The sequence below is a fragment of the Parasteatoda tepidariorum genome, chromosome 11 (assembly GCF_982258835.1).
Source record: "Parasteatoda tepidariorum strain Cologne lab strain chromosome 11, Ptep-v5.0, whole genome shotgun sequence".
In the NCBI taxonomy this organism is placed as follows: Eukaryota; Metazoa; Arthropoda; class Arachnida; order Araneae; family Theridiidae; genus Parasteatoda; species Parasteatoda tepidariorum.
Window position 1 is genome coordinate 11,282,734 of NC_141765.1, and position 122,422 is coordinate 11,405,155.

Genomic DNA, 122,422 nt, shown 5'->3' on the forward strand with positions numbered 1-122,422 from the left:
GTTGCATACCGTCAGTATGCTTGCATGCTGAAGGGGAGGGGGGAAGCAAGTTATCGTCCACACATTGCCAATGCGGTGAAAACAACATTGCAGCAGTTTCGTTGGGAAACACTGGAACATCCCCCGTACAGTCCAGATCGTTCACCATGTGACTTTCATGTTTTTGGACCTCTAAAACAAGCTATTCGCCGACATAGATTCACAACGAACGACAACATGTGTGACTGGATCCGACAGCAGGCTACTTATTCACCAACCTGGAATTATCAGGGAAATTTGGATAAAAACCTGTAAAAATCAGGGGATTTTAAAGAAAAGCTGAAATTTTTTTTTAGATAATCGTTTTAATTTGACTAATTTAAATTATTTACTAATTTTCTTCATTTAAATTATTTCATCCTATATACCTACTTTTTTCAGACTGAAATGTATCGCCAAACAGTTGAAACATCATAAACTTAGCGATACTTTGCTTGCATCAAAATTTGCTTGCTTTCAAAGAAATCTGTGAATTATTTTTTCTCAGCAAACCAACCGATCAACATTTTCTTCTACAATCTCTAACAGCAATGTTTGTCGACAAATTGTTGCATTAATGCTAATTTTTTCTATTTCATTTTAACCTTTTGTAACATATTTTTTAAAAAAAAGGTTTTTTTAAGAACTAACTATATATTAATACTTAATTTTACTGTTTTGTCGGTCAATATATGATTTTTGATTCAAAATTCGAATTGTATTCTCATCACAATATCGAAAGTTCGTAAATGTGGCTTACTTTCCAGAGATATTTCCAAAACTGTTCCTCCTTTATTCCTAAAAAGCTGACTAAGGAATACAGTCGAACTCGTTTATAACGAGAACTCGGATTTGGTTGGATCAATGTTAAATCTATGGAACAGAAGTCGCTTTTAACGAGCAAGACCCGGTTTTAGCGAGCAATATTTTTCTGCCTTGCAACCTTTTTTCTCATCTTTCTGTCTCATATTTTTTTCAAAATGGTATGAAATGCGCGAGAAATCGAAAAAAAAAAACCGCGAACTGAAACTTAATTGCCCTTATCGCTCTTAATCTAAAGCTTTATCGGTTGACGAAAAAGTAAAAATTTTACCGGAGTTGGATGACGGTGTTAAAAATATCGAAATCTGAAAAACGTATGGATTGTCTTCATCTACTGTTTCCACACTGCTAAAAAGCAAAGGCAAGTTAATGGATGCATACGACCAAAATAAAACAGACTGTAAGCGACTGAAGAAGTGTTCGAAAGAGGATTTGGACGAAGCGTTATTGAAATAGATGAAGGTGCAACGTAGTGCTGTTAATGTAATTAAAGTAAGTTAGTATTAATTAAATTTTAAGTAAACTTAAATCATTTGACCTCCCTCTTCTGGTTGCACACCTGCCTCGTTAAATCCGAGCACTCGGATTTAACGAGTACATGTTACGGTCCCTTTGTGCTCGTTATAAACGAGTTCGACTGTATATAGGAAATATATTAAATGATAAAATATATATTTTTTTTTTTCATATGTGTTTAGTACAAAGAAGGAAAACAAAACTTATGTTTTAGTTCTGCACTGTACAAGACTCTAGTTGAAAGAACTATGTGTTTAGAACTATGTGTCTAAAGAACTATGTGTTTAGATTGGAATTCTTTAAATATTTTAATTTCAAGTAAGAAAAAAAAGTTTTTTTTTTCTATAGAGTATACAACAAAAAATTAGACAATTTTACAGTTGTGACATTTATTTTTGTATACTGAATCTCTTAAAATAATAATGCTAATTCGAAACATTTAACAATTTGACTTAAGATATTGGTTTAAAGAAAATATGATCTATCAATTTTATAAAAAGCACTGTTAAGATAAAATACAGAATACAATACAGCTTCATATTGAAATGTACATACAGTGACTCATAAAAGTGTTGGTACACTTATGACTTTCAATGAAATTGGAAATAAAAATTCATTAATTAAAATGAATATTTCAGAATGGCTATTTAATAATAAAAAATATATTCTATTCTTAACAAAACTGCATGGAATATTTAAAAACAAAGCAAAAGTTTATTTTTGAGAAATCATCAAAAAGTAACAAAAACTTTATCGAACAACAGTCATCGTACACTTTCAAGAAAATCTCTGCCTATTAGTAAATATTCTAAATTTTTCTAATTAGTAATATTTAGTAGAGTTTCCTTTCACATCTACAATAGCTTTTATAAGTTCGTAAAAAAAATGTAACTAGTTCTTTTTTTTTTTTTTTTTTTGTCGAGTGAAATTCGAGCAAAATATAACAATATTCATTACTGATTTACCTCTTATGATGACAAATAATCAACTTTCAAATTTGGTCTATTGTTTTGTTATGACCATGAGCCGTTTTTAAATGATAAAAGAAAATATTATGGTGAAGCAAAAATTAAAATATAATTTTGAGACACTTTTCTTGAACCTATAAGAAAAAAGAAACACAGACCTGGAAATTTTAAGATTTTTATCTGGAAAAATTAGGGAAATTTGAAATCTGATTTGAGTGGCCACCCTGTAGTTTCTTCAAAGATAGAATCAACCGACTAGTGTCGCAATAGAATAATTTGGCAACTATTTTTGAGTAAGTGTACTGCGTATAACTACATTTGTTAGTTAATAAAATCCTTACCGTTACTTTACACTAGCGACCCTTTTCCTTTGAATGCCCCTCATATTTATGTTATGACAGGCTGCGTCCAGACTTTTTCTTACTTAAAATATTTTTGCTTTTCTATTCTTGCAATGGTCCATTTTTTCCCTTTTATATAAAGTTCCGTTCTTTTTCCTGGTTAAGTAATGAAAACTAATTATTTACCCTTAACGTATAATTGCAGCTGTATAAGCGGCATGGCACTTACACTTTCTACTTCAAATATCATCTTATGGCTGCAAAAATCAATAATTTATTATTTTATCACTCTCATTGTTGTCATAGTTACAATTAATTATTGTAATTACACTTGGTGGGAAATAAACTTCTAAGAGATCCTGCCCATTAAATGTTATATCTTTAATCACCCTTTTTCTTAATAAGTCTGAATTTGCATCTTATTAAAAAAAAAAATGCTCCTTATCTTTTGTTTGGCGTAAATTTAGTTAACTTCTTTATATTCCTTGAATGTGTCATTTGTAACTGTGAAAATATTCAAGCTTCATGTGATTACAATAGTTTGAGCTCTGAGTTTTGTAAAAAAAAGAATGTGCTTATTAAATTTACAATGAAATGTGACTAATAGTAGCACTCAATATCGATTGATCTCGAAAAAACTTCGCTTACGACGTCATTCTATGTAAAAACGCCCGATTTTTTTTATATTGTACGAAGTTGTAAAATTGATATTTCACTAACGCCGTAGAATGTCGAGTTTGAAAAAAACATATTCCACGGCGTTTACAGATGCAGTAGAATGTCGATGAATATTTTCATCACGTTATTACTACAATATTAATAAGCATTTAAAGATGCGGCAGAACGCCCATCGATAATTTTGATACGTTATTCAAGAAAAATTTTTCACTTGGTTTTGTAGGATATAGGTACAAGTCTGTTAATTATTTTATGAGGTTTTGCACTTCAGATTTTATTTCGCTAATTGCACTCCTGGCTGTACAGTTGCAGATTCAATTAATTAGATTTATAATGAGTAAAAAAAATCCTTTGATTTATACTGCGCAAAATTTGTCCAGGATATCTTGAAAGGAGCTACATGCTCTGCTCAGTCTATGCCTATTTAACAGAAAATTAATTATTTCCTTGCATTGCTAGAGAATAAGCATTCTGCAAACTAGTGAACAAAGATTTCATATTGTTCATAACATTGCCTTAAAATAAAATGTCTGCAAGTATTTAAGTCATACTTCCAAAGTTCAAGGCATGTAGCCAGATTTTTCAACAACAGAAAAAAAAGCAATAAAAAATATTATTAATCAGTTTCCAAAAAAAAAATATATATATAATTAGGATTTGCGCAGTAATAAGCTTAAAAATTAATTAAGTGTAAAATAGGTGAATAGGAATAAGTGTGAGCACTGTAGATGGAATGTAAGAAGTGAATATTAATGTAAGGCATGATAATTATTTTCAGCTTAACTATGATTTATAAATCAAAATCAAGGACTATTTGCTTGTTTTAAAATAACCACATTTCACATGTATGTAAATTAGTTTTCTTATTTTTTAGCATTTAAGATGCACATTTGATCTTCAGGCAGGATTCAGTCACTGAAAATTAGTAATTTAATATATTGCACAACAGCACTAAAAACTCAAAAAATATTATAATATTATGGGTTTAATAAAATTTGCCCTTCTGATATGTAATTATAGAAGGTGTAAATGCAGAGGAATAAAACAAAAAGTAGCTATGAATATTTTATTGGAATTAGTAAAATAAATTGGGACATTCTTGGGTCTCCAAGTCCAAAGAATTGGTCACATCAATTATCTTAGGTTTTCGTCCTACCCAATCAGTGGCTGCAGTCAGGACCTTCCCAAATTTTACCGCAAGCTCTTGGCCCCAAAGCATCTGAGAACTGTAGCTAGAAGCAAAGCATTGAGTAATATTAATGACATTTAAAAAATAAAAACTGAAAAACTATCTGACAAAACACAATTTATTAATGAGTATATAGTGAAACTTTGAGAACTGAATTGAATGAAGGGCTTAGAGAATCGGCACAAGGATCAAAAAAAGGGCATGCTGCATTAGACACTGTTTTGTAAAACTGTCTGAATATTTAAGCGGCAATGACGTATCTTTGATTAGATAATAGATTCTTTAGCAACAAAAAATACTATAATAGAAAGCTTATCAGTTCAGCTTTAATTGTATTTCTTAATTTACTTCTATGTATTAGTCTTAAACTAATGTGAATACAGAAAATGTATCAAAGTTGAAAATAAGATTTATTTTTAAAATTTTGATCTGATATTGATTACTTATGATTGCTTATATTTAGAAGTATAATTAAACAAAAGCTCAAACTTATTATAAATACACTGCATTTACAAATTCTTTGATGTAATCGTTTTTTTCATTCAATTCTTTGATGTAATCGTTTTTTTTTTCCTTCTGCAAAAGTACTTTTTTTTTAGATCAGATCCAAAAACTATTGATCTACAACTGTGTTAGACTTAGAAAATTAAGTTTTTCAAGCCCCTCTCTCTCTCTCACTCTTTTGGTTTGGATTTCTGAAACTTTTTTGCAATATTTGGTTTTTGTTACATGGGAACAAATTTTTATTTCGTATTTTTCAAATAGAGAGAATCTCTTCCTAGCATTATTTTTCAATTAAATCTATTTATTTATTGGAATTAATTGGATTAACTACTTAATTGGATTAACTACAGCTTTCAAAGATAAAAATTGACTGATGAGATCAGGGCCGGATTAACCTATAGGCACACTAGGCACGTGCCTAGGGCCTACGAAAAACTTGGGAGGAAAAAAATTGTTGACAAAAATAATTTAGCTTTAAAAACAACAAGTGTATTTTGCACAAAATTATGAAGATACAAATAAAAATATAATATTTTTCGGTAATAAATTATTTTCAGAATCTAATGATCTAATATATTACTTTTTTGGATTCAACGAAATCTTGTATTATGCTGTCGAATTCCAAATCGTTATCAACTGCAATATCAGCAGTATGTCGGTATTGCAAATAAAGTTCGATAAACAAATTTGTAAATTAAAATCCATATTCATAAAAATGTTAAAAAAAAATATGCAAGAAAATTTTAGCATATATTTTGAAAAGAGGGGAGGAGTGGGGGAAGGAGGGGAGGGACCAAAAACGGCTATGCCTAGGGCCTACGAAAGGTATAATCCGGCTCTGGATGAGATATATTAATACAGATTAAAAAATTGTGAGTGGTGCATATATGAAAAATCTTGAATAAACTTAGAAATGTTAAGAATTAACTACAAATTAATGTTTGTAAAACTTAATACAAAAAGAGAGGAATTCTAAATATTTAGATTTATTATTTGCAATTGGAATTGTTAATCAGATCAAAAACTTTAATTTTTTTTCTTACAGCATTTAAAAACTGAAGAAAATTAATATTACATATATAGATTAATAATAAATGTGGGGATGGCATGAGTGATCGTCTTAAATAAAAGACACGTTCTTAAACAAAAACATATATATTGCAGATTAAATTTACATAAGGACGGACGATTAACAATCACACGAATAACAAAAAATAATAATAAGTAAGAGTTCGTCTTTTAATGTTTGGTATAATCATAACTCCTCTTTGGAGTCCATACGTCTTTTTCGGTTCGTTGTCAACCCGGCTCTCTCGTCTTAGGGAAATTCCCATTGCTTCCTAGTCGTGCACAGGGATCAGCTTCCAACTTACATAGTCTGGCGGCACTTCTAGCTGACGGAGCGACTTCTAGCTTCTGGACTGGCACCACAGGAACTGGCACCACAGATTCGGCCCTCCTGCGGTTCGCCTGGTCCTCCAGCGACTCTATAAAGAAAAAAAAAGAAAAAGCAGAGCAGACTGAAAAATATAATTGATATCTGAAAATTAAATGTTTTAGATTAATATTGTCTTTCATAAAAAAATCTTTCAGGTAAGAGTGTATCAGTTCAGGCACGTTCACTCTTCCTTCTTTGCACGTCTTTTGTCTCTTCTTCAACGGCTTCGTCTTCTTTTCAACGTCTTTCGTCTTTTTTCTTTAACGTCTTTCGTCTTTAAGATCTTTCGTCTTGAACTTCTTCTACGTCTTTAAATTCTTTCGTCTTCTTTCACGTTTTTCGTCTTTAAATTCTTTCGTCTTCCGTCTTTAAATTCTTTCTTCCGGCATTAAATTTTTTCGTCTTCTTTTACCTCTTTTCGTCTTTAAATTCTTTCATCTTCTTTTACGTCTTTAAATTCTTTCGTCTTATTTTACGTCTTTCGTCTTTAAATTCTTTCGTCTTCTTTTACGTCTTTCGTCTTCTTCAAAAATCAAATTCACTTCTTTAGCAATTAATTTTTCATCTTCAAAAATTACAGTCTTTATCTTTTTGTCTTGGCAAGCACTAAAATTCTTCTTTGTGCAATGGATGCAATAGTCCTTCTTTCTTTCTTCTTTCATGATTCACCAGTATGCAATGAACACAATTTGCCATAATGTTTTCTATTTTCTGTCTAAGTCTGGGTATGAAATAATATTCTTCGATTTCTTTTTCCGTATATTTAATTCCTGAATGTCCTTTCTCACGAGCTGTTCTTATAATTTCGATTTGCATATTTTCTGGCACAACCACCAATTCTTTCCCATTAACAAATTTATACAAAATTCCATTTCTATTGCAATAATCTTCATAATTCGAAATTTTAAGTAGTTCTTTTATAGTCTTAATTCCAGTATCTTTATCTTGGGCTGATCTGAGTCTAAGTAAAATATTATCGACGGTAACACAAAATACATTAATTGGAGATCGACTAAAGGCGTCTACGTGAGCCATCTTATTTCCAGAACGATGCTCAATTATGTAGTTGAATTCTTGCAGCAAAAGTGCCCAACGAGCTACACGAGTTGACAAATCTCGTTTTGACATAGTCTTTTCAAAAGCAGCACAGTCAGTAACTATTTTGAATGGAATACCTAACAGATAGATGCGAAATTTCTTGAGGGCTTCTACGATAGCAAGAGCTTCAAGTTCGTAGCTGGAATACTTTTTTTCAACATCAGTCGTTTTTCTTCTCATATAGTAAGTGGGGTGAAAATGTTTTTCCTCAGGGGGTTTTTGCATTAAAATGGTAGCATATCCTTCTAAACTGGCATCTGTGCAGTGGCGTACGCAGAATTTTTTCAAGGGGGGTGTTCATAATTTTCTGAAACTACTAACAGAAATTCGAGTCTGTAATAAAGCACTATTACTTCCCTAATTTAGACAGCTAGACAATTTTGACTTTTTATTTAGACAACATTGTTTAGTTAAATTTTGATTTGATTTTTTAAGTTTAGGAACATAATGTAATATCTTCTGGAAAAAGTTCAATGTCAAATGGGTGGGAAGTAACACTTTGAGGACCACTTTCACATTCATCAGATTTTGTTATGCTAGAAACGTTTTCTTCAACGGAAGTATCACATTTCTGTACAACAGAAAAACTTACATTGGTTCAGGTCGTGATTTTTTCTCAAAATAATTCAAAATTGTTAAATTCTTGTGTTTTGACATCCTAAAGATCCAAGAAGAGCAAATATTTGTGTAATTTTGCAAGTGTGCCAATATATACATATATTGGCACAGAAATATCCGCTATGCTAGGATCTCAAAGTTTCGAGCTGGAATGAATAACTTCAACGAGCACAGTATCTCCAATGGTATTGTTACTGATTTTTTCACTAGTCGAAATAGTGGCGACGACGGGTTCGGCGATTGAATGAACTTTTTGTTAAGACTAAACAAAACAGATTTAGCGACGAGCTCCGAAAGACAAGAGGCAGAGATAACTCTTAGTCTGACTAACTCCACTGTACTCCGTTCCATCTTATATAATAATTTTTCACCGCATCTCCAAAATTCTCGAATTGTCTCTAAGACGACAGAACGTTTAAGATTCCAGAATCATCGCGTAAAGACCTCGTGAATGACAGCTAGTCTCGAAAACTATACTGGCAGGACAGAAAGGAGCCAGTCAGTAACAGTATCTCGGAAATTTGGTTTCAAAAGTACAACCCTATTATAGTTAATGTTTTTTCAGTATTCTGAGAAATACCGTGAGAAAAAAAAGTAGGCATAAGGCAAATAAAAATATATAGTCTTAAAAAATAATAGCACGCATAACTTCTACAAAAAATTTTATTTTTGCCATTTTATCTGAGCTCAAGGGGGGTGTTTAAACCCCTAAACCCCTCCCTTGCGTACGCCACTGCGTCTGTGTGTAATTCAGTTTCAAATTTAGGGTTATATATTGAAAGAACAGGATTTTGGGCTGACAAAGATTTTAATTGATTAAAGGCTTTCTTTTCTTCAATGCTAAATTTAAACTTACGATCTTTTTTTAGCAGGTCACTCAACGGTCTAGCTATTATAGAATAGTTCGGAATGAATTTTCTGAAGTATTCGGTCAATCCCAAAAAACTATGAATTTTTTTCAAATTTGTTGGCTCTGAAAAGTTAAGAACTGCTTTGATTTTTAAGGTAGATGGGAATATTTTTCCATCCTCTATCACATGACCTAAAAATTCAATGTGCTTCTTTAAGAAATGGGACTTCTTAAAATTAATATCAAGTCCATATTCACTAGCAATATTCAACACCCGATTAAGTCGTTCAATACCTTCTTCAAGGGAGGAAGACAGAATTATAATGTCATCTAAATATGGTAAAACTATACCCTCATTAATCAAAGTTCGGAAAATGGTGTTTATGAATCTTTGAAATACGGCGGGAGAATTGCATAGTCCAAACGGAACTTTAAGAAATTGATATTGTCCTTCATGTGTCACAAAAGAAGTGTATTTTCTACTATCTTTATTTACATCGACATGTAGGAATCCGTTCTTAAGATCAATTGTACTGAAAATTTTCGAACCTTGTAGTCTATCTAATATGTCTTCAATTAATGGGAGGGAAAATCTATCTTTGACAATTATCTTATTCAATTTTCTATAATCTATACAAACACGAGGAGATCCGTCTTTTTTCTTAACAATTACAACGGGGCTACAATATTCGGAAGAACTAGGCTCCTTGTTTTAACCATTCAGCGACTTGAGCTTCTACAGTCTTTTTTTCAAAAAACGGCAGTCTACGTGGCTGGTGAAATATCGGTTCCTGATTTTTAACCAAAATGTTCATTTCCACATTAGTTGTCTTAAGTTTATCTGGCGCATAATCTAAAACTAATTGTTGTAACTTATTTTTTAAAACATTAGGAACACAAGGATCTATGTTAATTTCAACCTCATCAGATATAGTAAGATCAATTGGTAAAATAAACAAACAGTTTACTTCATCAAAACACTGAATTTTTTTTAAAATTGTGATACCCTTTTCATTGATAATTGTTTCACCCTGCATTAAGACATTAAGGCAATAGCGTCATAAGGCATCATATCATTTTCTACAACACATATTTCAGCCAAACATTTGAAATCATCAATTTTAATATTTTCTTTAAAATAACCTAATGGAGTCACTATTGATTTACCAAATCCGTTTAGAGTAGAATTAAATGGAAATAGTTCTTTTGAGTTTAATTTATTAAAAATTGATCTTTTAATTAAAGTGGCTTGACTTCCTGTATCAATCAAAGATTTCACATTTAAGTTATCAATTATTTCAATTTTAAGCAACTTTGGCTCTATACTAACATTTAAAGTAGCAACTTCCGTTTTTGCATTTGATTTTGGACATTGCAAAGCTTTGTGTCCAAACGCTTCACATTTAAAACACTTTAAACCCTTATCTTTATGTATGCAATATTTTGAAATATGATTTCTTGAACCACAATTTATTATTAAAAGTTTCAACATCAGTATTATACCTTATCTTTATATTATTATTTTCATATTTATTTTTATTCCTATTTGAAACATCTTTTCTTATATTATACCTATCATCCAGGGCCGTAACTACGCCGGGGCAGTCGGGGCACCGCCCCGGGGCCCCGACGGTCAAGGGGGCCCCATATGAAGGGACCACGCGATATTTTTTCTATTTAGTTTATATATATATATATATATATATATATATATATATATATATATATATATATATATATATATATATATATATATATATATATATATATATATATATATATATATATATATATATATATATATATGTATACAGTCAATTCGCTATAACTCGAAGTACGATAACTCGAATATTACTATAACTCGATTTTTTTATGAGGTCCCGACCCTTTTATCTCCAATTTCATGTTAATTAATCTCGATTACTCGAATTTTACTCCCTTTAACTCGATTTTTTTTTTGGATCTTTTAAAGCAAGAAAAAAAAACCTAGGAGCTGATATCTTGCCCCTTCCTTTGCAACACACACACAATGTCTTTCGCACTCTTCATGGAGAAGATAAAGCTGTCCCTCTTGAAGTATGTGAACAGTGGTTAAGTGAAACGTTACCAAACTTACTTCAAGGATACAGTTAAAATGATGTTTTCAATATTGATGAAATGGGTTTATTTTTTAAATGTCTTCCAAATAAGACTATGATGTTTAAGGATGAAAACTGCTCAGGGGGTAAAATGAGCAAGGAACGTTTGACTGTCCTAGTTGGAGGAAATACGTCTGGGACAGAGAAATTGCCCTTATTTGTTATCGGAAAAAAAGCGAAATCCCCGATGTTTCAAGAATGTAAAAACGTATCCTTTGGATTACAAGTCTAACAAAAAGTTTTGGATGACATCAGTTTTATTTGAAAACTATGTAAGAAAATTGGATCGGAAATTATTCGCTAAAAAAAGAAAAGTGATACTCTTTATGGATAAATGCACAGCACATAGTGATCAACCTAATTTGAAAGCAGTAAACTTGCAGTTTCTCCCGCCAAACACAACAGCAAAGTTGCAGCCGATGGACCATGGTATCATAAAGTGCTTCAAACAGTCTTATCGTAAATGGTTTGTCAGAAAAATGATTAATAAGCATTAATTAAATAATCCGACAATATTTTGAAAGTCCAAAACCGAAACTAACGGTAAGTCGAACTTCCGATATGTCGAAGTTTTTCGTCAGTCCTATCAGATTCGAGTTATCGCGAATTCACTGTATATATATATATATATACATATATATATATATATATATATATATATATATATATATATATATATATATATATATATATATATATATATATATATATATATATATATATATATATATATATATATATATATATATATATATATATATATATATATATATATATAGGAAAGAGATTGTGTGAAGTTTTGCTAAAATCTTCTTTTTCGTAGTTACAATCGACTTTAACATAGGGTGAAAGACTCTTTCCCAGAATTATTTCCCTTCCTCAAAAGAGCAAAAACGCTTCACAGAAAAAAGAGGAACGGAAAGGCATTTTTGAAGCTATACCCCTAATAAGAAACTTTATGTTGTTCTGAAATTAACTTGAATGGGCAAATAAGGTGCCTTTTGAAATTTGGGAAAGTAAAGTGAAAGTGGAAAAATATCTTTATTTTCACTCTATTTTTTGCGGGTAGAAAACTTTATTTTGTTTCAAAAGTGTAAAGAAGTGCTTCACCCCTTCTGAAATTTAGACATTCTCAAAAGTAAGTTCTAGTAGAATTAGTACATTCAGAAAGAGAAAAAAGCTATTTTTTTCAACATTTAAGTTATTTTCCAAATAGAAAACTTAATTTTCCTCCAAATAAAAAAGAGAAATCTGCTTAAATTTTTTTTTAAGGAAAAGCAAATTTAAAGATATTTTCCAAGTAGAAAATTTTATTTTCCTCTTAAATAAAAACGAGGGAGCTAAGAAAGTACTTTGCTTCACAAAAATAAAGTAAAATTACTATTTAACTCATTTTTTTTCTACTTATAAGCTTTTTTTCAAGTAGCAAACTTTATTTTCCTCCTAAATTTAATTGATGAGCGTCATTCCTTCTGAAACATTGACATTCACTACAATAAAGTAATTTTTGTTTATAAAATAGAATTAAAAATTTCAGAAAAAGAAACTACTATTTGTTTCACCTTTTGAAGCTATTTTTTAAATAAAAAAATAAAATAAAACTCCCCCTCCCCAACCGACACAAATACGTCTGTTTTGTTTGAATTTTCTTCCACATATGACAATTTCTAATTTATTAAGAAAAAATTTTAAAATTAAAATTTAACCAAAAGAAGGGCTCAGCATGAAAAAATAAAACAAGTGTTTAGGAAACTAAAATAGTTGCCTCTCTTTTACCCTTCCCTGGTGTAATAAAATGCATCCTTCACTGACATACATTTTAAAGCATTCCTTGACTCTCAACACCTGCAGATCAACAACCGAGACAGTTATCTGACCCCTCAAAATATAGGCATCTCCTTTTACACCATGGGAAAATGTCCTTCCTTTGACTTCTTAAAATTGCCCTGGGCTTTACGACCCTAGGCTTTTTGTCCTTTTATAAAATATCATATATTTCCAGAACCATGCATTTGTCGGTTAGTCACAGTTGTCTTAAACAAGCAATTATCTAGATGTTCTAGGAAAACAGAAGCAAGCTTTTAAGGGATCGAAGGGGATTACTTTTGTTGACATATTTTTTCTGAAAGAAACGCGGGAATCAGTCTCTGTTAAACTTCAATTTTTAGCTACTTTAATTGCTTCATTAAAATTGACTATTTTTTATGCAAATATAGATTTTTTGTTAACTTTTATTTTGTTCCATCTTTCAAATTAAAATTTAACTTTAATTGATACTAATTAAAATTATTTGCAACTTTTTTTTAAAAATATAAATGTCATTACTTTGGATTACAACAAAACGAAAAGGAAATTGATTTCTAAGGAGGTAAGCAATTGTTTACATTAAATTATTTAATACATTCAAAACTGCGTATTAATGTACTGTTGGAATTGTTTTTTTTTTTAATATTCCTATATCAAATTGCTTTTATGTAATACATTTTGTTCTTATTTTATATTTTTAAAATTAAGACCATTAAATTTTTAAAATTGGAAATTCGATTTTTTATGCTTTTTAACAATTTTGCTTTAATTCAAAATTAAAAAGCAAACTTTGATTTTGTTTAAAAAAAATCATATTTAATTTAATTAAAAAATCGCATTTAATTTAATAAAACGCTATAAACATTGTTTCGTTGAGAATAACTGAAAATATGTCATCATTTAAAGTATTTTGGTTTAAATAAACCATTGTTTTTCAATCAATAAAAGAAAGTTCTTCGAAGAAAATATTTTATTAGGTTGTTTTGATAATTTTTTCTACTTTTATGAGAGACTTTAGTAGATTCTTTGAGATCAGCATTATCTACATTGCATTAAAATTAAACTAATTTCAAATTCCTTGGTTTCACTGACAAAAATGGTACATGTTGTAGTTTTATATACTTAAGAGAGAAAAAAACAGAAAATATGTTAATTCAAAAAGCAAGGAAATATCACGATTGGGTTGAGAATGCAATTAATCTTCTTTTAAATTTACTATTTCATTCTTATCTTATATGATAACCACATTATATTGAGCGGAACTAAGACATCAAACCCATTGCACATTTATTCTGTCTTATTTATTTGACTATCTCTGTTGTTTTTGCAACCCTAATTTATATAAACAAAAGTAATCCTTATTCTAATACAAAAAATTAACCTTAACTGATACTTCAAATATTAAGATAACGAATAAATATATTTGATGCAAACGTTTAACTAAAATATTATTATTAAAAACAGCTTTAATTAGAAAAAAAAATCATATTTTCAAAAATGGCACAATTTGTTTCCATAACAATTGAGGAAGGAGGTAGTGTTGAGCGCACTTAATATAGTGTTTTTTAAATAAAACTGTTATAGGGTCATCAAAGTAATTATCTTGTGATAACTTTCTGAGAACTTTTTTCATGCATTATTTTTCTCAGTTTATAGTATACATTTTTGAAAATTTTAATACTGAAACTATAAATATTGCTGATGTAGGAAAGGAATTTATCCGACCATCAGAATTACATTTAATCATTTCTTTAAAATGTGTGAACATTTCTGTTTATCAATGAATTACTTTATTTTCCGTTTTCAATATTGGAACAAGATGTGTAAAACATTCACTTAAGATTCTAGTTTTGAGACTTATTTTTTTTTTTTTTTCCATTGTGAATATGATTTTCCCTGCAACCAATGTTTAAGATATTCATTGAAATATTTTCAAAGCTATTGTATTTTTCAATATAGAAATCCAAATCACATAAAATTCATTGTCATTACAAACCATTAAAAAGGTTTACTTCTTATTTTTTGTTTTGGAAAAATAAGAAAAAAACTTTTTGAAATATTAAAAAATATTAGTTTCTTATCATAATTTTTTTATCATATATAATTACATGCCATCATAAATACATATATTTATTTGCCATTTTGTCTGTTCAGAAGTTTCGATAGGCAAAATATTCATGAATGAATTCTGCTCTAAATATTACTATATTTTTAGGACCCTGTACAACAAGTACAATTTTTACTTGAACTTATTTATCTTACATTGCTATGCTATACAGACAAATGAGGCAGTATTTCGTCTGTATTTTAAATCACTGAACCAAATAAGACAAAATACGAAACACAGTGCTTATACACAATACTGACTTAATATTTATGCGATAAAAGACTCTCTAATCGTTAACACAGATTATAGGAGAATTTTTAAATTTTTTCTTTTCCACAAAAAGTTTAAAACTTAAATTGTTGTTCTTTCATTATAAAGCAATCGTATAATATTCTCGTATCATGTAAAACTTTATAACGAAGTTACTTATCTACCGTTTTGCAGTTATAAAATGAAATAATTATTAAACTATACTTGCATTTTAAAATGTAATTCTCAATTGTTCCATGAATTTTACGATTATTATTATAAAACTATGTATAATGAACATTTCAATTAAAATAATTAGTACAAAATAGCTGCTAAAAATTCTCTTAAACATTTATAAATATTATACATTTATAAATTTCAGCTTTTCGCATTATTTCTAAATAATCTCTACGTCGAAAAATATTTAAAGAATTTCATAATAACAGAAAATTAAATAAAATTTTGAAAAAAATTGTAAATGGTTATCGAGCAGAACCATTAAGTTTAATTATTCAATATAAAATTGGAAACTAAGTCTCTGCTAAACAATAAAAAAAAAATTTTTTTAATCTTTTAAGTAAACAAACTTTATTATAATAATCATTTCATTATTAAGGATTAAAGATTATTGTGAAATTATAAATTCTAATTAGTGGATGAGTAGGAAAAGAATTTTACTACTCGAAATATATTCAATGAAAGTTATGAAACTATAGAATATGTAATAATGTGTAATTTTTCTATCTTAGTTCTATTACGACCTTTTAAAAAACGCTAATAAACACAATTTAGTCAACAGATACAAACGATTATGTCGGCGCTATAACAAAAAAAAAAGGCTTTATATTTTATTTGATGCAGAAGAATCAAATGAAGACCCGTTTAATTGAAATGTCGCACCCATATCTAACTTGTTGAATGTTATGCGATACCGAAAATAAAACAAAAACATAAGCACACAGCTGTTTGGCGATTTGCGAGAACTCTCCTTTAGCGCCAATAGAAATTTTCGCCAGCCCTTTGCAATCTACGGTATGTTCTGGCAATTCGCCAACGGGAAACATTCTTTCCTCTACGATTTAAATTTACTTTTGCCTTTATAGTTATGAATTTTAAGTCACAAATAGTAGGTAAAATAAATTAAAGAGTTAGAGGACTAAATTTCGAAAAATACGAGTTTTTTTTTTATTTATTTATTTCTTATTAACTATTTGACAGATTTTGCCATTTAAAATTGCATTCTTTCAAATGATGAAGTCCCGCAGTGGACTGATCGTTAAGACACGGTTCCCAGCAGATCACCGAAGTCAAGCATCACTGGCTACGGTCAGTGTGCGGGTGGGTGACCACTTGGATCAGTCTGCGTAGGGACCGAGGGTGTGCGGTATTGGTCCTCGCTAAACTGTGCTACCGTAAAGTGCTCGACTTCGCGCGCAGGTCGTCGAGCTACCGATGCGGGGGTGCCATTCCCTCTGCAGAGGATCAAAATTGTGATGGCATGTCTTCGGATCATCCTCCGGGATGCTTCCCAGACCGTCGCCAATAGCCCATTGTGCAGCTCTAGTGCGACGTAAATTAATAACTACAACTACTCAAATGATGAAAAAAATTTATACCTTACATTTCTAAAGTTTTTTGACTATCAATAAATAAAATAATAAATATTTACTAAAAGTTACATTTTGCATGAAATTATCTTTAGAAAAACGAATTGGATTGATTGATTAAAATCGGAATTGTTTGCAGATGATTTTTTGCTTTTAACACTAAAACCAGTTGTTTTGCCATTTTGAACCGAACTTAGAGAACAAGGGAACTCCCTGCTAAAGTTTTACGACAAATTCATTTTCATGGAGGACATCAGAACTGAAACAACCTCGCATTTGTTTTACATTACTTGGGGGGGACGTGAAAATACTCCATGATTAGCTTGAATTCAAGATTTCTCACCCTTGACTTGATCCCACTACTACTGGAGTTATTGTATGTCGGAACTGTTGCCAGTGCAAATCGAGAGCAGTTTATGAATTAACTTGGGAATTCGAACCTAAGGTTCATCAGTAGAATTGTTGTTGTAGTTCATTTACGTCGCACTAGAGCTGCACAATGGGCTACTGGCGACGATCTAGGAAACATCCCTGAGGATGATCCGAAGACATGCCATCACAATTTTGATGCTCTGCAGAGGGGATGACACCTCTACTTCGGTAACCCGACGAAATGCACGTGAAGTCGAGCACTTTACAGTAGAACAGTTTAACGAGGACCAATGCCGCACACCCTCGGTCCCTTCGCAGACTGATCAAAGTGATTACCCACCCGCACAATGACCGCAGGCAGTGACGCTTGACTTCGGTGATCTGCTGGGAACCGTGTCTTAGCGATCAGTCCACTGCGGGACGTTCATCAATAGGAAATGAAATTACTTATCATGTAAGCCATATCGGCTCTAGAATATTTATTTTTTAAGTTGTGAAAAACAATGGAAAATTTAAAATGCTGTATTAGAAATTTCGTTATAATGTAAACGCGCTATATGCCGATTAAAGGAGTTGCAGTGCAGTTTTACTATACCTCCATCTCATACAATTTTGGGGAAAGAGGTGTCTAAAATAATACAAAAAACAAACAAATAAATAAGTAACATTTGGCAAAGCAAATTTAAAAAAAAAAAAAAAAAAAAAAAAAAAAAAAAGATTGACAGACCAAATTTCATTTCTTCTAAATAATTTGAAAATAGAATTCTTTACGTTAAACGGTGTGACGTTTAACTTTTATTTATTGAATGCGTCTCAAAAAGTTTGGTAACGTGAGGACGATGGGGGTAAGAGCTAGGACAGTCTCCCCCTATCCCTCAAGGGGATTTAATAACTTTCCATATGGACGCAAACCAAGTGACTTGTCCCCCAGAATTTTCTGAGGGAAAGTGAACAGGAAGTTGGTGGTAAAGTGCAAGTAAAAAGAACACATTCACGTCCGTATGTTTTAATTTATTCTCATTTATGTAAAAAAATAACTAGATTTTTTGAGAATGTAATTATATTTCTTTTGAAGACGGTAGCGTTTTCCCGACAACATTTAAGTTCGTCACGATGGGGGGGGGGATGAAACGATGTCCGACACAGGGGCAATTGCTTTCTTGACCCTCTACTGGCTCTGCCCTTGACCTAATGTAATCATTCACGATATTTATTCAATTTATATATTTGATAAAATTACGAACTTAAAATGAAATTAAAATATTTGAAATAGTTATGAAATATATGAATCAGTACTGTAGCTATCTCTTGAGTTTTATCGCTCAAATGGTTCTTGAGAAAATGTGTCGAGAGACTCGCTTAAAAAAAATCGTTGGTCGTTGGTCGTTGTCATGTGCAATCGTTGTCGTTTAGCCACGCCCACTTCCAGTCAAATTTTTTTTCAGCTGAGTGTTTGAGCCAAGCCTCGAGTCTCGACACACTCTCAACTCATCATCAGAAAGTCCTTGGGCCAATGAGCTCGGAATCCAATTCATCTCGCAAACCGAAACCCTCAGCCCCGGAATTTGAGAGCCAGGCCATTTCAAAAGTTTTCAAATGATCCACGTGACGCAACTATCCAATCATCTCAAAGATTTCAAATATCCTGGGTTGGGCGATATTGCCACATCCTCTGGATTCATGTTGTTTCGAACGGATGTCCTGTCGCGTAACATCCTGAAAGTGCATTTGGGGAAAGTGTTTTGTCGCACGACTTCTTGGAAACACATCTCGAAAGGGTGGATCGGATGTTTTGTCTCGAGACTGATAAAGGTTACGTATAAGCCCCGCTTACCGGACCTTTAAATCCTTTATTATGACATGGCTTCAAACTATTATGAATGACTGGTTTTCGAAAGGGCATCACGTGACAGATGCATTGCTGATTCGCCTAGCCAGCAAAATTCGCAATTGCCTCTTTACGTTACCCTTTGAACAGTGGTACTACGCCCCACACGAGACCTGCCCGATTTGCTTAGAAGAGATTGTGGAGATTCCTCGCCGCACGCATTGCCAGCATGTGTTTCACGAACAATGTCTGGTCGATTGGATGCGCACCAGTCAAAAGACTTGTCCTCTGTGCCGAGAAACCATCTACATTTAACTCTATGTCAAAGCGATTTTTTTTCAAATGTACACGAGGCCAACATTTGGTATTTGGGTAGGGAACTCTTGGGAGCACACACATTGAAATCAATTTTTTGTTTGAAATGGCTTCTGCTGAGGCTCTCTGGTTTCGGTTGCTGGCCAACATTGGGTGCGGATCTCTTGGGCACACTGAAATATATTTTTGCTTGAAATGGCTCCTGCGGAGGCTCTCTGGTTTTTTTCTAATGTTTGCTGGCCAATGTTGGGCATTTCATCGTCAAATAAACAAAGTACTGCGTCACGACAGGGCAGTGGGAACATTTAGAAAAAATAAAAACTGCTTCATGACAAAGCAGTGAGAATCGAGGCTTTAGGAATCATTCATTTCTTTTTGTCGTTTTGCGTTTTCAATTTTATTTTGCAAGGGTCACGGTGCTTAGCAATTTTTTCGAGTGACTGAAGCAAGATGTTTAAGAAAAAGTACGAATTTCTTGTACTTGCAAATTTTGCAACGAGAAACTGTATTGATGGCGCTGGCTGTTGTTCATTTACGTCACACTAGAGCTGCACAATGGACTATTGGCGACGGTCTGGGAAACATCCCTGAGGATGATCCGAAGACATGCCATCGCAATTTTGATCCTCTGCAGAGGGGATGGTACCCCCCGCTTCGGTAGTCCGACGACCTACACGCGAAGTCGAGCACTTTACGGTAGAACGGATGGCGCTGGCATAGCTACTGACTTTGAAACACAAATAACTACAAACAGTAGTTTCGCCTACTAACTAATATTTATTGTGTTGATGAAGTTTACAAGTTGATGAAGTTAAGTTCAGTTTGTGTTATTCACCTTTGTGAAACTAAATAACTAATAGAAACTATAATATTATTTATATTTTATCAAATGATTTAGAAATGTAGCTTATATATAGCAAATAATATAAATAATATAAATATAGCAAATTTAAAAATATTGCTTAGATATCTGCCAAGCTTGTGCATGATCAGTGTGCATAAGAAAAGAATCAAAGATGACTCAGAATTCTTTGAAAAAGTTATAAACACATTTGGACAGCAAACAAGATGATTACAATGGATGGTGTTTTCGACACTGGAGCGCTGCAAGCTGTATGCCGCTTATACATCCGGGTTACTGTTTCCGGTGTATTTTCACATGGCTCACAACGTGGTCATTGTGTTTTAAGATTCTTGCAAACGTGGTATATTTGAATACTTATTATTAACCTCATCTTGCTCCTCGAATAATATGCTAACACTAACGTAAGATGGTGCATAGCTTGCAACACGAACAAACAGTAATAAACAAATGGAAAGAGGCCAAATCAAGACTTCCAAAAAAAGCGAGTTATTCAAAATCTAGCAACCATGTCACCTTTTTTAGCAATATATCTCTAAATAACTAAAACAAATTTTCATTTCAAACTCACCAGAATTACATAATAACATTAATATCTTATGAAATACTGCAGATTTGAGCCCATAAATTATCTAATTTATTTCTTTTATTGAAAACTAAATTATCCGTTTGAAAATATCGCCTCGCAGAATAACATGTAGTAAGCAGCTGCAAACATTCTAACCGGAACTAGAGCAGGCATACAGCTCGAGATTGTTATTGTTTACATTTCTATTGAAAACACCATTCATTCTTGTTTGATTAACAGAAATTTAGTTGTTATGTATCAATAATTACTTAATTATTTGTTTTTGAATAAAAATATTTTTAATAAAATTTTTTTATAACAAAATTGTTTTTCTGTATCTCTTTAATTGTTTAAAAAAAAAGCCAGGGGGTGTGTACTCTTGCACCCCACTGCCGGCACCCTTCCCTCGGAATGATCCAAAAGCAAGTCATCACAATTTTCATCCTCTGCGGGATGGCTCCCCCGCTTTAATAGCCCAACGACCTGCACTCTAAGTCCAACACTTTACGATAGAACAGTTTAAAGAGGACCGATACCACGCACCCTCATTCCCTTCGCAGCTTGATCAAAGTGATCATCCAATCAATTAGTGATGCTAAACTTCGGTGTTTTACTGGGAACTGTGTCTTACGATCAGTCCACTGAAGAACGAGGGTGAGAGATAAACATTACTCTTTTATTTATTTTTTGTAGGATTTACACACTTTTGCAGGCTTGTGTACTCAATTTAGGCTTATAAACTTTTGTCCAATAGAAGGACAGATAGTACAATTGGCGATCGCAACGCTCGAATACGCCATCTGGGGAGAGACCGGTTTCACGGTTTTGGCCCTTCTTCCTTCCCTCTCCTCCTCTTCCCTTTTCTAAATATTTTTCCTTCTTACTTAATAAAAATATTCCTTAAAATTTCCGTGATACTTTTCTTTAGAACCATGTTTAGTGTAGTTTTCAGTTCCATATAGCTTTCCAACTTAAAAGATTTTAATCTATATGAAAATCAAGAGAGAACTAGCGTACTACTTCTTCCCTCTATGACTCTTCGCACGCTAATGGGGAAAACATGTGAAGTGTTGCCAGAGGTGGAGAGTTCTGCTCTACAGCACGAAGATACATCCAGGGTAACAGCGGAGTTTGAACAGGGCCGTATTTAAGCTTGGTGGGGCCATAAGCTACTGAAAATGATGGGGCCCTTATAAATTCAATTCCATTTATATGCACCTAAAGTAAACTGTCACTATTTTTTATTGTTGAGTATTAACATTATATTATTAAAAAATTTGATAAAAAATTTATTAATATTATTAAATTTTCTATTATTATTTATTAATATTATTTTTTAATATTATTAAAAAATTTGATAATATTACTTTATTGTTAAATATATTAATTGTGATGAGACTATTATGTAGAACCTTTCTTTTATTGCATATATTTTTTGAACGAGGGGAAAAGAAACACATTTTAAACACAGAGTAAAAATTTATCGTGCTGGGCCACTATATATTTAGCAAAGTTTTTTTTATTTTAGATTCATTTTGAATATATTTTATTTACAATTTTTAATGATTTTTTCGCGAATTTTTTTCTCAATTGTTTTTTCTTTACGTTACAAAATCTATAAGACTTAGAAACATGAAATTTTGAATGTGCATAGAAAATATGTCAAGAGTTAGAAAGAAAACAAGAAAATACAAATTGATTATTAGTTTTATTTTTTTCAAAACCGCCGTTAAACAACCGACTCAATTTTGAGTTTAAACCCTATCAACCAGGCTATCCCGGCCAAATTTATTAGTTTATTTTATAACAGTCATTGCACAGCCGACCCAATTTCGAGTTTACGACTACTAATATTCAACTCCTTGGCCTTGTAATTTTGAACCCAATCCCGAAGACAAAGGAACTGCTAGATTAGAACCCAGAGGTATTTATTTGTTATGAGAACTTGGAGGACTTTGTGACCCTGACAGATTTAGCATACACCAGTCACCAATTCATACATGGGTATTCTTCTGCCGGCTGGATTCAAACTCCCATTCTCACGAACACGAGTCCAACGCCCTATCAACCAGGCTATCCCCGCCAAATTTATTAGTTTATTTTTATTCAGAGAGAATAAATGTCATACGAGTTTAAAGTATCAGCTCTGCTCTTGATGGTGTATAGTGGCAGGATGTGAAAGAGCAACTATCCCGGGCATCCAGCCAAAACGAGCATTCAACATATCAATGGAACACACTAAAGCTTTATATCAATTAGCAATTAGTTTTAGATAATTACAATTGTAGAATAATTATCTTATTATAGAATGAAATGTTTTAAAACACAAATATCTGTTAATGTTTAACATTTAATCAACGTAAAAACAGAACCAATATTGAAATCTAACGAATTTATTATTTTTAATTACTGATAAAGTTTGTGACAGAAAAAAAATTAGAGCCTGATAGATTTCAGAATTTTTGAAACACCTTCTAGTTATACTATTCAATCAAATAGGCTTCGATGTCTTTCATCCCGGTCTTATTAGTGATTCAGCATATTTCGATATCATTTTTGTTTCGTTCTTACTTAATATTAATTTGTTTGCGACAGTTTATTTGTATTTCTCTTTTACTACATTTTCGAGGAGTTTAAAAATATGATATTGAGGATTTTAACTGAAATGAAATTTGCTTTTTTTGTATGCCTCTTTTATTACGTCATCATCACACCCACACGCAACTGTCTACTCTAAATAATGCTAAATAGAATGAGATAGCAAAACAAACGTGTAGTTATTTAAACTCTTATTCAAAAGTATTAGTTAATTTTTTTTTTTTTTTTTGAACTGACAATTTCTGTCCTTTTTTAGATATTTTAAAGTGCTATTAAAAACTGCCTCATATCACATGAAAGCATTAAATATATCATTTGTACAATTTTAAAGTAAAATAAAAGGGAATTCTGATCCTTAGAAACAGATATTAAATAGTCTGATGATCGAATGATGGGGCAAAAAAAAACTTTTTTACCTTTTAAACTAAAAAATTGTTTATTTATAAATATTATTAATGCTCAATTAATACTCAAATTGATTGATTCAAATTGATAAAATTATTAATACTCAAATTGATTGAAAGGTGATATGTTCCCTACTAATGACAACGAAGTTTTTTGTTTTATTCAGTCATTTATTTATATTTATTATGTCCGACAATGTAAAAAAGAAAAAAAAAATGCATTTTGGGCTTCTGAGGGCCCCAGCTCCGAATAAAACTTTAAAAAAATAGGGTGGAAAATAGGATCTGGGGGCCCTTGTCATCTCGGGGCCCCAAGCTACAGCTTATTTAGCTTATACGTAAGTCCGGCTTTGGGTTTGAACCCGCTACCTCCACTCTTTGCACAGCACTTGGTGGATGATACTGCTCGGCCATAGAAGCCCCAATACTACTCTTGAAAATTGATTTGATTTGTTTATTTACGTCGCACTAGAGCTGCACAATGGGCTATTGGCGACGGTCTGGGAAACATCCCCGAGGATGATCCGAAGACATGCCATCACAATTTTGATCCACTGCAGAGGGGATGGCACCCCGCTTCGGTAGCCCGCGAAGTCGAGCACTTTACGGTAGAACAGTTTAACTAGGACCAATACAGCACGCCCTCGGTCCCTACGCAGACTGATCCAAAGTGGTCACCCACCCGCACACTGACCGCAGTCAGTGATGCTTGACTTCGGTGATCTGCTGGGAAACGTGTCTTAACGATCAGTCCACTGCGGGACATTGAAAATTGGAAAATAACTTTTGTATTTTTTTTCTACCATCGACACAACTCGATCACAGTTTCAACGCGGCATTTAGATTTCAAAATGGGCCACCGTGTTCCACCATCTGGTACTTCCACTTAAGCTACAAGCTAATAATTTATTATAGAAGAAAAGTTTCTAAAAGATGTTTGCATCCAACAATTGCGGGACTGGAGAGAAATCTAAAAGTCACAGCAGATAGGTCGTGAAGTTCGTCAAACACTTATAAATTGATTTCATATTCGCTTAAAGATTAAAAAGCTTATGAATTGTATGCATGTATTATTAATTTGTTCCCAGAAATACTATAGTTTCTAGTTGAGCAGAATTTGTATAAAATTGCTTTTAGGCTCTCAGTTATATAATCCAGGGTAAGCTTGTAATACTTTTTTGCTATTTTATGCACAATAAGCAAGTAGTCGTTTAATATTATGCTAGCCAAAAGTAGGAATTAAATTTTACTTAGAAGCTCTATTTAGCAGATATACAATTTTAACTCCTTTTTCTCTTTTTTTTTTACATAAACATTTTTTATGCTTTTAATAAGTATAAATAATGCTTGTAATTCAAATTAAGATGCGACTTTTAATATAATATTTTAGCTTATTCTGATAGTAATATATATTATGTTAATTCTGTTAAATGTTTTTAAAAGATTCTGTAAATTACTATATAGTAATAGATTTGATGTTATTCTCTCCAATATCTTTAGTTGATAAGTTTGCTACACACGTAAGTCTTAACTGTTTTTTTAAATTATTATTTGCACTTATTTTGGACACTTTTTTTTTTTTTTTTTTTTTTTTTTTTTTACATAATAACATCATGCCTGCAAATTTATTATAAGCAGGGTGGAAAATCTGCCTTACATGAAATAGGCTTCTTTTAACTTAAAGTGACTCAATAAACTAAACTTTTTTCAAATAGTTAATATAATATTAAAAAAATTTTCTAAATAGTTTATAATTGCGATCTCATTTGAATAATAGTATTAATTTCAAAGTTATTTAATAAATAATTTCTAAATAAATGAAAACTGAAAGGCAAGAATTGGGAAGAAAAATTTAACCAATTTCTTTAGAAATTAAAATAAGTTTTAGAAAGTAAAGTAAAGAAATTTTAATATTTTAATTATTTAATTGAGTATAGTATAACCTTATTTTATAAAGAAATGTTAAAATAATATAATAAAATTTTATTAATGCTGCTAAAATAACAAAATGCATGCTAATTAAAATCACATATTGCATTCACAATGAAAAATTCCTCATTAATTCGTCTTTAACCAAATACTGTTGGTTACAAATACTGAAACCTTCTTGTAAATATGATATATAAATTTTAAAATTGTCTTTGAAATTAAAATAAATAATATGAAAATAGTTATTTTCTTTAAAGAAAAAAAAGGTGTGAAAAAATTTACACTTCTGGTCCTATATTAAATTTAATTTGTTTAAGTTTTTCTTACTATACTAATTGCTTACCAATTCTGATGGTCATTTTTAGTTTCTTCCAGTCTCCTGGAGGAAATAATTTTCTTCCAAATGAAATGTCTTCTCTGATTTTAAGTAATATTTATTAAATAATATTTATGCCAGTGATTATTCTATTTCTTAGTTAATTTGTTAATATTATAACATTTAATAAATAAATGTAGATAATCTATCAAGATAAAGAAATAAATGTAGACAAAAATTGTTATCAATTAAAACCATGATTAGAAATTCAGATTAGAAGTCTAATATGGTTATTATTGTTTATTATGATTGGTGTACTGATTTCAATGTGATTTTTAAAAAAAAATTATTATTCTTTTTTTTTTTCTTTAGAAAATGTCTAGAAAGTTTTATAGAGTTTTGTTTGGAGGTTGTGGTGGTGCAATTACAGTTTACGGTTTATATAAATTTGGTCTGATTTCGAATAAAGCGGTAAGTTTTTTGTTATTATTATTATTATTAATTTTATCTTGTTTGTGATAAAGCTAAAAGTTGCAAAAAATTTTGACCAATAAGGATTATTTTTTTAGACCAATGAAGGCCAAATTGGAATTTGTGACTGAAATACTCAAGATGATTTTTTTAATTGTGAAAATGTACTTTCAGAATTCCTAACGAAACAAAATATTTATATTGAAAAATTGAGATTCCAAGGAGTTGAAGGAATTAATCGCAAACATTAGTTACAATTCCTGTTTACAGGTTTAATAGAAATGTATTGTTTCATCCTTACTTTTACACAAAAAATCTTTCGAAAGTTATTGTCTATGCACGAAATACTGATATGGAAAAAAAAGAAATTTATATTATTAATTTCTGATTAAAAGCCATATTTTCTCATCAATCTTGATTATATAAAATCAGATTTATGAATCTGCAAAAATTCTAATAAAGAAATATTTAGACATTCATATCTGTTTTTTTACGTGCTTTTAATTACTCAAGTAGATCTAGTCAATAAAAATTTTATATGTAGCATTCCTCATCTATTTATGATAACAAAACCTTTTTTTTTTATTATGCTATTAAATCATTTATTATATTCATGATGGGAGAACAATTAAAATGAAACTTGTGTAGATTATGTTCAGTTTTTAATACTTTGAATTTTTCTTCGTTTTAAATTTAACTAAATAGTTTTAATTTTTGTGTTTTTTTTCCAAGCAGAAATAATCAAAAGTTGCTGTTCAACAATGAAAGTTATTTGCTTGAATCCTATAAGTTCTGTAACTGTTCATGTATTTTTTAGTTTTCTAAGGGAATCCTCATGTATTTTAGGTAATGATGGTTACATTGTAGAAAAAAAACCTCTAAATCTATGAGCAGTTTCCAAACCTGTCATAGCTTTGGCTTGTGTTAGATGAATTCCTCAGAACATATATAGAAATTTAGCAAAATTTATTTAAACATACTAAATGAAACATTCAAAGTTAAATGTGCTAACTTCAGAATTGATATAGTTTTCCCAGTTAGCGTCTGATTTACTTTGGCTTTTTGCCAAATTGAACTGCTGATGACTTCAATCCCATCTAGTAAGTTGAAAGGCTTGCGATGAAAGTAGAAGAAAAGAATCTGTTCGACTTTCAATAGGTTTTTGTTTCTGAAAAAAAAAAAAGAAAAAAGAAAGTAAACAAATATACTAAGATGATAGGTTAGTCCAAACAGAAAGTTAAAAGTTGCCCTTCAAAGATGACATATTCAAAAATGTTTATTTACATTTTTAACACTGGATTTTCATTGCCATTATTAGCTAAATATAAATTCTTTATTTTGATATTTGTAAATTTTTTTTTAGAATGTAGTTGTTGCCAGCACTCCTGCTAAACGTAAGCCCCGCTTACCTACCAGAGAGGAACAAATTAATGCTTTAAAAACTGCTGTGGAGTATGATGTTTTAGTTATTGGGGGTGGAGCTACAGGTGCTGGCATTGCTTTAGATTCCATTTCCAGAGGTATATTTCTTTAAATATTTCTGTAAATCATTTGCTTTGGCAAAAGAAAATTTTGTTCCTTTTCCTGACAATATCTTTGCTGGTGAAGTGCCGTCAATTACATCATGAGAAAGTCGATTATGCTCTACACCTGCACCACAATCTTTGAACTTGACCTGGGGGTCATTCACTAGTTAAATATTTTCAGGTGGGTCCAGAGCAGTCAACAATCAGGGAGCTTCATTTCTTCAAAATTTTTACCTCCTTATAATTTATCAGATTTAATATTGATATAGAATGTTGACAATTTTATAATCATAACAGATTATGTCTGAGGGACTTTCCAATAATTGTCTAAAGTATTTAGGGCTTTTTATTGTCATATTTTGCTAGATTTAATATTAAATTTTTTAGTACTCTTGAGTTATTTTAAACTCAATAATTTTTGGAGGCAAGTATATAAAAAGTACCAATTGAGGGGCTATTTAGTTTTTTTTTAAATTTTTATATTTAGCAAATTTAGTAAGAAATCTTACGTGGTAAAGATGCATCATTTAAAAACAAATTGACTCTTCTCTTTATCATTTGATTAAAAGCAATTTAATAATCTTAAATTTGTTAAATATAATGAATATAGGGACCTTTTTATAATAATTTACTTTTAAAAATATATACTCATTGTATTTTTATTTTAACATCATTGAAACTATTTTTAATTGTTTGATTAAATATTGACCAAATTACAATTTTTTATTAAAAATTTAATAAGGGCCATTCACTTATTTCCTTTGTAATATAAATTTTTTCAGGATTTTTATTTTTATTTTGCTTATTCGCCACACATCCATATCAACTTCAAGTCAGTCAATAATATTAATCTCATAAGTGTTTTGTTGAATGTGCATTTATAAATAATTTCTATTTCAATCTTAAAAAAATACATCTGATGCCTTTTAAAATTTAAGTGTAACTAATTGTAATTTTAAATTAAAACTAATATTTTTACATAATTAATTTAAAAAACTGAATGAGCAACTCAATATTGAATATAGTTAAAGTTCTTTATCAAAAATGACTTTTTTCTTGATTATGTAAAATCCTTGAAAATCTTTTTGTAATCTTTTAATTTTATTTATAAGTGTGATGAACTTTTAACAATAAGAAGAAAATTTTTTCTTGGTGCCCATAACCTAATTTTGATCTTTTTTTGTAGAAAAATTGCTTAAAAATATTTCTTGAGTGCTATTTTTCTGCTGAAAAATCTGGCTTGACACTGTAATTATGTTATCTTTGAGTGTCCTAAGATGAATATTCTATCTATCTTACAACTCCTCAGTTATTGTTTTTCTTTTGAATTACTGAATCCTGATAAATGCATCATAATTACTAAATGTATATTTTTTCTATTAACTCTTGTTTTTTTTTTCAACCACTTGTTTTTTTTTTTAATTATAATTGATTAAGACTAAAATTGATTCTAAAAAAAATTGTGCTTCTCTTAGGCCTTAAAACTGCATTAGTTGAATTAGATGATTTTTCATCTGGTACCAGTAGTCGCAGCACAAAGTTAATTCATGGAGGTGTGCGATACTTACAAAAGGCAATTATGCAATTAGACCTTGAACAAGTATGTTATTTTAGTTCTTATCCTATCAGTTATATATTTAATGTCAATTAAATGTTATAATGGTTAATATTTTCATGATCTTCAATAATTTACTTTGAATTTCACTCATTTTAGTGTTTACTAGCTCCTGTTTTATCTGTTATCAGTTAGCAGTTTAAGTCACAAATTAACTAAGATGAATATATTGTAATCCATGTTTAATAATAACAAAATGTAGAAGCATCCAATCCCTTACTTGATTTCTGTTTTTGTTTTTTTCATTATGTTTAATTTTGAAAATATTTTGTTATAAAAGTTAAAAAATTTGGTCATTTAATGAACAATTTGCATATTTGTTAAAATATCAAAGAATTATTGTTCAAAAAATATAGAAATTACTATGTTTAAGTTATAAGGATAAGTTGCAAGATAATGGTAGGTTATAAGATATATAAAGTAAAATAAATTATAACAGTTGCAAGCAGAAGATCATAGCCTTTTTTTTTATCTGCTCTTGACTGTTCTATTGAGGAATTCCATTAATAAATTATTTGATAAATCTATTTGATCATTAATAATTATCTAAAGCTTCCGTCATTTCAATAGGGTCAGGGTCTTCAGAATTTAGAATTAATTGTTAAGCATCAAGCATACATTTTCAAAACTTCTTTGTTATAATTTCAATATATTATAACTTATCAAGATACATTTAAAAAAATATATATTTTTAATATATGTTTTGTATTCAATTGCTTGATTTTCAAGGATTTTAAAAGAATAAATTTTTTTCAGTTTTACTATAATTGAGCTTATGAAGTGTAATTTTTTAGTTATTTATTTTACTTACACATTAGCAAAATGCTTCACTTTATTTAATATTGGATTCTATTTTAATAGTATCGAATGGTTAAAGAAGCGCTTCATGAGAGGGCTAATCTCTTAGCTATTGCACCTCATCTCTCCTATCCACTTCCTATTATGTTGCCAGTATATCAGTAAGTTCTAACATTCATTAGTGGTAATGAATAACTTTAAAACAATAGTATTTATGAAGCTGGAACAAAAATCATATTAAATTAAGCAATGCAAATAAATATTTATCCATTAAAATTGTAACTTGAGAATATTGTTTTGGTAGAAAAATACAGTGGAAAGTCTTGTGTCCAAAATCGATGGGACTTTGGGAAGTCCAAAAAATTAGATTTTCTGGATAATTGATCTTTTAGGTGAACAAGGATCAAAATATAAGCTATTAGAAAATTAATAAATAAGCGATTATTAGCAATTATTTTTATACTAGACGTTATGTTGTTAGTTGCAATAATAATTAATTATAATAATAATAATATAATTTTTAATATAAATGAAAATTTAAAAAAAATAAAGATTTTAGAACTAATCGCAAAAAAAAAAAAAAAAAAATTGAATCGTAAAAGAAGCTTGTTTTTTTTTATTTCTAAAAATGTTTGGAAAATGGATCCTTTCTAAAAATGATCGTCCAGATATAGGACTTTTACACTGTTGTAATATTATTTTTAAAAATGAATGAAAAAAATTAACCTAATTTTTTTTTGTACAGTCTGCCGAGTATGATCAGTAAAATTAGGTTCTACTTTTTAACTTATACCATTAAATTTTGCACTAGAACAGAAAATAGTAAAGCTGTTAAGAATTATAACTAATAATAAGGCGAACATAAAAATGACAAAATTTTTTACTTAAAAACAAGAAATCTTAAAGAACTGTTTTATTCTGTTTCAACTTGACATAAAAAACATTTTTTTCTTCTGACATCTGTTGTAATACAGATTAAAATTCTAAATCTTATGGGCAGTGTTCTACTTTCTAAATCAACTTATGGCATATTTCAGTTTTTAAAAAAAGTAGCAATAAAAATTTTCGAAATATATTTTGAAATCTTGTTTGTTTGAAATATGAAATATGAGTTAATAATATACATTTTTTCATTTGTTTCAAGTAAATGTTGTGTTTTGGCTCCTTGCTAAAAAAATTAGCATCTGACTGTCTAATTTAAATCAATAATGTTTTTTTAATTGTAAAACATCTAAATCTTACTGGCAGTAGTCTACTTTCTAAATCAACTTATGGCATATTTTAGTTTTTAAAAAAATCAGCAGAAAAAATTTTCTAAAATATATTTTGAAATCTTGTTTGTTTGAAATATGAGTTAATAGTATTTTTTTTTCATTTGTTTCAAGTAAATGTTGTGTTTTGGCTCCTTGCTAAAAAAATTTGAATCTGACCTTCTAATTTAAATCAGATATGTTTTTTTTTAATTGTAAAGCATCGCTTCAACCTTTTTAGGTAGAAACTCAATTTTAAATTCAATGTAAGTTATATGTTCTAAGTGCTTTCTTCTTAATTTATTTTCAATCTGGAAGAAACTTTTTCACCAATCTTATATTACTAAAAAATAAATCTGCTGGTGAAGGAAATAATTTGAAAATCTATCTAATCTGAGAATAGTGGTCCAAGAATGTCTTCAAATTTTTCACGCATTGCCCTCCTACTATTATCACCTGTGGGTTTTCCTGATCTCAGTCAAAAATGGGAGGTGATTTTATGTCACTCTTTCTTAGAAAAAATTTTTAATGGTGGGAAAAAACATGTTGTGAAGTGAGTTGTACACTTTTAAAGTAAAATTATGGATCATACATCCACTTTTAAAAACAAGAATGCAGTTGCTTTGCTTACATTTGATGGGTTATATTAATGTTTTATCCTATTTTAACTGTTGTCCAATTCTGACTCTTACTTTCTGGTTCCATACAGAGTTAACTATAAAGTTATTTAGCTCTAGGTTTTCAAAGCTATAATTATAACCTAATCTTATAACATTGATTCATGAAATTAAAAATCATGGATACATGGCATAATAGTAATATAACCACCGTATGATTATATAAACTATTCATTTGATTTTGCGTTTGTATCAAAAATGAAAACAGTTTTCAAAATATTAAAACTTTTGATTATCAAAATTTAACATTCATTAAGCAAAATAATAATTACCATAATTTCATGGAAATATGCCGTCCTGGTATATACGCTGCACTCGTAAAAATTAACTAAAATAAAAATAGCTTTTCTTCTGATACGCCACATCAAATTGTGTTCAAAAAACGCATATACATATAATTTAAATAGTTAAATAAAAACCATTAAAAAGGTATTAAATATACAAAATACAAACAATCCTAGTATATAAAATGGATTCCAATTATTTTCTAAGAAAAATTACGCATTTTTTTAATTTTAATTTGAAGTAACCATTAAAATATGAATCTAATAATTAATCAATTAAAGGCCATTAAAATAAGTTTTAAAATTGTTAAAAATAAAAATGAAACATTCTTAGTCTTAAATCAGCTCTCTCCAAAATCTTGTTTTAAAAATCAACAATGAATCGAAACGAATTATGTTAAAAAAAAAAGAAGAATTCATTTAGATATCACAATATATATATATGTATATCACTGTATTTAAAATCCTTCAAAGTCACAACTTTCTTTGTTGGAGCAAAATCCATTCATTGTTTGTTTTGGGTTCATCTCCGTCACTTGCACTTTTCACGTAACTTTTGGTTTTGTTCTGTCCAGGATTAATTTCCGCTCATCTGAAGCCATTTATGACAGTCTCTTTTTTTTTTTTTTTACAGTTTTTCAAGCTTGGGACACCTATGCAGCGTTTTTTTTACAGTTTTTCAAGCTTGGGACACCTATGCAGCGACCTCATAATTTTTCCACTACACGTGTCCAGATTTAGTGTAGGAGTGAATGCCATGCTCCATCCAGTTCTCCCACAGCCACCTCACTTCTTGCTTGAAAACCCATTGACAGTCAGGTCATGGTGTTGAAGTTGTTTTGTTAGGCCACCGATGATAACAGCAAGCTCAGTAGACAATTTTTTTCCTGCACAAGTCTTTAATAGAGTCTAGTCTATGAAAGCACAGCGCGTTAAGTATCAATAATCTGTGTAGTAGGAAAGAAGCACCTTTACGATTCTAATACAACAAGTCCGGACACTGCAGTATTATATCGTCTCACATACACCCCTTTTCATTTGCTCTTATTATAACGTCTTTCGGGAAATCACCTTTTGGTAGAGTTTTTCTTTTGAAGATTAGCAACGGCGTAAGCTTCTCCCCATTTCTGAACTTCCTAATACCCAGGTGAATGACATTTTTTCATAACCCTTGGTTACTATGGCCACTGATTTTGCTCCTGTTTCTTCCATAATTCTGTTCAGCTGGCAGTCAAAAGAAAGAGAAACCTCGTCCATGTTTATTAACTGGCCGTGACTCAGTCTATGCTCTTCTATTTTTTTTTACTCAGTAGAGCAATGGGAAAAAAGTCTTTTTCCCTCTAATCATCAAGCAATCTTTGGCCGAATATAGTTTTTTGTCGCCCAGACAAGTTCTTTTGTTTCATAAATCGGAAACACCAATTTGGTTCACCTCTAATTTTTGTATGTGAATCCGCTCTACAGAGTACAGAGAGAGACAACCCTTTGACTCTCTGCTCCTTAATCCATGCTTTCAGGTTGTCCTCCAGCAATAGCCATCCTACAGTGCCATTCAGGGTTGCCACAGGTGACTAAAATGCTACTATTTGCAATTATTTTTAGCCTGAGGTAACTATGGCTACTTTTTTGCCTGAAAAGGCTATAAAAGCAGCTATTTTCAGGAAAAGGAGACTATTTGGAAACTTTTCTATGCTCCTAGCAATATTTTTTTTAAGCATAAATTGGGTTGACAACCTGCGGCCTGCGATAGCTTATGAACATAATGAATTTTTTTTTTTTCTAAAAAAAAAAGAAATGTTGAATTGCAAATTTGAGTCATCACTTTTTAATGCGCTCAATTGGCACAGATTCCATTGTGAATCTATTTCGCTTCTCATTTGCCTTTTTAACAGTTATTGCTACAAAGCTCTGCACGATTTTGAAGAACCCAATTTTTAATACGATACTATGATGCGTGAATTTCGAATTTTAGTAATCACTTTTTCAATATATATATATATATATATATATATATATATATATATATATATATATATTTGCTAAATCAATTGATAAAAGGAAAAATTATGTGAACGGGAAAATTAATAGAAAGTTTGTTTTTTTTAACAAAATTTTTTTTTTTCTGCATTAACTCTAGTTTTTAAAAGTGTTTAATGCTCTGCAAATATAAAAATTTTTTTATAAAAAAATTTAGTGCTGGAACACTAACGTTTATTTAAAACTTATCATATTGGCTATCAACTTGACTAAATAGATCATGGTATATTACAATGAAGTCATTTAATAAAATTTTAGTCATATTATTGAAAATTTTTTATTCCTATTTAGGCAACTATTTTCATAATTTTAGGCGACTATTCTCCTGCTTTAGGCTACTACAAGCAACTATTTTGTTAATTTTTTTTCTGTGGAAACCCTGCCGTTGCACCGAGCTTGCTTAATCTTGAGTAGTTGGGATAAGATATCCTTTTCCAACTGCCATCTCCAGATGCATCTTTCAACAATATATTCTCATGCAGCTCTCCGATTTCCTATTTTTTCTGCTCTTTTAATTGCTAACAGCTTAAATGCAGCCATATTACTTTGATTTTCATTTAATAAAATTTTAGTCATATTATTGAAAATTTTTTATTCCTATTTAGGCAACTATTTTCATAATTTTAGGCGACTATTCTCCTGCTTTAGGCTACTACAAGCAAATATTTTGTTCATTTTTTTTCTGTGGAAACCCTGCCGTTGCACCGAGCTTGCTTAATCTTGAGTAGTTGGGATAAGATATCCTTTTCCAACTGCCACCTCCGGATGCATCTTTCAACAATATATTCTCATGCAGCTCTCCGATTTCCTATTTTTTCTGCTCTTTTAATTGCTAACAGCTTAAATGCAGCCATATTACTTTTCCTCTTAATGGGAGGCATTTAAAATGTATAACTTAAAAACAAATTATATTAAAATTTAAATAAAACAAAAATTAAAACAATACAAAAAAATTATCAGAAAAGTATAAATGAAAGAAAAATACTAAAATAAAAAATATTAACAAAAACACAACAGGCAATAACAGAATTGAAAATACAATAATTAAAAAATAAGCCGAAGAAGAAGAGGAATAAACTCTTAAGACAAAAAAACGAGCAATGAGAAAAAAAAACTAACAAAAAGCATTCTCTTGAGCATATGAAGCAAGTTTTTATTTCCTCTTTTCCTCTCCCTACTTTCACTTCTCAAATCAGGTTTCAGAAAACAACTCTTTTTTAAAAAACTTCGCCCAGGACAGTGTATGTTTTATCTGTGTGTGAATTTCTCACACATTCTATTCTCCCCTGTTCTTTGACCTTCAGTTTAAAGATTGAAATTCTTCTTGAACATTTTAATTTTAAGAATATTCAAGTTCATCCCAGTCTCATCAGCACTTTTTATTCGTCAAACATTCACATGTTTTTAACAACCAGCTAAAGAAAAAGGTGGAGTAAAAAGAGCACCCCACACTTACAGACAAAAACCATTGTAATTTCCGGTAAATAGGCCGCACCGCCGTACTGGCCGCACCCGCAAAAAACATCGTTAAAAATTTCAATTTTCATCTTATAGGCCGCACCGTCGTAAAGGCCGCACTTTCGTTTTTTCGATCGATCATCGATTTTTATCAAATATCACGTGTGTGAAAATACACATAAAAAATAATAATCTTTAAAACATAAACTCTATACTTAGAAAAAAGTTACTGATAAATATTTTTTTATGTATACTCATTACATTATCATCCTCATTTTTATGTATACTTATCATAAAAAGAAAGAATTGAGAATGATCCTAAGTTAAGGATGTGTATGCGATAAAAAATAAACTAATCACAAAATAAATCAGCATTTATTTATTTATACTTTTCAAATATTTTTGAGCATATATCTATTCAAAACCATCGAAATCTGATTCTTCACTGCTGGATATTCAGCACTTAATCTGATCCTTTTTTCTTTTTTCTTAGAAGAAATTTTTATTAACAAGAGAAAAAAAAATCAGTATAATTCTCTTTTTATTTGAATTTCCTTCTGATGAAGTAAGTAACTTTATTTTATCTTTTAAAAGTAAAAAAAAAAAAAAACATGAAAACAAATCTGAGTCAAAGGAAACATCTGTTTCTAAAAGCAGTTTAAAATAAAGTGAAAGGGAAAAGTAAAAACATCTGCATTTCCAATGAACAAAATAAAGAAATGCAAGTTGGAAGAAACTGATAAATCAATCTTGACAGCTGTGCAAGTGCTCTACTCATTTGCCCCCATTTTTTCCCCCTTCAGTTTGATCATAAATTAGCCACACCCTTTTGAGATTGAAACTACCAAATGGGATACAAAATGAATTCTATCCATTTTGAGGCTTCTTTTTATTCGACGTAAATCAATCTCTTTTGTTTTTTATTAGATGTTAATTGCTATTTTTTTTATTATTTGATAGCTAGTTTTTATTTTTAATTCATATTTAGTTGTTAGCATGTTTTTTAATCATTATTAGTTGTTAGCTTACAAAAAATACATATTGTTATTTCTATAATTATTATTTTAATTAATGAATTATTTTTAATATTGAATTAATGATAATTATTTTAATTAATGAAATTTCTTAAGATGGGACATTTTTAAATTCACCCCATCATAATCTACGATCAAAACTGAACTAAATTTATTGTAATTAATTAATTTTCGGAAATTAACAGTATAATTTAATTATCGTAATATATGGGCGCCATATTGGAATTTTCGAAGGCGATCCGAAATTCGGCAAATTAATTTTAAAAAATAAGAAAGAAAAACGTTACCAGAGTAAACACTACGAATTAGGTTCGTTATTTTGGAAAATTTTCGCTAAACATCTGATTTTGAATAAATCCACCATGATAAAAAAATTCTCACTTGTGGGATGGGATAAAAAAATTCTACATATAGGCCGCATCGGCGTACAGGCCGCGCATCGTGACACCCAACTTTTAAACACGTATAGGCCGCGGCCTATTTACCGGAAATTACTGTACAAGTGGAAGAGACAGATTTCCTGGAAAAAATGGGGAAAGCTAGTTTTTGTTTTACAGCAGAGATTATCACTGGCACCACTCTGATTTTCTTCATTCATTCCTTTCTGATTTATGATTCTTCACTCCATGCTGATTCCCTTTACTCAAAGGCTGTTTGCATCTGGCTGACAGAAGGGAAAGAGATATTGTTCTCTTACTGATAGCAGCCTAGAGAAAGTGGTTCCAACAAAGGATGCTGTGGGGTATAATTCCATGTGCATTGACCATTCTTTTGAGTAACATTCAGCATGAAAAATAAAAAGTACTAGTAGCAAATGGAAAGGAAAGAATGATAATGAATCAGAAAGCAAAATTTTCAAAAGAAGGAGAGAAAAAAAGTATTACCATATATGCCTACCCATTAGATCAGCCTTCCTACCAAATTTTCATATTTTAAATCAATAACACCGTGGCATATCTCCACAAAATTAGTGTAATACTAAGTGTATTTATAATTCGTAGGGGGAAGGCTGGAAGGATCATTATGATTGTGCAATTAAATCTCAAAGCAAGCAATTAAGCAAAAAGAACTGGTTGCACTTACGCATGCCTTGATATGATTCTTAATATCTAACATTATGTTTAAAAATTTTTTTCATTGTGATGCAGTATGTAAAAGTTTATCATGATAGCATTTATCTAAAAGCAAAAATAATTGTTAGTATTGTTCTTTTTTCAGTTGGTGGCAAGTTCCATATTATTGGGCTGGTATCAAAGCATATGATTTAGTTGCTGGTAGGCAACAAGTAAAGTCAAGCTATTTTCTGTCTCGAAGTAAAGCATTGGAGCTATTTCCAATGTTAAAAAAAGAACAACTCTGTGGAGCCTTAGTGTACTATGATGGTAAGCATTTTATATGCCAACTTAAAGATATGTTAGCTCTTTCGGACATAATTTTTATAGGTATAATATCCCATATCAATGTGTTGATTTTTGAAAGTTTCTATTTGGTAGATACTTTTTAATAATCAAAATAGTAAATTTCTTTTTTTTTATTTATTTTGATCTGTTAAAAATATTATTTGATCTCTTCTTGCCATTTAGGGTAACAGAACATACATACTGCTTTAATTAGCATACATGAAAAGGTACAATTAAATTAACAAAACATATCTTGGTGTGAGGAATGGTCTAATACTGTTAACTGCAAAGTATTTTTGCAGCTTCAAATATTTTGATTTGTCAATACCATTTTGTTTAAAAATAACTGAATTGAATATTCAGTTACCAAAAACTTTTATATATAAAATTAAAATGATCATTCATAAATTGAGAATTCCTTAAGTTAGATAATTTTATCAACGTTCCCCTATCTCATTAACATACTTTTCAAAAATTGCCCAAGGAGAATAAAATATAAACTTCAAAGCTCTTCTCAGTTATATAACAATTAAGGAGTTTTCAAAGTATTTTAAGTGTTTTCTTTAAAATATTTTCCGCTACAGCCCGTTGTAGACCAGGGGAGTCATGGAGGTTAAGACTCCATAATTTCATGACTGGTAAGATTGAGGCAATAATCAACATTCCCAAACAAGTTAGTGCCCATGAACTCTTAAATAAATTCACAAGACCTCTGTTATAGTGATTTATGATGACAGCCATCCCCACCTCCCAATTAGTACCCAGTCTGGGGTCATAGGGAAAGGGAAAAAAATTCCAGCCAAAAACTCTGGTTCACCGCTACAGAGGCAGACAGGCGACTCGAATTATTTCGGGCTTGTCACTTTCAGTGTAGAAATCATGCCAGAGTTATTTCGTCAGCAGGAGGGTTAAAATATTATTTGACATTTTATTTTTAAAAAAAATTAAAAAAAACGGGTTCAAACCAAAAAAAAATCGGATCTTTTAATTTTGCCAGTTCTGGCAGTAGAGAATGCTGAAAACGTTGTCACTGTTGAATTTGCTAATAAAGAGAAATAAATCCAGCGACGATTTAGTTATTGATAGTCAGGCAAGTCTATGTTTTAAAGAAGTTTCTCTGTCTAAAGGCTTAGTTTCTTAGGACAGGACGCCGTCAGCTGGAAATCAGCGCTAACCTCTGATTGGTCCATTTGTGAGTTTGATAGTATACGTCATCGAACGCTCATCTTGAACTACAATTGCCGTCCAACTCAACTGCAGTTGGATTACAACGTGACGTTAACCACAGAAGCAATGGCGGACAACATCCAACAGCGCATTGAAATCAGCCAAGATTTTGATTTTGACATTAAACATAGCTTCTTCATTAAACATAGCACTCTTCATTTAGCTCAGCTGTAATGTGTTTTTTCTTGGACAAAGTCATTATCTGTTCTCTAAAACACTGGTCGACAATAACAAAATCAATACAAATTCAAAATAAATATTTGTTTATGTTATTAACGCATGCACAATGAGAGATAATGTCTGCGTTGGGCCGACTGCTCACGCTGAGCTAACAAAAAAGTATTTTTATGGCGTCAGCTCTACGTCAACTTTCCGCTGACGCCAAAATAAGGTGCTAGTTCTAAGAAACCAGGCCTTGAGCTAACAAACCAGTATTTTGTTGGCGTCAACGGGGCGTTGACATCCCGCTGACACCCAGATAAGGCGCTTGTCCTAAGAAACCAGACCTTAAGATGGATATCAGTTCTTTCTATGATAATTTTAATACTTTTTACAGTGAATCATGCAAATATGTTGTTAAAAAAATTTTTTTTTGATTATGAGATGCTATTGTATTCAGAGATTACCAATGTCAGTCTAAAGAGTCAAACTTACTGCTTAGACTGATATGGAGTTACCTGTTTTGCAGACTATGATGTTGATAAATGTAATTTCGTAGAGAGTGATTTTCCTTTGTGCCAAATTGATGATTTATGAGATGATATTTTGAAATGTGATATATCTTGCAGGGAACTGGGTAGATTAAATAAGAAATTACTCTGGAAACAGCAAAAAAATAGAATATTTTAACAGATTTGCTTGTTATATATAAAAATACTCCTACATCACAGCAATGCTTATTGTGAATGTCTATTTAGTATGGTTATAAACAAAACTAACTTTAGAGGTAACCTGAATTTGAATTCTTTACAAAGTGCAAAGTCGAAGTTGACTGGATTAAATGTAGCCTGCAATCGGAGGAATTTTTGAAGAAAAAAAACATGAACTGGAAAAAGCTAAGAAAGCCGAATATTTTTACGAGAACAATTATTTTATGTTTAATTTTTTAATCAATGAAGTAATTCTTATGAATATTAAAAAAATATTGTTTTTTAAAATTTTATATATCTTTTAATGTTTAGGTCAGCATAATGATGCTCGAATGAATTTAGCTATTATAATGACAGCTGCAAGACTAGGAGCTAATGTTGCTAATCATGTTGGTGTGACCGAACTTCTAAAGAATGATAGCCAAAAAGTTTGTGGAGCAAAAGTCAAAGATATGATAACTGGTGAATCAGTTGTATACTTTCAAAAAAATTAGCTCAATGTGGAGTCATACTATTGTGCAAATTTTCTGAAACCATTGAAGGATGTTAATTTGATCATGTTTCTGTTCAAAACGAACCATAGTGTCATGTAATCAAATTTAAAACATTTTAATTTGCGTAATAATATGGCTCAATTCTCTCTATCTCTCTCAAATGATATAAATTGTTTATATTTTTATGTTTTGCTTTCAATTAAGTCTTTTGAATGTTAATGCTTCTGAATTCTTAATTTCAAAAATATGTTAGAACTTTAATTATTCTAAATAATTAGGTCTAAATCTACTTTGAATAATAAACATCTTTGTATTATTGAGGAACATTATTATAACAATAAAATTTGAAAAATAAGATTATTTTTGATAATATTGCTATCTGTTTAAATTTATTTTATTTTTATTTGTTCAGACAATGACAAATTGTAATTTTAATTATTGTAAATTTAATTCTCATATTGTATAACAATTTCATATTAATTGTCGTATTCAAATTTTTTTCATTTGGCATTTCATTACACAAAAAAGTAGTGCATTCTTTTTTTAACTCCCATGGAAATATAACCATCACCAAAAAATTATGCATTATTCGCGGGTTTGCGGTAGAATTATCACAAGTAGGCATGTCATAGCAATTTTATAAATTGTATGGAAATCTATTCATAATTTATGTGTCATAATTAGATCGTAGTGAAAAATAATGAGACTAAATAACAAATAAACAGTGTTGAAATTGGTAGCAACAATACTGAAAAAACAATGAAAAAATTTGCATATTTATGATAGGCTTAATGTGATTCAAATTTCGAGTGTCATAGTATTGAAAAATCAGAATTTTAAAAACCACATTGAGATTTTAAAAACATTTTGAATTTGTGTCTGTTTCTGAAATAACATTCAATTCAATTATATTTCAACCAAATTTAAAATGACCAGAGAAACAAATATATCACGGTGACTGAGTTATTTATTTTTTTGTTACAAATTGGGATTCATTACAGCTCTCATAGACAATGTAATAGTGTCTTCTGTTGATCAAAAATTAGCCTCATCTCATCATATTTTAATGAAGGGGGAAAATGAAAAAAGAACAATATTTTTTGAGCAAACTATTTATAGTACATCAAGATTTCCATTTGAAATAATTAAGAGTATTTTTTTTTATTAAAATAAAATTATAGAAAGGTAAAATATAAATCTTTCATGATTGAATATTTTAGTTCTTATTTTCTATAAGTTTGCATAAGAATTAAGCCGCATAAAATCTTCTTTATTTTATTTATTTCTTCTACAATTTTGTAGTGAATCTTCTGCAAAATAAAAATTGGAATTGGCTGATAAGGAAATGTTGGGAAAAGGAAGACAAAACTGTTCTGTTAAAACAACTGGGCACAAAAGCATGCTTTACTATGATCTTAACCTATTTAGCAGATAGCTCTCAGTCAAAATAATCCTAATCCTTAAGTACAAGATTATTTTCAAAGTGAAGATTCCAAAAGGAATGAAAAATTATATATAGGCATTCATCCAAAAAGACTGACGATTTGAAAAAGCACAATCTGAATTATAGAACAGATTTTTGAAAGAATGAAAATCATCTATTGGTTTAGGACTTTTTCAATCCATTGAAAACAGAAGAAATTAAATAATTTTCTGGATCTATTAATGAATACGGCTATTATACCTAGAAGATAAACTTCAGTTGCACAGCTGTTAGATGAATCATTAAGCAAACTGTCCAAATACAATACTTAAAATGGCTGGTTGTCGAAACATATTAAGCAATACGGTAAACATTTATGTCATTATAAGGCATTTTAATAAAAAAAAATTCTGCATTCTTAAGCAATAGTTTTGTGTCCTGGTGTAGCCTAATCTGTAATGCTTATCTTCAACTTTTACATGGTATCAGAAATTTTTTGAAAACAACCAGATTTTTAAAAAAAATTTGCTAACATTGAAGAGTCATACCTTTACTTTTAAATTACTTGTATGCTGTAATATCAAAATTCTTTTAAAACCAATAATAAAGTTCTACCAATATAATTTTTCTAGAAATGATATAAAATGTTTTGCTTATGAAGGGTGAGATAATACTTAAATAGAGATTGAGTTATTCAGCCAAAACCATTTTAACTACCAGTTTAAATAAGCTCCCAGCAAAAGAACCTGGTTAGATGTTGAGGATCTTAATTTCTTTTTTAATTTGACTGCACATTTTAATGTCAGTTTTTTCTATATTATACTATAACATGATTCTTACTTCATGTAATTTAGGGAAAGACTGGAATATTCATGCAAAATGTGTAATCAATGCAACTGGGCCCTTTACTGATACTATTAGAAAAATGGATGACCAAGATTGTTCTGAAATATGCCAGCCAAGTGCTGGGGTTCACATAGTCTTACCAGCTTACTACAGGTAAAGATTTTCTTTTATGAATTTGTACGAAAAAATCTTGTAAATCCTTAAAATTTATTTTGAAGAAATGGTATTTGTTTTAAAGAATTGAATTATGTGGAAAGCTCTTTCTCACATCCTCTAGAATAATCGAAGTTCTAGTTTTCCATAGTCTCTTGATTCTCACAACTTATTGTCAAAAAATGAACAGTTAATGGATGTACTAGAATAGGGGTGCACAACCTTTTTGAGTGAAGGGTCACATGCACAGGAGATTGAAAAATTGAAGGGCCATATTTAAGTATTTAGACAGATATATGGACAGCATTTATAGGTAGTAACTGTTATACAAACATCATTGTTTTAGGCACTAAATTCTTTTTTCAGTTAACCTTGTAATATCTTTCCTTAAAATTAAATACTTTTAAATGTTTAAAATTAGAAACTGCGAAACTGATTACTTAAGAAAAAAAAAACAGAATCAGGAAATCAGAATCAATTAACCAGGAAAAAATTTACATAAATTGACATAATTAAAAAATATGGGAAAATTCATGTTTTTTTTATCATATTACTTAATACAAAAGTCTATTTAAGCATAAATTTTAACATTAAAAAATTTGTTCATAGAATTAAATTAAAAATAAATGCAAGTTAAATACTTTGATTTATAAAAAGTTTATAGGGTTAAAATGGATTAAAATCATAAGAAAACCCCTTCAGCGGAAAATAAGATTTATCATTTAGTAAGGCATATACTTCAAAGCATTTTTATTTTAAATTAATTATAACAGGCAGGGACTGAGAGAGGGAAGAAAAAGAAAGAAAGAAAACATTAATTTTGAAGGAACTATTTTCCTTAATAATAAAAAACTATTAAGATACTTGTTTACAACTTTTTTTGACGAATATTTTTTTAATATGACACTTACTATTTTTACTATTAATACACATATATATATTAACAATTAATAAAATTTACATTACTTTACGAAACTTATCTTGATTACATTTTTTTACAGTTAAAATTCAATGATATATAAATAATTGCCCAGCATATGATCATAAATTATATAAAATGGTCCGAGTGGATAGTAAAAGGTTTAAAAAATTTCTTCATGATTATCCTGTAATTTGCAAAATGTTTAAATATTGTGATAATTTTATCTACTTGGTCATGTGATAGCTTTTTCGAGAAATTAAATGAAAATTTAATGATTTTTTTTTTAAAGACTGCTCTGTAATTGTGAACATGCTAAATTCATTCTGGAAAACAGTCTTTCGACAGAAACTGTGAGTAGTATTAAACTTAGGGCAAATAACTTAATCAGTTTTGGAGTCTCTCCTAGATGGTGTGTGTTAAACTTGCACATGTTCATGGGACTAAAGAAATATGCACGTGTTTTGAATTATTGTTCTTGCAAAAGAGACCGCATTTAATATTAATGTACACATCTCGTTTTTTTATTTTATTATTATTATTCTCTTCGGAAAGGTGTCGATTTTGCTAAGATGCGTAATAAATTTTTGAGTTACAAAAAAAATTTAAAACAGAATCGAATTTCACGAGTTGTAATATTGTGTTAAAATATCAGGATATTCTAAATCACAAGTAAAAATTTGGCAATAACGGGAAAGAAAAAACACGTTTGAAAAACCTCTTATATTTATGTAAAAATCGACGCAAATAGAGCATGTAAATGAGCGATTCTTTACTCGCTATTCATAATAGTAACATGCTAAAATATCGGAATTTTAAAAACAACGCAGAAATGCGTATCAATAACTGCCGAAAAAAGGATCAAAAGTAGGTACAAAGTCAATATGAGATTTTCCATGAAGTTTGCACAGATAAAGCATCTCGTAACTTTCAAAAATCGCGATGTGAAAATGGGTAGTAATAACTACCACAAAGTCATTATATTTACAATGAAATCGACGCACACAAAGAGCGTCAAAATTCATAACTAAAATTCGTAGATCGTAGTAATGACGTATTAAAAATATTGGGATTTTCAAAACTATGCGTAAATTCATAGTGTTAACTACCAAAAAAAAGTGATAGAAAAACTACATTGATTGAGATTGTTTGTGTCAAAAACTTAAATGCGTAAATTTCAAATTTATTTTTTACTTTAAAAAAAAATATTATTTTTTAAAAATTTTGTTCAGATTGCGGCCTCGGGCCGCACATCAAGGGTTAGCGAGTCGCATATGACCTGCGAGCCGCAGGTTGTGCACCCCTATACTAGAACTTCTTTTTTTAATTAAATCTTCTTCAAAATTAGGCTTAGAGGAAATGTTTAATCTTTGATGTATTTTTTTATGTTGCTGATAGTAAAAAAATATATAGTTTAACAGAAATGCCATTATATAAACAGTTTAGTGCCGCTCAAAATATTATAAATTAGTTTTAAAAATAAATTAAAATTGCAGTCTATTTTTTCAAAAAATTTTATTATCTTATATTATAATATACAAGAATGACTTCCGATAAACATATTTTTAAAAAATTGAATTATATTTTTGCATAATCGAAAATTGTATTTTTTTATATTCTGTTTATTTTAAATAGTTTAAATTTTAAATATTAAAACATTTCTTGCCTACAGTTTTCAGAAAAATTGTGTCAAGTAAGTATTTATGAGGCACTTAATTTAAAGTATATTTATAACACTGTTTCCTATGAATTGAATCCATTTACAAAATTTTTGATAATAACTTGAGCTGTTAATCAAAATAGTGTTATTCAAAAATTTGACTAATTTTGGTGTTATGAATACCATAAGCCATATTCAAATCTGCTTGTTACAAAACTGTCTTACAAATTGTACTACAACAGACACAATGCAGATAAATTATTCAAGATCATAGAGTTAATAGTTAAAAAAGAACTTCCCTATGGTAACCAGTGGAAAAAAGTGTTATGTCAGTGTATAGTTCACTAGATATATAAAAAAAAACAAAATCTTAGGTTTTACCCTAATGCTTGGATTTTCACTCACTAAGCTGCAGTACTGATTATCCAAAGAACACATTTCCTTTATACATACTAACTTAGTTCTGATGGTTCTTTAAGTTACAAAATCAAAATGTATTCTCTCTAAACAAACAAATGCCTTTTTTTTGTTGACAGATTGTAATTTTTAATCTTAAATATATGATGGTTAGTCACAAACTTCAAAACGTTGTCCCAATAATTTATTCAAGAAAACAGTCAGTCAAAAGTTTGATCTCTTTATGTGTTATTTTAAATTTTTTGCCTAATTGCCCATTTTTCTTGGAAACAAATTATATAACTCGCTTATCTATAGATAATTGACTTAGAAGGTTTCAGATATTATACACTATTTAATTTGGTAATGACTAAAAAAGAATTAATTATAATAGTTTTATTGTAATAAAATAATTTTGTGCTAAACCACAAAATTTGAAATTAGAAAATCACTGAAATTGCTTATGAGCAGCAAGATTTCCTGGAAAGTTGTATTTTTAAATCTATATATCTTGAGATCTATTCAACCAACTCAGTGAAAATTTTGTCATTTAATAGTAAACAGTATGAAGTTAGTAAAAAAAAAGTAGCAAAATTTATTTTTTATGAATTCTCTTTGCTTAAATGTATTTTTATAATTGTATGCATCTATTTTTTAATTAGACATCTGTAACTCATCAGCTGGTTTGCTTTAAAGAATTCACCACTTTACGGTTCCACAAAAAAGTCTAACTACTAGGCTTTGCCTTAATCTTTGTTTCTTAATCTCTTATGATGTGCGTTACTAAGGCAACAGAGAAAGGAGGGAGAGAAAACCGTTTCTTCTTCAGTAGGTAAAAAAGTGTCAAGGGAAAGAAGATTTTGGAAATTTCTAAATCAGGGTTTGCTTTAAAAGTAATTTAGAAGGCATGCGAGTCTGGAAAAATCATTCTGATTATCATGCCTCTTGATACCGGCTATGGGCACCATATAATAAAAATGCACTAAATTTTTGCTGATTTTATTAAAAATTCACATGGCATTTCAAAAGGTTTCTGGGCAGATATTGTTACGTATATGGTTTTAAAAATCCCATTTTTTTTAAAAGTCATATTATTACCACACACAAATTTCAAACATTCCTATTAAGTTTTCACTTTTTTACTTGCTCAATCAAAGAGAATTCTTATGATATCCCCAAACATTATATCATCAGTAATTGCTGTGGTTTTTCATTGTTTTTAAAACCCAAATATTTTTAATATAATAATATTGCAACATGCAAATTTAATACCACAGACTTGCGAAACAATTTTTTTACTTGCTAGATTTCCTGCAATTTCATCATAAAGTCTTGCAATTTATTTTGATCACCTTTTTTGCATTAGTATCATAAAAATTGTCCTAATATGATTGTAGATTCAACTGATTTAGTATAATTTTTTTGACATTTCCAAAACTGCAACTAAGGAACATGTATTTTCTCTGCTCTGAAGAAATTCCACCCTTTTTTTTTTTTTTTTGCACTTAAGGCTATTTTTAACATTCATGAGTAAACTTTTTGCACTGATGATGACATTGACTGATAACAACATTGGCTGTAGTGATAATTAGCATATGAATATGACCCATTAGTCTTTCGTATCTGATGTATGTAATTGCCTGCCACTTTACCTTTAATTTATACATTGTATAAAATGAGAAATTATATTATTGGTTATCTAGACTTAAATTAAAATGGAATTTTTATGATAGATTTCTATAACATGATATACATTTCTATCCATGATATACATATCTATAACATGATAGACATATATATCCTGGATATATAACAACTTTAGACATTATAGTTTTAAATTAATTTGTAATGAATAAATAACATCTCTCTTAAATGTGATTAATGATACATGCTATATTTTTTAAAAATTTTGTCAACAAAACTTTTTTCTAGTCCTGAGAACATGGGCTTATTAGATCCTGCCACTAGTGATGGAAGAGTCATATTTTTCTTGCCTTGGCAAAAAATGACAATAGCAGGTAAATGAGCTCATGCTGTCATAATAATGGAGTTTGCCTTTATATAGTATTTAAATATGAATTTTCAGTATGTATATTTTACTAAAAGTGTACTACACTGTTTAATATGTTCTAGACTTGGAAATTTTGACTGCATATAAAAATCCTCTAATCCATTTACAAATCATTGTTCAGTTTTTTTACAACAAATTTGGGAAATATTTATTTTAAAAATGTTATTATTGGGAACTAAGCTTAGAGAGTAAAAATTTCAGCTATTGTGCAAATTTATTTTAAGATTCACATTACATAGAAATATATTTTTAAATTGTTTAATTATTTCTTTTAATTAAGCATATTTGCATTTTTAAGCACTAACAATTTGAGATTTTATGTGCATACAGTTATCTTTTTTAAAAATGTGGGCAAAATTTTTAGCAAATTCAATGATTTTGCATTATAGAGATTCTCTTTTAGTTCTTAAAGGGAAAATTATTTAAATTAATGCAATTTTCCAAAGTTATTAAATTCTCATTTTTATTCATTTGATTTGAACTAAATTAATGATTGAATTTTTAAATGGTGAATTAAGGATTCATCTAAATTACTTCTATATAAAACTATTTAGTTGTGTATTAATTTTTTAGAAAATCATTTGTACCATATGTTATTGTATAAGTGTTCATTTATTATTTATATTTTTTCAGCTATTAATATAATATGTACTAATATACAATAATAGCCACTAGTACACAAAAATTTAAAAGAACACAAACTCTAATTCTGATTAAATAATTGTATGCAGACTTGGCACCTCTCTGGCATTTATGAAGAAACATACCAGATTTGTAATACATTCATCCCATTTTTTATAGTTAATACTTTTCTTGATCTTAACCAATTGTTTAATTTTTCAATTTTTGCTTCATATTTATCTACTTATGTCTGCTAGAAAATTAAAGATCTTGATTAAAGATTTAAATTGATCTAAATTAAAGATTTTGATCTCTTCTTTACTGAAGTTTTTATATTTCTTGAAACTGCTTGCATTAATTTAAGATAATTTGCCCCATTACGTAGTTTAAAATCATTTAAAAAGTCTTCAAAAATTATGTTGAATTTAGGAACAACTGACAGGCCTTGTGAAATCACTCACCACCCTAGTCCGTCTGAAGATGAAATTCAGTTTATTCTCAATGAAGTAAAAAACTACCTGTCTGATGAAATTACTGGTAAGTAATGCCATATTATTCTGATATACAGTTGATCTTTACAAAGCAAACCTTGAAACGACAGACTTTGTGTTAAATAGAATTTTACATTATATAGATGATTTCAAATATCTCTAAACTAACCTCTAAACATGACAATGTTAGCCTGGAACAAATTGATCTTGAAATGCTTTAAAAAAATTTTAGATGCAAGTATTGAAAAACACACTATATTTTCTTCAGCATTTATTATTTACAGGAGAAATAATGAAATTCTCTATCTCGTTAGAACTAATAAACAAATTTATCAATTTTAGTTTGTTCATCTTTTGAAATTGTAACCTATTAAGCAAATAACATAAAAACTTAATAATCCTTGCTTAGTTAGAGAAATTTCTTAACTGCAATTTTAATTTTTTACACCTTCAAAGCTAATGCAGTTTATGGAGAATTTAGGTTTATGGAGAATTATGGTTTATGAAGAATTACGGTTTATAGAATTGCATCCTATAGATCTTCTATTGCATTTACTAAATAATCATAAAGATTATGTATGTATTACTATTTATTTATCTGGATTAAGAAAACAATACATCATCATACCTGCTAATTTTTGATTTTTTTTTGATTTTCTGAAATATTTTATTTTTATATTTAATGTGATAGCAAAACTTATGCTTTTTTCATTTCATTCTTGGAGCTATAAATTTAATTTAGAATTATTTTAGCTCCTTCTTCATAGGAATAAATTAAACATGTATAAATATGAATGCATGATAATTGTACAATATTACCGTATTTTTCGGCGGAAGAGCCGCGGCGCTATCGAAAAAAAAGTTTTTTTTTTCCTACATGCGGCGCTTCCGACGAAATATTTTTTTGTAGCAAAAAAATTTGTCAAGGAAAGTTATTTAAGAAATAATTTTCTGAGAGAAAGACTATTAAAAAAAATTAATAACGAAGTCGACGAAATATTCGCCCGTATCGCGATCTGCTGCAGAACATCGCCAATTCTTAGCAAACTTTCGGCAGCAGCCTGTAAGAAAATAAATAAACGAAATAATAATTTTAAAAAACATTGCATAATGAGAAAATTTAAAAGGTATGCATCTTGTATCCACCCCCAGCTTAAGGAAAAATCGCAAGCTAGAAATCTATTTAGCGCCTTAGCAATTGTAATTTAAGCGAACAGAAAAGGAAGAATAGGACCCTAAATCCGACACTCACGGGACTGACGCAATGCCGAACTTCGGATCTCTTTCGGAAATTCCAATATGGCCCCCAAATATTACTATAATTCAATTCCACTGATAATTTCAGAAAAACCAATAAATTTAGTCAAGTTTCGATCATAGATTATGATGGGGTGAATTTAAAACTGGCCCATCATAAGAGAAATTTTACTAATCAAAGTAATAATCTATATAATATAATCAAGAAGAAATAATCAGAATCCTATGAGGAAGAAATAATCGTTTCTTCTTTGGAGCGAGATCATAGTTCTCGTTTTTTCTTTTAGATAACATTTTGTTTTAACAAAAGACGCTTACCTCGCAAAAAAAAAAAAAAAAAAAAAAAAAAGCTAACAGGGAACTACAAAAATTTTTTTTTAAAACTAAATGCTAAGAAACTAACAATGAATAACAACAAAAAGCAAGCTAAAAACTAATAACGATAAAAAAAAAAGCAAGCAAGCAACAATTAACAAGAAAAAATAAAAAAAATTAATGAATCGAATAAAAAATCGCAAAAAGGGATAATTCATTTTATTGTCCATGTGGTAGTTTCAATGTCAACTGGGTGTGGCCAATTTATGGTCAAACAGAGGAGGGAAATTCGGGGGCAAATCAGTAAAGCACAGCTGTCAAGATTGATTTATCAGTTTTTTCCAACTTCCATTTCTTTATTTTGTTCATTGGAAATAAGGGTGTTTTTTCTTCTCACTTTATTTTAAACTGCTTTAGAAACAGATGTTTCCTTTGATACAGATTTTTTTTTTCTTCAAGCTTCTTTTTTATTTTTAAAAGATAAAATAAAGTAAGTTACTTCAACAGAATAAAATTCAAAATAAAAAGAATATAGCTGATTTTTTTTGTCTTATCAATATAAATTTCTTAAAGAAAAAATGAAAGAGATTAGATCAGATTAAGAGCCGAATTTTGGAATGCTGGATTAGGGGTCCCATATCCTTTTCTTTTCCCCAACCCCTTTAAAATATAACTGATTGATTCCTCCTAAACAGCTCCAATAGAAATGACACGTGGAGGAGGTGGGGTACACCTCTCTTTTAAACATTTTCTTCTCTCTTTCTAAGTTGAGTCACATTGGGTTATTTCCATTGAAGGAGAGGGCATTCTACCCACTAAAACTCCACCCTCAAAGATTGTGAAAGTGAAACTTATTTCCCCTTCGCTCATTCCTTCAGAATTTTTTTGGGGCCTGCTTAGTTATTTCTTATTCTTGTTATTATTAGTTATTTCGTTATTATTAGCTGTTTCGTTATTATGTATTAGTTTTTCCTCAAATTCTTAACGGTAATAAATTTTAAAATCTTTCTTTTAATAAATTTTTATTTTATTTTTTCTTATTACATTGTTTTACGGATTTCTGTAATCAGTTCAGCCTTAATTCAGCTACTGAACATATAAATATTTTTTGCTGTTCTTCTGTTTTTTGGCGCGGTGCCAACTGGTAAGAACAACTTTATTTTATATAGTTTTGTTGTTTTCGCCGAAAAATACGGTAAGCTCTTTTAAAATCTAAAAATTTTTTGCCTGTTATAGATATTTCCATTCTCATTTCACTACCATTTAAGATAATAATTCTTAGAAAGAACCAAAATTGGCAGGTATGTCATGTGACTATTTCTTGCTATGAAAAGTAATATTACAGGGGTCAAAGTTCTTGCAGATTTTCTTATAAATTCTTAAATTTCTGTAGTGTCTGAGCCAGAAATTTTCCTACTCTTTAAACTGAAAGTTTTGAGAGCTTGGAACGTTAGGCTGCACTCAAAAACAACAGTTAGTTCTTAGAAAGCTGTGGGGAATATAACTTGTTCAAAAAATAACTCGTTATTGTGAGTTTAATGTTAAATTTTTATTCACTTTATGGCAAATATCACTGCTAATTATTACACAACCAATATATATATATATATGTCAGGTATCTATGCCGAGTTACTTCAAACTACACCATAATGCGATGATGTTGGTTATCATCAACTAATTCAATCAACCATATGATCAATAACAATAACAATAATATTTATTCCTCAATAATAACATGAGTCACATAGACTCTAACCACTTAGGTTCGAACCACACAGGTTTCAGGTTTTACCTAAATACAACCAGTTTCACTTAGAAACTACACATCAACTAACTCTCTTCATTTACATCGAGAAAGTTCCAATACATTCCTGTTCCTGAGAGCGACATCTGGCGGGATAACATAGAGGCTGAAGTCTCGCATGTTACACTCGGGCATCCTACGGGTTTCGTCCTCGAAACAGAATGACTAAAAAGAAATCTGAAAAGAGAAAAAAGAAAAAAAAAAGCTGCATCGTTCCATCAGTAAATATGCACTAATTTGTCCATGGTTTCATATAGTCTACAGCAGTGGTTGTTAAGTTAGGACCTTCATGTTGCCCAACTTTTTCTACTTCGTATCGGTCATTGGATTTCACTTTAACAATCTTGTAAGGACCATGAAACTTGGGGCGCAACTTTAAACCAGTTCCAAATTGTGTTCTTTGAATCGCCACTAAGTCATCTTTTCTGTACTTGCGGGGTTGTTTACATTTTCTGTTGTGGGTTGATTTATTCTGCTGTTGAATTTCCATAATTCGTTGCTGTGCATCACTTCTAAGATCTTCTCGTTGTTTCATAAAGTAGTTTTCATATTCGTCTGTTAGAATTTCTTTAATCCGTAAATCTTCTTTATTTTTCATGGGTATTCCTAACATAAGTTGAAATGGCGTTTTGTTTGTACTGGTGGAAACTGTACTATTAATAAATCGCTGAACATCGCTTACGTGCTTATACCAGTCCATTGGATTATCGATGGTTAACTTTGTGAGAATAGGGATAAGAGTTTCGTGCAATCTCTCTACTTGACCATTTCCACGAGGTACTCCGGCAGTAATAAGAATATGTTCAATATCTTCTTCTTGACAATAGTCCTCAAATTCTTTAGACACATATGCACCGCCACGGTCTGATATAATTCTGGAGGGATTACCAAAAGTTGTCTGTTGTAACCTCAATTTCTCTAAAGCTGCTTGAGCACTTACATTTTTTACGGGATAAAGCCATACAAATTTCGAAAAACCATCAATCACAGAAAAAATGTGCTGATATTTCTTCTTTGTTGAAGGCAATGGACCTATAAAGTCAACGTGGTATGTACTTAAAGGTACATCTTCTTTAGGAATCGGGTTTAAGAAACCTTCTTTCTTTCCTCGCTTCCGGTTGCATAGAATGCAGTCAACACAGTTTGTTAGGACAGATTGTATTTTCGCTTTTAGACCAGGAATATAATAATTTTGTTTAATAGCTTCTTCAGTTTTAGTGAGTGCGTAATGTCCCTTACTATGAACTTCTTTAATGATATCATTTTGCATCGCGTCTGGTATTACTAGAAGATCCCTGCCATTATCGTATCGATAAAGAATGTCATTTTTAATAAAGTGTATATTATCATTTCCATTGGCAATTAATGTTTTAATAGTGTTTATTTGCTCATCCTCTTTTTGGGCAGCTGCTATTTTCGTGGTTACCTCATCATGCTGAATTATAAGAGCAAAATTTCTGCTTAAGGCATCAACATGCTTCATTTGTGTAGCAGGCCGATGTATCATATCAAAGTGAAACTCCTCAAGATACAACGCCCACCTCGCAATTTTAGGGATAATTTCTTTTTTACTCATTGTGCTTTGCAAAGCAGCGCAATCGGTTATAATTTTAAACTTAACACCTAACAAATAGTTTCGAAATTTTTTAAGCGCTTCAACTATGGCAAGTGTTTCTAACTCATAGCTACTATATTTCTCCTGTTGTTGGGACGTTTTTTTACTAAAATAATGGATAGGATAAAATTTACCATTGTCTGCTTTTTGAAGAAGAACTGCTCCGAAACCAAAGCTACTAGCATCTGTGTGGAGCTCTAATTCAGAATTTTGTCTATATAAATGAAGAACTGGGTCATTCGTTAAGGCTATCTTGAGCTTTTGAAAAGATTCTTTTTGTTCATTATCGAATTTAAAATCAGTATTATTTCTGAGCAAATCACTGAGAGGTTTAGCTATTTTGCTATAATTTGGGATAAATTTACGGAAATATCCTGTTAATCCAAGGAAACTCATTAATTGTTTATGTGTTTTAGGTTCCGGGAAATTTTTAACTGCTAAAGTTTTAGAGGGTGAAGGGCGAATCTTGCCATTTTCAATTATGTAACCGAGACATTCTATGGAACGTTTTAAAAATTGACATTTCTTGAAATTTAATTCCAATCCGTTATCAGCAGCTGTTTTTAAAACGCGTTTTAATTTTTGAAAACCTTCCTCATCATTTTTTGCTGGAATGAAAATGTCATCTAAATAAATAACTAAAGTTTTATCTTTAATTAATTCTCTAAAAACATGTAAAATATATCTCTGAAAAACACTGGGACTGTTAGCCAAACCAAATGGTACCCGTAAAAATTCGTATTGGCCATTATGCGTAATAAAGGATGTGTATTTACGGCTTTTTTCTTCAATTTCACAATGGTGAAAGGCTGCTTTTAAATCAATAGAAGAAATTACCTGCGCATCGCCTAATTGGTCTAATATGTCCTCCATAAGGGGTAAGGGAAATCGATCTCGAACAATTTTTTTATTTAACTTCCTATAATCGATGCAAACTCGCGTGGAATTATCTTTCTTTTTACAAAGGACTATAGGAGCACAAAAATCTGAACAACTTTCACGAACAACACCATCTTTTAACCAAGTGTCTATTTGTTTTTCAACTATTTCCCGCTCTTTAAATGACAAACGACGAGCATGTTGGGAAATGGGAATTTCATCCTTCAAAATAATATTCATTTTAATGTCCGAGGATTTAATCTGAGACGGTTTATAATTATTAATCAAAAGAGTTAAATTTTGCTTTAATTTCTTATTCAGTATATGCGATAAATCGAATTCATTATGATCAATGACATTTGAGATCTGAGTTAAGAAAGAAAAAGCTTCTAAATTATTTGAACATTTATTTGACTGAAGAGTATCCGAAGAATAAAAACAATTTGAGAGTGGAGCGATTTGTTGATCATAAATTAAAGGATCGCATCTGGGCATTACACTAGCCTTGAAAGGAGACGCTGCGACTGAGTTTACAAAAGTTTCAGTTTCATAATTGGGTGAAGCCTTATTACTATTCGAATTTTCCGAAGTCAAAACAGAATCAGAAGAGTGAGAATTTCTTTGATCATAAATTAACATAGGAGTGGGTGAATGTGTTTTATTGCTAACCTTGAACGGAGCAGTGAAAGAAATGTTTGCGCTTTGATTTCCGCTTTGGTGGGGAATAAAATGAATGTTTTTACTTTCGCAAGGAATTATGCGATTTATATTTACTACTTTCGGTATGCTTGAATTTTGAACAGTAAGTTTACCGTTAGAAAAATGAATGTCTAAGCAACTTAAAATATCCATTCCCAAAATAAAATCAAATTGCATGTTTTCTACTACATAAATATTAGCATTTAAAACAAAATTATCAATGCTTACATCCGCATTAAAATATCCAAGGGGGGAAATTTGTTCTGAACTGATACCTGTTACAACAATAGCGGGGGGTTTAAGAGGAATATACCCTAACTTTTGAAAGAGTGAAGGGCTACACATACTAATTTCTGAACCAGTGTCACAAACTGCTGAAATTTCATAATTAAAAATGAATATTTGTTTCAAAATTCTTGTATTTTGAACACTGTGATGAAGTACTTTCTTTTCTGAGCATTCATTGCTTTTATGGCCAGTTTTATTACAATGTCTACATTTAACCACATTTTTATCACAATTTATACTTATATGGCCGTACTTATTACATGTATAGCATTTCGTATTCAAAAATTTATTTTTGGTAGGGTAAAAACATGATGCATTGATATTGAAAGCTGGAGCTTGAGAGGAGGCTGAGAGATCTTTGTTTTGTTTTGGTGGGAGGTAGTTTTTTTTAAATTTATTATCACTTTTGTTTACTCGGATTCTTGCGGTTTCATATGTTTCTAATTGCTCTATGAAAGGTTTCAGTTCAATGATCTTATGTAAATCATCTATAAAATGATCACGAATTTCCGACGGCAATTTTCGTTTCAATTGATCCACTATCATTAGTTCTTTAAGACTTTTAAAATCTGCAATTTTGATGCCGGTTATCCATTCTTCGAAATAATGTTGTAGTTCATAAGCGAAATCTCGCCAAGAAACATTCTGTTCTTTTTTGTGGTAAATAAATTTTTGTCTAAATTGTTCCGGGGAAAGTTTAAAACGTTTCAATAACAAAGTTTTTACGTAATCATAGTTCGAAGTGGATTCTTCTGGCTCTTGAGCTATAATTTGGACGATACTAAGCGGTAAAAGTCCCATTAAATAAGTAACGAATTCTTTTTTATCTATGTTTATTCTCGTAGCTTGGCGTTCAAACAATAACAAATATGTGCTTATATCTGTTTCATTAGCATCAAAACTTTTGATTAATTTAGATAAATCACTAGATTTAAATGTGTCTGTGGTAGTTACATGAGTTCCATTTTGTTTATTTAAATTATCCGATTTTAATTTCTCAAGTTGAATTTCTTGCGCTAATCTTTCTTTTTCATTAGCTAATCTTTCTTTTTCTAGTCTTTCGGAAACAATTGTTTCTAAGAGGTTTTTCGTTACCTCCTCGTTATATTCTTTACATGAAGTTATACATTTAATTATTTCTACAATTTTTGCTGCAGGGGGCACATCAACAGTTAATTCCTCAGCTAATTTAATCAAGTCCTCCTTTCTAGCTCTCGACAGAAAAGTCATTATTTTATTTTACTCTATAATTCACACAGAATAATAGTAAAAAAAATATAGTACTCACAGGTTCGTGATTTTCCTTTATCCAATTACAAATCCCACTTCTGACACCATTATGTCAGGTATCTATGCCGAGTTACTTCAAACTACACCATAATGCGATGATGTTGGTTATCATCAACTAATTCAATCAACCATATGATCAATAACAATAACAATAATATTTATTCCTCAATAATAACATGAGTCACATAGACTCTAACCACTTAGGTTCGAACCACACAGGTTTCAGGTTTTACCTAAATACAACCAGTTTCACTTAGAAACTACACATCAACTAACTCTCTTCATTTACATCGAGAAAGTTCCAATACATTCCTGTTCCTGAGAGCGACATCTGGCGGGATAACATAGAGGCTGAAGTCTCGCATGTTACATATATATATATATATATATATATATATATATATATATATATATATATATAAATAAAACATATCATTTGCACTTTCAATTAGAAAAACTAATATTTTCAGTGTAGATTAGTGTGATAAGTATTATTCCCATTTGTAATTGAGATTTTATAGAATGTTAACTTTAACTTCATTGGTAAGTTTTATTTAAACTGTTTATGATATAAACCCATAAATATTCCCTCAAAATAGTAGATAATTTTTTGAGATTTTTTATAATTTTGGAGATATATATACAATAACAGAGATTGTATCATAGTGATTTGAAAGTAATATTTTCTTTTTGTTTTAGTTCGCCGTGGTGATGTTATGTCTGTCTGGAGTGGAATTCGACCATTAGTTTTGAATCCTAACAAAGGCTCGACAGAAGCACTTGCTCGAAATCATGTATTGCATGTCAGCGATTCAAATCTAATAACTATGGCCGGTAAATTCCTATGATTTATAAATTGTAATTTTTCTTTTTGGATTTTTAAAGTGCTTTATGAAAGAGAAACTTTTAGTAAATAGAATATCGATGGTTTTCAATTATACATGTTGTACTAAAAAGTTTTGCTTATTCAATCATCTTTTTTATTTAATTTGGCTTTTGAAATGAACTTTAAGACCTTTTATTGTCAAGCTTAAAACATCTACCAAAACCAGAGAAACTAAACTGCATTAAGTGTTGAGTTAGATTACCTATTAAATGATGTCCTGCTTTTGTGAATTTATGTACTGTCAATGGAAATTCCAACTGCTTTTGGAGTCATAAAAAAACTAACAGACCCATAACTGAAAAGAAAAAAATAAAACAAAAATTTGAAAAACTGTATTTTTCTATTAGTATTAAAAGGAGAAAGTAAATCAATTTTTTCAACTTAAATAAAAAATTTACATTTATCGCTTTATGCACTTTTATCAACTCTGAAAAATCTTCCAAACTATACAGTTGTCTTTTGAATGTGATGCATCCTGCTATGAAAAAGAAAACTTTTCTTTTTATCAACTATAAAAACATAGATTTTAGACATTTTATTTCATTTATTACAAATGATGCATTCACTACATCATTTGCTATATTGTAGTGTATATACTTAGAAAGTGGGTGCAAAGAGTAAGTCTTGCCCTTGGTTCAAAATGACCTAGATCTTTCAATACTATCATGTAAAGTGCACCTGTGCAGAAGTGAAGTCCATATTTCACCATATCTTGTTTCTTCCCTAAAAGTATATTTTTCTTACTCTTCAAAACTCTCTGTAAATTAAATTTACTTATCCATCAAAGTTATATCAATCATCATGCATGAAAAGTATGCATGTGTGAAAGGAACAGTAGAGTACCTAATCTTTTAAAAATCAAGCATATTTTTTCAATAAGTTAAAGCAGAACAATTATGATTATAATTATACTTCTTTTTCTTGAATTTTTAAAAAAAAAATATATTAAAACGAAATTTGTTTTAAATCTCAACGCTCAAACACCTACTTGTGATTTAACGTAATTGCATGGGTCACACCATTGTGGACTGGCTTTTTGCCATATAGCCAAGACAAAATTAAAAATCTTTACATTTTGCACTTCAAAAAATCGATCATTTATTTGTAAACAAATTTTAAAGTAGTAAATGGTTTTTGAAAATTCTATTATTACTATATATTGCATCAAAATGATTTTATTTAAAAATTAGATTTCTTTTAATTTAAAAAATAAAATCAGAATATTTTTATTAAAAAAATAGTCACACTGAAAAAATTATAGAAGAGCATATTTCTTTTAATTTTTTTTTCCATCCTCAGGACACCATTTGCAGAAACAAAGATCCTCTAGTAATTCCTTGATTTGGCTATGTCTAAAGACAGCACTTTTGACATTAAATAATCAATTTATGGATTCATAGAAAACTAACCGTTAGCATCAGATATGTCAAACATAAAACAATTTTTTCTTAGAGTCATTTAATTTTTGAAAAAGCAAAACCGTTTCTGAATGCAAAGAAATTTCTATTCCATTTTATTAAGCTAATTGAAATGAGATATTTCCTTTTGTTTGCCACCAATCATATCCTGAAACTTACTTAAATTTTTTAATCTCTTTTAGGGGGAAAATGGACTACATATAGAGTAATGGCTAAAGAAGCAGTTGATGCTGGTGTAAAACACTGCAATTTAAATCCCAAAACTGATTGCCAAACTGATGGGCTTTTATTAGAAGGAGCAGATAACTGGTCTCCAAATCTGTATATTAGGCTTGTGCAAGATTATGGAATGGAAATAGAGGTATAATTTAGTGTTTAAGTAATAAACCTTTTGAAGTCTCCTTTTCTTTTAATTTAACATTTTATTTTTATTACATTTTCAGTTTTAAATTTATTTTAATAATTATCTTTCTTGTATTTACAAAATTACAAACCATGTTATGCTCTGGTATTAAATATCAGTAGCTTTTTCATGTGACCTGGCACTTCTCTAAAAGTCAACTTGAATAATTTTGTTGTTTAACTGTTGAATCTTGTAAAGCGCCTTCTGTGCGTGGCTACCCAAATTACCAAAATCATGTGTGGAGTTGAAATAATTTGAGTGACACGATCTTCTTTTTTTCATATACACACATATATAATGCTGATTTGATCTTTTAAAATAACACTTCGCTTAGGGAATGACAAAACAATTATTACTGTGAACTGAATAGTATGCATGTAACTTATTTGTAAAAGAATTTAAAAATAAGCTAATAATATAAGGCAGCTGTAAGGCAAAATTTAAAATTAATAGTTGTAGGAGAAAATCAAACTTATACTATAAAAAATTGAGATACAATTAGTTAATGTTCTAAAAGAATCTTCAGTAAATTTAGAAAATAAATATAAAGAAATTAACACAATTTCACAAAAAGTTGGAAATCACCAGCAATTAATTAATGCAATTGTTTTAACCAAGAACACATTTTTTCTGTATCCCCAGAACACAAACATTTAATTATTCTCAAGTTGTAAATTGAATTTTCTTGCTCATTCATTGTTGTTTTTGTACAGTCCATCGTCAATCAAAAACTTGTTTTACTCTGCCATATTTTAATTAAAAAATATTATTTAAAAATGTGAAAAATATACCATTTTCTGATCAAATTGATATTGGTCTGCTATTTTAGAGCATTTTTGTAAAAACTTATTTTTAATTGTATTCGCATTGATAATGGAATTCTCGTGCTAAGCGTGCAGAAAAATGAAATTGTGAGGCAGGCTATGGTGTTTCTACCGGATATAACTAAGATCGTTAAAATGCTGGTACTATTCGAGAATGATGCTCATTTATTTTGCTTCTCTAATCTTTGAAAAGCATTCAAATGAAAAATATATACCCAATGATTTTAAACATCAAAATTTATAAATATTTTTGGTGAAAAGTAACTTAAGGATCTATTTATCCATGCCAGCAGAATTTTTTGTAGTTATCATAACTTAAAAACATTGCGTTTTCAACCCATATAAGAAGGGTTTGAATATAATTTTTTTGGAGCTCAAGAATTTCTAGAATAATTCTCAAATTATTTATAATATTTCTTTAACTTTTTCTTTTTTGTTATTTTATATAACTTTACGTGAAATGATGCACCTGGCCTTAAACAAATTTATCAATTATAACTTGTTTCTGCATGTTGCATGCTACATTTATAATCTCTAAATATAGTAAACTAAAGAATTTTGGTGTGTGTGTCTCCATTATTTTGTCTGTGGGAAAATTGTGATTTTTTACGTTAATTAAATTGGACATATAAATAGAGGACAGTATTGTGGGTATGTATCCATGCTTCTAGATGTCAAATCTCAAATTTTAATTGGTATTTTTATAGTGATTTCTAAATAAGGGACATTTTGTGACTCCTGTAATACTTTTCAATCAATGGTAGGAGCTGATTTTGAAACCTTATTTGGCTGCAACCCCTTATCTACTCAAGTGGCTAAATACAAAGCATAATTTATTTTACTCTCTATTATTTTTTTCTTAAATTTCAATAAAACAACACTGTTTATCTGGAAATGTTTATAAGAATGGTTAATGCTGACTTTAATTTTGCATTTTTTCATTCTAGATTTTTTACTTTCAACATTTTTTATATGTAACATGTAAATAATTAAAAAGAACCTTGAATTGCATTCTTTAAACATCATATGTTTTAACTTAGGTTGCTCAGCACTTAACTAATACATATGGAGATAGAGCTTTTGCAGTTGCTAAATTAGCTTCTTTGACTGGAAAAAGATGGCCAATAATTGGAAAACGTCTTCATGAGGAGTATCCATATATTGATGCTGAGGTGCTTATTTTTTTCTTGATTTTTACTTTAATAATTATTTTATTTAAATACACCTAATCATGCATATTTCATTATTCTGTAGGATATTTATTACATTTAATAAACACATGATAATTTATATGTTTAACATCATAATGAATTTGTTAGTCTGAATGACTAACATGGCAGAAGTTTTTCAAAGAAAAAAAGAATGTTATGCAATGTAAAAACTTATTTAGATTTAAGTGCTTGCCTTTATTTTTAGTCAAAATTTTATGACACATTTCTGACATATATATTTATTTTGTCAAACAGCTGACGATGCCTATGTGTTCTATATTGCCAATCAATTAAATCTAAAATTATGAATTCTGTTTTTTTAATTATATCTACTGATCTAATTACTACTCATTGGCATAAATTTTCTTTGGGGCTTACCTCAAAATAGCCCTCAATTCATCCCTGTTCTGAGCTTTAGATTCTTCATTATTATTTTTCCAAACTCTCTTCAGCATTATGACTTAACCACTTTAATCTCCTTATCCATCAGTCATGATATCAATCTCTTCACACTTTCCTAATTATGTAATTAGTCAAATAAGTTTTGTACTAAAATAATATAAAAATGGTTTTACTTTCTCTAAATTAAGTCAGTTTAATTATTAATTTCACTACTTTATTGATGAATATAAATATTTAAATGTTTCAATGCAAGAACTGAATGTGGTCTGAAACTTTGCTTAGAAATATTTTAAAGGGCTTAAACAAATTAGATTTATACTGAGTATTGCTTATAACTTGTTTTTAAATGAATTTTACCTGAAAGTTACCTGTTTGTAACTAGGACTACTGAGAATAGCTTCTGTTTAAACTACTCATTTGCTATGTGAAGGGTTTTCTACGTGCTGAACAGTAAGAGGGTCAAAATATAAACAAAAATTATAAATTCTCTCAATGTTTAATAAATGATTTGTTTTTTTATTTTATTTTTTTAATTTAAAAAAATTTTTTTAGACTATATTGAAAACTGGAAAAAAATTATATTGAAATATAATTACTTTCTTTCATTCTAGTTTTATTAGACACAAATGTAAGGCAAATTGTGCATCAATAATACTATTCATAGTTTTTAATGAGTTGTAATATAGATAGTTTATAATTTGTTGCTTTCTTTTATATAAGGTAAGATATGCTGTTCAAGAATATGCACAAACTGCAGTTGATGTCATTGCAAGACGCCTACGCTTGTCTTTTCTAAATGTTGAAGCAACTAAAGAAGCTCTCCCAACAATTATTTCAATAATGGCAGATGAACTCAAATGGAGTCGAAGCAAACAACAGGTATTTATTTTTTTATTGTTTAAATGTTTCTTGTTGAACGTTTTTTCATAATTTTAGCAATTTTGCTATTTGGTTATTCGAATTTTACACATTGTTATGATTCGTTCAATATAATATATCTTAAATTTTTAATTCATTTTAAGTTATCAAGTTATCTTTACTTTACCGTAAGAAAATAAATCTAACCAAATATTGCAATTGTCTTGCATTACTTTGCAGTTTTCTTGGATCACTTTTCTAAATTGTTTCTTTCATATAATATGCCTTTTCTTTATGGCTTGTCATACTCACCATCAAAAATTTTGACTTGCAATTTATTACAAACTTAAATTGTCTTGTTAAACTTAAACAAAGAGAACTGTCACTTATTCTACTCTGTTATCATTACTTCAAAAGACCAATTTGTTTGACCTACACTAAAAAGTATCTCTACTGCTTTAAAACAAATTTTTTACTTTAAAGTGTTTTATTTCATAAAACAACCAATTATTTATGTAGGGTGTTCTATAATGAGAGCCCTTAATGATAATTTTTAGAGAGAGAAGAAACAAAAACAATTAAAACTTCATAGACTGCTTGGTTGATACATGAAATAGAAAATTTCAAAGGCCATTGCTTTAATATCTTGCTTGAAAGCACTGTTTTCTTTATTTTAGTTTAGTTTGTTACAGCACTGTCTTTTTCCTTCAATCTTTTAGGCTACAGTTCTGAATATTAGATCTAATGAACTTAAACTTAAATAAAATATCCACTGCAACTGAATTATTTTTCATGGGTCATCTCATGAAAGAAGTTTTTTAATATATGAGGCAGTACAATTTGGGAGGGGTAAAATGTAGGTAACTCTATCTACTTTTTTTAATAAAGTCAGAAAAACAATTTTATCAGAAAACAAAAATTATAAAAATTTTAAGATATGTGTGTTAACAGGACAGCATTTCATCAGGGGACACACTGCCTGCTAACACAAATTGTTTTTCTGACTTTATAAATTGGATAATACAAAAAAACAAATTTGGATTTAGCTGCTTTAAGCGCTTTTCTATTTTGATTTATTATTTTAAATGTTACTTACCTTTTTTGTTTTTTTTTCTGAATTTGTAAATTAGTTTCATTCTTTGATTAGATTTAATCTACCTGATAACTCTTTGTTGATACAGGGCGTCCAGCAAATGACTGACTAGTTTCAAAATTAAAAATCACAGAAATAAAGAGTAATAGAGAAATGAAACAAATGATATATTTATTGTGAAAGCTGTAAAAAATATGTGCAGAAATTAAGGAATTTAGTTACAAGGACAGATAGTGGTGCATGCTATCAATAACTGATTAGCAATGACTGACCATTGTGAACATCTCTAACGTTAAAATATATTTTTAAAAAAATTAGTCCTGCAGGATTAGAAGTTTGGGCCATGTATTTTATTGAATGTTTGTTTTAGGTATTAGAATATCACCCTTTGTTTACTGTTTTATGCCAATTTATTTTCAAGAATTCTATACAGCGTATAATTCCATCTGTTTAGCAACTTTTGTAACTATGTTCCAAAACTTTTACAGCATTTACAATAGGCATACCATTTGCTTCATTTGTCTATCATCCTTTCTTTACAGGAGTTTTTATTTTGAAATCAGTCAGTCACCCTGCAATACTTAATATTTCTGATTTATGCTTAAAATAAAAGTATTGATTTAGATTTTTTAATAGATTAGAAATAGGTACATTTATGTACTTTAATTAATACACAGTCATAAAAGATTGTTGGGCTTAATAGACTATCATGCCTGGCAAGGTATGTAAAAATTTTCACATTTTCAAACCCTAATTCATACCTATAAAACTTAGCTTAACTCAAACTTCAATAATAGTTTTATGCCAGTATTACTTTTCTGCTATCAAATTGAGAGCTCTGGTTTCTTCTCTGAGTTTTAAACCTGTGTTAACAAGATGAAACTGTCAAAAATAGATTCAACTTATATCCTCTACTTTACAAAAGTTAATAAATCAAAGTGGTGACGTAACGTCTATTTATTAAAGTGTACTCATTGCACTTCAACTGTACTGTGGCAACCCAGTGTGCCCAGTACTGAGAGCTCAACAAGGAGACAATAGCCAAAGTTTGTGACTTTGAATACTGCTGATACGGGTATAACACAAAGTAAACTGACACTGTTTAAAACTCTGTTCATTTAGTGGATCAAATAATACTATTTTTATTATGTTTTGCTAAATCTGGAGAATTAAGCTTATAAAATCAAAATCATAGAAGTTTTAAGTAATGTTATACAAATTAATTTTGTTACACACACTTTATCTTTCCTTTTGAACAATATTGCTTGCTTTCTTTAACCCTTACGAATTTTGTTGATGTGCCTCATCTTTTAAAAGGGGTATCCTCGGATCAATAATTAATGAAAACAAGAATATTGATATTTCGACTTAAATATTTACAATTCACTTAGTACCAATTAACTTCTTGAACAAAGCTGTAAGATTTATCTAAATTATTTTTTATTCTGAATGATATTACTGATAATGCTTTGATGTATTTATTATAACATTTATTTTTTAAACTAATATAATAATTTTATTTTTTATTTATTTATTTTTGTTTTTTTTCCCTTTTGTTTACTCATGTTAGCCTTGATGAACTTCCAATGCATTTTTAATTATCATTAAGGATTATTGTAGTAATAAAAATAAAAAAATTTGTCATTTATATGTATGCATGTATTCTGTCATTTATATGTATGTCATCTGTATATTTGTCATTTATATGTGTATTGACATTTATATGTCTGTATGCATTCTTTTTTGCTGGAATATTAAATTGTCTTGCTAATATCTATAATCATTTTCAATTTTAGGAAGAACACAAAAAAGCTCTAGAATTTCTTCAGACTGAAATGGGACAAGATGTTAACCGTCAAGCAAGAGAAACTCCTACTAATTTAACTAAAGAGGAAGTATTTGCATACACAAAAAAATTTCAAACTTTGGATAAAGATAAAAAGGGATATATTACTTTCAGTGACCTTCGACAGAGTATTAAGGTGATTAATTAATGCAAAATGAAATAAATGAAACTGGTTCAGAAAATTTATTTATATGCCAAGTAATTGATTTTTTGAAACAAAAATGGTAGAAACTTGACCTGGTAGTATAAATACTCACTGTTACAAGCTTTTGGGTTCAACTTCTTATTTTTGTCAGGCTTTTTTACCATTCAAACAAATAAATTTCAAACCGTTCAAACAAATAAATTTTAATTAACCAAACATAAGCTTTTCTGGGACATGTTTGAAAACGTTTGGGACAATGTAAATAGCTTATAACAAAAAGCTTGAATTCTTATAATGTATTCTTTGAAGTCCATAATCATTTATTAAGTACTAAGGATTTCTCACTAATTTATTATTTTTATAGATTATAGTACATTATTACATTTATTATGATTTTATCTAATCTGTGCAAAGGTCTAAAAGCAAATTTTATACAGAGTTGTAGTGAGGCAGAAATGCTATTCTGGAACTCTAGTTGAAGTATTATGTTTTTTAAATAATTCTGTCATGAGTTTGAAAGAATAAAAAATAAATTCTTAATTTTTTTTTAAATTAATATATTTTATGCATAGGAACTGAGCATAAAGGAAAGACTGAGGTTTTTCATATTGTAAATTAAGCTGTCTATGTTAAAGAACCAGGGGCTATTTGGGCAAGTTATAATTTGCATTTAGTGCAAGATATTTGCATTTATATTTTATGTATATTATCTAGGGATGTAAAGAATAGTGATTTAGCCGAATACCGAATGTTCGTCTAATACAGAATATTTGACCGTTAAATAGCAACATTTTATTTATAAATATGTTTTGTCATTATTTAAAAATAATCAAAGCTTAACTATGTTATTAGTATGAGGCAAAGGGAAAAAACTATTATAGTTATCCATTAGAAATAATTAAGATAAATAAAAAACTGACTAATAACTACTAAAAAATGAAATTGTAAAGTTGGAAAAAAAAGAGAAATAGGAGAAAAATCCTCATAATTCTAAAAGCAAACTTTTAATACTAAAAATAATATTTTTCGGAAAAGCAGTATCGATAATGCATTAAAAGAGATATAGTGTTGTGATGTTAACTGACTTCATTTTCCGTCATCATTAACAAATGAATGACGACAGTCTTTAGTTATGTAACAGCTGCGCTGCCTCGCGATTCAGAGATTGTATAAGGACTTTACTAATTGATATTTGTTGCTAATCTTCTGTGACCTAATCGCTAGTACTTGATTATTTCATAAATTTTAAATGTCCTTATTTTGATGATGTACTTGCTAAAAAAAGTTCTGAAAAAGAGTTAGCCGCTCATTTGAAACAAGTACTAGAGCATTTGCAAAAAGCAGATCTTTAAAGCAAATAAGGACAAATGTTTAATCAGGGTAACTAAAGTAGATTTTTTGGGCTACCGTATCGATGCAAAGGGCATCCCTACATCAAAAAGTAAAGTAAAAGTGATTCATGCTTTTCTGGTACCTAAAAATAGGTTCCAGTTACAGTCGTTTTTTTGTTTGATAAAGTTTTATAATTGTTATCTAAAAGGTAAGGCTACTAAAGCTGAAGTATTACATGGATTTCTAGATGGGGATTCAGTGTAGAAATGGTCTAAAGTCCAATATGAAGATTTTAGATATTTAAAAGAATCGTTAAGTTCCGAAGTAGTTTTGGTTCCATTTGATGAGAAATTACTGATTACCTTAGCCTGCAATGCCTCTTCATTTAGCGTAGGAGCTGTCTTAAGTCATTTTCTTGATCATAGTAGTTGAGCACCGATAACTTTTTCTTTGTGTACGCTCACATCAACAGAAAGAAACTATGCGCAAACATACAAAGAGAAGTTGGCAATTGTTTTTGGCATAAAAAAATTTCATCATTTTATTTACAAGCATAAATTCGCTATTATAACTGATCATCAGCCCCTGCTTAGAATTTATTTTTAAAAAAAAGCATACTAAAGAAATTTTGTGTCTGCTTATGCTGAGATGGTATTTTATACATAATGCATGTGAATATACTTTAATTCATAGACCAGAAAAAAAATTCAAAATGCTGATTCTTTAAGCAGACTTCCAAAAGAAACTGATAAATTTGAGGTACGAGGTATTGTTTAACGAAGATTTACAAGATCCTCCTCTTCCGACAACAGTAGTTTCATAATTAACTTTGCGCAATCCAACTTTGTTGAGACTTCTAAATTGGATTTTGAGAAGATAGCCAAATGAAAAACCGGATGAAACATTTCAGACTTTTTTATCGAAACGTAACAAACTTTCTGCCCATTGAAATTGTTTATTAAGGGGTAACAGAGTAGTAATTCCGGTGTTGGAAAAATCATGTATTTTCCAAGTTCTACATCTGGGACATCCTGGAATTGAAAGGATTAAAGCTCTCGCACGTTTATATGTATTATGGCCAGGCATGAACTATGACATGGAAATGCATGTTCAGAGATACCAAGAATATCAACAAACACATCATTACCTCCTTAAACTTCAGTTCATCTTTGGGAGATCCGGTGCATCCTTGAGAATCTTGATATAGACTTTGCCAATCTATTCCAGAGATAAGCGCATTCCTTTTCGTAGTAGGTGCCATGTCAAAGTGAATAGAAGTGTGTCATATGACTTCAGCATCCGCCTCTGCAACAGTCCTCCGACAAATTTTTGCTACCCATAGAATACCTGAAGTCATCGTTTCCGATAACAGAGTCCAGTTTCAAGCATGAGAATACCAGACTTTCTTGGAGAGGAATCTCATCTAAAAGGTTATGATCGCTCCAAGACGTCCGTCCTGAGAAGGTCAAGCTGAAAGAACAGTCAAGACCGTGAAAGATTCACTAAGATGTATCGTGAAAGGAAATTGGAAGAAACATCTAGCGAAATTCCTTCTTCAACAACATTGCACTCTTACCATGACAATAGGTCCTAGTCCTGCAGAACTGCTGATGGGCAAGAAGCTGAGAACTGTGTTAGATAGACTCCATCCAGATCTGACGGTTGAGAGAAAGTTGAGCCAGGAACAAGATGTGTGTAAAAAATATGGCGATTTTCTTCAAAGATCGTTCAGTGTTGACCATCCAGTTTTTGTGAAGAACTATAAACAAGGTCCAAAATGGTTTCCAGCAACAGTCATTAAACCCACGAGTCCAGTTTCTTACCAAGCTGTTAGAACAGGTGATGATATAGTAAAACATCATGTAGATCAAATGCAAAAGTATATTCCTGATCATATGATCATTTCTTCTGATCCTAGTGTAGTATCCCTGTCTGGTGAGTCACAGAGTCCTGAGATTGAAGTACTGTCTTCAATACCTACTCGTGTGAATTCTCAGAGTACTGTAGTTGAGCCTACAATCTCGAAACTAGAGTCGTCTTCTGTTCCAGTACCAGAACAGACTTCAAGAACTTTGAGACCAAGACATACTATCGTTCGACCAAGCAGGTTCAAGGACCAGTTCAAAGTATTGTGTTGTGAGCTGACGTCACTTTCCATCATCAATTACGACAATCTTTCTTTAAGGAACAGCGAGCGGCACTGCCTCACAATCCAGAGAGTATAAAAGGACTTTACTAATTTATGTTTGTTGCTAATCTTCTGTTACCTAATTGCAAGCGTGTTATTTTGTAATACATATGTGTTTTTGTTGGTAATTAAATATACTTATAAGTTATCATGACTCTTCGTTGAGGATACCTTTTCAATGATCCACACAGTTAACATATAGTTTCTAGTGTCATGATAAAAATGCTGATAAAAGAAAAGCTTACAAAAAAGCAAAAAGGTAATAGAAGAAAAATTTGTTGTTCTTAAAATATAATTTTAATGTTGAAAATCAGAGTTTTCTATGTTATTGGTTATCTCTTTTGCGGTACAGAAAAAGTGACAGTGAAAGAATTAAGTCTATTAGAAATGCTTTGCTAAAATACTGCTCTATAGTAAAAACAGAAAACAGCAAAAACAAAACAACAAAAAAGCAAAACAAAAATATTCTCAATTTTTAAAAGAGAAAATGTTGAAAAAGCAGCGAAATTGATTTGCCTAAATTTAATTTTAAAACTAAGTCAGTTGTACAAAACTCATGGTTAAGTATAAAGTAATCTAGTTTAAATTCTTTAAATTTCGTTCTTTTATATGCCTTTCAGAACATAAATTTTCAAGTTTTAGAACTTATATATGTGTAAAAACTATTTCTTATAATGTATAGTAAAAGATACGATTTTAGATTACTCTTTATCAAATAAATTCAAATTCCAAAAAAAAGGAAAAGCTTTGTTGAAAAATACTTAGCTGATTATTTGGCCGTGTATTCTGCAAAAGGGCTGAATATTCATTACATTCGAAATATTATCCTCTGTTCATTTTGCAGGTGAAAAAACTATGAAACAATCTGAACAGCGTTTAATCTAATGTATGAAATTTTATGTAATAAGAGATCTTCTTGATTTCTAAATGTTTATCATATTAAGAAATTTCACACAAAAACACACCTTTTAAGCAATTCTCTCAATACTAATTAAGATGGGAGGACATATCTTTTTGTTGTTACATACACTAGAAGCTCAACTATCCAGAATGCTTGAGAATCATATAATTCCAGATTGATGAAAGTTCTACATACTTGAGCATTGAAAGTCTCAGTTTTCAGCCTTACCATCTTTTTCAAAAAAGGTGCCACTCCTCAATAAGAGTGAGCCTCTATAAATTAGTAATGGTAAATGATCCATAAAAAGTTTTAAAATATAAATAAAAAAGTAAAATTGCAAAAATGAAAATGTAATCGAAGAATCCTTTTTATTACTTAACTTTTATTCATCTACCATCTGTTTTAATTATTCAATGTCAAAAAACCTTCAAAAACCTCTGTTTTCCATGTATCCATATTTACTGAAAAATGTCCAGGGCACAATAAAAACCCTTATGTAAGAACGGTTTATAGATTTACACAAAGAGGGAGTGCTTTTTTAACTTTTTTTTAAAAAATTGCTGATGGTTTCTTTTTATACTTATATGTATGCTTGCATTGTTTCACAATTTTAGTGAAAGAATTCCTCACATTTAGTACACATTAACAAAAACGTAAATCACTATATATTTCGTTATAGCTTAAAATAAGTGTATGAAAGAATTAGAAATTAATATTTTAGCATATTAATAAAAGTTATTTCAAGAATCAAAAGAAACTATTGTTTTCAAAAGCTTACAAAATATGAAAGTTAGATTTTATGTGTTTTAAGGACAGCAACAAGTTTTGCTTTTCGACTTGTAAATCCTATGTCCACTTTGCAGAGGTTTATAAACACGCAAATAAAACAGTAACAGTTATCATTAATAAATAAAGTTACCTAGGAAACACAACTATATTATTTATTGTCAGATAGATGCAATACAATACTGCTGTGCTGGAAAATGCTAGACTCCTGAATCCTATCCACTAATTTTGGAGCTAATGCTATATAAGATTGATTAATATTCTATCTAACATTTGAACATCTAAAATTATTATCTATTTCATTACTTTTGGTCTGGCAATACCTTTTTGTGAAAGAACACCTTATATTATAAATAGAGATTTATTTATAAAAGAGAACAATTAAAATATTCCACAAAATATCTTTTTTTTTACCAATGTAGTTTTATGCCAGAAAATTTAAAAAAAATATTATTAAAGCTAATTCCATTTGCAAACGAAAAACTGGGAAAACTTTTTATCAACTGTTGTCAAGGTTACAAGGATTGTTTACATCGCCATCCTCTTGTTTATTGTTATAAAATACTATATATTTCTTAAAAACTAATTACCAACACTTCTTTTTAGAAGCTTTCTTTAATTATAGCTCATTAATTCTTTTTAGGCTCAAGGGGAAAAAGTTGATGATGACGCCTTACATGATATGATGAATGAAGTGGACTTAAATAAAAATGGTCAAGTTGAATTGGGAGAATATTTGGTTGTAAGTATTAAATTTGTGAAATATGAAGGACATTATAAGATACATATATATTTTAAGGATTTTAAACAAATCCCTTTTCTCTATTTTAAAATGCTGACTTGTATAATTGTTGAAGGTAGTAAATAATTCCATATTCTTATATCCATTTTTGTCTTAGATGCACCAAATCTATTAAAGAAATCCAAATTTAATTGTTTATCTATATCTATAACTCATAATCAAAGTTGGTTTCGGTTATAAATTTTTCAACATTTATCCTAAATAGCTTAATTTCATCGTCTAAATGTCACTCACAGTCTTAATGTGTGACTAATCATTTAACTTATAGTTTAAGATTTAAAAATCTTAGGCCAACTATTATATACAAAACAGTATATGCCACTTTTTATACAATGCTCCATAATATAGTCTCACTGTGGTTTGGGGTAAATTATATACAACATGAAAAACTTTATTTTGAAGCAGAAAGAGGGAAAATTCTCCACTGATAATTACTTTGTATTTAAATCAATATTTAAATTCAGAACCCCTAATTAAATTGTGAATAAACCTAAAATACAGTTAAAGAAAATTACAGGTCCACTAATGGTTTTATTTTTAATAATAAATTTTATTAGCCCATAATTTTTAGAAATAGTTTATTTTTAAGTAATAAATAAAACTATAGCATGCTGATTTTATTTGTAGGTAAGAGAATTTGTGCATTATTTTAATATTATAATAATTTTAGAAATAAAGAATAATTAATGTAAACTATAGCTCCAAAATGGCACCTAATGATTAACCCTCTTGGTGGCGCTTACTTGAAATAATTTTACTCTTAGAAGGGCAGGCATAGTTAACAGAATTCTACCTGAAACGTCAAGGGTCAGACAATGAGAATGCCTCCCCCCCTTTTTTTTCCATTTGCTGTTAAGGGAATTATTCACGCTCTATGTGGTCAGCCAAGGGAATGAATGACAGTTTGATTGATGAAACCCGTTTTGAAGTTTACTTTTCAACTATCTTTTTTTAATCCTTGTGCAAAAAAAGCAATGTTTGTTTCCAGAATGTTTTAATCTTTTTACAATTTATATTTAAAAGACATAACTGTATGGTCCTCACCTTCCTCATTGATAAAGATTATTAGATAAATTTTATTCCAGTTTTTTAAAAAATAACTCAAAATAATAAATATAAAAAAAGTTTAAAACAATATTATGTAGTTGATGTTTCTTTCTTTTTTATTATTAGATTTTTATTGATTTAGTGTTTATCATCACTATGCATATTATTTATAATTGCTTTTAAGATCCTTTAATTTTCTATTTTATATTTTTTTTACATTTTTTTATATTTAATTTTGCAGTGTAGCAATCTTTTTCTTTTATTTAATCTAAACCATGATATTACTTTTAAAGAAATGACATGGCTTGATAACCCTTTGATAAAATGCTTAATTATTGAAGTCTGGATAAATATTTTTTAAATATTTGCCCTATAAAATTTTGTTCTTCCATTAAGGATTCGTAAACTGAAGTAGCATCAATCACATTTATAGCCTTTCTTAGAGAGAAAATATAGTTCATTTTTTTCCCTATTTCTCTGCTGCTTGGTCTTTATAGACAATTGTTTCCAACATTTTCGATTTTGTAACACATGCGCTATCAATTAAACAGAATTGCTTTTTTTTCTTTTTAGTTAAAGTCCTTATACAGTTGCCCCCACTTAATTGCATAACTGATATTTGAATAACCCGCTTAAAGTAGAATTTTGGAGAACCAAAATATATTCTATAGAAAAAAATATTTAAATTCTCCGCTTAAGCAGCTATTTAAGACTTTTTTTTATCCTTGCCTAAAAGTAACTACTTAAAAGAAAAAATTTTCCTCATTTTTTTTAAGTGTAGTTTTTTTAAGTATTTTTTTAAGTGAAAATTCTTACTTAAAGCAGATTGTGGCCCAAATAAACATTGGTGTTGTTGAAAACGAGCACACTCCCTAATCACCCTAAAAAATTATTCTTTGTACAACTCAATAAAAAATTTAGTTTTAAACTTTAATATAAGAAGATATCCAAAGAGCATTCATTTTCACATTTCTTTACAGTTCTCCAATTTTTTTCAGGTTTTATATTGATTTGTGGGTGGATACCTAGAGAGAAATTATTATTTAAAGTAGGTTTGATTTTAAATAGGCCAATGTTTCAAACAAATTGAATTTGAAAAATTTTGGCGAAATCTTTTTTTTTGTCTTCATATCTATGAATATTTAATAGTATTAGTCACATTGTGCATGCCATAGACATTGCAAGGTATAAACTATAAGGTAATGACTAAGAGAATAGCTTGAAACAAGTTTAAAATTAAAATCTTAAGTGGTTAATGGCAAAAGTTTTTGAGAATTTCCTCTTGTTGTTTTTGTTTAAAATCTCTACCTTTTTCAGTCTAAAGAAGAATAAGGGAAGAACATAAACTTAAATTTGCTATTGATTTCAACATATTTTTCAGTATTATTTTTATTGGACTTTTGAATTATATAAATTTTTGATTTTATAACAAATCATTAATTGAACAAAAAAAAAGAAAAGAAAATTGTTTTAGCAATAAAAATAACGGACCTATAATAAACAAACGTAAATTTAAAAAAACCCAAAGATCATAGTCTACATTTATGAATTTATATCCTTGAAATGGTTCTATTTTTAGGATTTCTTCATAATTATTTATATATCCAGTCTCTATGCATATCAGTAAACACTATTGGAAAAAATTGCAGATTAATCCAAAATATCTCCAACACACAGTGATCAAAAAGTTTTTTTTTTTCAATTTCTTGCTAACTTATGATCCAATCTATCTTCCCTCAAAAGTATGAATAATCATATATCCTTTGCATACGCCAAGTTTAAAAATATGTAGCCATACTAAACAGAATTTGAACCTAATTTTCAGTTAGCATGTAATAATATGACCAGGCTTAAAATTTCAATCAGGAAAACTAAATATTTCATTCAAATTTCATATTTTGTGATTTAATTTAAATGTTGGTTTCTGTAATGAAAATCATATATTTTAGTTTTAAAAAAATCACTTTTTAATAAGAAAGTATTCTCAGAATGAAACAATTTTCTACTCGTAATGTAAAAAAAAAAGAAGAAAAAATTAGCATTCCTATGCTTATGTTTTAATTCTCTATATTTCTATAAAATTTCAATTTCCTTTTTTTATATATTCACATTTATTGGAAGCTCACTAGAGTAAGATCGTAATGTATGTTGCAGGCTTGCTTCACACTCCTTGCATATATTTTCTTTCACAAAATATTTTTCAAATCTGATTAATTAAAATATATTCAGCATTAACAAAATCCAAACTAGTATTAAAAGTCTAGAGTTAAGATTACCAAAAGAATTTCTTATATGTACACTTGAGAAATTTTTAAAAATAAAAATTATTTTAAAGTGGTATTTAATTTGATAAGAAGTAACGCATTGAAGAAAATCTTTTTTACAAACTACTATTCATAAATTTCAGGTAAGAGCTTTATAAAAACGGGTTTAAAATCCTTCATTTCTAAAATCAACAAAATTTTTTCATTAAATAGAAACTATGTTATGATGACTGATGAGCAATATAATTGTATACTCAGTAAACACGAATATAACTGTATTGATTCTGATACCATTATTAAAATTTCAATTTTATAAGTTAATAAAACATTTATTCTGAAATAAGAATAAAAATCAGATTGAGAAGCTGTAAACGAATTATTTTCAATTTAGTTAGGAATTAGTGATCTAGAAAAAGGAAGAAACAAACATTATTCAAGAAATCACAAACGCAAAAACTTCATGAAATTCCAACAACACCAATGAGAGATAATTTTTTAAAAGTTTTTGCATCAGAAAAGTTTTGGAGTTAATAATCTTTTTAACAATTAAATATAGTGCGAAAATATTCCATGTCACAAAAATTATTTTAGAGTTTGAGAATGATCTATTTTCAGCTTTTGGGAGACTTGAAAGAGAGTATATACTCCCTTTATTTACACTACTTCGAAGTTTTATATTAAATCTACTTTTACTAAACGATATGCTTTTAGTTATTTTATTAGTGAACTGTAGGGAAAAAAAAAGAGGTAGCATATTTCATTTTGAGCTTTCTTTTTAAGCAATAATACATTCTAAGTGAAACTGAAGTTATTCTAGGGTCAACACGATAATTAGAGTTAGTTTTCAAGGAGCGAAAGCAAATGTTGCAAGAAATTTTTTGAAGAATTATTTTCTAAGATGACAATAGTTTTAATATAATGCATGGGGCAATGGAAGATTGGTGTTTCGAAAGATTTACTTCTCTGCAAGGGGTCATTTCCTGTATCGCAGCCCAGTAGTTGCTAATTGTATGGAACAGGTATAAGAAAAATTCTAAGCTTTGTACATTTCTGGAGAGAAGATAAATCACTCTCTGAATCCTTGACACTCTGTTTTTAAACCTAGTCTTTAAATTTCTTTCTTTTCTGAGTGTCGGCTTACAAGAAAGCGTTTCTAAAGAAAAATGATTGCATCCTAGTTTTCTGTGAGAAACTTATTTATATATGTATTTTGAAAAAGGAGGGGATGGAATTTAACTAACAATAAACAAATTACAACCAAACATTTAATTTACTGTCAAAAATTTTAAAGTAGTGCTTACAAATAAAATACTTCCATAGCAGGAAAATAAAATTTGAAAATGAAATGTCCTTTAAAAATGAGCCTTAAAAATAGAAAAGCAATAAGAAATAAAACTTAACAGTTGAATCTACTAATATACCTTATTGAAAAATATTATACTTTTAGATTCATTGTCAAGGCTCATCTTAAAGAATTCATGTTCAAAATTGCAACCATCGTCAGAAAGTACATATACTTAAAATTATAAATATACTTTTTGGTAAATTTTCAATTTCAAGTTTGAAAAACTCATTAATTCATTGTGTATATATATATATATATATATATATATACAATAACTAGAATTTTAGAATCTTTTGCAAAATTGTATTGCAAACGGAGATATTTTTATTGTGACACCTTCAACGATGTTTTCTATAATTTTAACCACAACCAAATCGTACATTCTTACTCACGATGATAACTTTTAATAATGGTGGAAATTTTCTTCCTCCCTTCTTCATCAAAGGTTGACTAATTAAACTTAACTCTCTAAACAAGCAAAGGCTGTTACATTTTAAGTTTTATGCGATAAATTTTACATAGTGGTGTTTTTCGACTAAATATGGATCAATTTAGATAAGCAGAATTGTACCTTAGAAATTGCAAGACCGTCATATTTAATATTTTTAAAACAAATGTGTTGTTGCCAAATTCCTTCGAACGTAAATTCATAAGGAAAAAAAATTAAACATTTTTTAAACCTTTCGCAATGCTATATTAACATATATTTATTTTGCTAAATTATCTAGTAAAAGTATTTTTTTAAATTTCTCTAATATTCATTTTTGAAATTTTTTTTGTACACCTTACTAAATAAATACTAGATTGTTTGCCCTTTTTTTAGGTCAAGTAATAGTAAAAAACTGTGTAATACAAAAAAGACTAACTTTGTGTAGCCTTTTCCTTTTATTATTGTCCTTAATATGTACTGATTATAATTAAATCAGAAATTTGAAACAAATACATAAGAATAGTATTATTACAAAATTTTGAAAGAAAAATAGCTATTAAAAATTATTTTATACTCTATCTTTTACCTAGTCTTGTTTTTGTGTAGTAAAATGAAGTTAGTTAGTTCATTTTTAAACAATATTAGTTTATTCAATGATAGATAACTTCATGAGGAAAGGGAAGACTTCTAAGTAATTTCTTGTTGAATAACATAAGCTATCCGAAATCCATGCTAATATGCATTTCATTAAATTCCTTTATTATGACACAATAAAACAAGTTTCTTATTTAGTTTGCTCACATCATCAGTTTTGCTCACATCATTAATAAATCACTTGATAGTATTCGACTTATTTAAAATTGTCACAAGAAGTAGCTGGAAAAAATTGTTTCAAAGTATTATTATATGGTTTTTATATAAACTTAAAACTTTAATTAAAATTGAACTTAAACAGATATTTAATCTTGTCGGTTTCTTTGTAGTTATAGTAAGTTATTTTTTAAAAAATTCAATAACTGTCTTTCATATTCTGTTCAATTTTTTTTTTTTAATTTTTTTTCTGTATAAATTTCAGATATGATAATTCAAAGGAAATGCTTAAAACATGACAAAAATTTTTTTTTTTTGCATTTCCTTCTATGCTTGAAAACTTTTAGAATAATGTGGAGAGAAAAAAATGACACCGATTAAAAGAATGTTTGCAAAGTAAAATTTTAACATTTCGAAATTAGTAAACTTGACAAATAAGTAAGGTGTACTAACTGGCAGTTTGAAAGAAATAAAATAAGTCAAAATCTAAACTAAATTAAAATCTCTTCCAATTGAGTTCACAAAATAAAATTCAAGAATTAATATTATGAAAATATCAAATTTACAGTACGTATAATGAAACTGCAGAACATTATTAATAGAGATATTTTAAAACTTATTCAAAATAAATGAATATTTAATAATAAAAAATTTAAAAGTAGTTTGCAATAATATATTTTATTTTCCTATTTTACTAATTTTACCAAGAAAAACTTCAATTAAAAAAATAAATAAATAAAACGGCAATGGAAGCAACGAAATGCTTGATTTAGTATTAGCAAAATAAATAAATACAATTAAAAAAATTACATAAAATAAATTTTTTCCCTTTCACCGCAAACTTTTGCTATCAGTACAATTTAACTACTAATGTACCATGAACTCTAAAATAAACTCATAACTCCTCTGTTATAGTGATTTATGATGACAGCTATCCCCACCTCTCAATTAGTACCCAGTTGGCAGTTGTAGGGGAAGGAAAAAAATACCAGCCAAAAACTCGGGTTCGCCGCTACAGAGACAGACAGGCAACCCGAGTTATTTCGGGCTTGCCGCTTTAGGTGTAGAAATCATGCCCGAGTTATTTCAGGTCTGCCGCCAGGAGGGTTAATTGTTCAACTTGTATCAAAATCCTCGGGCCGGGCAAGGTTGACTCAGCCTTTCATCCCCTTAGTGGGTCGTTAAATGAGTACCAAGCATGCCTGGGAAACTAAACACTGGGGGTTTCGCGTTCAGCTGACAACTTAACCGGAACATCTGCTCCTGCACTCCAGAGCCCAAGATCAAGAAAACTGAGATTGGCACAGTAGGCTTTGGCCCACTATGGGCTGTCGTGCCACTGAGTTTAGTTCAGTTTTTTAGTATCAAAATCCATGAGAGCAAATGTGCCCTGTCTTTATACTAAAAATGAACATTACGGAACTTTGATTTGACTCTAGACAGCTAATGAAAATATATTGAGAAAGAAAATATATTCGGATGTAAATTTTGTTGGACCTTACTTCATCTGAGACTTAAGCTGAGAAAAACTGAAATAAGACTGAAAAAAGTTGGCCATCAGTCTTCAAACAATAAAAGAATAAAATTTTGTAATTTTTTTATCTGTACTAACGCCTTTACCTTAAAGCTGTAACTGTTGACCTTGGATTTAATTTGAATATTATTTCTCCTAAATTTATCTGAAATCAGGATATTAAACAATCTTCCTTGGTCCTTTATAGCTAGGAGTTCTGATCATAGGTTTGAATTTTCTGTTGCTAAAATCATTCATTTCTGTCATTCATTCATTTCTCTTTAGTCACTGACCTTGATTTCTGGGTATTATATCATATTTTAAAAAATTTTAATTTAATTCATCACTTTTTTAAAATCACATTCTTTCCTAATATTTGGAAGTATATTTTATTTTAATCTTGCCCACCTCATACTCTCATCATCCCCCCACTACACATATTTCTTATCTTTGTTAGATTATCTTGTTTGTGCTTGTTCCCCATTCCATATTGGTTAAACTACTTTTTTTTCATGTTGCAACTTGTTTGTAATTTTTTTCTTAGATCCATTCTTTGTTTCGACACTAAACTAAACTAATGAACTATTTGATGTTTGTTTTTAAGGCATTATTTGTGTTTTATTCGCATTGTTTAACATTATTCATACATAACACAAAGTATATCCGCTATAATTTTGATTTTCAGTCTGGTACTGGCTCATGATCTTCTCCAAACTATTCTAAATATTTTAATCTACTTGTATTCGTTTCCAATTCACACTTTCTACTTTTCCTTTAACCACCTTGTTTATGATAGTTTATTTTTTGCACAATGATGTAATACTAGTCCAAAATGTTGTCATTGTTTGTTCTTTTAGTTATATGGCCAGCTTATTAGCATTTTAAGCATTTAATTCTCTTGATTACATCAAAAATTTCTGTTTACTGCCTTATATATGTTGCCCACTTTCTGTCTTCTAATTCGGAATCTTTAGGCCTGTTTAGACGATCCAATTTCTTGGACAGAGATTGATTGATATTGATGGAAACTTGTTAGGCTTTGAGCTTGGATCGATTCTCTGAGCGTTAAATGAAAATTTCCCCATTATCTTTATGTCTCTCAGCCAGTGTTCCTTCCGTTACTAATGATTCACCACATTTTCTATGTTTTGACATAATAGTAAACAATCATCCAAGTACTTGAACGATAGTAGAGCATGTTCTACTTTCCATCCAAGTTTTTTCCCTCTTAACCAATCAGCTTCTCAAGTCGTCTCAACAAACAGACATCAGATTGTGTCATTTTGTTGTTTCTTTTCATATATTTTAGAGAAAATAAGTTAATCTGTTGCGGTCTATTTGTATTCTTATGATTTTATTTGAATTTATTCAGTAATTTTTAAGTCATGTAAGTATGATTTTATAATGTTGAATATGAACAATGCACATGCGCAAGTTTTTCTTCTGACCAATCAATGACATTCAAGAACTTGGATAGTGTCGACAAATCATCCAATTTCTTGGACAGAGAAATTCTACCAGTTTCTCAGATTCAAGAACTTGGACCGTGTAAACAGGCCTTTACTACACTTCTTGGTGGTGTTCTAAGCCTTTATAAGGATCAGCTTGTAAGGATCCAAGTTTTTTCTGCCTGACTAAGTAAGTTTGTGTAATACGCATTGGTTAAAAACTTTTCTCTTTGACCAGAATAACCTATTGCTCTTTAATATATTATTATTGCTAAAATTCTGACTGCTTTTGATTTTTCCTTTAATTTTATACATGATGTTGTTCACCCATCATTGTCTCAAATAACTCTCTGTACTTCTTAGGTTCTGTTGATTTTGTTTTGATTTATTTCTTGGTAGAATAAGCATTAAACATTATCTTAGTTTTCTGAAACTTCATTTTAAGTCTTGCTTGGGTATTGGCTTCTGATAAATCAATAGTTATTTATTTTAGTTCCTTAAGATTGTCTGAGATAATTACATTATCAGCAAAAGAAAGATAGCAATGATATTCTCCATTTATCTGAAGTCTTTTTCTACTCTTATTTAGTGCCTTGACAAACAATCATCAAAACTACACAAATGTGAGCAATTTAAGTGATACTGTGTATCCTTGTTATACTCCTTTTTCCAGTATGATTTTAGCTTTCCTGTTACCAATTCCGATTGTAACCACCTTACTGTATATGGTTTAAATGATGTCTCAAGGCCAAAAAGCAGAGAAGAATTTCATATTCATTACACTGTTTGACTAGTTCCCTGATTGTTGATGTCTTAAACCTGCTTTCTTCTTCTCTGTGTTGAGTTCAAAACTTTTTCAGTCCACTTGTCTGACTTTTCTCTCTCTCTACCCTTTTTTCTTCCACAATGTCCTTATTGGCACATTTTATTGTTAGTGTTTATTATTGTGTTTCTCTTTTCTGAAGCTAAATAGAAACATTTACTTTTGATACCAACTTTTTTGAGATACCAACTGCTAAGTATAACTTAGCTTTATATCAATTTTTAAACTAAAAAAGAAAACTATACACACATGGTTCCATGGACCTGTTTACATATTTCAAGTTTTTTTTTTATTATTAAACTTCTTATAAATAAAAGTTATGCTTATTATTTAACAAAAAATTTTAAGATTATGCTAATGTATATACACTATGCACTCCTAGGAGTAGTAATGGCATCTCAGAACTATTGTTTTTAAAACCTTGTTGTAAAATTTGCTAGCACGAACATGATTTCACCCAAATGTAATAAATATTTATTATGATTAAAAAAAATTAAATTATAAGGTATGAAGAAACTGAACTTCAAATTTCAAAATTTTAACAAAATTGGTTAAATAGTTCCCAAAACTAATTAACCAATTTTATTTGAATTATGAATTTTGACATTTGAAGTTACATTGTTTGAGAAAAAGTAAAAAGTTCTATGCTGCAAATCAATATTTTTCAATCATTATTAAATTGTATAGTTTTTTGAAAAATTTTTTTTGCATAAAATCTTCCGGTTTGCTAGTTTTAATTGTGGTGCATAATTCTTTTAATTTGTGCAATTAGGAGATATTAAGAACATTGCAAAAATTTCAATTTCTTTAAACATTCAGATATTCCTCCAAGTAAACTACTAGTATCATATTCTCCATATTACAGCTACCCACTCCTGTATGTTAAGAGTCAAAATTCCAAATCCATAGGAGTATGTTATGTTTTTGTTAATTTATAATCTGTATTAATTAATTAGCATATTTAATGTTTTCTTCTCTAATCATTAAAGCTACATCTTTAGTCTGTTAAATTCTCATCATCAAATCCAAAGCTCTTCAGGGGGATATTTTTATGTTTGCCATCTCTACATAAATATAAAATTATGCATAAATGTCAGGGCTGATACTAACCTGAAAAAAATCTAGTCGTAAACCTTTTACATTTCTGCCTTTCTTTTTTGGGGGGTATGGGAGTAAATTGGCTGTGACTATCACTATTGTCTCAATAATATCTATATCGCTCATGGGCTGCAATAGTGGCACAACTCAAAAAGCACTCATTTTGGACTAAGGACAAGTGTAAATATGAAAATACACATTCTTTCAGCAACAATACTAGCACAACTCATAATTCAACTTGAAAATAATCTTCGTTTAAGCATACTAAAGCACTTCTTATGCATTTTGCTTAGCAATGAAAACTTTAAATCCACTTATCTCAAAACTTTATTTTTTTAGTTTATGCCGCTATTGCAGCCCATGAGCGATATATTTATTAGTGAAATTTCTTGTAAGTAAATATATGTTATATAATTATTAATAATTCATAGTTATCACAGATATTTCACTCCTCTCTGTAAAAAGCTGGAAATTAAATTGTTATTACCATTTTTTCTATTTTCTAAGTAAGTTACAGCCATACAATGCAAGTTTTTCCAGTATGTAATTTTAGTGTAATGTTTATAGTTGATGGGATCCATCAAATCTGGAGCGATATCTCAAAGCCGATTAGCAGCTGCTGTAAACATTGAGTATGACCGAAGTGTTCGGTCTGTGGATAGAAGTGGCGGTGGTGTTTAAAAGTTTACCTGGTTGTTTCTCTTACATGTCACAAATCTTCAAACTCCTTTTTTACTGAATCATTTTTAATTGAAAAATATTCTGCTTGAAAAATATTCTAATTGAATACACATTGATGAAATCAATACGGAATCTTCTAAACATGTAAGCATTTTAATTTGTTAGTTCAGAAAAGAATCATCAGGTTTTCAGTAACCTTGAAAAATTTTGATCTTGTTTTAGAAGTTTTTAACAAATTTAATTATGTTAAAGCCAAGTTTTCCTCTGAAATTCTTTTTCTCTTACTTTATTTATTGTTATGATGAAAATTCAAATTGATGTTCATTTTGAAAATGTCTTTATTTAGAACACGTGTTGAAGTTTATTTATTAATAAATATGTTATTAATTCGGGGGTTTTATGCAGTTTATTTATGTAAAAGAGATGCAACTATTTGTGTATTTGTGTTGTGGCTTTATACTCAAAAATTGCTTATTTTACCATATGAAATAAACAATGTTTTCTGATAGGAAACATTTTTATATAGAAATTGTCTTAAATTTAATGTAATTAGCATAATCTGATGTGTTTCTTTTAGCATATTTTCAATCAAGTAGAAATTTTCCATAAGCCTAATATTATATCCTTATTTTGTGGAAATGAGTCTTTTTCTCATAAAGTTTTCAAATTTCATTGTAAACTTACACTATAGTACCTTTGTTTCCTAATGTTAGAATATACAAGAAAAATTTATCTTCATTTGTTGTAACAAATGGATTAAAATTAGCTTCTGGCTATAACTATTGCTGTAGAATAATTTGTTATTTACGAAGTATCGTGGTATTATTTTATAATTTTTTTTTAAATTGGGAAGTTATTTTATTAATAGAATAGTTTTTCCAAAAAACTAGCCTTTTTTTCTTAAAGTAAGGAATATTATTTTCTTTTAAAAAATATGAAAGTTAGACAAGTTAATCATCATCATTGGATAATAATTTTACTGGTAAATTTTGTGAGCTGTTAAAATTTTTTAAACCATTTTAACATATTTCTTACAAAAATATGAAGGCAAAGATACTTAAACATTTGAAAACAGCACTTTTTCAAATTAAACTGTTTAGAAAATTAGGTGATGCTGAAATTTTACTAGTCAAACTCTTGTAGCTTTCCTCAATGCATTTTTTTTCGTTTGTTATTCATTTTTGCTATTGGTTTTCAGTATTACATATTTACAAAAACATGAAATGTTGAACAAATTTTAATTTTTTTAAAAATATATATTATAATTTATATTTATGTTACTTAATGAAATCTTTATATTATGTTGTTTATTGATTATTATGTTGTGTTACATAATGGATTTATCTATTGTTATGTTACCTAATTAAAACTACATAATATTCTACTGATTGAAAAGATTTGTATTTTACCTATTGCATTAAACTCATTTTTTGTTTATCATTTCTTACCTACTAAAGGTTATTTTTTGTGAAGAATTAAATCCTATACAACTTTTTATGAGTAAATGTTTTGATTATGTATGTTCATGCACGTTTTCTTTATAATATTTTTAAAAATTTAGTTTTTATTTCTAATACATATTTATTCTGAAGAAAATAAAATCTTTATTACCATTCTATCTTTCTTTTTTTTTTAATTGGGTGACTAAATTTTTCAAGTTTTCCTTCTCTTGGAATGATGAACATGATAAAAATTATTATTACATATTAATAAAGAGCACTACTTAGATGCAAAAGAACACAGCTAGTTTAATGGCAGCCATTGAAAAAAAGATTTTATTAATAACAAACTATATTAATATGTGGAATTTGTGCTGAGATTCAAAGTGTTACTTCTATGTAATTTGACTTGTGAATTATCTCACAAAAAATTTTAAAGTCTACATTGTTTTGTGAGATTCAGTACTACTAATTTTGGTTACTTTAGAGCACTTGTGTTTTTCAGTGTTGAATGACTTCTAACTAAAACAACAATCTAGTTTCAGATTTTTTTTTTTTTGTCAGCCTCAGATACAGTATTGAGTTGTAAAACAACTAATTTCTACAATAACTTTTACCTATTGATCAACGAAAATTGCATTTAAATTATGTTTCTTTTGCTGCATACTCTGAACTTCAGAAAATCTCACTTGAAGTATTTAATTATGATATTATTATCAATAAGATCAGTTAGTATGAAAATTTTTAGTATAATGAATGTATCATATTTACTTCGGAAACCTTTATGCGTTTTAGCTTAATTTATATGTTATGATAACCAAGAATATTTCACATAGAACAGTGGTTTTGTGAAAATTTTTGGTTCTGTGTTGATCAAAACTAAGGACAGTAACCTAGATTGTGAACAGGCCTGAGAGATTTTTGGCAAAATATTGATTTAACGCATAAATTGTAATGCCAATGTAGTGGATCTCGGTTATCCTAATACATTGGAATGAACAAAACACTTTGTGTTTCTCAATACCTTTCATGACAACCAACAAAAAATGTAAAAACAAGGTTTACCATTAGCTTATATTTTTATCTAATTAACAATATTTTTAAAAAAACTTTCAAAATCATTTATTTATCCTATTAGGATGAAAGGTTTGAAACTGCAATACTTATGATTATTGAAAAAAGCAACTCAGATACAAGATTGCCATAAGCAGGCCTGCCAATTACTACACTTTTTGCAAAATATTATATAGAATGGTAGACATTTAAAAACCAAATCTTTCAGAAATTTTGGTTATTTTGCTAACATTTTAAAAGCGGAATAGAGTTGGAACAAAGTGGCATTGCATATGAACTTTTAAATTATATGTATATTAGTGGTGAGGAAAAAATAAGTTTAAATGAATAAAAAATAATACATTAAAACGTAAAAATAGCTACCACTAGAAGAATCTTTTTACAAAAAGCGTAGAAAGTTGGCTGCTCTGCATGAGGTTAAAAGCTTTTTGCGATCTGATTAATTAAAAATAGTCAACAGTGGTTTTTAATTATAGCTGTGTTCCATGCACTAATAATTTCCCTAATCTTTGGTGAGTAAAAAAGTGCTAAATTCTTTAAAAAAAACTTATCCCAACTGCTAAAAAAATAAATGAATATTTTATTATAAAATAAGTATGTTATAAAATTTAATAAATGTTTCATTGAAATACCTTGAATTATATTTCTGTTACAAAAAAATAATGCCGTGATGCAAAAAAAAAAACTTTCAGTAAATATTTATTATTTTTCATTATTATATTCTTTATTATTACATTTAATAATAGTGGGAAAAAGTTTAGATTTTAAGATCTACAGTTTCTTACATCATTTTTAAGACTTTTTTAAAATCCAATTCTTCAGGAGCTATTCAAGAGATTTGGCTAAAATTTGTATTTTGCCATTTAAAAGTGCATTCTTTAAAAGGATGTAAAAAATTTTATACCTTACAATTCCAACTTTTTCAGACTATTATTAAATAAAATAACAAAAAATAATAAATATTAACTAAAAACTAATTTTTTCCATTTGATTATCTTTGGATGAACTAATTTTGTAATTATGTGCACAAATTTTTCAATTTGCTTAAAATTTTTTCGAGAAATGGCGAAATATTCAAAAAGTTACATAAAGGAGTCCAAACATTGAACCGCTCTCCTGACCAAACTATTGAAACCATATTTCTCAAATTGCTGCTAGCCCATATATTTTACAGCAGAAATCCTAATCCGTCAGAAGAAAGGTATGTTTATTGAGAGAAAGTACATTATTGTGTCATAACTTAATATATCATCAGCACAAATTAATTAGCATAATTGAGGTCACAGCCTTGAACCATTGAGTTCTAAAACATAAAGACCCGATCAATAGTTATTCAGGATGGTCCGTTTTTTTGTTTTGCGCACTGTACTGCAAAAATTTATCCCCTTTCATTGAAGTAACATCAATGTTTCATGAGTATTTAGTCTTTTCATTTCACTTGTGAGCAGTGCTGTAGTTGGAAAAAATATTTGAGTGAATTCACCTTTTTGCAGGGTAATGTCATAGTGTTTTTTCATGTCATTGTTAGGCCAAAAAAGGATCAATTTAGATTACTTGACCAGCTTTAATTCTTAAAAGAAGACATTTATCTTAAAAAGGGGGGATTTGCTGATAATTTGTGTTATTGTTATCTTTGATGCATGCATCGAAAAAGCTATTGATAAAATAATTCTTTTAAATGAGTGAGTACACAATTCTTCATAAGCACTTGAAAAGTACTATGACTATTTATTAAGCACAGTGCTTTGATAGTAAGAAGGTAAAAATGTATATATTCATGTACGCAAAATAATAGGATGCAGATTTGCTTTGTTTAAGTTATACATAAGGAAAGTTCACATTTGTAATAACTTATATTACTTATTTTAAATTGTCTTTATTCAAATAAAAAGTACCTAAGTCTATGATGAGTCTGCTTTTTATTGCTTGGACATAATTATTTGCTCTTAGACTGGTTCCTTTGCTTATCAGATTATAAAATATGTAAGGCAGGGTTATAAAAAAAAATTATAATCTCATTTAATATTCATAATTTTAGAAACCACATGAAATTAATTAAAAGCAACTTAATAAATGATTTTGTTCTCATTAAATATTTACTTTGATTACATAGCTTTTCAACTGCATCAAAAGATTTTTACAGGACTATTCTCATTGCACGTGTTTACAAACGAGCCTAAAAATAGCACAAATCAGATTTTAAAGTTCACTTGCCATTTCGAATCTGATTGGTACAACTTGCACTTCGGTCAATGTAGAAATTTTTTATCCAGTACCGAGCAGAAATTTTTGCTTCACTTCGCAAAAAAAAATGAGAAATAGAGAGAAAATGAAAAAAAAAAACTGGTTTTAAATCTTTTTCAAATATTTTAAATTTTTTTACTATAGCAAACTAAACATTTGGGGAACGGTTTTTCCTCCATTCCCCCCCCCCATCAACTCTCCTTGTGAGTGTAATAAACATTGTACGCATGGTGCAATATACAGTTTAGCTTACCTAATATACAGTTTTAAAATTATTTTTGAGTAAAAATCGAACATTTTAATGTTGTCCCACAGTCTTTTCCCACTCCGTAACCATAATTATTGTAATAAACTATTCCTGTTGAATTATAAATAGGTTCCATGCCCATGGCTCTCTGGGTGGTCCATTTTTAAATGAAGTAGCCGTTTAAAAAATGGAAAATAGCTTTGACAAAGTAAAGATATTTTATTCAATTTCCTATCTGTTACTCGCATTATTGTTTTAAATTTATTGCTTTAATGTCCATTTGATTTTTTTTTATAGTAAGATCAAGTAAAGTTTTTCAGTTTTATATAAGTTACGTTCATATAAATTAGTTTTATATTAATTACATTTTTAAGTTGCACCTGTCCAATTAAATTGACATGCAGTTTTTTCTTCCACTCTGTTACCGTGTTCATGTTAACATTATTTATTGACTCTTAAACTAGTATTTCATTAAATACTAATTTTCTGAGATAGGTATAAATATTTGTATGACTAAAATTCAGTAATGTAAGGACATTTAAAATTTAGCTCTACTGTCAGCCTTCCCTTCTATTACTGTTTTCCCCTCTGGTACCAAACATTTATTAAGCTTTATTTCTATATTTATTTAACAAAAAGGAATTTTAGTAATTTACAGTATAATTTGACTAGAATTTAAGTTGCATACTGTTTCACGCTACTTATTTTATTATTTAAACGCTTTTGATCAATGGCAGTTGAAATTTTTAACTGGTAATTCAAATACGATTTTGCTTTTTTTTTTTTAAGAAAATTTTTTTAAAATGGCACTTATACTTTTTAATAACTTTGAATTTTTTAATATAAGATACAATGAAGAGTAAAAGAAAATGGAAAATTTCAAAGAAAATGAAAGAATTTAAGATTTATTAAGTTTTATTATCTGCACATAAACTGCAAGTACAATGTGCAAATTTAAAAACGGTCCACCCAGAATAATACTTTTGATGTAATGATCTTGGATCTTCACTTTCTGAGACTCATTATTCATGGTTGGGGAGGTGACCTCAAATATGCTAATTAATTAATGCAGACGATATTTTAAGATACGAAATCAGACGCAGAAACGTACTTTTTCTAAATAAATATACTTTTTTTTTCACGCATTTGGCTGTCTTCCCCCAAAATACCTCAGAGAAATATGGTTCCAATAGTTTGGTTGGGAGAGCGGTCCAAAGTTTGGACCCCTTAATGTTAATTTTACTTTTTGCATATTTCGCTATATCTCGAGAACTTTTTAAACGAATTAAAACATTTTTGCACACAAGTATAAAATTCATTTATCTGAAGATAATTCCATGCAAAAAATAATTTTTAGTAAATATTTATTTTATTCAATATTAATCGAAAAATTTTGTAATTGTAAAGTTACATCATTTTATAGAACATAATTTTACATGGAAAAATACAAAATTTTAGTGAAATGTGTCGAATAGTTTCTGAGATATCGAATTTCAAAAAAGTTGTATTTTAGAGATTCAGTTGCTCAGGAACTATTTAACCGATTTCGCTTAAATTTTGTATTTTGCCATGTAAAATTGTATTCTTTAAAATGATGTAAAAAATTGCATACCATACTATTCGATTTTTTTTTAAATAAAATAAAAGAATTATAAATATTTATTGAAAGATATTTTTTGTGTGGAATTATCTTTGAATAAGTGAAATTTACAATTGTGTCGAAAAAGCTTCTAATTCGTTAAAAAAAAAATTCCAGATATGGTGAAATATGCAAAAAGTTAAGTTAACATTAAGGGATCCAAACTTTAGACCACTCTCCTGACCAAACTATTGGGACTCTATGGATGGTGTTTTCAGTAGAAATGTAAACAATAACAATCTCGAGCTGTATGCCTGCTCTAATTCCGGTTAGAAAGTTTGCAGCTGCTTACTAGATGCTATTCTGCGAGGCGATATTTTCAAACGGATAATTTTGTTTTCAATAAAAGAAATAAATTAGATAATTTCTGAGCTCAAATCTGCCGTATTTCATACGATATTAATGTTATTATGTAATTCTGGTGAGTTTGAAGTGAAAATTTGTTTTAGTTATTTAGAGATATATTGTTTAAAAAGGTGACATGGTTGCTAGACTTTAAATAACTCGCTTTTTTGGCAGTCTTGATATGGCCTCTTTCCATAAGTTTATTACTGTTTCTTCTTGCTGCAAGCTGTGCACCATCTTACGTTAGTGTTAACACTTTAAGCATTGTAAACACAAGTAATAAGTAATCAAATACATTGTTTGCAAGAATCTCAAAACACAATGATGCCAAATGGCTTTAAAATACAACGGAAGCAGTAACCCAAAAATTTAGGCGGCACCGAGCTTGCAACGTTCCCTAGTATGGAAAACACCATCCATACCCAAGTAGCACAAAAACATCGAACTATGGATGGTGTTTTCAATAGAAATGTAAATAATCTCGAGTTCGGCACCTACTCTAGTTCCGGTTAAAAAGTTTGCAGCTGCTTACTGTATGTTATTCTGATAGGCGACGTTTTCAAACGGATCATTTTGTTTTCAATAAAAGAAATAAATTAGATGACTTCTGAGCTCAAATCTGCCATATTTCATAAGATATTAATGTTAATATGTAATTCTGGTGAGTTTGAAGTGAAAATTTGTTTTAGTTTTTTAGAGATATATTGTTAAAAAAGGTGACATGATTGCTAGATTTTGAGTTACTCGCTTTTTTGGCAGTGTTGATATGGCCTCTTTCTATAAGTTTATTACTGTTTGTTCTTGTTGCAAGCTGTGCACCATCTTACGTTAGTGTTAACACTTTTAGCATTGTAAACACCAGTATGGATGGGTGATCGTGTAAAGCTAACGGTGGTGGCGCTAGTGGTTAATTGCTCTTTCAAGACTTCCGGGTTACTGCTTCCGATATATTTTTACGCCGCAGATTGAAAAAACGCGCCATCATATTATTGCATCATATCTTTTGCAGTATTTCACATGTACCGAGTTCTTTCTTTCAGCCTTTAAACTTCAGCATTATCATATTAATATTATAATCATTAGAATATTTTCTAATTAGGCTAACTTAAAAAGATATTTTTGGCGACATTTTATTCAAATGTAGCTAAATAAGGGATAAAATACAAAACATGGCAAACCTTAAGAATTGTTCACAATGAAATATTAACTTTCAAAAATTTTTTTTGACCTTACGACCTCTGAGAATCAATACATTTCTGAAAGCTCTCATGAATGGTACAATTATGTTTAGATTTGAACCCAAATTACAATAACAATACTGCATAGAATATTAGACTTGTTCACACATCGCCTCATAGTCATAACATAAGCGGAGGGATACACCGGAAATTTTCTAAATTTCTTCCGGTTTAAGGACGCTTGTTATTGCTTACATTAGGCCACCCATCCATTGTTAGCATTGTTAACACAAGTAATAAGTAATCAAATACATTGTTTGCAAGAATCTCAAAACACAATGATGCCAAATGGCTTTAAAATACAACGGAAACAGTAACCCGGAAACACGCTTCACACGCTATCAAACACGCTTTCACACGCTATCAAAGAAAGAGGTCGTCGGAGATTATTTCGCTTGGTGAAGCAAAACCGGAGCCAGACAGTGGCTCAGCTGACAGCCCAATATAATGCAGGGTCAAGTAGAATAGTATCAAAGCACACTGTTCAGCGGACACTGTTGGATATGGGACTACGCAGTAAACGTCCCACTCGTGTGCCTTTGCTAACCAAGCGTCATCGCCAACTACGCCTGCGCTGGGCCCGGGAACATCGCGACTGGTCCATGAATCAGTGACAGAGAGTTGCCTGGTCAGATGAATCACGGTTTATCATTCATCCCACCGATGGCCGTGTCAGGATACGCTGTCTTCCAGGCGAACAGTTGCTCCCTCAATGTACTGTAGGTCCTACACAGGCAGAGGCAAGTGGTGGCGGTATCATGCTTTGGGGGACGTTCTCTTGGGCGTCACTGGGACCCGTGGTTGTGGCAGAGCAGACCATGAATGCTACAGGGTATCTGAACATCATTGCGGACCAGTTGCACCCTTACATGGCCTCTGTTTTTCCAGCTAGAAATGGAATTTTCCTACAGGACAACGCTCCGTGTCACAAGGCTCAAATTGTGTTGGACTGGTTCCAGGAACATGACGCTGAATTCCAGTTAATGTCCTGGCCACTTATCTCACCGGATCTCAATCCGATAGAACACAAATTGAATTTGGGATGTCATGAAACGGCAGCTCAGAGTTTAAAGACCACTGAGTCGCAATATCTCGGATTTGCGTGACCGTTGCTTAGACATCTGGTACAATCTGTCTCCGGCCATCTACCAAGGACTTGTGGCATCCATGCCAAGGCGGGTTGCAACTGTGTTACGGGCTAAAGGTGAGCCAACTCGTTATTAAGAGGGGATCATAATGTTTTGGCTCTTGAGTGCATTATTACAACGTTAATTATTATACCAGTTGTTCATTCATTAGTTCGAAAACGAATCCGTAAAAACTTGTTGCAACATTTCCCATTTTTCAATAGCATTTCAGAGCAGACTTTTACGAATTTGATATCTGGTCCTAAACTTTTTGTTACAATGAATTTCGGTTGTAATGTAAAATTTAATTTTAAATGAACAATTTTTTTTTTAAATTAGAATATTACACCTATAAGGAAATTCAAACATTGATAATATAATTTGAATTTTTATTCCTTAATATTTATACTTTTCGTAGGATGTGAAAGTATTCTAAGTCTAATATTCTAAGATATTCTAACTAATATTTATAAATAAATTCATTCTAATGAAACTCTACACCAAAGGCATTGTATGCTATTTTGTAATATTATTAAAATTTTTACCTGTATTTCGAATCTTAAAATCATCAAGAGAGGTGGCATTTTTTTTTAAACCTTAAGACACATTGGGGAATAAAATGAAACAAAACATTAGAAAATACTATTAGATGGCTCTGTTATATTCTGATAACTGAGTTATCGTAAGAGTATGGGAAAACAGAATAATTTTATTAGATCTCCATGATTTCATACAGAGATCAGGGTTAATCAGGGATATTTTAAATCAGAGTTGTTCAATAACTATCAAAGCCCAAACTTGGAAGAAAAAAAACCAAGTAGGTTTTTTTCTTGCATTTTATTATAACAAATAAACTATATATTAAGATTATACTAATAGAATAAGAATAATATTTATATTTCTGCTACTTCAATATTCTGCATTTGAAAATTCTTAATTAACTTTTTTTAAAAATAATTACTATTAGAAAAAGGAGATAATGTACTTGGGTGTTTTCGCAAAAATTCGAGACATTAATTCACAAAATAATTGAAACTACTACTGTTATAACAAGATTAGAATTGCAATTCACTGAAATAGGAAAATAATACATTTATAAAAGTGCATTTTAACTACTATTTTGCTAACCTATGAGTCTAATTACATACTTTCAAATGATACTTTTAAAATATAGCACCCTTTAACTGGTGAAATACTTGTTCAGATGCATCCTTTGTTGTTGAAATATTAGAGCTTATTCTGGAAGCTCCCTTTCACTGTAAAAAACATAGGACACAACTCAGAAAAGTAATGCAATGCACCATTCCATAAAATAGTTTTTCCAAGTAAAAAAAAAAAAAAAAATGTCCCGCAGTGGACTGATCGTTAAGACACGGTTCCCAGCAGATCACCGAAGTCAAGCATCACTGGCTGCGGTCAGTGTGCGGGTGGGTGACCACTTGAATCTGTCTGCGTAGGGACCGAGGGTGTGCGGTAGTGGTCCTCGTTAAACTGTTCTATCGTAAAGTGCTCGACTTCACGTGCAGGTCGTCGGGCTACCGAAGCAGGGGTGCCATACCCTCTGCAGAGGATCAAAATTGTGATGGTATGTCGTCTTCGGATGATCCTCAGACCGTCGCCAATAGCCCATTGTGCAGCTCTAGTGCGACGTAAATTAACAACAACCAAGTAAAAAACTTTATTTGAATTAAAATAAATAATTTAATTCCTCGTTAAAACATTTAGCAGTTTTTTTTATAATTCTATTTTAAAACAGAATAGGTAAATCCTACAAAGGTAATTGGACCTTTTTACTCTCATTTAAAATAGTATTGTTACTTGTGACTAATGACATAGATAATGAAATGTTTAAATAATTATTATTAATGGCTTGGTTAGGAATAAAATTTATGGTATTTATTTATGCAGCAAGACTAAACTACAAAAATTAAAAGAAATGAAGACAAAATCAGGCGAAATTGGAAAAACCCATTCCTTGAAAAAACCTGAATCGGTTCTTTCAAGGATTTGATATTTTTTTTTTTTTTAAAGTTTTTAAAGTAATAAATGCATTTATCCAATGCTGCATTATTTATAAGTATATTGTGTTATGCCTAAAAGTTTCATAAGAATTTCCATGTTCTCTAATATTAAAATTTTCATTATGTCAAGAGAAAAATAAAACAAGATATCTTTAATTTATAAGTAATTGAACTATATACCTACCCTGGAAAAAGGACATATAATTCTGAAGAACAGCATTTTTATGTATAGAACTGAGGAGCAAACAGCCAGCATAACTCACTCCTATACATATGCTTCCAATACATTTATATTTGTAAGTAGACTTGTTAGCATAATGTATAGAAAAAATGGAAATTTTTTACTTTTTATTAAAATATTAATGGTAGAAAACGTTTTTATGAAATACTTTTTAAATAGTCTAATAAAACAACTTTAATTAATTGCCTAAAATATTTTACCACTGAAAAAATTAAGTTAAAAATTCCCAACCCTGGTTTTTTGCTCCATAATTAGCTGAATTTCATGGCCCTGATAAATTTTTTTAATAAATATTTTAGAACTTCTGTTCAATCATTATGGAAAGAGATAATTGATAATTTTACATATATATATATATATATATATATATATATATATATATATATATATATATATATATATATATATATATATATATATATATATATATATATATATATATATATATATATATATATATATATATATATATATATATTATTTGTAAAATAATTTGTGGTACATTGTTAGTATGCATTTGCATTTCATATTAAAATATTGATACTGATAATATTGATATTGAGCTAATTGATAATGTTCATGAAAAATCATAGTAATTGTTAAATTTTCTACACTTTAATTACAGCCTAGCATAAATTTTTATAAATAGTAAAGCAAACAGATTCTTCTAATTAGAAGAAAACGATCACAGTACAAGGAACAGTACAGCTTACAGAAAAGTCATTTAAGTTCTAAAATTCCACTCATGAAAAGATTCCTGAAAATTGTAATAATCTGTAAAAAAAATAAATTAAAAGCATTATATCTATAAAGATAACTCTGAATCAATTTTCTTAACTCAATCAAATTAATATAGAGTCAATATAAAATATACTACTATATAATATATATAAACTCTGTAAATAACCCATGCATTATTAAATATATCTTTAAAACTAATTTAAATGTATACTAAATCAATATTTCCACTTCCTTCATAATGTTGATTTGGAGTACCCAGAATTTTTGAAGAATCAAAACTGGAATTTCAACAAGCACTGACCTGGCAATTCTGATAATTCTCAGGTCAGAGTAGTTAAAAATTCAGTGGATGAAGGAGCCTTTTTTTCTACATTTAAGGATGCATCACATTAACTGATGATCATAACAACCTGGAACAAAACTATTAGCATTGCAACTGCATATACAAAACATGAAACACAACTTGTGCTTTTTCAATTATTAAAATTAATGAGCTCTTAATATTAATTTAAAAGTATTATTTATAGTAGTAATGTTGTAATGTAATCATAGCATCATCAAACAAGTAATGAAGTATGTAAACAGAAAAATTTAACACATGTAATCTAAATTTTAAAAACTAGCAATATAATAAAATGTAAAACAATTTTTTATACGATTTGAAGATATTTATACAAAGAAAATTGATAACTTATTAATGGTAACTTTAAATTTAGGGTGTAATATATTAATTTAACCTTCAAAAGAGAAAAAAAAAACTGATTTCTTCCCAACCGTGTATTATTAAAGTATAACTTATTAGTCATTCATATTTCCTTTCAAATAATATTCAATATACACAAGTAACTAATTCAAATATGCATATTTTCATACTATTATAAGTAACTATATCCAATATAATAATTAGAAGCACAAAAAATTGCTTTACCCCACATAGATATAATGCAATGAAAAAGATACCTAATTAATTATAATGTAAGAGATTAAAATATCTTCAATTATAAAATATGTCGGAGGTACATACCAATTTTAGATTTATGCAGAGAGGCAGCAACAATAAATGACTAGCAAGTGAAATTGTCACACTAACAATTATTTAGGCAAGAAATGTGACACTTATACTTACTCAGCATCAACACAAATCCTTGATAGCATATATTCCAGTAGGTATTTCTATTCCGGCAAATTATGGTCATAACAAGCGATTTCATCGCTCCCATTTAAGACAAAGACATGCTGAAGGAGCTTTTAAAGGATACATCTGATTAGTTGATGAAAAGAAAGTCTCAACTCGCAACAAATCTAGATATGCAAAACACGAAGACACACAAATTACAATTTGTGATACAATTGCTACTTACTTGTGCTTCTTCTCAACTGTTCAAATTCTATACTAGTCTCTCCATATTATTCTGAACTATAATATTAGTTTTAAAAATGTCATTTATAGAAATGTTTAATAAGCAGAATCTTACAAATAATAAAAAACGTATACACAAAATCTAAAACTTTAATGTATGTAAAATTTAATAAAGGCAATAAGACATAGTAAAAGTACATTGAAATTCTTCATATTTCTTGCAATTAATTGTTTTACTCACTACGAATGAAACAAAAAATAATTTGGACTTTTAACCACAAAAAATGCTTAAAAAGCAACAAACAAAACAATGATCCGACAATAATGAAACAAAATTTGATGAGATACCATATTAATAATTGTGTAAGATATTTAAATACATATATTTTTAATAAAATTTTCTTTATATAAAACTATAAATATTAATAATAGATAAGGTTAATATAAAATATAGTACAGCGTAATATATTAACTCCGTAAACAAACCAAGATTAAATATATCTTTAAAACAAATTAAAATGTATACTTATTCAATATCATAACTTCCTTCTTAATGTTGATTTGACAGAAAACTGGACACGACGGATCAAAACTGGAATTTCAACAAGCACTGACCTGGAAATCTTAATAATTCTCAGGCCAGCATGGTTGAAAATTCAGTCGATGAAGGAGCCTTCTCTCTACATTTAAGGATGCATCACAATAACTGATGATCATAACAACCTGGAAGAAAACTAAAAGCATTGCAACTGGATAAACAAAACATGAAGCACAAATTGTGATACAACAGAACTTGTTCTTTCCAATTATTGATTCATGAACCCTTAATATTATTCAAAATTTTAATATTAATTTAAAAATATCATTTATAGTAGTAATGTTATTCTTGCATCATCAAACAAATAATGAAGTATGCAAACATAAAAACTTTAGCACATGTAATCCAAATTTCAAAAACTAGCAATATAATAAAATCAGCGTATCTGCTACATTTTAAATTACCAAGTCCATGATTAATTCCAAGAATTTTTCAAGATTTTACAAATTGACGATTATCTCTGACAAAAACACAACAGCAAATTTAAAAAAGCATTATAATAACATTAATTGAAATGATTGGTATAGCCAAAACTGTTGTAATCTGCATCCTCAGCTGATTTTTAATTTAAAAAACAGAATAAATAAAGAGTTGAAGCAATAAAATAGCTGAAAAATACAAAAGCAATTAATTTCTTTTTTGCAAAATTATATTCTAAAAATACTTTTCTTGCTCATTGATAAGGAAAGAAATACTTCTGATTTTTCAGTTCTCATTTTAGAATAAAAAAAATAAAAAAATTGCCAATGACTGGCTTGCTTCAACTGGAACATAGGTTCTCAACCTTTTTAACGTTGTCGCCCCCTTAAGGAGCAAAAAACATTTCAACGCCCCCCTTTGTTATTTAGACTAGAGCATGGGGACGGAGGGACATGTGCGGAGTTATAAGAGACAAAATTTTTAAGCAATATTTTTACGCTTTAAATTTGCTTGGTTTTTTAAAAAAGAATAAATTAACTCGATAATTTTCTCACGGCAGATAATCACAGTCTATTTGTTATGATCAAAATAAATACGTTTAATGAAAAAAGAATACAACAAAGAAACCTATACTTAAAAATAATAATTTATTCTTAATTAAATAATTAAAAAAACACCCAAAATAATTTTTTACACTAAAAAGTAATATCAACGAAACATTCAAGTAACTATGTTAGTGGGATGATTGTACTTAATGGTTCAGATAGTAATTCCTTAACATTCGGTTTAATACTTTTAGTGAGATGCAGACGCAAATACCCTCCTTGCACAATTTCGAGTCGATTTCTCCTTTTTGTGACAAGATCCGTAACAGCACTGAATCCCCGTTCGACTAATTAGGAGGCAGGGAAGACAATTAAAAATAATTTGACGATTGTCTACAGTCCAGGATAGAGACGACTGATGTTACCTTTTAGCAAAAATTCTGTGAGACGATCACCATTTTAAAGTTTCATTAGTTAAAAATTCGACCAATTCCTCGTAAATCTGAACCTCTGCTGTTTCAATATTTACAAAAAGGGTTCAAAACCCACGAATCCATTGAGGGACTTCTAGGGAACAAAACGTCTTTAAAAGGGTAAGAAAAGTCCATGTGCCAAGAGTCAAGGTGTTGACAATATTCATATGCGTCATCAGAGAGAATTTCGCCTGCTTGGTTGAACTCTTTCCAACCAAAATTCTGCTTCCACAAAATGAGTTTTTTTAGAAAGGCTGAAATAACTGATTTTGTAGGGATCAAATTGAGTTCGTCGCTTTGAAATTTTAAATTAACCGCTTTCATAAATTCTAGCAATCTGTCTCTCAGACCCAGTGGCGTACGCAGAATTTTTTCAAGGGGGGGGGGGGGGGTTCATAATTTTCAAAAATTACTAAAAGAAATTCGAGTATGTAATAAAGCACTATTATTTCCCTAATTTAGACAGCTAGACAATTTTGACTTTTTATTTAGACAACATTGTTTAGTTAAATTTTGTTTTTATTTTTTAAGTTTAAGAATATTATTTTTTTATAATAAGAGGTAAAATATTTTATTTTTTATTAAGAAGTAGGAATAAATCAAGGCAGAAAAAACTACTCATACTGTAACAATAATAATAATCGTATAAATGTGAATATTCCATAGAAAATCAATGAATTTAACCAAAAAATAACTTACCAACAAATAGGGAATTAAACCAGTATACAAACACGCTAAAAATTTATTGATTTATACAGTAATATCCAAACGACGGGGGTTTTTTGCAAGTTCGTTTAAAATGTCTTCTCTAGCTGGGGTAAATTTTCTATGAATGCTTAAGAGCGCCAATCCATTCATTCTATTATTTCCCTTTGAGTTGCGTTAATAAGTCTTCAAACGGCGTAAAGTCGAAAAAGATCTTTCCTTTGCACTCGTTGAAACAGGTAGAACGACCAATATTTCTAGGAGTTTGAAAATGTTTGGTGTTATATCTTTATTGCACATTCCAAGAGCATCCGCCGCAGTTTTTCGAACACTACCTCCGTCTTCACTAATCCTTATTAATCTTTTATACCAGAGTTTTAGTTCAGACTTAAGGCTTTCTTTACAGGTATCCAAATCTTGAGCGTAAAATTCCACTAATGCTTCAAAAGCCTTTATATTTGAAGGTTGGCAAATGAGAGGATCAACAGGTAGAAGACACTGAAATCCTTTCAAAATATCACGATGCGATACAAATCCTAAGTCTAATTGCGTTATAAAATTTTCTATAAATGGAATAAAAACACTAACTCTGAAATTTGTTTCCGGTGTCGATGAGGGAAAATTATCGCGATTTCTCTGTCTTCCCGTTATTCTAGGGATTTGCATGGAAGTGGAAGATCCAATGCTTGTTAGCATAAGAGAAGAAGAGCTGAATATTTCAGAGAATGTTTCAGTGGCATTTTCACGCATTAATTTTAGATCTTTAATGACATCTTCTGCAAGACTCACTGCCTCTATCAAATCTATGCTTGCTTTTTGAAGGTATCTACAGAGATGGATTGTTATGGTGAAAACTTTGTAAATGCACAAAAGAGATATTACGAACTGGCAATTAGATACTGTGCACAGTAAAGAATTAGCCTGGGTAGCTGATTCCTTATCCTTCCATTCTGATATTTTTTGTAGTGTTTCGGCGATAGGCTCGAAAAGTTCCACCACAGCGGTTACTGATTCGTATCTTTCCATTCAACGGGTTGCACATAGCTGTTTAATTTTCTCCCTCTTAGAGCTGGTTTCCATCTCCTCTATTGCTGAAGATAGGACATACTGTCTTTTTGGCGTATTTAAAAAGTCGTATAATGTTTTAATTGTCCCTAAGCAATTTCTAATGCCAGTATTTCGCATGCATTTGATTACAGCCAAATTGAGGCTATGAGCAGAGCAATGTACATAGAGTGCTGATGGGACAATACTTCTTACGTGAGCTTGTACACCATTAATTTTCCCACTCATTGATGCAGCACCATCGTACCCCTGTCCACGTAACTTTTTTATAGCAACTTTCATAGACTGTAATTGGTCTAATATTGTTGTTGCCATTGCTTTTCCGGTTAAGTCATGCACCGGAATGAATTGCAAAAACTGTTCGTTGATGTTAAAATTTTCTTTATCGACATATCGAACGCATAACGATAATTGCTCTATACCAGCAATATCAGTTGCTTCATCTGCAAGAATGGAAAAGCAAGTTGCATCATTAATCTTGCTGACTAGTTTTTGCAGGATTAAAATATTGCAAACCTCAATAACTTCGTTCTGAAATCAAGGGCTGGTATACTGAGCATTTTTTCTGCTTGACTCTAAAATGTTCTTAAGAGTCGAATCGTTCTTACTCCGGAAACGAAGCAATGCCCGAAAATTTCCGTCGTTCTCTTCACCTGGTTGTTCAGCAATTATTCCCGAATCCTTATGTCCTCTTAGAGCGAGACCTTGATTTCCACAAAATAGGATGGTTTCAATGATTGGAGTAATGTTTTTTCTATTTTCTAATTTTCTTCTGCTTGCTGCACTGTCAACTTGTTCATCCACAGGTTTCATCTTTCCAAGTAAAATATCGTTTAATGTCCCAGCAGTTTCGATCGATTTTTTGTGATAAAGACATTTCTCGTGTTCAGAAAATCGCTCTACAGCATTTTTACAGTTGTCAAATTTTACATTGCACAGTTGGCCTAAAGGTTGCTTTCCAGAACCGGCACCACTTGGGGCGAAAAGTACACAAAATTTGCAAAAAGCACCACCCTTAACCTCTGAATATGCAAGCCATTTGTACTGAAATTTCAATTATCTTTTTCCTTTTTAAGGAAAAACAAATGCTGGATTGGGTTCCCAAACATTTTTAAGTATATCCAGTTTCTTATCCTTGCATGTATTATCTTCTGAAAAAAGTCCAATGTCATATGAGTGGGAAGTAACACTTTGAGGGCCGCTTTCACATTCATCAGATTCTGTTACGCTAGAAACGTTTTCTTCAACGGAAGTATCACATTTCTGTTCAACAGAAAAACTTACATTGGTACTAGATGCTGTCACCTCACTAATTTCAGGTCGTGATTTTTTCTCAAAGTAATTAAAAATTGTTAAATTCTTGCGTTTTGACATCCTAAAGATCCAAGAACAGCAAAAATATATACATATATAATGGCACAGAAATATCCGCTACGCTACGATCTCAAAGTTTCGAGCTGGAATGAATAACTTCAACGAGCACAGTGTCTCCAAAACAAAACAGATTTAGAAACAAGCTCCGAAAGACAGGCAAGCGGCAGAGATAACTCTTAGTTTGACTAACTAACTCCACTGTACTCCGTTCCCCCTTTCATAAATTTTTTTTTACCGCATCTACAAAATTCTCGAATTGTCTCAAAGACGACAGAACGTCTAGGATTCCAGACCTCGCGAATGCCAGCCAGTCTCGAAAACTATCGCGACTGGCAGGACAGAAAGGAACCAGCGATCGGAGCTCGCCCGTAACAGTATCACGTGAATTTGGTTTCAAAAGTACAACCTTATAATAGTAAATGTTTTTTCAGTATTCTGAGAAATACCGTGAGAAAAAAAGTAGGCATAAGACAAATAAAAATATATAGTCTTAAAAAACAATAGCCAGCATAATTTCTACTGAAATTTTTATTTCTGTCTGTATTATTTTGTAAATTCACTTTGTCTGAGCTCAAGGGGGGGTTAAACCCCTAAACCCCCCCCTTGCGTACGCCCCTGCTCAGACCTACATTTCTGTTTTCGAGGAACTCAAGCAAAGAGTCGGAAAGATTCCAATACCTATTGAGACAGAAGCTTTTGGAAAGCCAGTGAATCTCCGTGTATAGTAGCAAGCGTCTGAATAATCAATCGTAGACAGCATTACTGTGAATTTTGTTCACAGTAGATATGGCATATTGCAATGATTGATGCAAACGGTCACTGAGATTTTTTCCTACTAAATGCTGTCTGTCAATCACGCAGTGAACAGTTAAAATACCTGGTACCACCCTTTCCAAAAGGACGATAAACCCACGATGTCGACCCACCATTGCAGGAGCCTATCAGTGGCAATGGACATAATATTCGCAAAGGAATGTTTTTCGCTTTAAAATAATCTTCGACAGTATTGAAAATAGATTTACCTTTGATATCTATATAATCAAGCTTCTTGCAAAAAGCATATCTTGAATAATGCTTCCTACCTTTACAAACCGGACCTATGCCTACAGTAAAGCCTACATTACATGGCAAGGTTGATTAATCAACTTGAAGGGAAAATTCGATGGATATCAAAAATTTGCATAAAGAAATTTGAACGTCTTCGGCCATCTCATCATTTCGTCACCGTACTGAATCTTTGCTTATGGATGTTTTTTTTATTGCATTGGATGCGGCTGGCTGGTGTAAAACAGTTTCCAAAACTTCCTTGACAACCGGCAGTATCAACTCTACTTCGATGGTATGAGCTTTCCCAGATTTAGCAATAAATTTTGATATAATAAAATAGGCTATCAAACCATCGTCGCAATATTTATTATTAGCTTGTTATATAACTGTAGATAATATAAAAAATTATAAAAATTACATAAATTAATTTTTTTACACATTAGCCATTCTTTCAGAATGCAATCATTTTGACTGCTTTTGGGCAATATAGGTATATAAGTAAAAATAATATAGGTATAAGGGCAGTATGGGTAAAAATTACATAAATTAATTTTTTCACGCATTAGTTACTCCTTCAGAATGCATACTAATACTTTTTCAGAATGCAATATAGGTAATACTAAGTTTCAGTCTTTCTAGTATTAATTAAAAATGTAATAAAATTTTTGTGATATAACTTTACAAAAAGGTTTTCATGTCTCCTTTTCAGCCGTGTTACTGAAGACCGTAAACTCTTAAATTACCGGTATAGGAATATTTAGAGTATGTATTTTTTATTGTTCTTTGAAATGCGCAGAAAATTTAAGGAGTTACTCGTTTTTTTTTTTTTTTTTTTTTTTTTTTTTTTTTTTTAATCCTGAAATGTGCCTCAAGAACGATTGCAAAATTCACTTTTTATTTATAGCATATGAGCAGAATACCTGTTCTTCGTATGGACTGAAAAAAGCAAACAATGAATTAATCAGTGCTTAACCACATTGTGGAATATGCACAAGACAGAAAGACATAACAATTAAAAAAAAAAGCGAAAATTATTTAAATATTTTTATATAGTATTTAATTTAGCCTTAACGCGTGACTTTACATAATTATAATGAGCGAAACACATTTTCAGTTGTTCGTTATGATTAAACAGGGTCATGTTATGCACGAAAAAGATTTGCTAGATTTTTAAGAAACATATTATTTTACATAAAATGGTTTGATTAAAAAATATAACTAAATGTGCTAATTTATATAAATTTATTTTAGAAGTTAAAACCCAATTTTTAAGCTGAAATAGTTTATTTACGTAAATATCTAATTTTAGAAAGAAATTTTCTATCCTTATAAGTTTGTTTTTTTAATATCTAAATTTAATTTGTTAAAATCAATTACATATTGTTTATCTAATCTCTTCTGCCTTGATCTTATTTTCTTAAAAAAAAAAGTTTTATTTTTAAAATTCAGTGATTTTTTTACGGAAAAAAAAGAGGCAGTTATTGTTTAGAGAATATAACTATGATGAAGTTAAATTTATTCCTGTTCTGTTTTCTGCTCTAAATGAACTATTAATTATCAAATCGTATACTGTTTATTAACTTTACTAAATGAATATAACAACAGTTATTAATTAGTTATTTGTTGAAAAAAATTATATCAAAATCATGTAAATATTAAAGGAGTTATCAAATACCTGAGTAAAATTTATATAAAATTTTTAAAAGCTTGTTTTATACATCTGAGAATGCACCCAAATATTTTTTTTTTTATCGCTAAATAGTGTCAATTTGAATAAAAGAAGTTTTCAAAATTTCAGGAAATTGACTTGCATAACGAATAAAAGAAATTGAATAAATTTGCAATACATCGTAGTAAACTTGACATTTAGTGATAATCGATATACTTATATTTATTTCATTTAATGCCCAGACCAATCATATAAAAAATCATTATTATTGATAAAGGTTCAATTCTAAAAAAAGGACACATAAGTCATCTCTGCTTGAGTTAGCTAACTAGAAAAAAAAATTCAAGTAAAGAAGAGTTAATCACTATGTAGAATATATCATACAGTTATATTCTATATGAGTTTTACAATATTTCATTCATGTCAACAGGGTGCTCTACAAATGGGGATCTGAAATTTGTAAGTAAAACAAACACAATATTCTTAGAAGAATAAATAACTGGTGTTCATTTAGCATATGATACGAACATGCATGAGTAGTGCCTCTTAATGCAGTTTCTAGAGAGTTACGGGTGCGTGTAGAACACTTGAATAAAATGCTAGTTATTGAATTAACTGCTAAACGTCAGTCCTGAGATACAGTTGCAGATACATAAATTATAGTTTTGAAACAAATATTTATCACTCTAAACACAAACCAGCAGGAAAACTTCATGAAATATTACATTTTCACGTGCTTATGTAAAAACTGAGATATGCTTTTATCCTGACATTATATGTAATTAAATTAAATAAGTGGCAATGAATGATTTAAAAAAACAAACGTAACACATTATTAAAAATAGAAGGAAAAAAACGAAAGCATTTACGCATGATATTGATTACTTTTTTTTTTCAAACCTCTTCTTAACGTACTTTATGAATATTCAACTAATCATCTAAATCAGTTATTCTCAACCTGTGATCTATATTTAGCCGTGATCTATATTTTGTCTTCAAAGAAGCCACAGCAGAAAATCCAGTTTCACAAAGGTAGGATATTGAAAATGGTAATAGAATGCAAAATGCCCTTGTTTTCAGTGCAGAAAAATCATCCTCCTGCCAAAATTCAAATAGTTATTTATTACTAAATTGTATTTTGGTTTCGCCACTTGTCCTGAAGTCTATGAATTTTCCTTCCTCAGCAATTGAGAGTCCTTCGGGAGTTTTATGAAATGGATTCCTAACCCACTCGTAACTTGCTATCAGTTTGTCATCAGCAGGAAAATACTTTTTAAAATTTGTTGCCAGCATGGCTAAATGATTCTCAATAAAACATATTTTACAGGTTCTTCTTCAACCTTTTAAGTTTTGGTACAATTATCCACATTTGCAAACATTGTTAAGTTTTTTTGCTTTAAATTTCTGCCCCACAATTCCAATTTTCTACAAAAAGCATTAACTTTATCACTCGTATCCAACATATGTGTATTTGCTCCTTGGAGTTGAAGATTCAAGTTATTTAATTTCTCGAATATGACGACCAAGTAGCTCAATTTCATCACAAATAAACAATAGTGAAAATTTTTGGTTTCCGGTCTATTATCGTCTTTTAAGAAAATGGCGATTTCTTCTCTTAATTCATAAACACGTTGCGAGAATTTCTCACGTGATAAGCATCTTGCCTCGCATTTAAATAGTAACTCTGAATGTACTGAACCCATGTCTTTGCAAAGTGCGGAAAAGATTCTCGTTCTCAGGGTTCTCACTTTTATATAATTTACAACATTTACAACAGAAGTTAACACAATATTCAAACCAGGACTCATTTCTTTCGTAGCCAAAGCTTCTCTGTGGATCATGCAATGTGTCCAGACGCATTGAGGCGATTTTTGTTTTACAAGTGCTTGCATACTTTTGAACCTTCCTGATATTGAACGAGCACCATCGGTGCATATTCCGATGCAATTTTTACATTCTATGTTTGCCTCATTCATAACATCATTTAAAATAGCAAATAATGCTAGCGCTGTTGTTTTGAGTTCTATTGATTTGCAGAAAAGTAGTTCTACTACTGACATAATATCACAAAATCAAGCATAGGCAATTAAATGAGCATCTTTATTAATATATGTTGCTTCATCAAACTGTATTGAAAACATTTTGTCACGCAACATCGAGAAAAGCTGACACTACATTTTCAGCTGTATCACCAATTCGACAAGCAACAGTATCATTTGAAAGAGGTATGGACTGTAATTGTTTTGAAAAATTAACTCCAGACATAGTTTCTACAATCTCAATTGCTACAGGTTTTTACTTTACTTTTGTTTTGGCAGCTAGTTAAAAATAATTTAAGGACAGAATTCAAAATACTCAATATACATTACTGTTGTATACATTTTACTGTAAGTGGGGGGCGCGATGAAAATTATGATTGAAAACTGGGCCGCGAATACTGAAAGGTTGAGAAACACTGATCTAAATAATAATTTTCTAAGAAAAATTACGATCGAAACAGAATTACATAATTGGGTATAAAATATTATACAGCTAAATTTCCGAAAGCAAATATAGAAGGAAAAAAAAATCTATACACAGAAATCAATACAAGTATATGTACCTTTCTACTATGTTAGCACTTTGTTGTAAAATACCTTGATAAGTATGAATACTCTTTAACTCGTTAGAATCCGGAAGAAAGAAAAAGAGAGTACATATAGTATATTTATTTGATTTGAATTAACTCGCATGAGTCTGAAAAAAAATTACGCTTGCAAACCTTTCTTGCAACGATTTTTAAAAATAATTATTAAAGGTTTCACCACTAATTTAAAAAAACATATCAAAGAAAGCTCTTATTTTATTAAGCATTCAGTTAATCCCTTCAGCTCAGTTAAGTTCATTGACAGTTAGATTTTTATTGGATGTCATTGATAAGTGACACCGATATGGTATGGTTGACACTGAGATATGATCACACACAAAAGTATCAAATTTAAATTAAATAACTGCCATTTTTGAAGAAGATAATTCAGTTGTTCTCTAATCCGGGCAGTTAATATATATTTTACGAATCCTTATAAGTAATGGAATAGAAAACGTGTGTAGGGATCAAATTAATATTTAGGAGAGAAAGAACGCACACGCTGCTGAACTTTGATCAAAAGCATAATATAACGAGGTTAATAAGAGATGAAGGATTAAAATCATCTGAAATTATTTTTATCGAGAACAAAGTTTTAAGGCGTTTGTGATAGAAAGTATATTTTAAAAAAAATCAACAGGTATTTTTTGTCTCTTCCTGACTCAAAGAACATTTGGTTAGAATTTTTTTTTCTCCAGATATATCAGATATTTCAATATACATATATCAGATATTTCAAAATACATATATCAGATATTTCAATATAACATATATCAGATATTTCAATATAACATACTAGAATAAGTTATTAGTAAAATAATAAAATCATAGGAACCCGAGTACTTAAGTTTTTTAATTTTAACACTGTAAAAAAAGTTCATGTTTATTTTATCATTTGGATATTTTCGCCATTACAAATACAATACTATTTGCTCGAATTTTATTCAGATGTTGACAAAAGACAACCTGATGAACCGTCAAATTTTCTAACAGTAATGTAGAAGAATCATTTCTCACTTTAAAAAAAAAAAATAATGGTAAGAAGGGAAGCAGAAAATAAATCAGTTTATTGAATCAAAATATACAGGCAAGTTCATCATAATTCCAAATTCTGGACGTATCAGTTTTATAATAAAGCATTTACTCTGGTTTTTGGAGTGGTTAATAATGGTATAAATATTTTTCTTCCTTGCTTGAATAAAAATTTGAGAAAACAATCGTATTTTGCATTATACGTGAAGGGAAGCCACGAAAATATCTTTCAGATGGCTTGATTCCATTTAGAAGTTCAGTAATCGCAATGAATTTTTTTTTATAATGAATCATTTTTCAGCATCTTTGAGAGACTTCTTTGTGACTATAACGAGATGTTCTTCAAATTTTTGTAGTTTTTAACCGAAAATCAAAGTAACTCGCTATTTTAGTATCGGAATAAAACCATATTTACGTTATAAAAATAATTATGTTTATAAAAATAATTAAGTTATAAATAAATTAAAGTTAAGTTAAAATAATTAAGTTAATTAATTATTTTAATTAATTTATTATAAATTAAGTTAAAATAATTAAGTTAATAAATAATTAAATTGTAAAAATAATTCATTATAATCAAGATTAAATTGAAATTAAAATTATCAAATTTCGCGTTACACGCTATGAAAAACAGACAAAAATGTTTTTCAGATTGCTGTTATTGGTATATAAAATAAAATAATTTGCAATTTAAGTATCGGAGTGAAATTATAAATAAACATTTTTTCATTATTATTATCCTTAATAGATAGGGTACCATCTTTCTGAACAGAACGAAAAGCTCTTCTTATTAACTCAACCCAGAAATCAAAGTGTGAGCTTTTTTATTTTGTGAATGTAATGAAACACCCTTATTATGCTTAATTCAATTCAGAGATCAAAGTAATTAACAATTTAAGCATCAGAATACAATCATATTCATGAAAGTTATAAGAATAATTTATTTTAATGAAGATTAAATTAAAATAATCAAATTTGTGTTACATGCGAAGGAAAACCACGAAAAAGTCTCTTAAATTGCTTAAAAGTAATAGGTTTCCAGCTTAATGTTGATTATCGCAATAAAATTATTTTTTAATAATCAATAATTTTTTTAATCCTCTTTGATAAATAGTAAATGCTGTGAAATGCTCTAAATTTTTTTTGTACTTTTTTGAATTTTTGTAGGCAACCCAGATATCAAAGTTACTTGTAATTTAAATACAGGAATGAAATTATATTTTGAAAGACTTTTTGAATGAAAATAATTAGAATTTACATTACGCACAAATGAAAACCATGAAAAAGTTTTAATAACTAACTAACTGAACGCTAACAGGCAATTATGAGACTCTATCTCAGCAATTATTAACATTTTCCAATTTATTGTTCTTCATGAAATTAAATGCTTTGGGCAGCTTAGATTGCTTATAAAACTGTTCTATTTTATTTTAATTATTTTATTTATTTTTTAGTTATTTTTATATATTTTTAATAAGCACTTAAATTTTTTTTTTAATATTTATTTCAAGTATTTGAATTTCAGAACAATATAAAAATCAATTTTTTTAAAATACATTAATTTTTTCATTTAAAATATACAAATTATATATCTTTAAAAAAAATGTGTTCAGATTTTTCTGGCACAGAGACAGAATGTTATTATTTATCATAACAATTTATGTTCCAGTTTAATCCAGTGTCAAAGTTCACCCTGACATCTGTTTGGTACAGTGATTGATCTTTCCATCTTTATGTGTTTGTTTGAGTATACACGAGCAAAGGAGGGGATACAAGACTCTATATTCATTGTCTACGAAGTACTTCGATTGGTTTGAATAAATTATCAAACTGAGCATGCGCGTTATTAAAATTGCGCCGAAAAAAATGCTATAAACGCCATTCTAGTAAACCTGACAAAACGATTAAGCGATAACGATGAAAACGATGATGTAATTGACCAATCAAGTGCCTCTATTTATTAAAAAGTCGGTCAGCCAAGCAACAGCCTATAGTAATATTACAAATACGTTTTTTTTTCGTTTGTTTGTTTTTCCATAAGAATTATCTTTTGCAGTTATGAAGTAGCAAAAATTGAAATAAACATAAGCTCAAATTTACTCATACATCGCAATTTAGTTGTGTTATGAATAATTTTAAAAACTTCATAATCAAGCAACACGTAAATTTAGTTTAAAGTAATGACCAAAATTCTGGACTAGCCTCCCCCCCTGCATTTCTAGAACAGCCCCAGTTGCTAATGACGTAAAAGCAGTATAGCTTAATTTCACCTACTTAGATTCTAATTCGCGATCGCAACACTCGAATACGCCATCTGTGGAGAGACCGGTTTCATGGTTCAATATTTGAGAGACCGCCCTTATGAAAATTTAAGGTATATTTAAGGTTGATTTGAGGTATTTTTGAGGTATTAAGGTTGTTTTGAGGTATATTTGAGGTGTATTTAAGGTTGCAGAGAAAACAGCAATAAAAATTATACCTCGTAAAGGTTGTAATAAAGGTGTACGAGGTTGATTTATATATACTTCAGCTTGTTTTGAAGTTGTTTAAAATTCACTTCAAATCAACCAGACTGATAAGGTGATTTTTAAGGTACACCAGGTTTATTTTCTTACACTTGTAACAAAAGAGGTATTTTTGAGGTATAAAAATTTTTACCTTATTTCAACTAACGATAAAAAGGTATTTATTGAGGTATATGAAGTCATTTTATTTATACCTAAGCTTATTTTGAGGTTGTTTTAAATTCACTTCAAATCATCCAGCCTGATAAGATGATTTTTAAGGTATACGAGGTTGTTTTTCTTACACTTGTAGCAAAAGAGGTATTTATGAGGTATAAAAAAATCAACCTTATTTCAACTAACGAGAGTGAGGTATTTACGAGGTATAAAAAATATACCTTTTTTCTACTAACGATATTGAAGTATTTATGAGGTATAAAAAAATATACCTTATTTCAACTAAAGAGAGTGAGGTATTTATTGAGGTGTTGAAGTCATTTTATTTATACCTAAGCTTGTTTTAAGGTTGCTTAAAGTACACTTCATATTAACTAGCTCACTTCCCAGAGTTCCATGCGAGCCGGCAAATGGCGTGTGCAATCGAAAGTCTATTCGAAATTCGGTGAGTGTGCTTGACATTTATTAATTTAGTTTTATCACTTTTAATCAAATATGCTTCAATTTTGAAACTTAAATTTTATTATTTTTGTTTTAACGACGCGTCCTGATCTTAAATAATTTAAGTTGGAGGATATTCTTTGAGGCTATCGTTGTAGGCTTAGCAATAAGAGAGAATAACCGAAATATTTCTCGTCACTGTTTAGGGTAACATTACTGGTGAATCGTTACAGCAGGTTATGCACAGTATATTTTATTGTTTGTAGTTCAGTCAAATAGAACTATTCTTTTTATTTTGCTTAAATGTATATGTTTTAACGTAGCAGTATGCATGCTGATTAATTGAGAAAAATGTTCACAATTTCTCTTATAAATAAATCATTGAAAATTGAAAGATTTTTAAAATAGCAATTTTGCTTTGAAATTCTACTATAGCTGTATGCTTATCGTTTGGATATTTGTTGCAAAGATTATATTATTGTTTATATATATTCAAAGCTTATATATATATATATATATATATATATATATATATATATATATATATATATATATATATATATATATATATATATATATATATATATATATATATATATTTACAGAGCTTATCCACAGTTCCCTGATATTACTGAGATGGCCTAGGCTGTAAATAGCACATGCGCGGCGGCGCAGAAGAAGAGACAAGCAAGCTACTGCTCAGCCTTCCCCTAGGATATAGTTCTGAATTTATACCTAAAAGAAAAAGTAATCTCTCCTAATAAACTACAGAATTTATGTAATTGTTGATAACAATAGTTTGCTAGATATTTGATTATTGAAAACTAGTAACTGTTGTTGGAGTGGTTTGTTACTCCTCTGAATACATTAAGTTAACAGAATTAAGTTTCGGTCGTGTGGTGGCAACAGACATTTTCTTTTCAGATAACGTAAGTGACGTCATCCGTGCATATGATTATGGAATCTGTATATAAAGCATGCATTGTTGCAAGCATGTGTTCTTGTCGACTTCTTGTCCTGTCTCTTCACTATGTCACGTCACTGTGTTGTTGTTTCCGGTGACGTACCAACATTTTTGTTAAGATATATTTATGTTTAAATATCTTCAGTTGTACGCTGTATCGAGATGGTACTGTATGAAATAAAGAAATGTTTAAATCTTCAAGTTTCTTTATGTGAGTTAACACTTTCACTCAATACTGTGCTACTCCGCTAACGCATCAATAGTTGGTTATGGGCCTTCGAACCCGCAAACCTTTAGTCTGGAACATGGAATAAATAGACTAATAAGGAGTGAAAAGTGGAAATAAGTCTTCAATTTTCAATATGGCTGAGTCTACTGATGGAACAGTTTTTGCCTTTCCAAAGCTCGGAGATTTTAATTATGGAAGCTGGAAAATTGACATGAAAGTTTTGTTGATGGAAAAAGGATGCTGGGACTTTATAACTGGAAAAGAAATACCACTTGATGATACAGCAGCTGAAAGAGACAAATTGGCTTATCTTCTACGAAAACAACGAGCCTATACGACAATTTACATGGGAATCGAGCGAAAATACCAATCCCTGATTGCTGATACCGAAGACGGGAAGACAGCTTGGGAAACGCTGAAAGTAAACTTTGAACCTACGTCGAGAGCTCGTCTGGCTGGTTTAGTCGATGATTTCTTTAACACAAGATTTTCACCCGACGAAGAAACGATCGGAATATACAGCAAAAGAATGTTGGAGAAGAATAAACAAATTGAGGATGCTGGATTTAAATTGCCTTCAATATTAGTGTGTTTTCAGCTGATAAGATATCTGCCTTCTGAATATGATAATTTGGTACAGATTCTTTACAGAGTAAAAGATGAAGAATTTACGATCGATTCAATTACTAAGCAACTAATTACGGAATCTGGAAGGATTGAACTGAAACAAAAAGACGAAAATAAAATTACGTTTGTGAATGATGCTTATTCAACTAAAGTTCAAAAGGGTGATTGTAAAAGACAAGCAGAGAATAAGAAAAACTTCAGTGGAAGCAGTCTGGACCCTAACAAGAAATTCGAAGTAACAAATCCTCGTCGTTCTGTAGTATGCAAGTTCTGTGAAAAATTGGGTCACACTGAGGATAAATGCTACAAGAAAGTGAATGTGCAACGTCGAAAGAAAGCTTTTTTATGTGAAAAAGACTATTTGAGCCTGAATGAAAAATTGGAATCTATGTGTGTGGAATCGTCTAATACTAATCAATTCATAGGAGAATTTCTAGTAGATACTGCAGCAACATCTCACATCTGTAAAGAAAGAGAATGGTTCTCCTGGTATAAAGAGATTACACCGACAGAGGTTCTAGTTGGTGACACAAATAGCTCAACAATTGCCACTGGTGTTGGAGACATTGACTTTACTATATTGGACATTAAAGGTAAGGTGGAAATTACTTTAAAAAATGTTCTATATGTGCCCAACATGAGGCGTAATTTGATTAGTGGAGCGAAAATTGATATTGCTGGTAACTATGTTGAATGGGGCCGCAATAAAATGGTAATTTTTGATAAATTTGATAATTATATGTTCACTGTAAACAGAAAAGATAAATTGTATATTTTGAATGGATATCCAACAAAATTTAAAGATAAACTTAACGAAAGTCTTGATAGTAAGAATATAGCTTTAATTTCAACTTTAAATTTAGATATTGTACACAGACGATTCTGTCATGTGAATATGCCATTAATTCAAAGTATGAATAAAAATAATGTAGTAAAAGGCATTGAAAACTTAAGTAAAAGTAAAAACGAAAATTGTACTAGTTGTACCAAATCTACTAGGGTATCTTTAAAACGAAATCGTATTTATCATAGAACTACTAAAACTTGTTTAGAAAGAGTGCATTGTGATTTATGGGGACCTTCTCCCGTAAACTCTTTAGGTGGTAACAAATATTTCTTATCTTGTATTGATGATTTTTCTCGTAAAGTTGATGTATATGTTATTAAAAGTAAAACCGAAGTTTTCGAATGTTTTAAGAAATATTTAGCTAAGTGTGAAAGGGAAACTAATCTTAAGTTAAAATGTGTCAGAACTGATAACGGGCTAGAGTTTTGCCATAAAGAATTTGAAAAGTTCTTAAGCAATCTCGGAATTAGAATAGAAAGGACTAATGTATATACTCCAGAAATGAACGGGATAGCAGAAAAGTTTAATAGAAGTGCAATGGACGCGGTAAGAGCAATGTTACATGATAGTGGGTTACAACCCAAATTTTGGGGGGAAGCTTTGTTAGCTTTCGTGCATACCAAAAACAGATGCGAGCATAAATTAACTAATCATTTAAGTCCAATTGAAATATGGTCAGGTTTTAAACCTTCAGTAAGACACTTTAAAATTTTTGGATCACTAGCTTATGTACATATTCCCAAAATTAATCGAAATAAACTTCAACCTAGAGCTAAACTTGGAATTGTTGTAGGATATGCTGTACGAACCAAAGGGTACAGAATTTTTATTCCGAACGATAGGAAAGTAATTGAAACAATTCATGTTAGTATTGATGAAACCAAAAAGGGTGTAGAAACTTTATTTGGAAAAAATAAATCTTTTGAATATCTTAAGTTCAACCTAAATTTGAAAAACGAGCTAGATAACTTTGATAATGAATCTATTAATGATAAAACTGCGTTAGATAAATTAAGTCCTATTGATATCGAAAAGTGGGAAAGGAAAGAATGTCCACGAACTAAAAGTAAAAGAATAGATGTATTTTATTATCCTCCTTCAAGTAAACTAAGACTTAGATCTTTAAATGATGTTAAAAAGTATTGTGAGAAAAACAAACTCTCTTTTGAACCTGAGAAATTTTCATTTAAAGCAAAAAGTAAACATCCTAATAACGTAACTAAAAGTTCAAGTAGTGAGGAAGATTTAAATTCAAATGAAGATTTCGAATACGAGTGTCATTTTTCTGAATTTCCCAAAACTTTTGAGGATACACAAATTTGCAAAGATAAAGAAAAATGGGATTTTGCTATGAGGGAAGAACTCAAAATGATAGAAAAACGCAAAGTGTGGGAGTTAGTAGATCTTCCTAAAAACACTAAAGTGATAGGCACTAAATGGGTTTACACTGTTAAACGTGATGAAAATAATAAACCTAAGAAATATAAAGCTAGACTTGTTGCTTTGGGATTTAAACAAAGAGCAGGTATTGATTATGGAGAAACATTTTCTCCTGTTGTTAACTTTTCAATTATTAAATTGTTATTTATTTTATTAGTATCAATGTTAAACTGGTGTCATTATCAAGTCGATGTAAAGTCTGCATACTTGTATGGTAATTTATCGGAACCTGTATATGTTAAACAACCTCCAGGATATATTGTTAAAGGTCATGAAGGTAAAGTTTATTTATTGCATAAATCCTTATACGGGCTACATCAAAGTAGTCGATATTGGAACTTTGAACTTGATAGTATATTTAAGGATTTAAAATTTGAGAAATTAAAATGGTTAAATTGTGTTTATAAACGTAAGAATATTATTTTAATTGTGTATGTTGATGATATTGTAATTTTTGGTAAAACACAAATTGATGTTAATAATGCTATTTCACTAATTAAAAGTAAATTAGAATTAACTGAATTAGGTCAGGTAAAATATTTGTTAGGCGTAAATTTTGATACGAACAATGGTGCTTTATTAATGCATCAAAATACGTATATTGAGAAATTAAGGATAAAATTTAAAGAACTTCCAAAGTCTAATGTTAGTCTTCCGATAAAACTCGGATGTAAACTTTCTGAAAAAAATAAATGAAAGTGATATTGTTGAAAACGACTTAATGAAACAATTTCCATATCGAACTTTAATCGGCTGTTTAACCTTTTTAGCTGATCGTACGAGACCTGATATTAGTTTTTCAGTAAATTTGATGTCTCAATTTTCAAATGGTTATACGTTCGAACATTGGAAGATCGTGGTTGATTTAATGAATTATGTATTTAACACTAAGGATTACAAAATTAATTTAAGTAAAGCTAATAATTTAAATTTAATTTGTTTTTCTGATGCTAATTGGGGCTGTAGTTTAAGTAATCGCCATTCAACTAGTGGATATTTAATAAAATTTGGAGATGTAGTTTTTAGCTGGCGTTCTAGTAAACAAAAATGTATTGCCCTTAGCTCAATGGAATCTGAATTTGTTGCCTTATGTGAAAGTATGAAAGAAACAGTTTGGTTTTCTAGAGTAATTAATGAACTTAGTATTCTGCCTGACAAAATTGTACCAAAAGTTTTTTGTGATAATCAGGCTGCTATACATTTCTCTAGAAATAATTGTGAAAACTTTAAGACAAAACATATAGATATTCGATATAAATTTATTCGACAACTTATTGAAGAAAATCTAGTAGAATTAGCTTTTATTCATTCTAAGAATAACTTAGCAGATTTCCTAACAAAACCATTAATGGGTAATAAATTTAAAGAAGTTGTGAATAATATATTTTTCTCTGATATAGATCACACGACCGTGGGGCCGTATATTGGAGTGGTTTGTTACTCCTCTGAATACATTAAGTTAACAGAATTAAGTTTCGGTCGTGTGGTGGCAACAGACATTTTCTTTTCAGATAACGTAAGTGACGTCATCCGTGCATATGATTATGGAATCTGTATATAAAGCATGCATTGTTGTAAGCATGTGTTCTTGTCGACTTCTTGTCTTGTCTCTTCACTATGTCACGTCACTGTGTTGTTGTTTCCGGTGACGTACCAACATTTTTGTTAAGATATATTTATGTTTAAATATCTTCAGTTGTACGCTGTATCGAGATGGTACTGTATGAAATAAAGAAATGTTTAAATCTTCAAGTTTCTTTATGTGAGTTAACACTTTCACTCAATACTGTGCTACTCCGCTAACGCATCAACAACTGTACTAGCTCACTTCTTTATGTTTGATCACAAAACTGCTATTTTCACTACATGTTATTTTCTCGCATTTTACCCACGTTAATTATTTACTAAGCAGATTGTTATCACTTATTAGAATATTGGGCAGAATGAAATTAAATCCGATTTCAAGTTTATATGACAATTTGTTTCAAGGTTATGAGCTTTTTCGTGCAGCTGTTTATGGTTCACTACTTCAAAAATGTGCGAATTTCGGAAATCTTAAATATTTTAGAAATAAGTCAGTATAGTATGCAATTTTAATCCTGAATTGAATAAAATCAATTGCAAATAAAAACATTTATTGTTGAAAGTAATATGCATTATTTTGAGTTTCATCCTATGGGATGTGTATTTATGTTTAAACAAGTGTTTGTAACAACTAACTATTAGGTTTATTCTGCTCGGTATTATAAGTTATATAGGAGATATTATACTCAACTTATTTTAAAAGTATTGTTTCAAATCATTCTCTCCTAGACATTTTCCTCACATAAAATTACTCACAACTTTAAAATAAATGCTCCTTATCAGCTTGTAATTTGTTCTATTCGATTGAGTGTAAAAAAAGAATAAAAATTGGTACGTAACTTTAAAATTTTAATTTATTAAACGATTGTAGACTCTTGATTACATTGATTAAAAATTATTAAAATAACTATTTTTTAAGAAACTCTGGTGTGATTGACAATAACATAAGTCCTTTTCAGAATCAGCGTCAAAAATTTAAAAAAAAGCTGCTAGTTTCATGAAGTCTGACCAAAAGTTGAAAAATATAGACTAGGTTTATTGAGTTTAAAGATTTTTAAAAAAGAAAGGGAAGGAAATCTAATTATAAAACTTACAAGTACCATAATATTACAGATGTATAGAAAAAAAAGTGTTAAAATTGCATAATAAGATTGGAATTATACAGGGTGTTTATAAAGTCCCGGACCCATTTTGATGTTTAATAACTCATAAAATAATAAAGATAGATTAAAATTAATAACATTAATGGTTAGATAGACTCAAAAAGTTTCATGACCCTTGTCAATGAACTTCCACGTGTGACCCCTTCGTCGCACGGAGAATATCAAGTCGATAGTCAATTTCACGAGAGGTAGCTTTCTTTTTTACAGAAAAGACAATCTCATCAGTCGTATACTTAGACATGTTGGAAAACTTCGTATTTCCACAACTAGAAGAGCTTCAGACACATGTCTTTTTGCAACAAGATGGTGCACCACCTCATTGGGGTATCATCGTTCGTAGTTCTTTGAATGACCATTTTACAGGAAGATGGATTGGGCGAGGAGGTCCAATTCCTTGGCCACCCAGATCACCTGATATAACGTGACTGGACTTTTTTCTTTGGGGATTTATAAAGGACAATGTTTACAGGAGGATCGTGTCGAACATTGATGGCCTAAAAGCCAGAATTACAACCGCAATAGCCTCTGTGGATGCCGACATGCTTGCCGCTACCTGGCGTGAAATTGACTATCGACTTGATATTCTCCGTGAGACGAAGGGGGCACACGTGGAAGTTCATTGACAAGGTTCATGAAAGTTTTTGAGTCTATCTAACCACTTATGTTATTAATTTTAATCTATCTTTATTATTTTATGAGTTATTAAACATCAAAATGGGTCCGAGACTTTATAAACGCCCTGTATATTTGAATTTCTGTAAATGTTGTTAATGGTAATAACTGTCTTCAGTGTATTTTATTTTGTGTCTGTGATACATGTCATGCTTTTTAGCTACGAGGACTGAATAGAAATGGCAGAAGATATTTTTCTGAAAAGGAAAATTAATTTCATCCAGTTAATTTAAATCATAAAAAAAATACTTTCTAATATTTTAAGACCTGCCACTATTATTGTAAATATGACTTTCTTACTAATTTATTTTTTTTTCCTTTTAGGTTCCAATAATTACAAGTTTCAACATGTAGACGGAAACAGTATTTAAAATAATTTTGTTGGTTTGTAAAAAAAGTGAAATTTTAGTTTTAAATAAAAGTACTTCGAATTTGAGCTGACTAATTATTTAAATTTGTAGTTTTATAGCTTTAAAAATTCAAGCACCTTAGACAACTATCTTCCAAAAATACGAGTATGAGTTCCCATAAATAATTTTTACTAACTGTGGAATTTGGATAAGTGTTATTTTAAGATGATTTAATTCAATCTATTAAAATTATAGAAGAATTATGCATTTGAAATCTTCTTTTATAGCTTAACAAAAGAAGCAATTACTGCCGAAGGTTTAATATTAAAAATTTCAGGTTGATAAATGATCTCTACTAGTGAAAAAAATGTAATGTACATTATTCTTCATATAATATTTATAATATCTTTATATATATATTATATTTTTTATATAGTGAGTCTAAAAATTAATAAACTAGGTGGTCCGTATAACACCTCACCTTCGTAAGTGCTAAGAAAAACATCTTTGGTTGATAAATTAACACTTCTAAAAATACAGAAATATATACTTGAGGTTACGAAATAATAACTTAAGGTAGAACATGGAGCACATGGCGCTAATTAAAAATAACCTTTCCAATTGTTGAAAATACACTTCAGGTTGATATATAACAACCAGAAGTGTAAAATGGCCCACCTTAGGCTGAAAATATATACCTCTACAAGCATAAAATTATATGCCTGAAGTTGAAGAATAATTACCTGAGGTAAAACAAAATACACCTGAGGTTGATTTATAACAACCAGAAGTGTAAAACGACACACCACAGGTTGATAAATATATATCTATACAAGCATAAAATTATATACCTGAGGTTGAAAAACAATTACCTGATGTCGAACAAAATACACCTGAGGTAGATTTATAATAAGCTGAAGTGTAAAATGACACACCATAGGTTGAAAAATATATACCTCTACAAGCATAAAATTATATACCTGAGGTTGAAAAACAATTACTTGATGTCGAACAAAATACACCTGAGGTTGATTTATAATAACCTGAAGTGTAAAATGACACATCTTAGGTTGTTGAATAAATACTTCCACAAGTGTAAAAAAATATACTTCAGGCTGAAACATATATACCTCTGGAGGTATATTTAAGGTATATTTGAGGTTGATTTTGAGGTATTCATTTGCACCCTTTTCAACCTTTAGGACGTATTTAAATAACAACCTCCTTTATACCTTTAAAATATACCTCGTTTATACCTCATTTATACCTCGATTTTTTCATAAGGGCGGTTCAATATTTTTCCTTTTTATACAAACAAAATATTTCTTAAAATTTCCATGATACTTTTCTTTAGAACTATGTTTAATGTAGTTTTCAGTTCCATATAGTTTCTCAAGTTAAAAGATTTTAATCTATATGAAAATCCAGAGAGAAACTAACGCACTTCCTACCTCTATGACTTTACCCGCTAATGGGGAAAGCATGTGAAGTGTTGCCATAGGAAAAGAGTTCTGCTCTACGCCACCTGCAGCCCATTTCGATCGCCAATAAAAAATTACCACAAAACTGGGCAAAATGTGAATATTGTCTTTAT

General features: G+C 29.7%; 1 protein-coding gene and 1 long non-coding RNA gene across 2 annotated transcripts; both read left to right on the forward strand.

Annotated features, from left to right (window-relative positions):
• The first annotated feature begins 24,829 nt into the window (after positions 1 to 24,829).
• Positions 24,830 to 85,432, forward strand: Gpo1 (glycerophosphate oxidase 1). The gene is made up of 17 exons (XM_087154842.1): positions 24,830 to 25,053; positions 26,512 to 26,610; positions 27,974 to 28,130; positions 29,612 to 29,736; positions 30,613 to 30,710; positions 38,508 to 38,671; positions 41,098 to 41,247; positions 43,557 to 43,701; positions 48,609 to 48,694; positions 49,798 to 49,905; positions 58,706 to 58,840; positions 60,493 to 60,671; positions 62,578 to 62,709; positions 63,871 to 64,029; positions 66,898 to 67,083; positions 72,943 to 73,041; positions 84,447 to 85,432. The coding sequence occupies exons 2-17, from the start codon at positions 26,515 to 26,517 to the stop codon at positions 84,558 to 84,560; spliced, it is 2,133 nt and encodes a 710-aa protein (XP_087010968.1). The 5' UTR covers positions 24,830 to 25,053; positions 26,512 to 26,514; the 3' UTR covers positions 84,561 to 85,432.
• Positions 85,433 to 112,929: 27,497 nt separating this feature from the next.
• On the forward strand, positions 112,930 to 120,914 carry LOC147801243 (uncharacterized). Its single transcript, XR_015430455.1, has 3 exons — positions 112,930 to 112,956; positions 113,558 to 113,699; positions 120,803 to 120,914. It is a non-coding gene; the product is annotated as an uncharacterized LOC147801243 (long non-coding RNA).
• The last annotated feature ends 1,508 nt before the right edge of the window (positions 120,915 to 122,422 follow it).

Coding starts and splice junctions, on each gene's coding strand:
- Gpo1 (XM_087154842.1), top strand. CDS start 26,515: ATGTCTAGAAAGTTTTATAGAGTTTTGTTTGGAGGTTGTGGTGGTGCA. Junction 38,672..41,097: donor AGCCTTAGTGTACTATGATG/GTAAGCATTTTA, acceptor TTTAATGTTTAG/GTCAGCATAATGATGCTCGA. Junction 43,702..48,608: donor GTCTTACCAGCTTACTACAG/GTAAAGATTTTC, acceptor ACTTTTTTCTAG/TCCTGAGAACATGGGCTTAT.